The sequence below is a fragment of the Dendrobates tinctorius genome, unplaced genomic scaffold (assembly GCF_039654945.1).
Source record: "Dendrobates tinctorius isolate UK_male_01 unplaced genomic scaffold, ASM3965494v1 ptg000136l, whole genome shotgun sequence".
Classification (NCBI taxonomy): Eukaryota; Metazoa; Chordata; class Amphibia; order Anura; family Dendrobatidae; genus Dendrobates; species Dendrobates tinctorius.
Genome location: NW_027361804.1, coordinates 3,018,657 through 3,148,061, shown reverse-complemented (window position 1 = coordinate 3,148,061; position 129,405 = coordinate 3,018,657). Strand labels below are relative to the sequence as shown.

Here is a 129,405-nt window from a genome sequence, read left to right as displayed (position 1 = left end):
CAGAGAAGGGAGTCCCCGAGAGAGGCTACAGCTGTCTGCCATACAAGTGGAGTTGTTAGGAACATCTGACAGGAGGAATTCCAGAGAACTACGGTACTGGAGCTCTTCACACTAAAAGGCGCAATAGAGGAGTCGTTCAGGAGAGGTACATGTTGGCGGAGTGTTGGAGAGGAGAATCCTGACTTGCCCGGGAGGTTGATTGAGTCTCTGCCTCGGAGGACACGGCACGGAGGCGGGCACCAGTGTGTACCACGAACTGTGAGTAAAGCTTTGGAACTGCAAGCCCTGGTGTCTTCCATTCATTTGTGCGCTAACACCGTCAGCACCGCTACATCTGGGTACCAGCATTCCTCACCGCCTGCGCCTATTCTCATCTATTGCCATTACACTGTCCTGGGGTTGCAGCTTCACCTGTGGGGAGCTACACCATCTATGCTGCAACACACCATCAGCCCCAGAGGATCTGCATGCAGCGTTGGCTTAACATCTTGCTTGCCAAACACCACAGGTGGCGTCACGAACTATTCCATTCCATTAACTACATTTCCCCATTACTTGGGCACCCAGGGCCACGGACCGGGTCACCGCTGCTGTGACACATCCCACTGACACCGGCCCGGTACCGAGTACCCTGCAGCCCTGGGAGGGCGACCCATATATATACAGGACAGGAGGAGTGGTACTGTGCAGTGTGTATATACAGAACAGGAGGAGCAGTACTGTGCAGTGTATATATACAGGAGGAGTGGTACTGTGCAGTGAATATATACAGGAGGAGCGGTACTGTGCAGTGTATATATACAGGAGGAGTTGTACTGTGCAGTGTATATATACAGGAGGAGTGGTACTGTGCAGTATATATACAGGAGGAGTTGGGTCGGGCGGCATCCACCAAATGATCCATCACCATCAAAGAGTCGCACGCATGCGTGGTAAACAACCACCCATATGACGTCATTGTAATGCGCGTGACTCATAATAGATGGCCGGAACATAGTGCGCCGATACCGATCACACTGCGCACGCGCACAAGACCGCGGCCATTTTTTTGTAGACCAAATGCAAGCAGGCATAAGAAGAAAGTCTCTCCATATTTGTTGTTCTACTGTGGCCCACTAGATACATATCGCGTGTGGAAAAGCAGAATAAACGCTGATGGGCCTACCATAAACACTTTAGTTAAAGATCAAAATGTGGGCATTCTCATAATTAGACAGTAAGTATCAGTGGTTCTGCAGCGCAAAAAACTGATGTAAATGAACTACAAAAGCATAAAATATATGTATATAGACATTACATCAGCTTGCTTCTTATTGACGACCAAATGAAAGAGACATCCTCCCATAATAGTTCTCCATCGAGGTATCCTCATTGGCCAGTTAGCTGGTGCGGCTCAGAGGGAAGTAAAGTCCTGGCTGGACACTGATAAAGGAACTGTCTAACAAATCTTGGCCAGACTGAAAGACACTTTTGATACCCGCACTGCAACAGAGATAAAAATGAGATTTTTTGGGTGCAAACAGAGAGTGCAGGACAGTACACGAGACTATGCCCTTAATCTTCAGGAGGCACTACAGGCTGTAAAGCAGGTTGACCCTGAGAGCGTGCAAGATGAAGATAGATTATCAACAGAGCAGTTCATAGAGGGACTCCAGTCTAACAACCAAAGGGCACAGCTGCGCATATTTGCCCTACAAAATCCTGAATTGGACTTTGCACACTTTAAGGATAGAGCCATCAGAGTGCTACGTGAACCGAACCCTAGCAGCACAGAGCCCTCTAAGCATCCTGCAATTACATACCAGCAGGAGACGGCTTCCTTTCAAAAGACCTCTATTGAGACTGACAAGCCGTCCCAAGATGATGATTCTACTGCAGACTTACGTCTCCAAGTCAAGGAACTAACTAAAAGTGTGGCTGCACTCACAAAAACTGTGCAGCCCCTGCAAGTGATTCCAAAGAAGAAGATCCAGCTGGCCTCCAGTCCAGAAGACGTCCTGTGGCAACAGCAGAAGAGGATCCCCCCGACCAGAGGGAGAGACAGCGATCGTTACGACGAGGACGGACAGCCCATCTATCGCCGCTGCAACAAGGTGGGACACCTAGCCAGATCCTGTCATTTAAACAAGCAACCCCTGGGGCAAAGGGTTAACCCCCAGGAATAAGATGACCAGGCCCACCAAATTGGCGACACAAGTACGTAGGAGGACGACCAGTCTTGCCTGTCGTGATTGGCGGTTTTCCAATGAACGCTTTACTGGACACCAGTTCCCAGGTGACAACAATACCATATGTTCTTTTTAAGCAGTACTGGGCTGATTCAGACATTACTCACCGCCCAGATAAAGACCTTACCATTTTTGCCAGCAATGGTCAGCCCTTGCCTCAGATGGGATATAAAGAGGTGACCATCAAAATTGGCAGAGTAGAATTGTAATCGCAAGGTTTGATTATAGTAGATATTGACAAACGAGAATGCCATCCTATGATCACTTTAGGCACTAATGTAATTGAAAATTGTCTTGGAGAAATTGTTTTGTTACAACAGGTAGCCGAGACCGCCAGCTCCAGTCAGCAACGGGTCCTGCAAAAGGAGATCAGAGCCCTGATGCAGAGACAACAGGTAGAGCTGTCTGGTGAAGAAGTCGGCAGTGTCAGAGTAAGTGATCCTTTCCCCATTGCAGTACCCCTAAGGGGTCAAGATTACCCATGTACTCTGTTAGTAGGCCCACTATCCTGACAGCCAGAGCAGTAGTTGATGTCCGCAAGGGGAGAGTACCAATACGCATCTTAAATTGTGGGGAGAGAGAGGTCCATTTACCCCGGTATGCCACCCTTGCTAAATTGTTCACCGTCAGTAACAATGCAAAAGAGACATTAGAACCCTTGCTTCCGTCTGACATGGTGGAAGACGTTGGCTCTGAAGGGCAACATGAGGATTGGTGTCAGCAGCTACACGTAGGCACTGACTCCACCCCTTCACACCAAAAGCATGGGGCTTACCGGGTGGCTCGAGAATTTGAACGGGTCTTCAGCAAGCATCCTCTAGATTTTGGGCAGGCAAAAGGGGTTCAACATCATATCCCCACCGGAGATCATCCACCCATTAAAGAGAGACACCGGCCTGGACCCTCAGCACACTACCAATGTGCCAAGAGTATGTTGCGAGAGATGAAGGAGGCTGGGGTAATCAGAGATAGTTGTAGCCCCTGGGCAGCTCCATTAGTCCTCGTTAAGAAGAAAGACGGTACTATGAGAATGTGTGTAGACTACAGGCGGATTAACAGCATTACACATAAAGACGTGTACCCATTGCCTAGAACTAAGGAATCACTAGCTACACTGAGAACTGCTAATTATTTCTCTACCTTAGATCTCACCAGTGGGTATTGGCAGGTTCCCGTGGCAGAGGCAGACAAAGAGAAGACAGCATTTACAACACCAATGGGCCTCTGCGAGTTTAACTACATGCCGTTCAGGCTCAGCAATGCACCAGGAACATTTCAGCGGTTAATGGAATGCTGCCTTTGTCATAAAAACTTTGAAACCGTTCTGCTGTACCTGGATGACATTATCGTCTTCTCCAAAACCTACGAAGACCATTTGAAGCACCTAGCTGAGGTATTCGAAGCCCTGTCAAACTTTGGCCTGAAAATAAAACCATCCAAATGTCACCTTTTGAAACCCATGGTGCAGTACCTAGGCCATGTGGTGAGCGCGGAAGGTGTAGCACCCGATCCTGGCAAAGTCACCGTTATCCGGGACTGGCAAAGACCCAGCACTTTCCATGAAGTGAGGCAATTTTTTGGGTTAGTAGGCTACTACCGAAGATTTATCAAGGACTTCACCAAGATAGAAGCACCGCTGCAAGATCTTCTAGTGGGCCAATCCAAGAAGGCCAAGAACAAAAATCTTCCATTCGAGTGGAACAAAAGGATAGAAGAGTCCTTCACCAAGTTGAAATTGGCCCTCACAGGAGATGAGGTCCTGGCCTACCCTGACTATGACCAACCATTTGTATTTTACACTGATGCCAGCAACGTGGGATTGGGAGCAGTGCTGTCACAAGTGCAGAAAGGCAGAGAGAGTGATTGCCTACGCCAGCAGAAAGCTTCGTCCCACTGAGAGGAACCCCGACAACTACAGTTCCTTTAAGCTGGAGTTCCTCGCCATAGTCTGGGTGGTAACAGAGCGCTTCAAGCACTACTTAGCTTCCGCAAAGTTCACCATCTACACGGACGATAATCCGCTAACCCACCTTGAAACAGCAAAGCTCGGGGCACTTGAGCAGCGATGGATGGCCCGGCTGTCCAACTACGAGTTCACCATCAAGTACCGAGCAGGACATAAGAACGCTAATGCGGATGCGTTGTCCAGGATGCCCAATTCACCAGACGGGGGAGAAGATCCAAAAGAACGCGAAGAAATCGAGTTACCAGCCTTCCACCGTCCAATTGCAGCCCAGCGCTCTCAAGGAGTGAGGAATAAGCGCTTTGTCGTATGAGAGATAACGTTGAATCCATTACCCCATCATGAGTGGGCAGAGACACAAGACAGTGACCCAGCTGTTCGCCTAGTAAAGGAGTGGCTGGCACAAGCTGATTCACACCCTGATCCAGATGATCCACAGGAAGCACAGCAACTATGGAAGGAGAGAGGCAAGCTGTTCATCTACGAGGGAAAACTGTGTCGGAGGAACATCAATTCGCGCACACACGAACTGGTCTGGCAGGTGGTAGTCCCGAAGAGGGATGCGCCAATGGTCTTAGAGGCATACCACAATGGAGCAGGACACTTCGGCTGGAAGAAGTTGGAAATTCTACTTCGTGAAAGGTTCTGGGTTGGTATGAGGAGTTCCATTGAGAAGTGGTGCCGAGAATGTGGCCCATGCAACCTGCGCAGAAAAGACCGAAGCAGCCAGCGGGCCCCATTACAGCCAATCATCACAAAACAGCCGCTTGAACTGGTAGCCTTGGATTACGTGAAGTTAAATCCGAGTAGGAATGGCTACACCTATGCTTTGACCATCGTGGACCATTACTCAAGATTCTTGGTAGTTGTGCCTGTTAAAGACCATACAGCGAAGACAGCAGCCAAGGCATTTCAGCAACACTTTTGTCGACCGCACGGATACCCTGAACAAGTGCTCACCGACCAAGGTCCAGCCTTTGAGGCAGAAGTGTTTCAGGAGTTCAGTAACATGTACGGTTGCAAGAAAATCAGAACAACGCCGTACCATCCACAGACAAATGGCATGTGTAAGAAGATGTGTAAGAAGATGAACCAAGTGGTTATTGACTTATTGAAGACCTTACGTCTGGAAGAATGAAACCAGTGGCCAGAGAAGTTGCCAGATCTGGTAGATCTATATAATCATATACCGGTAAACTCCTCAAACTGCACTCCGGCCTAATTGATGAGAGCAAGACCTGGCAAGTTACCCATTGATTTGGACATGGGAGTCTTAACACCTGAGACAACATCACCAGATGCAGACTGGGATACAGAGCGGCAGCAACAATACCGCAAAGTGCAAGAATGTGTGGAGAAAAGTTTGTCCCAAGCAACAGAGACAGGAAAGAAATTACAAACAACACGCCCCTGCAGTTCCCTTGACACCAGGAGAACAAGTGCTTAAAAGAAAGAGACGTGTTCACAAACTAGATGACCAGTGGGAAGCAGAGCATACACCGTGATACCTTCAGACCTTAATAACACCAAAGTATGTATCATCAGCAAAGATGGAGGAGAAATCTTCGAAGCAGTCTCAAGAGATCATCTAAAGATGTGCCCTGATCAATTGAAGGACAAGAAAGAAGTCCAAGACACTCCACAACCCATAGTACAGGTGGAAGAAAAGATTCAAACTATACTTGGAGAATTTCCTCGGACGTGGACACAAGTAAATCAGGCAATAGTAGTACCAGTCCTAACCTTTCATCAGCCTACCGCACCAGATGAAGAAGAGACTTCAAATGAAATGGCTCCAGTAACAGATACCACATCTGCAGAGGAATGCGGAAATCTGTCCCGTGCTAACAGCGAATCTGACAATCTCATGGTGAGTCTAGGAATAAAGAGAAGGCAGTCTAGAATACCTATCTTACACAAGTCTACTTATAGCGTAGTGACTAATGCACCAACAGTAGACATCAGAGAACAGGTCAGGTCATCAGAAATACCTATACTGCGTAGGTCCACTCGTAGTACTAGAGGTCAGATCCCTGCCCGTTACAGAGATTACGTAATGTAAATAAAGTAATAAGAATGTATAGTAGTAACCGTTAAGCATGAGAGCCTACAGAGACTTACTGTAAGAACCTTTTTAAGTATTTGCAATAACCAGTTAAAGGACAATTGGGCCACAGGACTATGTGTGGTCAGAACTTTTATTTGTAAATAGTTACTCCAAAAAGGCCATGAAAATAAGCCGCCGGCGTGGCCAAAAAAACAGGCCCATCTACAGAGCGCCCTGTAGCCACGCCCAGGGACGACACACAAAGTGGGTTAAGGCGATTCCCACCAACCAAACTCCAGGTACAAGCACAAAAACAATTCCTGGACAGCAGCGTAAGGACTGGTCGCTGCAGTAACTGTGCTACTGTTTTTATTTTCTTGTCTGGTTTTTGATAACTTTTACAATTTTTAAGACTTTGTAGATTTTCATTAATTGTTGTTGTTAACAATTCTTGTTAAGTTTCCTCAGTCCAGGAGTACTGAACTTAACTGGGGGGGAATGTGACACCCCATAGTCCGGTTGTCACAGTGACATTACCTCCCTCTAATGGGTAAAGTCATGCTTGGAGGCAAAAAAGGGACCCCCATGCCAGGCAGCATAGATTTAATCACAATTTCCTGCTGCAAGTCAGAAAATGGAGCTGCCTTATAAATTCTGGCCAGCAGAGGGGGTTGGTGAGTCAGCTAGAAGTCAGCTGAGGGGGTTGTCATGGAAACAAAACAGCTGTGAGCTGTGAGGAAAAATGACAGTTAAACGTGAGGAAGTGAGGTAAAGAGATCTTTCTGGAAGATCCTGCGAGATGAAGACAGGGAGCTGATCGGAGAGGAGCTCGATAGGCAGAGCTGATCTGTGAAGAGGGAAAGGACAAGAGCAGAGACAGAGACTCTGGGGAAGCTAAAATACTGCATATAGCAGACCCCTGAGTGAAGCGCTAATAAAGAGAAAAGGGACATCAGAGTCCTAGGCTGACAGGAGCTGTACGCCCTGATAGCCGAATCTGAAAGTACAGGGGATTGTAAATTCCTGTGCACATTGATCACCTGAGGGCACGGCAGCGGATAAGGAGCCCAGGGCCGATGGTGAAGAGAACGGTACCCGTGGAATAGGCTCACGCTGACAGCCGTACAGGTTAGTGAAACCATCACGAATAGAGGGTCGCAGCATAGTTATACACAGCAGAGACCCTCACACAAAGCGCAGAAAGGAAGGTCCTAAATCCCCACCTGGCAAGGTGGATCCCCTGAATGCCTCCAGGCGAGCCGGACTCATTCCATCACCTGTATGTGGTACTCCGGACTGCAACCTATTACCAGTAAAAGGTAAAGAAACTGCACCTCTCTGTGTCTTTCTCTCATTTATCTGCACCCCAACGTTTACAGCCACTTTTACTATTTATTTAACATCTTTGCCCTGGGACTACAGCCCTACCTGTGGAGGGCTACAACATCATAGCTGCGCCCAACATCCATCCCAGAGAAGCAACACTGCAGCGCTGGTCACCTCTGACCAGATTACCACAGGTGGCGTCACGTATTTCACCATCTAATAACTTTATTTTCATTTTTACCACAAATACCACACAACTTTCCCCTATTTTTATTACTGGACGCCTCTGGGCCACGGATCGGGTCACTGCCGCCATGACACCGTGCCCCATGGAAGTCGACGGGCCCGGTACCAAGTACCCCCAGGCACCGCGGGGCACTCCAGTAACAACACCGGCGACTCGGTTATAGTTGCGCAGCAGCATGTATTGGCTCATGTGTGTCAGGCTGCCCAGAGGCAACAACAAGTTGTCCTCGGTGGGCGGTGTATGGTCTAGGTCTTCTGTGTCTTCCAGCCACACTCCAAATATGCCAATGAGCAGATTGGAGTGCAACCCTGCTGAAAACTCGGTTCCTCAAGATCCTTCTCCAAAACTGTCCTTTGGCTGCACCCTTGCATACCAGGTCGCTGTGGGTACAGGAACCCACTGTCTGAGCCATGTGTGGATGACAGGCCTGATAAAGGTGTGAATGTTGCCTGGTACTCCTGCTCCTCTTCCTCCTGTGCTTCCACCTCATCCTTCATCGCCTGATGGATTATTTCCAACAGGCATATAAGTGGTATAGTAACGCTGATGATGACGTTATCATCATTGGCCATGTTGGTGGAGTATTCAAAGCAATGCAATATGGCACAAACATCCTGCATGGAGGCCCACTCATTGGTGGTGAAGCAGTGTACTGCGGAGCGACTCATGCATGCATGCTGCAGCTGAAACTCCACAACTGCCTGCTGCTGCTCGCAGTCTCTCCAGGATATGCAAGAGTTCCACCTTGTACGTCACATATCATACTCCGTATGGTCAATGCCAGCAAAAAGAACAACTACTGTAGCTGCCACCAACAATCATTTACACAGGCCGATTGGATGCCCGTTACAGTTAGTATATGGCTTCAGGGGTGCGGTTTACAGAGCAAGAGGAACTAAATTATTACATTTTATATATTTAATCCAGAAAGATAGTCAGTGAATATAAAAATATACAAAGATGATACAAGATGGGAACAAACAATATGGTATATACAATCACATAAAATACATAGGAATATATAAAATATAGTCCTTGTGTTGGAATCGGAGGTGTATATACTATACATTCACTGCGAGTTTTCCAATAACCAGCCTAGTAGTGGAAGCAGCCGCAGCCTCGTCCATCACTCGTCAGCCAATTACGTAATTGTCCTGACAATTGGTGGCAGCAACGTTGCGTTTCCTTTACAACTGGTAACAATGGGGGATCTAATCGACCCTCTACCCCAACCTCAGCTGTTATCTTTGATAGTGGCCAACACTAGCCTCCTGAGGTATCAGGAGAGGTTTCTCTGCCTGTGCTGGGCAGAATGATGCGGGAGGCTGCCATGTCAACCTGCTGCATAGAGCCGGCGGCTTCTTTTGGGGATCGTGCTGGAAGCAGGAAATATGTGAAACAAGTTTGATTTGGACTTCTTGAAGGTGAAGGTGAGTCCTAGAAGTTACTTTGGCAATATAAAAGTAGAGTTGTACCCTTAGGACGTAATCTGATATTGGCCCTTACAGGAGGAGGCTGAAGCTCCATTTTGCCGTCGAGCAAATAGCCTCTAAAAATAGATTCTCCAGAGATAGGAATTACAGCTTAATTTTAGCAGTCAGCCCAAAGAAACGCTCCATGAGAAAACAACCGAGCGGTCCCGGGAAGGAAACAAAGAATTTGTTGAAGGTGATTAAACATTGTTAATATTAGAGGGAACCGTCCATTAGAGTCTTTACCACTGAGAAATAAACTCCCGAAGGTTTTGTTGTCACATAAGTGAGGTGAGGCAATAGGCCAGTCTGAAGGAATACATTTTTAGGCTTTGCTTAGAACTGAGGGTATTGGGAATTAATTGAAGTGTCCTGGAAAGTGCGTTCCATAGAATTGGCGCAGCACGTGAGAAGTCTTGGAGACGGGAGTGGGAGGTTTGGATTACTGAGGATGTTAGTCGTAGGTCATTAGCAGAACAGACGGCACGGGTAGGGTGGTGTTGTGAGTTCATTTTCCCCTTCATTACTGAGGCCCGAGGAACTCCCTCTTCTGGTAAAGAAAGGTAGTGAGCCTGATTATCAAACACCTGAGGCTGATGATGATGACTGGCTGAGTGGAGTTACTGACTGGATATAAGGCTGCCGACGCCCTTCTGCCCTGTGGGTGATTTCTCTGTGGGATCCTTGGAGACCAGTCTGAATTCCTGCTCCTCTAAAGCTAAGTTTGCTGCTCGGCCTTTTGCTTTGGTGCTTTGACTTTGTTTTGCTTTGTTTTTCTGGATTTCTGCCATTCCCTGCTGGGGTGTGCTGAATTCATTTAGCTCTGTCTTCTGAAAATACCTGAGTGCTGATTTCGTTTTTGAAGCCTAGCTGCTTCAGGGCCTTTTTCATATCAGCTTGTTGGCTTATGTCTTTGATAGGGTTTTGGCAGATTGCAGACAGCAGCCTTCCTGTCCTTTCCTATCTAGGTAGTTATGGGCCCCGTCTTTGCTCAGTCTATCTTTCTGTCTGTGTTAGTATTTTCATCTTGCTTTACCATCATTATATGTTGGGGGCTGCCTATTGCTTTGGGGTCTGCTCTGGGGCAGTTTAGATTTCCCCTTTCTTTCTTTAGGCCTATGTAATTCTCCGGCTGTGATCGAGGGGTCTAGGGCATCGTAGGAACCCCCCACGGCTACTGCTAGTTGTGTTGATAGGTTCAGGGGTCTGCAATCTGATAGTTGCCAACTTCTCTGGTTTTCTGGACTTAGCTTGTATTTCTGCTTTTGCCTCCTACGGTGACTCATTCATAACAAGGTGGTAGATTGAGACGAGGGAGGAGATGTAGGGAGGTGCTGAACAGTGGAGTGCTTTGTGGGTGAGTGTAATAAGTTTATACCGAATTCTGGAGTGGATGGGTAAGGACTGGCACAGGGTGGAGGCATCGGTGTAACGGTTGTTGAGGAATATGATCCTGGCTGATTCATTCAGGATTAATTTGTAATGTAAAATGTCTGTAAGGTAGAACTTTCTAGAATCCTCAATTCTTTCCAGAAAATCGCCTTGTCACACAGCAGCATCCCCCCTCCTTATCAGCTGTGTGCCCGCACTGGTAATAGGACACTTCCTCTATAACACTTGGGCCCCTCTCCACAGAAGGGAATGCTAATTAGCATTTCCTTTGTTCTCAGATCTGTGGCTGAATGAAACTATGGGTGATATTAAAGAGACTGTACCGCAAAAACCATACACTGCCAAGATATAATAATCATATCACTGCGTGGGCAACAAAACCAGCTTTTATAACCTCTAATTTTCATAATCCTAACCCCTCCAGAAGCTGCGATATGGATTGCTCGCAAACGGAGTGTCCTAAGTATGGCATGCCTGATGTCATTCTATTATATTCGATGAACTACAACCTATGAGGCCCTCAGTGAGTTGATACGAGCTTCCCTCGTTGAGATATGGTTATCATAAGTTTTTTTGTTAATTGGCAACTTGGAGAAAGGGGGGATGAACTTCTGCAGACTGCCCCTTTCGTGATGTCACAGACCCTGGGCTATAAGGTACCCCTCCCTTACAGTACTTCAGTTACACTGGAGTTCTGATGCTGAACAGACCTACCCCATGTCTTGGGATGTTTGGCCGCCGCCCATCCCCCGAGCCACATGGGTTGCCTAATACCAACTAAGCACACGTAAGTGTACTTTCTGCTTTCATCCCTGTTATGTTATATTTGTATTATACATATTTAATGTCTCAACTTTATAGCAACTTTTATATATGTAATTACTGCCCACATTTTGGGAATAAATGATAAAATCTATTAGCTCTGTCTCCATGCTCTAAGAAACGAACTAGGTGCCTTTGTTAGATAATCGCTACTAATTTGGGGTTTGTCACGGACACTCTTAATTAATTCTGTGATTAAGTAAAGCGTGGCTGGTGGCAGCGTGGTGTGTGCGGTTAGTTAGGCTGGTTGGCAGTACAGATGGGTCTTACATGCTGAATAAGGGGGGCTGCGGCCACAGCATTGATAATTCCCTCACTGCAGTAGCCTAATTGCCCGTGCACAACAAGCAGCCCATCCGGCGACTAATTATCCTAGGTGCAGTTCCCTGACTGACCTGAGGGTAAGGGGGGCACCGGAGAGCTGCGAGTTCCAAAGTGGAACTGAGAAAGTGGGATATACATAAATCCCAGCAGTTCTTGGAAGGTTGTTAGCAGTGGTGGGGCATCAAAAATACCCCCCTGCGGTAAATTGTTAGAGCAAGATTAGCTTGCTGTGTTTTGGTCACACGGTGCCAGTGGTGGGATAACTAGATAAGCCCCCACTGTGCCTGTGATAGCCGTGTGCTGGCAGTGCTTCGCGTCCCTCCATCCGCTGACAAACCCGTGTCAGTGGTGGGACCGTGGCGTATTGGTGGCACAGGCTGTGCTGTTCGTCACATATTGGTGGCAGCGGTGGGATAATCCTAGAGCATTAGTGATTTGGTTTGAGCAATCATTCCTCTCACTAAAAACCTGCACGGTTCCTGCGGGAATCCTGCATCATAGGTTTTGGAGAACTGACTCAGTGGTTACTAGTCCTGAGACATTTTTGTGTACTTGCAAGTATTCCCTCCCTTTCTCTCCGTTTTTCTTGTCTATCTTTTATTTGGCAACCATGGCTACAATGGGAGCAGAGTGGTATAAGCAGCATAACAAGGCATCTCTTATTGCCCTCTGCGGGGTGTGGCGGATCGACACCACGAACAAAAACAAAGCCCAACTGATCGCGGCTCTGGTGCAACGGGAAAACGACCAGAGCCCAGCAAACGCAGAAGCGAGCCGAAGCAACAATGGGGCTGCAGCAGAGGCTCCACTCCTGAGCGCTGGCTCCACATACAATCCGGACAGATTGGACCCCTACCTGCAAGCGGCCTTGGACGAACTCCCCACCGAAGACCGTGAGGGGCGGATGAGGCTGATCCAGCAATATCGGCAGGAGGCCCAAGCCGAGCACCAAGCACAGAGGGCCCATGAACTGGAGATGCTCCGGCAGGGGTGGAATGCCCCCACAGCCCGAAGCAGTGAGCCCAGCAGCGTCCAGGGTCCTAAACCCCCGCCAGAGCATTTTCCCGTGATGGAAAAGGACGGGGACTTGGACACGTTACTGCGAGCCTTTGAGAAAGCCTGCAGACAGTACCAGCTGCCTAGAGACCAATGGGCAAGGTACTTGACCCCAGGGCTAAAAGGAAAAGCTCTGGAGGCGTTTGCTTCTCTTCCGTCTGAAGACGACGACGACTATGATGCCATAAAGCAGGCCCTGATCGCCAAATACCGGCTGACACCTGAGGTATACGGAAAGAAGTTCCGGAACCTCCAACGTGGCCCACACGTTAGCTACAGTGATGTGGTGCAAGGACTCAGGACCCACTTTGACCAGTGGATCCATGGACTGTCAGTGAATACATTTGAGCTGCTACGGGACCTGATGATCAAAGACCAGTTCCTGCATCTCTACCCAGCTGAGGTCCGACAGTTCATCCTGGACCGCGAACCAACGAATGAGGACAAAGCGGCGCAGATCGCCGACAACTATGAGGCCACCCGGAAGCTAGAGACGCCACCAGCTGGAGAGGGGGTAAGCCTGCAACCAACCCCAGTGCCCCAAACTAGCCGTCCCTCCGGAGGCCCTGTCCCAGTTGCCAACACCAGGCCTACTACTGACAGTCGCCTGTGTTACCACTGTCACTGGCCTGGTCACCTCAGTTTCACCTGTCCGGGGAAGCCGAAGAACCCCCCAGCCAAGGCCTCTGGGCCCAACGCCTCTGTTCTTTTGGTGTGAGGTGTGGTTGGGAGGATTGATGACAACGTTCAACCTGTCCAGGTGGGGGCCCGTCTTGCTACAGGCCTCAAGGACACCGGGGCTGAACGAACCCTCATCCGTCCTGGACTGGCGACCCCTGAAGAGTTTGTTGAGGGGAAAACCCTGACTGTCACCGGGATTGGAGGCACCTGCTGTACCTTGCCAGTGGCCCGGGTATTTCTTGATTGGGGTGAGGGAAGTGGGAGTGTCTGAAAACCTGCCCACTGATGTTTTATTGGGGACTGACTTGGGGAGGATGGTTGCATACTACGTCCCTGACACCCCTCCCCAACCTGATGATAAGGGTAACGTTAACCCTGATGATGATGATGATGAGGGGAAACTGAATGTGTTACCTGCTAATGCCTTGATGAGTAATGATGCAACTAACAACCATTCTTTCCCCAGGTATGATGCTGATGGTGATGTAACTGTACCAAAGAAATCTGATAACCGTTCTTTTCCTAGGAATGATGATGATGATGTATCTGTGCCGACTGAACCTGTTAACCATTTCTTTGAAACGGTAGATGTGTCCACAGGTACCGAAGTGCTCAGCCCCGTCACTCTGGGGAGTGAGACGGCTGAGGAACCCCTGGCAGGAGCAAGCAACGGTGCTCAAGGAAATGGGGAAGTGCATGGGGACCATGAGGAAGGTAATGCCATGCAACTGACCAGTGCCACCGAGGAAGGTAACTGGCCCATAATTAGCACTGCTCCTGAAGTGTTGGAGGTGGATGGGGAGGTGGGGCCCATAGCATCACCGATTGGTGGGTCTGTAGAAATCCCCAGGGAGACAGCATACGTAGCAGCTGTCACACGCAGTCAGAGTGCCCAGATCGGAGGTAGCACCCTGTCTTCTGGACCCTCTTCTGCTACAGGAGAGTCTGAACCAGAGGTGACCCCAGAGCCGGCTCCAGAGGGTCCCAGTAAGGAAGGAACCCTGACGTCACTTCTGGCAGCCTCCAGCCAGGAGTTCCAGGCTGCTCTGCACTCAGATGCCAGCCTGGAGAAATTGAGAGGTCTCGCCGAGACGCCCACCTCCAAGTCTGATAAGGAGAGGGTGTTCTGGGAACGAGGAAGGTTGTACCGGGAGACAGTACCCGGAGATCCTAAAAAGGAGTGGTTGAGGGAAAGACAGTTGGTCGTCCCACTCCAGTTCAGAACTGAGTTGTTGCGGATTGTCCATGGGATTCCAGTCACTGGACACTTTTAAAACACATCTGCATCTTCCTGAGATTTGTGGATATTTTCATCATATGGGATGGTTTTCAGAATGATTTTGATAATTTCGTTAAATACCTAAACGAAATCAATGTGGACAACATGCGATTTACCTCCTGCTTTGGACAAAAAGATATCGAATTTTTGGATGTAAAAATCGATATTGTCGATGGTAATATGATCACCAGGATATATAGAAAGCCAACCGCGACTCATTCACTCTTACATTTTAATAGTGCACATCCCATGCACACTAAAAAAGGGCTTCCTTGTAGTCAGATGGTTAGATTAAGGAAACTGAACAATAACGACGATATCTGTAATAAACAATTTGAGGAATTAAAACCACGTTTGTTGAGGAGAGATTATCCCGTTGGTGTTCTGAATGAAGCTCATGAACGGGTTAAAGCTATATCTCAAAGCGATTTATTAAAGAAGGTCATTAAACGCCACAAAAAGCAAATACATAGTGAAATAAATCCACAAAAGAGATTTTTCTTCAGCTTTAAACATCGTTCCATTGATAGGGTCATGCACAGCCATCAGAAGAAACTGGCGTGTTCTGCGCTCTGATAAAGATTTGCAGGAAATCTGTACTATGGCTCCGCGATTTGCATATAAACGCACTAATAATATCGCTGACTTAATAGTTCATAATCGTTTGTTACCTCTTGATAAAAACTGGTTACAAAAAAATCCACCAAAAGGGAACTTCAAATGCGGTAACTGTAATTCCTGTCACTTACATAGGACTTCCAATCCGCTAAACATCGGACCCGTTCAGCACAGAGTCAAAGATTTCATTTCTTGCAGAAGTAAATTTGTGGATATTACATAGGAAAAACTATTAGACCACTGGCAACAAGATTCCGTGAACATTATCATTCGATTAGTACAGGAAAAGGGTCTTTGCGCTTAATAAAACATATGCAAGAAAAACACAACTCCAACCCGGAATTATTACGCTTTGCTGGTTTAGAAATGGTAAAATTTCCACCCCAAGGTGGTGATCATAATAAACTCTTGATGAGACAAGAAGTCAGATGGATAATTAAATGTAAAGCGCAGGGTCCTTTAGGACTGAATGATAGGTTGGATCTGTCTATTTTTTTGTAAAGAGAGAAAAAAAAATTTTTGTAAAAAAATTTTTTGTAAAAAAAAAAAAAAAAATTTTTGTAAAAAAATTTCTTTTGTAAACAAGAAAAAAATTTTCTGTAAAGAAAAAAATTGTTTGTAAGGATCTTTATGCACTCCTTTTGAAAAATTTTCTTGTTGTGATTGTTCCTGCAGTCGGCATAAAGATGTAATGATGTTACTTGTTTTTAATTGAAAATGTCCATTCATGTTTTTTGAAATGTTCACCTGTTGTTAGTCATAGACCTATTTAAGGAAATGACATCAGGTAATTACACACCTGGAGCTGTGGAAGCGTCTGTGTACGTGAAACGGCTGTCGTCCGTCTTTTCCCCGCCTGCCTCATGTTATCTGCCCGTCCTTTATTGTGTGACCTTTAATGGGTGAATAAAGAAACACTGCACTGCACATCTGGGGGAGCGCCGCATCTTTTCCCGTCTTTTACTAATTTACATGTTTTTTCTGATGCTGAGCACCGCTATTCCCAGCAGTGTTTTATACACTGTGTGACTGTGATTGATCCTTGACTTGTTGCTGGTGGATTAGAGCCTTGGTGCCGTTCATCTGGGCTTTCTTTGAATTGTTTCCTTGGGTTCTGCTGCACGAGTGGGAATTTCTTCGCCCACACCCATTTAGGGTGGGCCTTATTCACAGGGAGGCGCAACCTTCTGCCTTTTGTCTCCAAATCTTCTTCATGACGCCCACGAAAGGCGGCAACATCTCTCAACTTTGTGCCAACAGCCACCATCTTCTCGGTAGTAGTCGGCGCCATCTTTAAATCTTCAGCAACCGCCATCTTTGTCTCTCTCACGGCAGTCAACATCTCAAAATCACCGTCAGCCACCATGTTCAATTCTTTCATGACGGTCAACATCTCAAAATCACTGTCAGCCGACATCTAAAATTCTTTCACGGCGGTCAACATCTCAAAATCACACATCTTAGGAATCCTCTCCATCAGTCTTAGTCACAAGGCTGCTGGGGTCAATCCTGCCAAATGTAACAAGGTGGCACGGGGTGGTAGTCACGGGCTAGTCCACTACAGCAGAGTCAGTCCACACCCCGGCCCCTTGCATATAAAATGACAGTCCTAATCGCAGCCCACCTCTGAAGATTGTACTGTGTGTGATGTTAAGGTGGAAGAAGAGTCGGAGAGGCATTTTATGCAGCACTTGCCATCCACTGGCACACATGCTCTTTCTGTCCCTCATCTATAACGCGTAGCTGAGGGCATCCTTGCGAGCTCGCTGCCTCGGGGTAACGCTGGAATCTGATCTCTCCTTCAAAACTCATTTCCATGTCCTTTCCACTTCCTGCTGATTGCAAGTCACAAATATTTCCCGGATCTGTGAATAACTTAATCAAGAATCTGCAAAAACCCTAGTCCATGCCCTCATCATCTCCCATCTTGACTACTGCAACCTCCTGCTCTGTGGCCTCCCCTCTAACACTCTCGCACCCCTCCAATCTATCCTAAACTCTGCTGCCTGACTAATCCACCTGTCCCCCCGCTATTCCCCAGCCTCTCCCCTCTGTCAATCCCTGCACTGGCTCCCCATTACCCAGAGACTCCAGTTCATAACCCTAACCATGACATGCAAAGCCATCCACAACCTGAGTCCTCCATACATCTGTGACATCGTCTCCCTGCACTTACCAGTACGCAACCTCCGCTCCTCACAAGATCTCCTTCTCTACTCCCCTCTTATCTCCTCTTCCCTCATCCGCACACAAGACTTCTCCTGTGCTTCCCCCCTACTCTGGAACTCTCTTCCCAAACATATCAGACTCTCGCCTACCATGGCAATCTTCAAAAAGAACCTGAAGACCGACCTCTTCTGACAAGCCTACAACCTGCAGTAACCACCGATCCGCTGCACGACCAGCTCTGCCCTCGCCTACTGTATCCTCACCCATCCCTTGTAGATTGTGATCCCTCGCGGGCAGGGTCCTCTCTCCTCCTATACCCAGGGCTGCCACTAGGAATTTCGGGGCTCCTTACTGGCAAAAGTTTTAAAATGGGAATGATAAATAAAGCTTTTCAGGAAATAAGCTTTGGTTTAAGAATTGGCTAAAAATGTAATTATATGTTTTGTAAAAGTGTTACACAAAAGTATTATTTATTTAGTTAATTATTATTTTACAGAGTACAATTCTGCAGTTCCATAATTTGTATATATATATACAGTGCCTACAAGTAGTATTCAACCCCCTGCAGATTTAGCAGGTTTACACATTCGGAATTAACTTGGCATTGTGACATTTGGACTGTAGATCAGCCTGGAAGTGTGAAATGCACTGCAGCAAAAAAGAATGTTATTTCTTTGTTTAATTTTTTTTTAAATTGTGAAAAGTTTATTCAGAGGGTCATTTATTATTCAACCCCTCAAACCACCAGAATTCTGTTTGGTTCCCCTAAAGTATTAAGAAGTATTTCAGGCACAAAGAACAATGAGCTTCACATGTTTGGATTAATTATCTCTTTTTCCAGCCTTTTCTGACTATTTAAGACCCTCCCCAAACTTGTGAACAGCACTCATACATGGTCAACATGGGAAAGACAAAGGAGCATTCCAAGGCCATCAGAGACAAGATCGTGGAGGGTCACAAGGCTGGCAAGGGGTACAAAACCCTTTCCAAGGAGTTGGGCCTACCTGTCTCCACTGTTGGGAGCATCATCCAGAAGTGGAAGGCTTATGGAACTACTGTTAGCCTTCCACGGCCTGGACAGCCTTTGAAAGTTTCCTCCCGTGCCGAGGCCAGGCTTGTCCGAAGAGTCAAGGCTAACCCAAGGACAACAAGGAAGGAGCTCCGGGAAGATCTCATGGCAGTGGGGACATTGGTTTCAGTCAATACCATAAGTAACGTACTCCACCGCAATGGTCTCCGTTTCAGACGAGCCCGTAATGTACCTTTACTTTCAAAGCGTCATGTCAAGGCTCGTCTACAGTTTGCTCATGATCACTTGGAGGACTCTGAGACAGACTGGTTCAAGGTTCTCTGGTCTAATGAGACCAAGATCGAGATCTTTGGTGCCAACCACACACGTGACGTTTGGAGACTGGATGGCACTGCATACGACCCCAAGAATACCATCCTTACAGTCAAGCATGGTGGTGGCAGCATCATGCTGTGGGGCTGTTTCTCAGCCAAGGGGCCTGGCCATCTGGTCCGCATCCATGGGAAGATGGATAGCACGGCCTACCTGGAGATTTTGGCCAAGAACCTCCGCTCCTCCATCAAGGATCTTAAGATGGGTCGTCATTTCATCTTCCAACAAGACAACGACCCAAAGCACACAGCCAAGAAAACCAAGGCTTGGTTCAAGAGGGAAAAAATCAAGGTGTTGCAGTGGCCTAGTCAGTCTCCTGACCTTAACCCAATTGAAAACTTGTGGAAGGAGCTCAAGATTAAAGTCCACATGAGACACCCAAAGAACCTAGATAACTTGGAGAAGATCTGCATGGAGGAGTGGGCCAAGATAACTCCAGAGACCTGTGCCGGCCTGATAAGGTCTTATAAAAGACGATTATTAGCTGTAATTGCAAACAAGGGTTATTCCACAAAATATTAAACCTAGGGGTTGAATAATAATTGACCCACACTTGTATGTTTAAAATTTATTAAAATTTAACTGTGCAACATAACTTTTTGGTTTGTAAGATTTATGCATCTGTTAATAAATCCTGCTCTTGTGTGAAGTTTGAAGGCTCTAACTTATTTGCATCTTATCAAACCTGCTAAATCTGCAGGGGGTTGAATACTACTTGTAGGCACTGTATATATTCATGCAGTATAGTGTACTTGTATATGTGGAGATTGTGTAGCTGTATGTATAGTGATATCATTAAAATTTACTCCAGTAATAATATTTAGAATCACATTAAGCCAATATATATTTATATGTATAAGATATTTGTCAGAGACACCGCACTGAACTTGCTCACTGAGCCAGTGCGCGTGTCCTGAGTAAAGCGAACAGTGCTCAAAGCTACCTGTGGAGCGGGCAGCAGCCGAGTAGATGTGTACTTCACACCCGCAGGACCTGAAGCATGTGACTGCTGGGGGCGTGGCCTAAACTCCACAGAGCTAGGAGCTGCAAGACAAATCCTAGCAGAGTAACTGCGAGACAAAGTTACCAAGGGGCATAGACAGTGAGAATAGTCAATAGTCATACACAGAGATAGCTGCAAGATACCAGAGGGGCGAGCAGAGAGTAGTCAGGTCACAGGCAATGAGTCATACACAGATAGTTGCAAGGTACAAGAGGGGCGAGCAGAGAGTAGTCAAGTCACAGGCAATGAGTCATACACAGATAATAACGCAGTACAAAATCAACAGGCAAACTCACAACGGGAAACAGAATCGGGTCAGAACCATATAAACAAGCAATAGCAACAAACAGGCACACGGGGGTCAGCACACTCGGCCAAAGGCAAAAGTATAACTGGCAGGGATTGAAGCTACCCAGGGGTTTATGAAGCTCTCCCAGAACCAGAAAGAGGCCACAATCATTAACCCCAAGTGTGCAGGTCAAAACCTGCACAGAGCTCCAGACATTAACCCCCGGTGTGCAGCTCAAAAACCTGCACTGGGATCATGACAATATTTCTATTGTTTAGTTCTTTATGATTATGATATTTAATCTTTTATTATATTTTTCCTTAGAATTTTCATTTCAAAGCAGAATTTCATCAAAAACCTCTTACATGGATTTATGTCTTTATTTACACAGGAAGTTGTAACAACTGCTTAAAAAATCTATATAAAACTGTCTGAATCATATTGCAGGCGAGTAACACCCACGTTGGGTTTTTTGTTGAGTGCTGTTAATATTTCCTAATATTTTGCAGAATTAGTTCTTGGCAAGTTTTACAGTCGCAGCATTTGACCTTTGGGCTAATAATAAAGATACCGTACACCCTATCTTCAGTCTATAAAATTTAAAGCTTGTAGCCTCAGTAAAGAGAATTTCTGCGAGACGTCAACCATTGCAATCAAAGAAATTCTTTAGGCCTCTTAAGTTCCAGGGTTTGGACACAATTGTGCTCCCTGCACCAAGTGAAGCTACAGCTCAGGCCCAGTTATCGTGTCTTTCTATCTCTAAAATGCTTTATAAAGTGTTAGGTGTATTTGGGAAATACTCAAAGAAATATTAAGATATTAAACGTAACAGTTTACAGCGTGCATGAGAGGCGTTTATGGGAAATAACACAAATCAGTTTAATTATTAGAATATTAAGATGCATAATGAAATATTATCTATCCAACACATATCTCTATATTTCTTTAGTAATTATTATTTTTTTATTTAGTTCATTGTGGCTAAGTGTAATCACACATCAAGATGGTTTCTCAAGAAAATCTAATTTTATTTCTTCAAAATAATTTTATAGTATTCAATGTCACTGTTGCGCCGCCTCCGCCTACTCACCCGGCCTCCGCTCCCATGCCGCAGCCCCCCGCCGCCCGACAGCCACGGCGGTTCCTTCTGACAGGCTCGTGGCCGACGGGGTCTCTGCATGCAATGCACATGCGCCATAGGCCGCGCCTCCCTCCTGCTACTTGTGCTCCGGCAATGCCCTGATCCGGAAGCACCTACGGACCAATGGCAGACCTGACAGGGCCATATCAGGCCGCTCCCCCCTGAGGGAGGCGCCTGATCGTTGTGTTTGCTAGCACACTGGGCCCTGTTCCCTCGTGTGCTCTCTGCAGTCTCGCAGTCCTGCCTTCCGTGGTCCCTGCAGTAGTCCCGCAGTCCGGTGCTCCGTGGGTCCAGCTATCTACACTACAGTCCTGCCTCCGGTGTTCCTGCTCCACCCTGCTATCCTCACTCCAGTCCTTCAGTCCTAGTCCAGTCCTGCCTCCGGTGTTCTTGCTCCATCCTGCTATCCTCACTCCAGTCCTTCAGTCCTACTCCAGTCCTGCCTCCGGTGTTCCTGCTCCATCCTGCTATCCACACTCCAGTCCTTCAGTCCTACTCCGGTCCTGCCTCCGGTGTTCCTGCTCCATCCTGCTATCCACACTCCAGTCCTACTCCAAACCTGCCTCCGGTGTTCCTGCTCCACCCTGCTATCCACACTTCTGTCCTTCAGTCCTACTCCGGTCCTGCCTCCGGTGTTCCTGCTCCACCCTGCTATCCACACTTCAGTCCTTCAGTCCTACTCCGGTCCTGCCTCCGGTGTTCCTGCTCCACCCTGCTATCCACACTTCAGTCCTTCAGTCCTACTCCGGTCCTGCCTCCGGTGTTCCTGCTCCACCCTGCTATCCACACTCCAGTCCTACTCCGGTCCTGCCTCCGGTGTTCCTGCTCCACCCTGCTATCCACACTTCAGTCCTTCAGTCCTACTCCAGTCCTGCCTCCGGTGTTCCTGCTCCACCCTGCTATCCACACTTCAGTCCTACTCCGGTCCTGCCTCCGGTGTTCCTGCTCCACCCTGCTATCCACACTTCAGTCCTTCAGTCCTACTCCAGTCCTGCCTCCCGTGTTCCTGCTCCACCCTGCTATCCACACTTCAGTCCTACAGTCCCACTCCAGTCCTGCCTCCGGTGTTCCTGCTCCATTCAGATATCCACACTCCAGTCCTACAGTCCTACTCCAGTCCTGCCTCCCGTGTTCCTGCTCCGTCCTGCTATCCACACTCCAGTCCTACTCCAGTCCTGCCTCTGGTGTTCCTGCTCCATCCTGCTATCCACACTCCAGTCCTACTCCAGTCCTGCCTCCGGTGTTCCTGCTCCATCCTGCTATCCACACTCCAGTCCTGCTTCCGGTGTCCCTGCTTCATCCTGCTATCCACACTCCAGTCCTGCTTCCGGTGTTCCTGCTCCATCCTGCTATCCACACTCCAGTCCTACTCCAGTCCTGCCTTTGGTGTTCCTGCTCCATCCTGCTATCCACACTCCAGTCCTACTCCAGTCCTGCCTCCGGTGTTCCTGCTCCATCCTGCTATCCACACTCCAGTCCTACTCCAGTCCTGCCTCCCGTGTTCCTGCTCCATCCTGCTGTCTATGCTCCAGTCCTGCAGTCCTACTCTGGTCTAGTCTCCAGTGATCCCGCACTGTTGTCTACGCTTCAGTCCCGCACTCCTACTCCAGTCCGTCCTGAGCCGCCCCTCTCGGTACCGGCTATCGTGGTACCCGAACCCCTGGGCCTGCTCCTAAAAATCCCTGTATAGGGGTCGGCTCCACCTGGCAGCTTGCCTGGGGCCCCTCGGTGCCATGGTCCAGAGGGTCCACTCCTGGAGATTTGTCTCCTGACCAGCCGTGGTAACAGTCACTTTATAATGGTTACATAGATGTGCACACATCTTCTGGCAAATATATGATGCAAATTGATATGAAATTTATACAGATTATTATTATTATTTGTATTCTTAGTTTCTATTCTTACTTTATTTTTAATTCTTAGTTTTTATTTTTTAACCCAATCAAGAAAAATATCAATATTTAATAAAGTAAGATTACTGCTTCATTAAATATAGCGATGATATGGTTCCATTATAAGGGAAACGTTTCAGTTCTGAGTAAATACAACAATTCGTTCATTGACATTCTTATTTTTGGCTCATGGCTATACATTCTTACGTATTATTGGTCTAATAAATATATTAAATTAATAAAGTTTGAGTAATAAAGATGGAAATACGTTTTATTCATTGACCTCTACGGGATGAAAAGGTAATTACGCCTATGACATAAAAATGCTCTATCACACGAAGAATATGGATAATAATGTATTAATTATTATTGTTTTATTATTCCAAACATGAATTCCATATTAACGTTCTGATAGTAATTGTGTGGATATTACTGCTTGCTATGGTACGCTGTGATATTATAGGTGAGGAAAATTACCAGATTTGGTATACATTAGGGAATGAAGACTTCAAGCTAAATACTGGAATCTAAATTCAAGACATTCTTGAAAGTTGCAAGAAGAAAAATCCGCTATCCCGACGCCCCAGAAGGTAATAATACTATGATTTCTGAGTAATAAAGGACTGTGTCAATTACATCTGAATTTCCACCAATGACAACCACGACTGCAGAGGACGATGATCCTATGATGCCAAGGTGAATTGTGTTATCACATTTTTATCAAGTTCCAATGGTTTCTTGTTGTGAATTCCCTTGCTCGGACTTCTGAGCCGGAGCTCCCTCTGGTGGTTACTGGAAGTAGTGAAGCTGGCCAGTTTGATGGAAGTTTGCCACCTGACAACAATGATTGGGAATCTGGGATTACTGGCTGGGAGCATATAAGTGGGCAGGCTTCCCTTGGTGGTTGCTGATTTCCTCCTTGTTCATTTTCAGTTTTTCTGTCTCCTGCCTGATCTGCATGGTTCAGTTAAGTGATTCTTTTGCTAATCCTTTGCATCTAATCTGGTTGTGCCTTTTTTTTGCTTTCTGCTTTGTTGCGAGGGTTCAGCGTACTACCTGTGGGGGCAACGCTGGGCCCCGCTCCATATGTTACAGCTTGTGTCAGTTTGTTCAGTCCCGTTATATTAGTGTCTTTTGATTTGCTTCCAGTTCACACCAGAGTGCTGATCTAGCGGGGCTGAGGTCGTGTTGCCTCAGGTTTTTTGTATATCAGATGTGTTGGATTTTTTAGGGTTTTTGCGTGATTGCAGACAGTATCTTTTTTGTCCTGTCCTATCTAGACAGTTTGGGCCCCACCATTTGCTCAGTCTATTTTCTGCCTACGTTTGTGTCTCATCTTGTCTCACCGACAATACGTTTGGGGGCTATCTATTCCTTTGGGGATCTTCTCCGGGGCAGTTTAGATTTCACCTTTCTTGCGTTAGGCTTTGTTAGTTCTCCGGTTGTTTCGAAGCGTCTAGGGCATCGTAGGCACGCTCCACGGCTACTGCTAGTTGTGTTGTGAGGATCAGGGGTCTGCAATCCATTGAGTTACCAACCTCTCTGGTTTCCTGGTGGCCTAGCCTGTTCCTGTCATCCTCCTCGGTGACCCGTTCATAACAGTTTCCTATCACCTGCAAAGCTTCAATGTAAGCTGGTGAATAATAAGGTAATTGTCAGGAAGCTACAACCCTGACATGTGTCCTGTGCATTAGGACTAAGGACCAGTTATGGTGCAGGGAAGAGTCAAGGTAACCCTTGCTGTGCTGACAAAAGACCTCTCACCTGTTCCAAAACCAGTGAGGATGACATGGAAGATTCCAGAAATATCCAAGACGATTCCATGTACGACCAGGTGTGTCCAGGTGACACTGCACAGATATTAAAGCTACATTTCATCTATGGACTTTGCTTTCTTATCAACATTTGAATTTATGGACTTTGATTGACACATGACACATGATTTCTACAATATCTACATGCTATAATTTATTTCAAGGGAATTATCAGCTACAGACCAATAAAGAATCAAGAATAAGATGGGAAGACTTCAAGATGAAGACCAGATGACATCAGATGATGAGGACCGGACCTGAGTAGCCTCCATTTAGGTTTGGAAAGTATAATTTTACATTTTATATGGATATTGGTGATGGCGACCAGAACATGAATTCACATCATTGTGTTACTGAGTACGTATAACAGCATCTGATGATATTATTATTATTAACATTAAATTATTTTGCCAAAGAAGAAAAAAAAAAAGAAAGATCTTATTATGATGAACTTATTTATTATGAGGTTCCAATTAATGTCTGTCACCTTCAAAAGGGGAATTGTGAAATATTAATTATTGGTTACTGATTTATCCTTATCCCCAGTTCTGTACTGAGCACTTTGCCCGGTGGAAGAGCTGACATTACATGTGTTATTTCTGTATGTTTAGCTCAGGGTAGATGGTAGCACCATATACCGAGAACACGTGCTATGGGGGACGTATATGACCACATGACCCACAGGAAAGGGGGCACTTACTTTACACTGACACAAGATGGACACTAGGTTTTATTATGCTGGACAGCTGATATCCATGCTTTTGACAGAGACAGACGCAACCTACCTTTCAGGATCCCAGAAAAGATGGTGAACAAACTTTGATATGGACAATGTCTTTGCAACTATTTCATCTATTTTAGGTTTTGCTGCAATGATGCTTTTTAGTGGACAATCCAATAAACCACGACGTTTCTTTTATAAGAAGCATCGTGACATTTTCTTTAAAGTATCGCATCAGGTAAGAAGTCCTGAATAAATATACAAAATAAGTATATTTTACAGGTCTCCTGTCTGACCGCAATGACGACACTATACAAGTAGCCCCCAGTAATCTGGGTGGGGCCCCCTTTATTTCTCAGTTTACACAGAGATACAATGACTTTATAGAAGATCGTGGGCATAAAAGAGTTAACCTCGGCTGCAGTAAGACCCACCCGAGCCATTAGCAGGGTCTTCACGGTGGTCACTCCCAGTCATGGGGATCCACGGTGAGGAGGGTCAGAGGTCGTCTCCGCTGTGGAGAATCCCTTTAAGATTTCTCTACTTTCTGATTTGTCTTCAGTGAATTTTCAGAATAATCCTCTGATTTACTGAACATATTCAGCGTTTTGCCCCCCCGCCCTGTCTCCTGTCTGGTGACCTGCAGGGATTGGGGGGTCTAATCACACGAGCCGGACCGGAGTCCAGCTATACGAGAGCCGGACTGGAAATCCTCCAGAAAACTGGAAGCACCAGAGCTGTGCAGGGTGAGCAGGGGCCACCCGGTGCCCACTGGCCCCGACTACCCCCCCATGTACATAAAGGGGCCCATCAGCACATCCCAAAGAATCATGTCACCACGCCTGCATGATGACCTCACTAATCCTCACCCAGGGGCTCAGACGCCCCCAGGATGCCCTCGGGTGAACCCCGGGACTACAGTAATGCCCTCACCCAGGAATCAGTTCAGGGTAAGGCCATTATGCTCCTCCAAAGCCAGATCTCCACTAGGAAACCTTTATGTTAGAGGTGGCACGCTTATACATCATTTTATGACTTATACTCTAGTCACACATAGAGCTGCAGTCAGCTTTATTAATATTTTCTCTGCTGCCCCCTGGTAGTCAGTGCTTGTATGTCACATTCTGATGTGAAATGTATATTAAATGGAAATAGGAGGCTTATCTAAAGAAGAATATAATGCTGTCTGCAGGGAATGCAGGGCAAGAGTTAGAAGAGCTAAAGCCAGTAATGAAGTGAGGCTTGCAAGGGAGACCAAAAGTCGTAAAAAAGGATTTGGGTTTATGTCAAAAGCAAAAGAAAAGTCAAAGATGCTATAGGATTTTTACAGGATGAAAAGCGTGAAGTGGTCAAAAATGATGTTGAGAAGCAGAACTTTTACATTCCTGTTTTGCATCTGTGTGCTCTAAGAACAACTGATCTTCACGGTGCCAGCAAAGGAATAAAATAATTCACACTCTATAAAGAGAGAGATGGTGAGGGAACTCTGAGCTAATTTACATGAATTTACATCTCCTGGTCCAGATGAATTACATCCTAGGGTACTGAAAGAGCTAGCAAAGGAAAGTGCAGAACCACTAGCCGGAATCTTTAAACAATCCTGGAGAACAGGAGAAGTCCCAAAAGATTTAAGAAGGGCAAATGTTGTCCCCATCTTCAAAAAAAGAAAGGCAATGAAGCCAGGAAATTATAGGCCAGTGAGCCTTACTTCTATACCAGGAAATTACAGACCAGTGATCCTTACTTCTATGTTAGGACAGATCTGTGAACAAGTTATTACACAGCATGTATGCAAGTACCTGGATGAAAATACAGTAATTAACTAGAGCCAGCATGCGTTTGTACCAAATAAGTCATGCCAGACTAATGTCCTATGATGAAATCACTGACTGGGTGGATCAGGGAAATGTGGTAGATATAGTATATCTCAACTTCAGCACAGCATTTCATAAAGTATCTCATACTATCCTTATTGAAAAAATGACCAAGTATGGGATTGATAAGGTTATGGGTAGGTACATTCTTAACTGACTTAGTGATCAAACTAAAAGAGAGGTAATAAATGGTTGCACATCCAATTGGAAAAGTGTTTCAAGTGGGGTACCACAAGGATCTGTCCTGGCCCCAGTATTGATCAACATTTTTAGAAATGATCTAGATAAGGGAACAGAAGGTAAACTAATCAAATTTGCAGACGATGTAAAGCTAGGAGCCATAGCAAAAACACTAGAGAAGACAGAGAAAGGATTCAGAAGGATCTAAATAAGCTTGAACAATGTGCAGCAACTAATAGAATGGGATTTAACGAAGAAATGCAAGATTGTACATCTGGGCAAGAAAAATTAAAATTACATCTACAAAATTGGAGGAACAGAACTAAGCAACAGCATGTGTGAAAAAGACTTGGGTATACTAACAGATCACAGACTGAATACGAGTCACCAGTGTGATGCAGCAGCAAAAAAGGCAAATGCAATTCTAGGATGCATTAAGAGAAGCATACAGTCTAGATCACGTGAAGTCATTATTTCCCTCTACTCCTCCTTGATGAGGCCTCATCTGGATACTGGGTCCAGTTCTGGGCCCCACATTGTAAAAAAGACATTGAAAAACTGGAGCAAGTTCAGAGCAGAACTACCAGGATGGTGAGTGGACTGCAAAGTATGTCCTACGAGCAAAGGTTAAAGGATCTGGGAATGTTTAGCTGCAAAAGGGAAGACTGAGAGGAGAATTAATAGCTGTCTACAAATATCTCAAAGGCTGTCACATTGTAGAAGGGTCATCATTATTCTCATTCGTACATGGAAACACGAGAAGCAATGGAATGAAACTGAAAGTGAGAAAATACAGACAGACATCTGTCTGAGATGGTTTAGTGAGTCCTGCATTGAGCAGGGGTTGGATACGATGACCCCGGAGGTCCCTTCCAACTCTTAACATTATAGGATTTTAGGATGTGAAGCATTGTAGGAGATGCAATGTTTTTACCATTCATAAAAAAACCTCCCCATCTCCTAAGATGCATTGCACACTATTGTATTGAGGCTTGCCCTACTTTGGGTTCCCTCTCTGTTTGGTGCTCAGCAGACGACGCAGGATTTTTTCTGCTCTTCTTCATATTCCAGGAGATATTCCGGGTAGATCTGATGCTTCTCGAACACCACAAAGATGGAGGGGCTGATGGTGTTGTCCACACAGGAGTCATAGTACTGCGAGCTGCTGCCGGGTCTCAGTGGTGGGCGCTTCATTTGGGGGTTTCCCGTTACGTAGTCTCCCACCAGCACGCGAGCTACGAACATCGCCCGGGTCCCGCTAGACGTCGGTGTGGAGTAGTTATGGGAGTACGAGGCGTCTCGGGCAAAGTAGCTTCCTATGGGGAGAATGACGACAGATTACAAGAAACTCCTGAGTGATGACGTCAGTAATATATCACACATGATGGAAAGGTGAGGCTGTCAGGACATGCTGGGAGTTGGGGTTGTACAAGGTTGGAGAGCCGCAACTTGCATTTTACTGAGACGTGTTACAACTGGAAACATAGTGGTTCTCACCTGTTCCAGCTCCGGCACCAGACTTTGCTCCCTTCTCTTATGGCTCCCTTTGTCCGTGCCGGGTTATTCTGGTACCCTGGCAAGCATGTCTGATGTCATCACCCAAGACTTAATAAGGCCGGCTCAGGCGTCCATGTGTTGCCTGAGTATTCAGGATGGCATAGCATCTAGCTACCATGAGCTTCTGCAGATTAGCCTCATCTTCTCTAGACTCTAGCCAGATGGCTAATTATCCTCACGGCCACTCCTGGCGGCCTTCCTGCAACAAACAACTACTTCCTACTGCACGATATACGTCTCTGCTCTACCCTCCATCTTCATCTACCCCTTGTCTCTTTCCTAGCCCATCTGCCGTCTTGCATACCCTGCTGTCCGAGTCCTCTTTGATCCATGTGATGCTGCATCATCGCCTCAGGTCCGTGCTACTCACATTGCCCTGGGGCTTCACCAGTAGAGCCCATAACACAAAGTAACTAACCTGAAAAGCTTCCTCCGCACTGATACGTTATGACACTATGCAACAACATTCGTAAAGGGGACCTGCCTCCATTTAGCTGCAAGAGCCATGTGACTAGCTACAATGGTCAAGGTCGCCCTGGGTCATCTGCACCCCCCTACAGAAAAACAAACAGCCCCTAGGAACTGTGGCCCACCTTGCCCATACACGGTGCCATGCGTGCCACAGATGCGCCAGTCAAAATTCTGATTGCAGATTGAATCGATGTGCGTTCTCTCCGTTCCATGAAATGATCGGATTTCCTTCACGTCTCGTCCCTGATTTACTTTTTTCATCTGTTCCTTTTGCCTTAAAAGTAAAAAGCAAAATTACAAAACAGGGTCCCCCACCATAGTGAAGGAACAGGACCCCTATCTAAGGTCCTGCCACCCATAATTGAGAGGGGCATCCTGGTAGAGCGCCAGCTCTTAGCTACACCTCCCCTTCAGGAGCACATGTTAATTCCCCGCCAGATGTGAGGGTGAAGAGTGGACCTACCACTGGTACACCTGCCACAGAGATGGGTTCTGGAGACGCCACATCTTCTTCACCTCGTGCCCCCTGACCGTCTTGGAGAAGCTGCTGACAATTTCTAAGAACTCGCTGGATGTGTCCGAGACAAGAACTTTCTACAGAGGATAGAAGAAGATACGTGACCCCTCCTGTCCATTGTCCTCCAGTCACACGTCATAGGGGCTCCGCACATTACCTTACAGCCGATCTCCGGCATGGCCTCAGGGTCCCAGGTCTTGGGGTAGATGTCACTGTTCATGGGAGATGTTCCTGATTTCAGGGGGGACTTAGCTGCTGCCGATCTTGTGCTGAAAGAATAAAAATAGTCAGCAGGAAGAATAACTTGGAGGCATGTGGTGTCGTGTGATGGGAATGTGTCTCACACGGAAAGTGCCACCATTAGTAAACCACAAAGCACATAACTCTGTGTACAACACAGCTCTGTATACCTATGTATCTATACATTCATGAGGAGTTTACCTTCCTCGCAGTAATTTCACATCGTCAAAGCTCAGATATTTCGGTCTCCTGCGCACGTCTTTCTCCGTCGTGTATATAATGTTCTTCTGCTTCATTTCTGAGACAGTAAAAAAAAGGTCAGTCATCCTCCCGTATCACTGTCAGCGTCATTGATGCCTGGAGAAACCTCCAGCAGATGTGGTTGGATCCTCAGTCACTGACTATAATCTCGGGGTACACGTGTGTCTATCTGGAGCCGCACATCGGTACCGCTGCCATTAATCGCGCCCGTACCTCGGAAGTTGATCTCATAGAGCTGGTTGCCGGCCATGAAAGGTATAACAGCGACTGGATCGGGGAGATACACGTTCTCCAGGTCTGACGACAATATGTTGGCGCTCACGTGTTTCATATTCTAAGAGGAAGAAATGTGAAAAATATAATTCCTTGAAGTTCTGCTCTCTAGCACTATCCCTACCCCATCTATCACATGGGGGACCGGGAGACCTCTTGGGCCCCTTCAGGGTCCAGATCCTGGGTGCTGTAACTCTCTCAGCTCATCCTACAGCTCCACCCCTGAGGATCGCCCATTATTAAGTGCCCACTTACAGACTGTCCATATTGTGTCCAGCTGCCATATTCATCCCTCCAGTACCACAGCCACTCAGTGGTCAGGACATATTCAGACGGCTTCACGACCGATGATACGGTGGAGAGACGACGAACGCGGTGCCCACCAGATCTCATGGTCAGAAAGTCAATCAGAGGAACCCTGCGAAGGAAAAGTGGGAACAGTTAGCAAGTGATTCTACATCGAGAACATGGTCTAAAGCAAGATGTCCGATGTCAGTGGCCATCATGTCTGGTCACTTATGTGGAGTTCCTCTTTAGCTGTTGTACATACACATATTATAATCTGACGCTCGGTTCTGGGTGACCCGTACCTGTCAACCTTTGGGTCACAGTAACTTTTCTCAATTTCCTCCATGTTGGGAACGTCTTCCCAGTCGGTTCCTTTGTGAATCTGCCAGCGGTACGGCAGGTAGTAATGCATGTCCGGGCAACGACCTGGGAATACAGGAGAACCGAGCGTTACCTGCACATCCAATTATCTAAGCCTAATTCTAGTTATCCCTCCCGGGAGTCAAATACCTCCTAATTTGCAGTATTTCCAAAGATTTGAGAGACAGATCTCCGGCACTTTGTCGGACTCCACTGAAGAAGCCAAGAAAACATCATAAATTGATGAACATGATGATATCATCAGTATTTCATGTCTTGGAAACTATCACCAATGTCATAACCAATCAAATAATATTTCAAGATGGTGCAATGGACATCAGTTATACCAGAAACCCAGGTAGGACCACTTTATGTGTTTTCAGAGACTCCACCCTGCACCCTCCATGTACTTACCCCTCTTTAGTGACATCTGGGGGTCAGAATATGTAGACTTTGTAGTCACTAAATCTTCTCGAACAGCTGCCCTCGATATTGGCTTATCATCAAGCACAGGCTGGTACTGGTGATTGGACTGGACTGGTTTTACATGAAGAACAGGTGGACCTTCTGTGGTAGAGTTTGCCAGTTTGGGATATGATGGAGGTGCGGCAGATGGGACAATGGAAGGACTTACTACTGGTGTAGCCACTGATTTAATGGTAGATACTGGTTGAGGGATTAATGGACTTGAGGTGATCACTGGTTTCTTCAAAGGCACAGGTGGATGTATCGTATGAGGATTAACTAATTTTTGTTGAGATGATGTCGGATCAGTGGAATTACTTTCTGAAGTGGTTGATGGTCTGAAGTTGGTCAAGTCAAGAAGGTTTGATGGGTTGGTAAAAGATGGACTTTTCATAGAAGAATCAGCTATTCTGTTTGGTCTCGAAGGTGGCACTGGCGTAACACTGGGTGGTTTAACCTTTGAGGGGGACACTGGATTATTATAGTCCACAACTAATGGACCTTTTGAAGGAAGATTAACAGGTTTTCCAGGAGTATTAAATGGACGTGTGGTGGTCACTGTTGTAATAGCTGGCTTCAGCTGAGGGACAGATGGGGTGGAAGCTGGAGTCAAAAGACCGACTGGGACTCCTGTGGATGAAACGAAATTATGGATTAATTGTGAAATTAGAAACATTTTTCTCAGCAGTAAATATTTGTGGAGACCCCACAGAGGACGTACCGGGCTGAGAAGAAGACACTTGAGAAGCTGGTGGTATAGTGGTTACGGTTGATGGTTGGTGGATGCCTATTGACATCAATGGTGGGATAATGGGGGAGATTCTGACCCCTGTGTGCAGCAATGAAGCCCCTCTTTCATCGGACTGGGCAGGTGGAGGACTAAACCAATCTTCCATTATCTTATCAACGTGACTTTTAGTAGATGCAGCCTCCTCATCATCATCTCCAGACCAGCTGAGATACCGCTCTCCATTCTCTGACATTGCTCGGCTGCTTGATCTTCCCCGGAAATTGGGCCCTAAAATTAATTGCAATATTACAAATATCTGAAAATCATTCAGCCTCATAATCGGGCTGTAGCGCAGGCAAATGTGATCCAACATGGAGTATCGAGAAGGGGTGAGGGTTCATGGAGAAGCTTTAATTAACGACTGGGGTTCCAAAAGGATCAAATATATGTTACCTTCTGCAAACTATAATACCAGTATATAAAGCTTCCACCAGAAATACGTAGGGCGCACCTGCTCTATCTCCTTGTCGGCCTCGGCTCTTGCTTCGTGTTTCATTCTGAGAATCGCCTTTCTTATGATTCCTGTGTCTTCCTCTTCCTCTGCCTCTTCCTCTCCATGCTGCAGGGTTTCCCTTCTCCCCACTCTTCTTTCCCAGTTCACTCAATGACTGGAGACGTTCACTGTGCTTCACCGTACAAAGCATCTGAAAGTTCTGTACAGAAACCTGAGACATACGAGAGCGGGCGAGTAACAGGTCAGCGCTGGACTCCAGGAGGTGATGAGAGCGATTACACTGCCGCCGATTACACTCTCCTCGTGTGAAAAAACCGCAAACATGAAGTCGAGAACAATTCTGACCGAGGTCACAAGTATCATGTAGATACTTCACACAAATCTGTAGGACAAGAGGACAAAAACATACATGGTTATATGTGGAAGACAGTATTATAGTAGTTATATTATTGTACATAGGGGCAGTATTATAGTAGTTATATTCTTGTACATGGGAGCAGTATTATAGTAGTTATATTCTTGTACATGGGAGCAGTATTATAGTAATTATATTCTTGTATTTGGGAGCAGTATTATAGTAGTTATATTCTTGTACATCGGAGCAGTATTATAATAGTTATATTCTTGTACATAGGGGGCAGTATTATAGTAGTTATATTCTTGTACATCGGAGCAGTATTATAATAGTTATATTATTGTACATAGGGACAGTATTATAGTAGTTATATTATTGTACATAGGGGGCAGCATTAAAGTAGTTATATTCTTGTACATAGGAGCAGTATTATAGTAGTTATATTCTTGTACATAGGGGCAGTATTATAGTAGTTATATTCTTGTACATAGGGGCAGCATTAAAGTAGTTATATTCTTGTACATAGGAGCAGTATTATAGTAGTTATATTCTTGTACATAGGAGCAGTATTATAGTAGTTATATTCTTGTACATAGGGGCAGTATTATAGTAGTTATTTATTCGGTCGTCCATGACAGCACCACCTGAGAGAGGGATCCGCCCTTCCTAGGAACAGGAAAACCTACAGATACAAAAAGGGCGGCACCTCTCCCACGCATCAGTTGGTTTCCTGTTCCTAACAAGGACAGAACTCCCTACAGATCGTCCGTCATGGATAACTGAATTCCCAGGCCAGCGGACCGACTCAGGTAGCGGGGGGTTCTCCTACCTCGGTCTCGCTGGGGGCTCTGGATGCGCCACGGTGGGTCCGGGTAGGATGTCCACGGCAGTGGTAAGAGCAGGCGGAGACAGGGTCCGGTGGGCGCCTTCTCTATGGGACCGGTGAGGTAAGCGGTGTCCCCGTGTCTCCTTTCCCCGGAGCGGTCCGTTCGGGCGAGCGCCGCCGGCGGTGTCCCACAAAGGGAGCGGACGGTTCCGAGCCGGCGGCGCAGTGCTAGCCCCTTGCCGCGCGTCCCCGCGGCCTCTGTCGCGCGGCGGAAGTGACGCGGCGGAGGGGGCGGGGCCTAGCGCCGAAACCGGAAGTCGGATGCCGGTCGACTTCCGGTTGTTGTGGACACGAGCCGATACGCGCCCGCCGCCTGAGGGGCAGGCCTGAAGGGGAGGGGGAGGATCGCGAGGCGGTCCAATGGGGGGCCCGAACACCGGACGGAGTTCCTGCTGATCCGGAGGGGAAGCCTTCTTAAGACAGAAGGCATTGCTGCTGAGGTGCTTCTGGAGGCCCAGCGATGGACACAACAGAAGCCCCCATGGACCCACAAGAGGTGCAGCCCGTGGCAAAGCACCCCAGTGACCAGCCTAAGGGGCGGAAGGAGGGACGTTCGAGTGGACAGAGCCACAGTAGTTCCTCTAGGCCAAAGGATCCTCCTGCAGCCCCCCATGATCCGGTACCTGTCCTCATCTGCAAGGGTAAGAGATCTGCGAGAATGTACCCTGATGCAGTGTCCCCTTATGTTTTTTGATTCTCAGGGGAAGAAGGCCACAGGGAAGCAGAAGCACAAGGAATGTGCCCTCTGTAGTTGCCCCTTACCAGATGGCCACCCTAAGAGATTGTGTCAGTCTTGCGTGAGACAGACGGTAGGGACGGAGATGAGGGGTAGAACTTGAGTGGAGTATCAGACTCTTACACTCTTCCCTATTTATGCAGGTAGCGGAAGAAGCTCCAAGCTTCGCTACAGACCTGAGGCAATTAATCAGGACTGAAATAAAAGCCCTATCAAAAGAAGATTCTTCTAAAAGAAGACGGGCTAGTGTTTCAGGCTCAGAATCTTCAGTCGGCCCTAGGAGGGAAGATATCTCCTCAGAGTCCTCGGCCTCCTCTTCTTCTTCCGAAGAGGATTCCAGCCGGTTCTGTTTTCCCTTGGACCAAATGGATAAATTGATTAAAACCATAAGGTCAACCATGGGGGTAGAAGAAAAAAAGACAGAACTGTCTGCTCAGGACATTATGTTCGGGGGTCTAGACCCCAGAAAGCAAAGGACTTTTCCATTAAACGAAAGAGTCCAAAGCCTGATAGACAGGGAGTGGAAAAAAACGGAAAAAAGGGGTTCTATGCCGTCTGCTTTCAAGCGAAGGTACCCCTTTGAGGACCCAATAGTAAGTCGATGGGATAAGGCCCCCAAGCTGGATGCAGCGGTAGCTAAGGCCTCCAAAAAGTCATCTATACCCTTCGACGATATGGCCTCCCTTAAAGACCCCCTAGATAAAAAGGCAGATTCCTTTTTAAAGGGCACATGGGAGATGTCAGCAGGCGCCCTAAGGCCAGCAATAGCAGCCACGTGCGCAGCCAGATCCATGATGGTTTGGCTGGATCAATTGGACTCCCAGCTAAAGGATGGGACCTCGCGAGCTTCCATCCGTAAGTCTCTTCCAATTATCCAGAATGCTGCTGCCTTTCTGGCAGATGCCTCGGCAGACTCTGTAAGAATGGCGGCCAGGTCTGCAAGTTTGTCTAATTCGGCCCGAAGAGCCCTCTGGTTAAAATGCTGGCCGGGGGATATCCAAGCTAGGTCCCGTCTCTGTTCTATCCCCTGTGAGGGTGAATACTTGTTCGGCCCCGTCCTAGACGAACTGTTAGAGAAAGCCGGGGATGAGAAAAAGAAATTTCCGAGTCTGCCGAATACATCCTGGAGACGTCCCCTTTCTAGGAAAGGGTATTCCCGCAGGAGGCAGGCCAGAGATCAGAACAGATGGGACAACAAGAAAACCAGAGGTACGGGCTTCATGTTCGGAGGAGGGGGGCGCCAAGAAGGTCCATCACGGGATAATAAGAAGCCGCCCCAATGACTAGTGGCTCCGGTAGGAGGAAGATTATCTGCCTTCTACCCGGCCTGGGCCAGAATCTCAAATAGCAGCTGGATACTGGGGGTGATAGCTACAGGACTGCACCTAGAGTTCTCCTGCGTTCCCCAAGATCGGTTCAGGGTAACTCCGCTCAAATCTTCCCCGCTAGAACAAGCTGCCCTGGAGACCGAGGTCCTCGAGCTACTGGACAAAAAAGTCCTGACGAGAGTTCCAGAGGAAGAGAGGGGGAAAGGCTTCTATTCCCCCCTGTTCTTGGTCCGTAAACCGGACGACTCATTTAGGGCTATATTTAACCTCAAAGCCCTCAATAAATTCCTGGTCGTACGTCCGTTTAAAATGGAAACAATTAACACCGCAATAAAAATGCTGTTTCAAAACTGCTTCATGGTGGTCCTAGATCTGAAAGACGCTTACTACCATATACCCATATGTCTAGCACACCAACCTTTCCTTAGACTGGCGGTTCAGTTGGAGGGGTCAATCCAGCACTTCCAGTACGCGGCCTTACCCTTCGGGGTGGCAGATGCGCCCCGAGTATTCACCAAAGTGATGGCAGAGGTGATGGCCCATCTGCGCGAGCTAAATATTCTAGTCGTTCCCTATCTAGATGACCTCCTTATAATAGGCAGTTCAGCCGAGCAGTGTTTAGAACAATTACAGAAAACAACGGCGGCTCTAGAGCGGTTGGGATGGCTACTTAATATCAAAAAATCCCGTTTGCAGCCATTAAAAATTCAACAATTTTTAGGCCTAACCCTAGATTCTAAAAAGCAGGAATGCCGTCTGCCCCCAGAGAAGCTGCTGCACCTGCATGGCCGGGTCCTGAACGCCTCCAACAACCCCTCCATGTCCCTCAGGAAAGCCATGTCCCTGTTGGGTTCCCTCTCGTCCTGCATTCCCGCGGTCCAGTGGGCCCAAGTTCATACGAGAACTCTACAGGGCGAAGTTTTATGGTATCAGAGGATTCTTGGGGGTAACTTAGAAGGTCGACTGACCTTATCCAGAAACACAATAGAGTCCCTGGAGTGGTGGCTAGAAAGAAATAACTTGTCTAGAGGGGTCCCTTGGGAGTATAACATTACCCGCGTGGTCACCACGGATGCAAGTCCTTCCGGTTGGGGGGCGCATATGGAGGAAATTCTGGTCCAGGGCCTATGGGAACGGGATCAGATACAAATGTCTTCTAATTTGAAAGAACTGACAGCGGTAGTACACGCAGCTAAAGAGCTCCTTATGTATCTACAGGGCCATCACGTACGAGTTCTCTCGGACAATCGAGTGGCCGTGGCCTATATCAACCACCAAGGCGGAACTCGATCCAAAACTCTGATGAATGTGGCAGGACAGTTGTTCCAGCTAGCAGAGCGGCATTTTTTATCTCTCACGGCTCTTCACATAAGAGGAAAAGAAAACGTCGCGGCAGATTTCCTAAGCCGCAATCTGTTAAAACAAGGAGAGTGGGCCTTAAACACCTCCATTTTCGTTCAGATCGTGCAGAGATGGGGTCAACCAGAGGTGGATCTATTCGCCACCAAGGAGAACTCGAAAACGAGACAGTTTTGCTCCCTAAATCCCAGGGAGACTCCTCTGGCAGTAGATGCGCTACTGATAAAATGGGACTTCAGGCTAGCCTACGCCTTTCCTCCCCTATCTCTACTTCCTCTGGTGTTGAGGAAGATCAGGAAGGACAGGGCAAGGGTCATAGTCATCGCCCCGTTCTGGCCCAGAAGGGCATGGTTCTCGAACCTCAGGATCATGTCGGTAGACGATCCTTGGGTTCTCCCGGACATCCCGGACCTTCTGTCCCAGGGCCCGGTCTTCCACCCTCAGGTGGCTGGCCTACATCTCACGGCGTGGAATTTGAGCGGTCACTGCTAAAAAGTAAAGGCTTCTCCCCAGACCTAATTGACACTCTACTAAAAAGTAGAAAAGTGGTGACAACTAAGATTTACGTCAGAATTTGGAAAAGATTCCTCCAAAGCTCAAATATAAATACTGATGATTCCGTCCCTATAGGCCAGATCTTGGAATTTTTACAAAAAGGGCTGGACCTGGGTCTCTCCATCAGTACCCTTAAAGTACAGGTATCCGCCTTAGGGGCCCTCTTTAGCTGCAACATCGCGGCTAATTACTGGGTCAATAGGTTTATCAAAGCAGCGAGTAGATCCAGACCAATAGTAAAGAATAGACTCACGCCATGGGATTTGAACCTAGTCCTCACAGCTATGACAGAAGTGCCATTTGAACCCATCTCGTCAGCCTCTATTAGGAGCCTGTCCCTCAAGATAGCTTTCCTGATAGCCATAACGTCAGCCCGTAGGGTAAGCGACATTCAGGCATTGTCTAGGCGCCCACCTTTTCTTCAGGTAAAAGAGGATAGGATAATACTTAGACCTGACCCAGCGTATTTAACAAAAGTAGCCTCCAGCTTTCATAGGTCGCAGGAAATAGTCCTTCCATCCTTCCTCCCTAAACCAACTAATGAGAAAGAGAAGCTACACACTTTAGATGTTAGGAGATGCCTCTTGGAGTATCTAGCGGCTACCGATCCCTGGAAGAAGGACAATGCCCTCTTTGTCTCCTACCAAGGCCCTAGGAAAGGTCTTAGGGTGTCCAAAAGTACACTAGCCAGATGGATTAGAGAAGCAATCTCGTTAGCTTATACCTCAAAAGGTAGAGTAGCTCCGGAGAAATTGAAGGCGCATTCCACCAGAGCCGTGTCGACCTCGTGGGCCGAGAGATCGGAAGTCTCCATCGACCAGATTTGTAAGGCGGCCACTTGGTCCTCTCCGAGCACTTTTTATAGTCATTATAGGCTAGACTTGGGTGCTTCTGCAGACCTCTCCTTCGGTATCAGGGTTCTGCAGGCTGTAGTCCCCCCTTAAAGTAGTGATTACTCTCTGTAATTCTCTCAGGTGGTGCTGTCATGGACGACCGAATAAAGTCTTAGTTACTCACCGGTTAACGGTGTTTTTCGGAGTCCATGACAGCACCCATAGATTCCCTTCCCTTAGTCAATTTGGGTGTGCACGTCTTCCCTTTGTACATATCCACGGGTGATAAAAATTTAAGTATTAATATTGTTGTACATATAATCATGCATTAACCTTGGAGGTCCTCTTTTATGCTCTGTAATCCAACTGATGCGTGGGAGAGGTGCCGCCCTTTTTGTATCTGTAGGTTTTCCTGTTCCTAGGAAGGGCGGATCCCTCTCTCAGGTGGTGCTGTCATGGACTCCGAAAAATACCGTTAACCGGTGAGTAACTAAGACTATTCTTGTACATAGGAGCAGTATTATAGTAGTTATATTCTTGTACATAGGGGGCAGTATTATAGTAGTTATATTCTTGTACATAGGAGCAGTATTATAGTAGTTATATTCTTGTACATAGGGGCAGTATTATAGTAGTTATATTCCTGTACATAGGAGCAGTATTATAGTAGTTATATTCTTGTACATAGGAGGCAGTATTATAGTAGTTATATTCTTGTACATAGGAGCAGTATTATAGTAGTTATATTCTTGTACATAGGGGCTGTATTATAGTAGTTATATTCCTGTACATAGGAGCAGTATTATAGTAGTTATATTCTTGTACATAGGAGGCAGTATTATAGTAGTTATATTCCTGTACATAGGGGCAGTATTATAGTAGTTATATTCTTGTACATGGGAGCAGTATTATAGTAATTATATTCTTGTATATAGGGAGCAGTATTATAGTAGTTATATTCTTGTACATAGGGGGCAGTATTATAGTAGTAATATTCTTGTACATAGGAGCAGTATTATAGTAGTTATATTCTTGTACATAGGGGCAGTATTATAGTAGTTATATTCTTGTACATAGGGGCAGTATTATAGTAGTTATATTCTTGTACATAGGGACAGTATTATAGTAGTTATATTCTTGTACATAGGGGGCAGTATTATAGTAGTTATATTCTTGTACATAGGGGCAGTATTATGGTAGTTATATTCTTGTACATAGGGGGCAGTATTATAGTTGTTATAATCTTGTACATAGGAGCAGTATTATAGTAGTTATATTCTTGTACATAGGGGCAGTATTATAGTAATTATATTCTTGTACATAGGGGGCAGTATTATAGTAGTTATATTCTTGTACATGGGGCAGTATTATAGTAGTTATATTCTTGTACATAGGAGCAGTATTATAGTAGTTATATTCTTGTACATAGGGACAGTATTATAGTAGCTATTTTCTTGTACATAGGGGCAGTATTACAGTAGTTATATTCTTGTACATAGGGGGCAGTATTATAGTAGTTATATTCTTGTACATAGGAGCAGTATTACAGTAGTTATAGTCTTGTACATAGGGACAGTATTATAGTAGTTATAGTCTTGTACATAGGGACAGTATTATAGTAGCTATATTCTTGTACATAGGGGCAGTATTATAGTAGCTATATTCTTGTACATAGGGGCAGTATTATAGTAGCTATATTCTTGTACATAGGGGCAGTATTATAGTAGTTATAGTCTTGTACATAGGGACAGTATTATAGTAGCTATATTCTTGTACATAGGGGCAGTATTATAGTAGCTATATTCTTGTACATAGGGGCAGTATTATAGTAGCTATATTCTTGTACATAGGGGCAGTATTATAGTAGTTATATTCTTGTACATAGGGGGCAGTATTATAGTAGTTATATTCTTGTACATAGGGGCAGTATTATAGTAGTTATATTCTTGTACATAGGAGCAGTATTATAGTAGTTATATTCTTGTACATAGGGGGCAGTATTATAGTAGTTATATTCTTGTACATAGGAGCAGTATTATAGTAGTTATATTCTTGTACATGGGAGTAGTATTATATAAGTTATATTCTTGTACATAGGAGCAGTATTATAGTAGTTATATTCTTGTACATAGGGACAGTATTATAGTAGCTATATTCTTGTACATAGGAGCAGTATTATGCTAGTTATATTCTTGTACATAGGGAGCAGTATTATAGTAGTTGTATTCTTGTACATAGGGAGCAGTATTATAGTAGTTATATTCTTGTACATAGGGGGCAGTATTATAGTAGTTATATTCTTGTACATACTGTAGGAGCATTATTATAGTAATTATATTCTTGTATTTCTTGTATATAGGGGCAGTATTATAGTAGTTATATTCTTGTACATAGGGGCAGTATTATAGTAGTTATAGTCTTGTACATAGGAGCAGTATTATAGTAGTTATACTCTTGTACACAGGAGCGGTATTATAGTAGTTGTATTCTTGTACATAGGGACAGTATTATAGTAGTTATATTCTTGTATATAGGGAGCAGTATTATAGTAGCTATATTCTTGTACATAGGGGCAGTATTATAGTAGTTATATTCTTGTATATAGGGGGCAGTATTATGGTAGTTATATTCTTGTACATAGGGGCAGTATTATAGTAGTTATATTCTTGTATATAGGGGCAGTATTATAGTAGCTATATTCTTGTACATAGGGGCAGTATTATAGTAGTTATATTCTTGTATATAGGGGGCAGTATTATGGTAGTTATATTCTTGTACATAGGAGCAGTAATATAGTAGTTATATTCTTGTATATAGGGGCAGTATTATAGTAGTTATATTCTTGTATATAGGGGGCAGTATTATGGTAGTTATATTCTTGTATATAGGGGCAGTATTATAGTAGTTATATTCTTGTATATAGGGGGCAGTATTATGGTAGTTATATTCTTGTACATAGGGGCAGTATTATAGTAGTTATATTCTTGTATATAGGGGCAGTATTATAGTAGCTATATTCTTGTACATAGGGGCAGTATTATAGTAGTTATATTCTTGTATATAGGGGGCAGTATTATGGTAGTTATATTCTTGTACATAGGAGCAGTAATATAGTAGTTATATTCTTGTATATAGGGGCAGTATTATAGTAGTTATATTCTTGTACATACTGTAGGAGCAGTATTATAGTAATTATATTCTTGTATATAGGAGCAGTATTATAGTAGTTATATTCTTGTACATAGGGGCAGTATTATAGTAGTTATAGTCTTGTACATAGGAGCAGTATTATAGTAGTTATACTCTTGTACACAGGAGCGGTATTATAGTAGTTGTATTCTTGTACATAGGGACAGTATTATAGTAGTTATATTCTTGTATATAGGGAGCAGTATTATAGTAGTTATATTCTTGTATATAAGGGCAGTATTATAGTAGTTATATTCTTGTATATAGGGGCAGTATTATAGTAGTTATATTCTTGTACATAGGGGCAGTATTATAGTAGCTATATTCTTGTATATAGGGGCAGTATTATAGTAGTTATATTCATGTATATAAGGGGCAGTATTATAGTAGTTATATTCTTGTATATAGGGGCAGTATTATAGTAGTTATATTCTTGTACATAGGGGCAGTATTATAGTAGTTATATTCTTGTACATAGGGGCAGTATTATAGTAGTTATATTCTTGTACATAGGAGCAGTATTATAGTAGTTATATTCTTGTACATAGGGGGCAGTATTATAGTAGTTATATTCTTGTACATAGGAGCAGTATTATAGTAGTTATATTCTTGTACATGGGAGTAGTATTATAGTAGTTATATTCTTGTACATAGGAGCAGTATTATAGTAGTTATATTCTTGTACATAGGGACAGTATTATAGTAGCTATATTCTTGTACATAGGAGCAGTATTATACTAGTTATATTCTTGTACATAGGGAGCAGTATTATAGTAGTTATATTCTTGTACATAGGGAGCAGTATTATAGTAGTTATATTCTTGTACATAGGGGGCAGTATTATAGTAGTTATATTCTTGTACATACTGTAGGAGCAGTATTATAGTAATTATATTCTTGTATTTCTTGTATATAGGGGCAGTATTATAGTAGTTATATTCTTGTACATAGGGGCAGTATTATAGTAGTTATAGTCTTGTACATAGGAGCAGTATTATAGTAGTTATACTCTTGTACACAGGAGCGGTATTATAGTAGTTGTATTCTTGTACATAGGGACAGTATTATAGTAGTTATATTCTTGTATATAGGGAGCAGTATTATAGTAGTTATATTCTTGTATATAGGGGCAGTATTATAGTAGTTATATTCTTGTATATAGGGGGCAGTATTATGGTAGTTATATTCTTGTACATAGGGGCAGTATTATAGTAGTTATATTCTTGTATATAGGGGCAGTATTATAGTAGCTATATTCTTGTACATAGGGGCAGTATTATAGTAGTTATATTCTTGTATATAGGGGGCAGTATTATGGTAGTTATATTCTTGTACATAGGAGCAGTAATATAGTAGTTATATTCTTGTATATAGGGGCAGTATTATAGTAGTTATATTCTTGTACATACTGTAGGAGCAGTATTATAGTAATTATATTCTTGTATATAGGAGCAGTATTATAGTAGTTATATTCTTGTACATAGGGGCAGTATTATAGTAGTTATAGTCTTGTACATAGAAGCAGTATTATAGTAGTTATACTCTTGTACACAGGAGTGGTATTATAGTAGTTGTATTCTTGTACATAGGGACAGTATTATAGTAGTTATATTCTTGTATATAGGGAGCAGTATTATAGTAGTTATATTCTTGTATATAAGGGCAGTATTATAGTAGTTATATTCTTGTATATAGGGGCAGTATTATAGTAGTTATATTCTTGTATATAGGGGCAGTATTATAGTAGTTATATTCATGTATATAAGGGGCAGTATTATAGTAGTTATATTCTTGTATATAGGGGCAGTATTATAGTAGTTATATTCTTGTATATAGAGGCAGTATTATAGTAGTTATATTCATGTATATAAGGGGCAGTATTATAGTAGTTATATTCTTGTATATAGGGGCAGTATTATAGTAGTTATATTCTTGTATATAGAGGCAGTATTATAGTAGTTATATTCTTGTATATAGGGGCAGTATTATAGTAGTTATATTCTTGTATATAGGGGCAGTATTATAGTAGTTATATTCATGTATATAAGGGGCAGTATTATAGTAGTTATATTCTTGTATATAGGGGCAGTATTATAGTAGTTATATTCTTGTATATAGAGGCAGTATTATAGTAGTTATATTCTTGTATATAGGGGGCAGTATTATAGTAGTTATATTCTTGTATATAGGGGCAGTATTATAGTAGTTATATTCTTGTATATAGGGGCAGTATTATAGTAGTTATATTCTTGTATATAGGGGCAGTATTATTATTTTTTTTTTTTGTAAATTCTTTATTTTTGAAATTTAAACATCACCATTAAACAACACCAATTCTCAGATACATTTGGCGAAGTATTAATTAAGTGTTGGTTTAGGGCGAAGAGGGAGGAAAAAATAAGGGAAAGGTAGGTAGGGGAGAGAAGGGAAAAAGGAAGGGAAGGGGAACAAGGGTACATAATCATAAACAGTATCAACATTAACATTAACATAATGTGGTTGACGGCATGAGCACAAACATTGAATGGGTGTACTTCAGAAAATAACATAGCACATTATATTAGGGCTATCTAATTGGAACAGTGAGGCCAGGAACCCCAGTGCAAAAGCTGTCAGATCCAGGTAAACTTACGAGACACTAAAATTCCCTTAAGGAGGATTGTCTTCTAAATATCTATTCCACGGGGCCCAAGTCAACACATAAGATCTATGATTAAAAATTTCCCAGCTAGACAGCTCCTCTAAGCGAGAGATTTGATTTATTTTAGCATGCCATTCTCCCAGCGTGGGAGGAGATACATCTTTCCAATGGGCAACTATTAACTGTATCGCCGCGCTCAACATCAGTGGGAGAAGCCCATGTTTTTTTGGTAAAAAGTCCTTTGACGGACATGAAAGAAGAGCCTCCGTGGCTCTAAGATTAACCTTTATTAGTCTTAATTTTTTAAGAACTAGTTCAACTCCATCCCAAAAAACCCTCAGTCCAGGGCAGTCCCAGAATATATGTGAATGGTGTCCTCTAGAATTGAGGCATCGCCAACAATTGTCATTATCCGCGAGACCCATCTGGAATAATTTAGCTGGAGTTAAATGCCACCTAGTCAATATTTTATAAGAGTTCTCCTGCAGGAGTACACACCTGGAAAAACCCCGAGCATTCGACAGCATTTTAGATATTTGGTCCTCTGTGAACGTGATATTAAGTTCCATTTCCCAAGAGTATATAAACGAGGGTTTAGAATGTACAGTCGGAGAGATGAGATGTGAATAAATGCGAGATAAAATTTTTAGCCGTGGAGGTGGAAGTTTAATCATAATATCTAACCAGGACCAATTAGATTTAGACGGGAATCTCCGTCTAAACTGTAAAAGTGTACGTCTGATGTGTTGTTTTTGGAGAAAATTTGTTGGTTGAGTCAACGCACCCGGTGGCCAAAACCCCCCCTGCAGGATTCTATTACCATAAAAACCATTCAACGTTTCTCTAGGGAGGTTGGACCATAAATTGTATGGGTCTTGAAAATCTAACTCCAATAGATAGGGTATTGAGCCGATCGGTGTCAATGTCGAGGGGAAGGTGTCCTCCGGGAGCTCTCCCATCACCAATCTTTTAATACGCAATGTAGTTGTGGTTACCTCATCCAACCTAAGAGAGGCCGGCGGTTTAGCTTTAGTCCAGAGATACGGTAAACCCCTCAGGCCCAATAGAGCCAAGTCAACACTATCCCCCTCCTCACTCCCAACACAGGACACCACCTTTAACCATCTACTGAGATGAATAGCCTTATAGTATAAAAGAGGGTCCGGGACCCCCAATCCTCCAGAAGAGATAGGGTAAGAAAGAAACTTATACGGCAACCTAGCCTTTTTTGATTTCCAAATAAATTTTCCAATAAGGGATTTTAACTTTCTAAAAAAGGTCAGGGGAATCCGAATCGGAACCATGTTCATGGTATATAGTATAATAGGCATTATATACGCCTTAAACACATTAATGCGACCCATCCAAGATAAAGTGGGTAGGTTATATTTTTGCATCAGGCTTTTGACCTTTTGAACCAAAGGAATGTAGTTATTGTGGAATAGGTTGGCGGGATCTCTAGTTATCGTTATTCCCAAATATCTAATAGAATTATTAGCCCAAGAGAATGGAGTCTGCGTGCGAATAGTGGAGATCTGAGAGTGGGGGAGAGCAACGCTTAACACTTCAGATTTTGTTAAATTAATTTTAAAATTAGAGAGGAGACCAAATTGATGAAAGGCTTGAAGGATAATTGGGAATGCTTGAGATGGGTTGGAAATAAGGAAGAGCAGATCATCTGCGAAAGCTAAAGTTTTGAATGACCTCCGACCCACCGACAACCCCTCTATGCGTTGGTCTTGTCTGATGCTTTGTATCAAAGTTTCTATAACTAAAATGAACAAGGATGGCGACAAGGGGCATCCTTGTCTAGTCCCGTTATTAATCCCAAAACTATCTGACAGGGTGCCGTTGATCCTGACCCTGGCCGTCGGTTGAGAATAAAGCGAGAGAACTGCTGTTATGTATTGAGGGGGAAAGCCAAACCTGATCATTACTTGTTCCATGAACCTCCAGCTCACTCTGTCGAAAGCCTTCTCGGCATCCGTCGACAGGAGCATCAAGGGAACATCTCGAGTCTTAGCAAACATTATAGACTGAATGACTTTAGTAGAATTATCCTTCCCTTCTCTGCCTCTCACAAAGCCTGCTTGATCTGCGTGAATTAGTTTAGGTAAGAAATTGCTTATTCTGCCCGCTAATATTTTAGCCCACATTTTAATGTCTGCATTAAGCAGTGATATTGGTCTGTAGCTAGCGCACAAATTGGGGTTTTTACCCTCCTTCGGGAGGACTGTGATGTATGCCTCTAAGGATTGTCTAGGGGGGAGCTGGCCTTCTAAATAGGAATTAAACAAAGTCACCAGGTGAGGTAACAATGGTTTTATAAACTTTTTATAATAGATAATGGGGAGACCATCTGGGCCCGGCGCCTTTCCATTCGGAATAGTAGAAAGAGTGTCTAAAATTTATTTGGGGGTAACTGGGGCGGTCAGCAGGGACTGGCCCTCAAGAGTTAATTTAGGGAGATTTAGTGGGGTCAGGAATTCTTTGATTTTTGCTAAAGCTGTGACTGGCTCCTGCATGTTATCCGGTATATTTAAATTGTATAAATTTTCATAAAAGGTTCTAAACTCCTTGGCAATATCTGCGGTCTCGAAAATTGAAGAGCCATCTAAAGCTCTGAGTTGTCTAATAAACGTCTTTTCTTTTTGTTTCTTAAGTAGGGATGTCATGAGCTTGCTACTTTTATTACCATGAAGATAGAACTTCTGCTTACTTCTCATGTAGGTTTTCGCTGATTGAATGTTTAAAAGGTTTTTTAGTGACGTTCTCAGATCTGTCAGTTCAGATAATATCTTATTTACTTGAGATCTCTTATGTAGTCTCTGGAAGGAACTAATTTGATGTAGGATAGACACAACCCTTTTTGTTCTTTCTTTTTTCAAATAGGAGCCTAGGGCTATAAATTCCCCTCTCATTACTGCTTTATGTGACTCCCATACCACAGACAAGGGCGGGCCGGAGTGTAAATTAGTTTGAAAAAAGAAGTCAAGAGTGTTTGTCAGTTTTGCAATGTGGGAATCAGAGTCCAGCAATGTCTCATTAAGTGACCATGACCCAGCCGGCCGTGGTAGAGTTTTTATCTCTATGTCAAGAAAAATGGGAGCGTGGTCTGAGAGAGAGATGATATCTATATTAGCTTTTTTAATTAATGGGAGATTAGCTGTTTGTATCAATAGGTAGTCAATTCTGTGATAGCTATTATTCGGATGGGAATAAAAAGTATAATCTCTGCCTGAAGGAAAAAGTGTTCTCCAAGGGTCTATCAAATGCAATTTTTGTAATGAAAGGTGAAATTTTCTCAGTGCCCTTTGAGAAAGAGCCGACCTGCCCGTCGAAGTATCTAAGGCTGGGTTCAAAGATACATTAAAATCCCCTCCCACCAACAACAGACCCTCAGTAAAGAGTTCTAGAGTGTTCATTGTTTTGCACAGCCAACCTATCTGATTCCTATTTGGGGCATATAAATTACACAGGGTAATATTAGTGTTAGCCAAAAAACCCTTAATTATAATGTACCTGCCTTCTGAATCTGATAGACAATCACTCAAAACAAAGGGAACACTTATTTTTATAGCAATACTCACTCCACCCGACGCTGAACCGCCCGCACTGTGATACCAGGTCGGGTAGCGAGATCTAGACATATCTGGGACTCTCCCTTTTTTAAAATGTGTCTCCTGCAGGAAAACTATACTAGACTTCTTTGAATTCAAAAGATTCATTACTTGGCTTCTCTTACTCGGGGAACGTAAGCCATTTACATTATACGAGGCCACTGTCATAGTGGCGAAGTTCACCTTATCACCCATAGCTTGGTAAGGGAAGTAATAATAAAGATATATTCGTGTCCTCTGCCATCAAACCACCAAAATTAAAAAAGTACAAAGAAATGAAAAAGAAAAAAAAACACCTAAAAATTACTAAGATAAAACAGCAAAAATATAACAAGAACCAACTACCTGTCTGTAGCAGAGGTAGGGGGTCAAACATACCTCCCATAACAGAGCAGGAAATAACATTTCCGACACACGAGTGGCAGATGGTAACTTATACGGCAATTGAATGATATCAACAACACATAAGCAAGTGTCAATCTTAGCAAGCTAAAGTGATTTAGAACATGTCCGAGTGGACCGAGGGGTCCGGCTCCAGGAGTGGTAAAATGCAACCGAAAGAAACACAAGAAAGCTCAGGGGGGTATCTCCTTCCCCATTCCAGATTTCCCTCTTTTAGGAGTCGAGCGTTTCTTTCCTGAGGCCAAGTCACCCTGTCCTCCAGCATAAGCATAGACAGGGGGAGGCGTGCAATGATCCATGTCCAGAGGTAGCCAAGAAGTAATATCAATAGGGGCAATGTCAAAAGTGTCCCATATTTTGGCTAAATCTTCAGGGGTCCGAACCATTATTTGCTTACCGTCTCCATGTATAGATATACCAAACGGAAACAGCCATTTATATAAGATTTTACGTGAGCGTAACACCTCCAGGAGGGGCCTTAGGACTCTTCTTTTTGCAAGGGTCGACGGCGCAACGTCCTGATAAAGATGAATAGCAGATCCCTCATAAGAAAGATTTTTAATGTCTCTTGAGGCAGACAAAATAGCATTGGTATCCAAATAGCTCAAAAGGCCGCAAATCACATCCCTCGGGGGTTCCGTTGGCTTCAGCTTTGGTCTAAGTGATCTATGCACCCTTTCTATGACAATTCGATCACATTTTTCTTGTGAAATTAAGAGGGCAAAGATCTCCTTCGTAGACTTTTCTAATATTTCTGTAGAAACACTTTCAGGCAAACCTTTTATCCGTATGTTCTTCCTGCGGCTCCGATTTTCCTGGTCCTCCAAGGCCAGAAAAGAGTTGTTAAGCTGTGCTCTGTGGTAGTCCAGATGCTCTCTCATGGCATTGGAGTGGCTAATGATAGAGGACTGGGATGACTCCAAAGACTCCACTCTATTACCAATATGTAGCAAATCCGCTCTCATACCTGATATCTCATTAACTAATGGCTTTATAGCTTGTGTTAATAATTTTTTAAAAACCGATCTAGAAAGTTTCCCAGAGTCCGATTGAGTAACATCGCTGCCTGAAGCATCATCACTGGAGTCCGAGTCCTCGGCATGCTCCTCCTCCACAACCTCTGTAGGGAGCCTTTTAGCATTAGGCTTAGTCGATGCAGATTTATTTTTCAAAAATTTATCCATTTCACTCTGCTTGCCTCGATACGCCTCTGCAGCCAACGGTTTTGCACACTCTTTGTTAGTCTTGACCATTCTGCTTAATTGAAGCGTGCCCTTAATTCACCACTCGTGCATCAAGAAAAGTCTAGTAGTGCATTTTTCTATATGTAAATAACCCCATGCAGCTTGGAGGGCGAGGAGCCAATATATGAAAACATCCGTGGAGATCTGCGGGAGTCCGTAGGGACAAGGCAACGCCACTCCCCCCCGCGGCGCCTCAGAAATGATACAATGTCCTCCTCACCGGTGGCTCAAAGATCTGCAGACAGCAGCACCCCCATGAGGGGAGAGCGATATCCCCTGATCCAAGAGCGTCCCAGTCCCAGGTAAACGTCCCAGCGAGACAGGGGGCCGTCAACAACCCGGCCCCTCGGACACAGAGCCAACGCTCCCCTCCACCGCCAGTAACAGTATCCCCCGCAGGCCCCACAGACAGCTCACCGGGAGCTCCCAGCGCCACGGCCGCCTCTCACCGCCTTCTGCTCCGACAGGCGAGATCGCTCCTTATTCCGCGGTCTCACGCCTCTGTCGAGGGCCTCCTGTGATCCGGCTTCCAGGCCTTATCCTTATCCGCGCCGCAGGGGAATGTAAAGATGGCGCCCGTCTCTCATTGGCGCCACAGCACTTTCCATATAGGGGCAGTATTATAGTAGTTATATTCTTGTACATAGAGGGCAGTATTATAGTAGTTATATTCTTGTACATAGAGGTGAGTATTATAGTAGTTATATTCTTGTACATAGGAGCAGTATTATAGTAGTTATATTCTTGTACATAGGGGCAGTATTATAGTAGTTATATTCCTGTACATAGGGGCAGTATTATAGTAGTTATATTCTTGTACATAGGGAGAAGTATTATAGTAGTTATATTCTTGTACATAGGAGCAGTATTATAGCAGTTATATTCTTGTACATAGGGGGCAGTATTATAGTAGTTATATTCTTGTACATAGGGGCAGTATTATAGTAGTTATATTCTTGTACATAGGGGGCAGTATTATAGTAGTTATATTCTTGTACATAGGGGCAGTATTATAGTAGTTATATTCTTGTACATAGGGGGCAGTATTATAGTAGTTATATTCTTGTATATAGGAGCAGTATTATAGTAGTTATATTCTTGTACATAGGAGCAGCATTATAGTAGTTATATTCTTGTACATAGGGGCAGTATTATAGTAGTTATATTCTTGTACATAGGGGCAGTATTATAGTAGTTATATTCTTGTACATAGGAGCAGTATTATAGTAGTTATATTCTTGTACATAGGAGCAGTATTATAGTAGTTATATTCTTGTACATAGGGGGCAGTATTATAGTAGTTATATTCTTGTACATAGGGGGAAGTATTATAGGAGTTATATTCTTGTACATAGGAGCAGTATTATAGTAGTTATATTCTTGTACATAGGAGCAGTATTATAGTAGTTATATTCTTGTACATAGGGGCAGTATTATAGTAGTTATATTCTTGTACATAGGGGCAGTATTATAGTAGTTATATTCTTGTACATAGGAGCAGTATTATAGTAGTTATATTCTTGTACATAGGAGCAGTATTATAGTAGTTATATTCTTGTATATAGGAGCAGTATTATAGTAGTTATATTCTTGTACATAGGGGCAGTATTATAGTAGTTATATTCTTGTACATAGGAGGCAGTATTATAGTAGTTATATTCTTGTACATAGGGACAGTATTATACTAGTTATATTCTTGTACATAGGGGGCAGTATTATAGTAGTTATATTCTTGTATATAGGAGCAGTATTATAGTAGTTATATTCTTGTACATAGGGGCAGTATTATAGTATTTATATTCTTGTACATAGGAGCAGTATTATAGTAGTTATATTCTTGTACATAGGGGCAGTATTATAGTATTTATATTCTTGTACATAGGAGCAGTATTATAGTAGTTATATTCTTGTACATAGGGACAGTATTATACTAGTTATATTCTTGTACATAGGGGGCAGTATTATAGTAGTTATATTCTTGTATATAGGAGCAGTATTATAGTAGTTATATTCTTGTACATAGGGGACAGTATTATAGTAGTTATATTCTTGTACATAGGAGCAGTATTATAGTAGTTATATTCTTGTACATAGGAGCAGTATTATAGTAGTTATATTCTTATACATAGGGGCAGTATTATAGTAGTTATATTCCTGTACATAGGGGCTGTATTATAGTAGTTATATTCCTGTACATAGGAGCAGTATTATAGTAATTATATTCTTGTATATAGGGAGCAGTATTATAGTAGTAATATTCTTGTACATAGGAGCAGTATTATAGTAGTTATATTCTTGTACATAGGAGCAGTATTATAGTAGTTATATTCTTGTACATAGGAGCAGTATTATAGTAGTTATATTCTTGTACATAGGGGCAGTATTATAGTAGTTATATTCCTGTACATAGGGGCTGTATTATAGTAGTTATATTCCTGTACATAGGAGCAGTATTATAGTAATTATATTCTTGTATATAGGGAGCAGTATTATAGTAGTTATATTCTTGTACATGGGAGCAGTATTATAGTAATTATATTCTTGTATATAGGGAGCAGTATTATAGTAGTAATATTCTTGTACATAGGGGGCAGTGTTATAGTAGTAATATTCTTGTACATAGGAGCAGTATTATAGTAGTTATATTCTTGTACATAGGGGGCAGTATTATAGTAGTAATATTCTTGTACATAGGAGCAGTATTATAGTAGTTATATTCTTGTACATAGGGGCAGTATTATAGTAGTTATATTCCTGTACATAGGGGCTGTATTATAGTAGTTATATTCCTGTACATAGGAGCAGTATTATAGTAGTTATATTCTTGTACATGGGAGCAGTATTATAGTAATTATATTCTTGTACATAGGAGCAGTATTATAGTAGTTATATTCTTGTACATGGGAGCAGTATTATAGTAGTTATATTCTTGTACATAGGAGCAGTATTATAGTAGTTATATTCTTGTACATAGGAGCAGTATTATAGTAGTTATATTCTTGTATATAGGAGCAGTATTATAGTAGTTATATTCTTGTACATAGGGGCAGTATTATAGTAGTTATATTCTTGTACATAGGAGGCAGTATTATAGTATTTATATTCTTGTACATAGGGACAGTATTATACTAGTTATATTCTTGTACATAGGGGGCAGTATTATAGTAGTTATATTCTTGTATATAGGAGCAGTATTATAGTAGTTATATTCTTGTACATAGGGGCAGAATTATAGTAGTTATAGTCTTGTACATAGGGCAGCATTATAGTAGTTATATTCTTGTACATAGGGGGCCGTATTATAGTAGTTATATTCTTGTACATAGGGGCAGTATTATAGTAGTTATATTCTTGTACATAGGAGCAGTATTATAGTATTTATATTCTTGTACATAGGGGCAGTATTATAGTAGTTATATTCTTGTACATAGGGGGCAGTATTATAGTAGTTATATTCTTGTACATAGGGGCAGTATTATAGTAGTTATATTCTTGTACATAGGAGCAGTATTATAGTAGTTATATTCTTGTACATAGGGGCAGTATTATAGTAGTTATATTCTTGTACATAGGGGCAGTATTATAGTAGTTATATTCTTGTACATAGGGACAGTATTATACTAGTTATATTCTTGTACATAGGGGGCAGTATTATAGTAGTTATATTCTTGTATATAGGAGCAGTATTATAGTAGTTATATTCTTGTACATAGGGGCAGAATTATAGTAGTTATAGTCTTGTACATAGGAGCAGCATTATAGTAGTTATATTCTTGTACATAGGGGGCAGTATTATAGTAGTTATATTCTTGTACATAGGGGCAGTATTATAGTAGTTATATTCTTGTACATAGGAGCAGTATTATAGTAGTTATATTCTTGTACATAGGGGCAGTATTATAGTAGTTATATTCTTGTACATAGGAGCAGTATTATAGTATTTATATTCTTGTACATAGGGGCAGTATTATAGTAGTTATATTCTTGTACATAGGGGCAGTATTATAGTAATTATATTCTTGTATATAGGGAGCAGTATTATAGTAGTTATATTCTTGTACATAGGAGCAGTATTATAGTAGTTATATTCTTGTACATAGGGGGCAGTATTATAGTAGTTATATTCTTGTACATAGGAGCAGTATTATCGTAGTTATATTCTTGTACATAGGAGTAGTATTATAGTAGTTATATTCTTGTACATAGGGGCAGTATTATAGTAGTTATATTCCTGTACATAGGGGCTGTATTATAGTAGTTATATTCCTGTACATAGGAGCAGTATTATAGTAGTTATATTCTTGTACATGGGAGCAGTATTATAGTAATTATATTCTTGTATATAGGGAGCAGTATTATAGTAGTAATATTCTTGTACATAGGGGGCAGTATTATAGTAGTAATATTCTTGCACATAGGAGCAGTATTATAGTAGTTATATTCTTGTACATAGGGGGCAGTATTATAGTAGTAATATTCTTGTACATAGGAGCAGTATTATAGTAGTTATATTCTTGTACATAGGGGCAGTATTATAGTAGTTATATTCCTGTACATAGGGGCTGTATTATAGTAGTTATATTCCTGTACATAGGAGCAGTATTATAGTAGTTATATTCCTGTACATAGGAGCAGTATTATAGTAGTTATATTCTTGTACATAGGAGCAGTATTATAGTAGTAATATTGTTGTACATAGGGAGCAGTATTATAGTAGTAATATTCTTGTACATAGGAGCAGTATTATAGTAGTTATATTCTTGTACATAGGGGCAGTATTATAGTAGTAATATTCTTGTACATAGGAGCAGTATTATAGTAGTTATATTCTTGTACATAGGAGCAGTATTATAGTAATTATATTCTTGTACATAGGAGGCAGTATTATAGTAGTTATATTCTTGTACATAGGGGCAGTATTATAGTAGTAATATTCTTGTACATAGGAGCAGTATTATAGTCGTTATATTCTTGTACATAGGAGCAGTATTATAGTAGTTATATTCTTGTACATAGGAGGCAGTATTATAGTAGTTATATTCTTGTACATAGGAGCAGTATTATAGTAGTTATATTCTTGTACATAGGGGCAGTATTATAGTAGTTATATTCCTGTACATAGGGGCTGTATTATAGTAGTTATATTCCTGTACATAGGAGCAGTATTATAGTAGTTATATTCTTGTACATGGGAGCAGTATTATAGTAATTATATTCTTGTATATAGGGAGCAGTATTATAGTAGTAATATTCTTGTACATAGGGGGCAGTATTATAGTAGTAATATTCTTGTACATAGGAGCAGTATTATAGTAGTTATATTCTTGTACATAGGGGGCAGTATTATAGTAGTAATATTCTTGTACATAGGAGAAGTATTATAGTAGTTATATTCTTGTACATAGGGGCAGTATTATAGTAGTTATATTCCTGTACATAGGGGCTGTATTATAGTAGTTATATTCCTGTACATAGGAGCAGTATTATAGTAGTTATATTCCTGTACATAGGAGCAGTATTATAGTAGTTATATTCTTGTACATAGGAGCAGTATTATAGTAGTAATATTGTTGTACATAGGGGGCAGTATTATAGTAGTAATATTCTTGTACATAGGAGCAGTATTATAGTAGTTATATTCTTGTACATAGGAGCAGTATTATAGTAGTAATATTCTTGTACATAGGGGGCAGTATTATAGTAATTATATTCTTGTATATAGTAGGCAGTATTATAGTCGTTATATTCTTGTACATAGGAGCAGTATTATAGTAGTTATATTCTTGTACATAGGAGGCAGTATTATAGTCGTTATATTCTTGTACATAGGAGCAGTATTATAGTAGTTATATTCTTGTACATAGGGGCAGTATTATAGTAGTTATATTCTTGTACATAGGGGGCAATTTTTATTATAAACCAAACATAAATACAATTATAATAAAACAAAAATCATCCAGTATTACAAAACACAAACCACTTAGGTAATATATACACAGCACTACATAATCAGATCATATTCATAAATAAATTAAAGTGTCCACACCTGGGGATGGAAAAAGAAAGTTAGAGAAAAAAAATAAAAAAAAATCATATTTTTCTAACTGAATTTTACGTTTCTCCATAACGTTATGTTTCTTGGACTCCTTCCAACTTCCAGTGATTTTATCCACCAGAGTTCTGACATAACCTGATTGGCGGCAGCGGTGCGATCGAACAGCTCATTGTGTAGTGACACCCGGGTTCTCATGTGCCAGTGATAATATTTGATGACACTGATTATAATGTACATCGTCTCTCTGTTGATGTTACTAACAGTGGAGGGGACACCATAGATTATGTCGGGATACTTTAGGGTCCGCAGTCTGGGGATTTTTAGATGATCTGACACTTCCTCCCAGATCTTCCTCCCTCCCCAGCAATCACATATAAAGTGCTCCATAGTCTCCTCCTGCTGACAACCAAGGGGACAATTCCGATCAGAGACACACAGATGTTTCAGGTTCCCTCTGACAAAGAGCCGACTATGTAGCGAAAGCCAAGTGACATCAAACAGTTTAGGAGGAAGTCGTTTCCCGTTTAGGAACCTAAGGCTTTCCTGCAGGGTGGTGGTGACACAATCTCTCAGGGCCAGTGGAGAGAAGAAGAAAGTCCTACATACACGAGCACACAGGTCTCTTCTCGTACTGCTCTCAATGTAGGACTTCTCCAGTCCCCACCTCCTAACACACTTCAGACCATAGTCCAGATACTGGGGGAGGTGGTCACCTGTCCATCTCCTCCTCTTGAGACTGCCGCCTCGCACCCAAGATTCTACAAAAGGCAATATCTAGTACCTGATACTATTTACCCACAGGGAGCTACTGTTTGAGTCCACGTTCCCAAAATTCACCTTTAGAAACAAGGAGTCAAAGAAAACCCTTGGATTCAACATATCCAGCCCACCCTCTCTCCGCCGTAGGTACGTTATTCCTCTCTTTATTAGGTTCAACCTATTCCCCCACAAGAGCTGGAAGAACAGGCTGAAGAGCCTCGCTGAGAAAGATTCTGGCAAAGGGAAAGCGACAGAGACATACAAGAAAACGGGGACCAGGTAAGTCTTCAACATTGTGACCCTTTCTCTGTAGGTCAGCCTCCAGTTCTTCCATCGCTGAACCTTTGCATTTCCGGTTTCCAATTTCTCCTCCCAATTTAGCATGGCATTATCATCCCTCCCAAATTTAACCCCTAGGATCTTAATATGGGTGGAGGCTTTGGAAAACTGCAGCAGATCAAAGCTGGGCTCAGTATCTAATGTCCACAGAGCTTGGCTCTTTTCAAGGTTAACCAGAGACCCGGAGGCCTCTGAGTAGCTTCTGATGGACGCAGATAACATCTGCACCTCACGAGGATTGGAGATCACCAGCGTCACATCATCCGCATAGGCAACAACATTCAGAGGCGGGCAGTGGGGGACCGGCACCCCCTGAAAATCGCACTCCTGCAGTGACCTCAGAAACGGGTTTAGGGCAAATACATACAGGAGCGGACTCATTGGGCAGCCCTGCCTCACCCCCGCCCCAACTCCAAAAGCGTCACCCTGCCAACCATTAATCAGAGGAAAGCTCACCGCCTCTCTGTACAACGTCTTCACCCAATCCACAAATTGTCCCGGAATACCGTACTTTGACAAAGTGGCCCACAGACAGTCATGATCAACCCTGTCAAAGGCTTTAGCCTGGTCCAGACTAACAACATATCTCCCACACCGCAGAGCTTTACATCTCTCAAACATCTCTCGTATCGAGATGACTGCTCCAGAGATGTTCCGCCCTTTTACTGTGCCAAACTGAGAGCCTGCCAACAGTGCCGGGGACAAACAGACTAATCTAGAAAATAGGATCTTTGCTAGAATCTTCCTGTCCACATTCAAGAGGGCAATCGGCCTCCAGTTCTTGATGTCGCTCGGCTCTTTACCTTTAGACAGCAGAATTAACGAGGACACTCTCATGGATGGAGGCATCAGGTGATTTTCTAGACAATTTCTATACACATCCACGAGAATTGGAGCCAGGAGGTCTCTGAATTTCTTATAAAATTCTGCCATTATACCATCTGGACCTGGTGCCTTCTTCAGATGTAACTTATCAATAGCCTCCTTAACTTCCTCCACCGTTAATTCTGCTGTCAAAGGAGAAAAGTCCAGATCATTAGTATCAGGCACTGGAGTTGCCTCCAAGAATTGAGCCATCTTATCTTTATCCAAAACTTTCCTCTGAAACAAGTCAGCATAGTAAGATCTCACCACCTCCAGGATACCCTCCCGTGAATCCTGCAATACACCCTGGGAGTCGGTGAGACCCGTGACCATTTTTTTGGCCACCCTCTCCCTGCAATTCTCAAAGGGATCAGGGGCCCCTAAGGACCCATAATCCCGTTCAAGAACCAGGGAGGTATACCTGCTATACTGATACTGCCTTATCTCAGATTTCAGCCGGTCGATCTTCACTTTGTCAACACCGCCCGCCGAATACAGTGACTCCAATTCTTTGCGCAGCTTTAGGTACTGGCTGTACTTATTCCTCCCTTTATTAACTGACAGTCTCTTTAAGAGGGATCTGATATCCTCCTTCACATCCTCCCACCAGTCAGTCATGTTGTCATAGAAGTCAACCCTGTCTAGATGAAGCTGGATAAGGGAGTGAACACGGCTCTGAACATAGGGATCATCCAGGAGACTGGAATTGAGCTTCCACAACCCTCTACCAATGTCTGGACGGTTAGAGGAACCCAAAGAGAAGCACAAGGCGAGGTGATCAGAGTAAGGGACGACCTTCTCACCCAGGGCGCTGACAACCTCAGTAGGACTGACAAAAGCAAAATCTATCCTACTGCTCCTGTTGGAACACGAATATGTGAATTTTGGCTGTCGCCCACCCAGTGTGAAAACGTCAGTCAGTCCTGCCTCCATTATGACGTTATGCAGGACCTTACCGTCCCTGGTCACTGCCCTGCCCGAGGAGCTGTCACCTGATGTCATTATGGCATTAAAGTCCCCCGCCATCACCACTGGAAGAGAAGTGAAGAGGTAAGGCTTGACGTCATTAAACAGCTGGATCCTGTCAGTCACTGTCTGTGGCCCATAGATGTTAATAAGCCGGAGTCACCTCCCATGGATAGTGACTTCCAGGACCAGACATCTTCCCATGACCACCTCCGTCATCCTATGCACAGTCACATCATTGGTGTTAAACAGGACAGCGACCCCGGCGTAAGGCTCCACAGCCAGTGACCAGAGAGAAGGACCGGACCGCCATTCCCTCTCAGCCTCTCTCATAAGCCCCAGAGATGTCAGTCGTGTCTCCTGCAGGAAGATGACATCTGTGTCCAGATATTTGAGATGTTCGTACACCACGTGTCTAGTTCTCCTCAGCTTAATGCTATTCACATTGCTCGAGGTCACTGTCAATGAGAACCCCGCCATCACAACACAATATAGAAGGAGCAGAGTAACAGCCATCATCATGAGTCAGAGATGTTCTGTCCACCACTGGTGTCCATGTCAGACTCTACCTGAGGGACCACAGATAAGGGCTTCCGCTTTGGCGGGGGATGGTCCTCTATGTCCCTGTCGCACTCAGCATCAACTTTCCTCAACTCTTCCTCATAATCGTCACCATTGGAGTCAGATAAAACTCCATACTTGTTGGACACGACCATCACTCCTGCAGAATTCTGAACCTTCTTACTAGCAGTCTGACCAGTGTCATATTCTGCCTCAGGTTTACGGGAGGATGTGTTCTTTTTCTTCCTTTTATTATTATTAATGCTCCAGTCATCAGATACAGACAGCGATGCTGAAGGGGGGGCTATCTGAGGCTGCTGGACCTGATGGACGACCTCCATGTTCCGCTCTGCACCCTGCTTCTCTGGTGCTGCCTGAGTGGACCCCTGGTGGGCATCTGAGCTGGTCAGCATCTCTCCTGACAGTAACTCCTCCTCCTCATGTGTCCCTGCCACCACATCCTCATCCTCCTGAGCCTCTGCCCCTGCCATCACTAACTCATCAGGGAAGACTCTGCAGATGTTGTGCCAGGCGTCTGGACAGTCCCTGTGAGGGTGGCCCATCCTACCACAGAGGTTGCACCTGACGTCCCAGCAGTCCGCAGCGACATGGCCGATTGCCCCACACAGACTGCACTTCACCACAGTACAGGCGTTAGCCAGATGACCTTTCCCACCACATTTAAAGCACTTTCTGGGTTGCCCGGGATAATAACACCTTCCCTTCTCCCTCCCAATGAAGAAGGAGTTGGGTAAGTGGGCAGTGATGTTCTCACATTGCCGCAGTTTCACCAAGACCCGCCACCCCATTGTCCAGATACCATCCTCATCTCTGACCTTGGTGAGTCCAGAGACGAGGTCACAGTGTCTCCGGAGCCACACCTCGATGTCCTGTGGAGGAACGGCCTCATTCCAGAAGGTGATGTTCACTGTGACAGTGTCCGGCCTGGAGATAGGAACCAACACAAACTTATTCCAGCCCTCAGCATCTCTGAACTTGGGGTAATTGGCCCAGAATCTGTCCAGGTCAGACATGAGCTTGAAGCTGACCTCGTAGCCCTGCCTGTCCTGAAGATTAGACACTGCCAGTATCTCATTTGCCACAAACCCCATCTGGCCGCAGAGCAGCTCTCTCACCACATACCTGCGTTGTGGCAGATCCTCCTTGGCACCTATGTATTTAAACCGCACCACATTAATGCGTTTGAATGTCTGGCCGGTATACCTGGCGCTGGAAGTGAAGGATGGGGCGCCGCGGCTCCAGGCATTCCTGGGGGGCACCTGCCGGGTCACACTGGGCTGGCTGACAGGGAGAGGGCCTGCAGCAGGGGGGGCTGTCACACCTTGTGGACTGGATGGCAAAGGGGGATAATCACACATATCATGCACATTATCATAAGCAGCATCATTATCATCAGACAGTGCGACGTCCATTACAGAATGTGAAACCCCTCCAACCCCCGACCCCATGGGCACAGCATCCCCAGCCACAGTCTGTGCTTCAGCCTCAGCCTCATCAGCACAAACAGTCTCACATACACTGTCCTGCTCCTGTGTGGGGCATTCTGGGACCTGTGGTGCCTCTGCTGCAGTCTGAAGTGTATGCTCCTGTTCACACTGAGCTGCCTGCTGCTGCAGCTGTTTCCCCTCCTGGAAGCAGAAGCGGGCAGCCTGTAACACTGGCCGTGTCCGCTGCTGGGGGGTCCCGTCCTGAACATCAGGGGTCCTGGCCTCTACAGCACAGTCCTGCTTATTGGAGGTGAACCGCTCCTGGTTCCTGTAGGTCTCTGCCAGGGGCCCCATGCTCTCCAGCACAGATTCAGTGTCCTGCACAACACTCGCCAGCTGTACACCCAGTGTGTTCAGTCTCAGGTCATAGGCGTCATTACTGGCAGGATTAGTGGTCTTTAGACTATAGATGAAGTCTACCTCCATTTGCAGCGCTTTTTTTTGCTGCTGTAACTCACCCAGTTTTCGGACAAGTCCCGGTATCTCATCCGCTAGCTGCAGCTCGGGTGCACGCGCCGGCCCCACAGGTTTAGTCTTGACCACGGGTACAGGGGTTTTGAAGACAGTCTTGTGCGGGTCCACCACGGATGGTTTTGTGGCCCCTTGGCTGGATGCAGGCTCCGCAGCAGGTTTATCGCTGCCACCTGACTGTGACCGTGTGCGTCCTGACCGCGCCATACTGCCATGCTGCTGTAGGTTCTCCTGCATTGTCTGCCTTTCCAAAGACGTCCGTCTCTGCCTGGAAGCAGGAGAGGTGATCTGCACAGCTGGGGCCGATCTCACCTGTGCACCTGGCAGGAGCTGCTTACCGACTGGGGAGCGACAAGACTTCACATTCAGCTGGATTCCATCACTCACTGACACTTTCCCTTCTTTGCTGGAACTGGAGAAGGTTTTCCTCCCAAAACTTTACTCACAGCTTTCTCCTCCTTCACAGAACTGCTGCAGCTTTGACTCGCTGCATTCACAGGACTCACAGTGGATTTGGGATTAACATTCCCATTAGTAGAAGCCTGGGAGGCTAGTCCCAGTGTAGGCCGGGAAGCCTGGGCCTTGCCAGGGGAGCTTCCCCGCCCAGGGTGGCCCCTCCCTGGGCTTGCTCCAGACATCAGGAGAACCACTGACACACAACCTCACAGCTAGGAGGCAGTATTATAGTAGTTATATTCTTGTACATAGGAGCAGTATTATAGTAGTTATATTCTTGCACATAGGAGCAGTATTATAGTAGTTATATTCTTGTATATAGGGGCAGTATTATAGTAGTTATATTCTTGTACATAGGGGGCAGTATTATAGTTGTTATAATCTTGTACATAGGAGCAGTATTATAGTAGTTATATTCTTGTACATAGGAGCAGTATTACAGTAGTTATATTCTTGTACATAGGGACAGTATTATAGTAGTTATATTCTTGTACATAGGGGGCAGTATTATAGTTGTTATAATCTTGTACATAGGAGCAGTATTATAGTAGTTATATTCTTGTACATAGGAGCAGTATTATAGTAGTTATATTCTTGTACATAGGGGGCAGTATTATAGTAGTTATATTCTTGTACATAGGGGCAGTATTATAGTAGTTATATTCTTGTACATAGGGACAGTATTATAGTAGTTATATTCTTGTACATAGGGGGCAGTATTATAGTAGTTATATTCTTGTACATAGGGGCAGTATTATAGTAGTTATATTCTTGTACATAGGGGCAGTATTATAGTAGTTATATTCTTGTACATAGGGGGCAGTATTATAGTAGTTATATTCTTGTACATAGGGGGCAGTATTATAGTAGTTATATTCTTGTACATAGGGGCAGTATTATAGTAGTTATATTCTTGTACATAGGGGCAGTATTATAGTAGTTATATTCTTGTACATAGGGGCAGTATTATAGTAGTTATATTCTTGTACATAGGGGCAGAATTATAGTAGTTATATTCTTGTACATAGGGGCAGTATTATAGTAGTTATATTCTTGTACATAGGGGCAGTATTATAGTAGTTATATTCTTGTACATAGGAGCAGTATTATAGTAGTTATATTCTTGTACATAGGGGGCAGTATTACAGTAGTTATATTCTTGTACATAGGGACAGTATTATAGTAGTTATATTCTTGTACATAGGGGGCAGTATTATAGTAGTTATATTCTTGTACATAGGGGCAGTATTATAGTAGTTATATTCTTGTACATAGGGGCAGTATTATAGTAGTTATATTCTTGTACATAGGGGCAGTATTATAGTAGTTATATTCTTGTACATAGGGGCAGAATTATAGTAGTTATATTCTTGTACATAGGGGCAGTATTATAGTAGTTATATTCTTGTACATAGGGGCAGTATTATAGTAGTTATATTCTTGTACATAGGAGCAGTATTATAGTAGTTATATTCTTGTACATAGGGGGCAGTATTACAGTAGTTATATTCTTGTACATAGGGACAGTATTATAGTAGTTATATTCTTGTACATAGGGGGCAGTATTATAGTAGTTATATTCTTGTACATAGGGGCAGTATTATAGTAGTTATATTCTTGTACATAGGGGGCAGTATTATAGTAGTTATATTCTTGTACATAGGGGGCAGTATTATAGTTGTTATAATCTTGTACATAGGAGCAGTATTATAGTAGTTATATTCTTGTACATAGGAGCAGTATTACAGTAGTTATATTCTTGTACATAGGGGGCGGTATTATAGTAGTTATATTCTTGTACATAGGGGCAGTATTATAGTAGTTATATTCTTGTACATAGGGGCAGTATTATAGTAGTTATATTCTTGTACATAGGGGGCAGTATTATAGTAGTTATATTCTTGTACATAGGGGCAGTATTATAGTAGTTATATTCTTGTACATAGGGGCAGTATTATAGTAGTTATATTCTTGTACATAGGGGCAGTATTATAGTAGTTATATTCTTGTACATAGGGGCAGTATTATAGTAGTTATATTCTTGTACATAGGGGCAGTATTATAGTAGTTATATTCTTGTACATAGGGGCAGTATTATAGTAGTTATATTCTTGTACATAGGAGCAGTATTATAGTAGTTATATTCTTGTACATAGGGGGCAGTATTATAGTAGTTATATTCTTGTACATAGGGGGCAGTATTATAGTAGTTATATTCTTGTACATAGGGGGCAGTATTATAGTAGTTATATTCTTGTACATAGGGGCAGTATTATAGTAGTTATATTCTTGTACATAGGGGCAGTATTATAGTAGTTATATTCTTGTACATAGGAGCAGTATTATAGTAGTTATATTCTTGTACATAGGGGGCAGTATTATAGTAGTTATATTCTTGTACATAGGGGGCAGTATTATAGTAGTTATATTCTTGTACATAGGGGGCAGTATTATAGTAGTTATATTCTTGTACATAGGGGCAGTATTATAGTAGTTATATTCTTGTACATAGGGACAGTATTATAGTAGTTATATTCTTGTACATAGGGGGCAGTATTATAGTAGTTATATTCTTGTACATAGGGGGCAGTATTATAGTAGTTATATTCTTGTACATAGGGGGCAGAATTATAGTAGTTATATTCTTGTACAAAGGGGACAGTATTATAGTAGTTATATTCTTGTATATAGGGGCAGTATTATAGTAGTTATATTCTTGTACATAGGGGGCAGTATTATAGTAGTTATATTCTTGTACATAGGGGAAATTTTTATTGTATAAAACCCACAAATACAATTAAAATAAACAGAATTCTTCCTTAATACAAAACATAAATTCTCATGAATGCATCAGACAATAATTATAGAACTAAATTAATACATTAGGAATAAAGGTAACTTAGGGTTCACTCCTGTGGATGGAAGAATATGAAATTAACACTTTTAGTAACATGATCATGTTATTATCCCACAGACACATTCCTCCATAGTTTCTCATTACTCTGACTTTTCTTTATCTCTATCGCTCTTATCCATCTGAGCTCGGACAGTATCTTTGTGGCTGCGGTGACGGGATGGAAGGGCTCGCTGTGGAGGGACACTCGGGTTCTCATGTGCCAGTGGTAATACTTAATGGTGGTAATGATCAGGTACATTGTCCCCCTGTCGATGGTACCGTCAGTGGATGGGACTCCATAGATAATGTCAGGGTAATTCAGGGACAGCAGTCTGGGGATTTTCAGCTTGGTCGATACTTCCGTCCATATTTCCCTACCTCCCCAGCAATCACAAATAAAATGCTCCATGGTTTCCTCCTGCTGACAACCAAGGGGACAGTTCCGATCCAAAACACTTAAATATTTTAAGTTCCCCCTCACAAAGAGCTTCCCATGTAGCGACAGCCAAGCAATGTCAAAAAACTTTGCTGGAAGTCGCCTCCCGTTGAGGAATCGGAGACTGTCCTGGAGGGTCCTGGTGGCACAATCTCTTAGGGCCAGTGGAGAGTGGAAGAAAATCCTACATATATGAGCACACAGATCTTTCCTCGTATTACTCTCAATGTAAGACTTCTCCAGTCCCCACTTCCTGACACACTTCAGACCATATTCCAGATACTGGGGGAGGTGGTCACCTGTCCATCTCCTCCTCTTGAGACTGCCGCCTCGCACCCAAGATTCCGCAAAAGGCAATATCCAATACCTGATACTATTCACCCACAGGGAGCTACTGTTTGAATCCATGCTCCCAAAATTTACTTTCAGAAACAAGGAGTCAAAGAAAACCCTTGGATTCAACATATCCAGCCTGCCCTCACTCCGCTATAGGTACGTTATTCCCCTCTTTATCAGGTTCATCCTGTTCCCCCACAAGAGCTGGAAGAACAGGCTGAGGAGCCTTGCTGAGAAGGATTCTGGCAAAGGAAAAACGACAGAGACATACAAGAAGACGGGGACCAGGTAAGTCTTCAACATAGCAACCCTTTCTCTGTAGGTCAGCCTCCAGTTCTTCCATCGCTGAACCTTTGCATTTCCGGTCTCCAATTTTTCCTCCCAATTTAGGCTGGCATTATCTTCCCTCACAAATTTAACCCCTAAGATCTTAATATGGGTGGAGGCCTTAACAAACTGCGGCAAATCAAAGTCTGGGTCAGATTGCAATGTCCACAGAGCTTGACTCTTCTCAAGGTTGACCAGAGACCCGGAGGCCTCTGAGTAACTTCTGATGGCCTCAGACAACATCTGCACCTCATGAGGATTGGAGATCACCAGCGTCACATCATCCACGTAGGCAACCACCTTCAGAGGCAAGCAGTGGGGGACCGGCACCCCCCAAAAGTTACACTCCTGCAGTGACCTCAAAAACGGGTCTATGGCAAAAACATACAGGAGTGGACTCAGCGGGCAGCCCTGTCTCACCCCCGCCTCAACTCCAAAAGTGCCACCCTGCCAACCATTAATCAGAGGAAAGCTCACCGCCTCTCTGTACAAAGTCTTCAGCCAATCCACAAATTGTCCTGGAATGCCATACTTTGACAAAGTGGCCCACAGATAATCATGATCAACTCTGTCAAAGGCTTTAGCCTGGTCCAGACTGACAACACATCTCCCACACCGCAGAGCTTTACATCTCTCAAACATCTCCCGTATCGAGATGACTGCTCCAGAGATGTTCCGCCCTTTTACCGTGCCAAACTGAGAGCCTACCAACAGTGCCGAGGACAAACAGACTAACCTAGAAAACAGGATCCTTGCCAGAATCTTCCTGTCAACATTCAAGAGGGCAATTGGCCTCCAGTTCTTGATGTCGCTCGGCTCCTTACCTTTAGACAGCAGAATTAATGAGGACACTCTCATGGATTGGGGCATCAGGTGATTTTCTAGACAATTTTTGTAAACATTCACAAGAATTGGAGCCAGGAGGTCTCTGAATTTCTTATAAAATTCTGCTGTTATACCATCCGGACCTGGTGCCTTCTTCAGATGTAACTTATCAATGGCCTCCTTAACCTCCTCCACCGTTAATTCTGCTGTCAAAGGAGAAAAGTCCAGATCATTAGTATCAGGCGCTGGAGTTGCCTCCAAGAACTGAGTCATTTTATGTTTATCCAAAGCCTTCCTCTGAAACAAGTCAGTATAATAAGATTTCACAACCCCCAGGATACCCTCCCGAGATTCCTGCAATACACCCTGGGAGTCAATGAGACCTGTGACCAATTTATTGGCCACCCGCTCCCGGCAATTCTCAAAGGGATCAGGTGTCCCTAAGACCCCATAATCCCGTTCAAGAACCAAGGAGGTATACCTGCTGTACTGATACTGCCTTATCTCAGATTTCAGCCTGTCGATCTTCTCTTGGTTACCCCCGCCCTCCGAATACAGTGACTCCAATTCTTTGCGCAGCCTTAGGTACTGACTATACTTACTCCTGCCTTTCTTAACTGACAGTCTCTTCAAGAGGTATCTGATATCATCCTTGACGTCCTCCCACCAGTCGGCCATGTTGTCATAGAAGTCCACTCTCTGTAGATGACCCTGCAAAAGGGAGTGGACACAACTCTGGACAGAGACATCATGGAGGAGGCCGCAATTGAGTCTCCATAACCCCCTACCAACATCAGCTCGCTTAGTGGCCCCTAGGCAGTAATATAGGGCAAGATGGTCTGAGTATGGGACGACTCTCTCACTCATGGCACCAATGACTTCCATGGGACTTACAAAAGCCAGATCTATTCTACTGCCTCTATTGGAGCAGGAATAGGTTAATTTTGGCTTTCGTCCTCCCCGTTTAAAGACGTCCCCTAATCCGGCCTGCAGGACTATGTTATTCAAGATCCTACCATCCCTCGTCACGGTTCTACCTGAGGAGCTGTCACCAGATGTCAGTATGGCATTAAAGTCCCCCACCATTATCACTGGAAGAGAGGTGAACAGATAAGGCTTGACATCATTAAATAACTGTATCCTGTCAGTCACCGTCTGTGGCCCATAGATGTTAATAAGCCGGAGTCGCCTCCCATGGACAGTGACTTCCAGGACCAGACACCTTCCCATAACCACCTCCGTTATCCTATGTACTGTCACATCCCTGGTGCTAAACAGAATGGCGACCCCGGCGTACGGCTCCACAGCCAGTGACCAAAAAGAGGGACCAGACCGCCATTCCCTCTCAGCCTCCCTCATGAGCCCTTGAGTCGTCAGCCGCGTCTCCTGCAGAAAGATGACATCTGCGTCCAGGTATCGGAGATGGTCATAGACAGCGTGCCTCGTCCTCCTCACCTTAATGCTGTTCACATTACTGGATGTTACTTTTAATGAGAAGTCTGACATCACAATACCACAACAGAGGAGCAGAGATGTAAAAGCCGCCATCATAAGTCTGAATCACAGATGTTCTGACTACCACCGGTCTCCATGAGATGTTCTGACTACCACCGGTCTCCATGTCAGACTGTATCTCATTGTCAGCAGGTACAGGCTTCCGTTTTGTAGGGGGATGGTCCGCTACGTTCCTGTCATACTCAGTCTCTGTTCTTTTTATCTCTTCCTCCAAGTCCCCATCAGACTCAGACAAAACATCAAACTTATTGGACACGACCATCACACCTGCCGAACTCTGGACTTTTTTCCTGCCACCCTGGCTAGTGACATACTCCTCCTCAGGTTTACGGGAGGCCTTGTCCTTTTTCTTCCTTTTTACCTGATTACAGCCACTTTCTTCAGCTAGAGATGGTGATACTGAAGTGGTGGCTACATGTGGCTGCGGGACCTGAGGGATGACCTCCATGCTCCCCTCTGTACCCTCTGTGCAAAGCTGCTCTGATGTTACCTGAGCGGACCCCTGGTGGACCTCTGACCTGGTCAGTACTGTCCCTGACATTAAAGCCTCCTCCTCCTGAGCCTCTGTCCCTGTCACTAACTCCTCATCAGGAAGGAGCTTGCATATATTGTGCCAGGCATCAGGACAGTCCCTGTGAGGGTGGCCGACCTCCCCACAGAGGTTGCACTTGATGTTCTGGCAATCTGCCGCTAAGTGGCCGACTTCCCCGCACAGGCTGCACTTTACCACGGTACAGGTGTTTGCCAGGTGACCCACTTTACCACACTTAAAACACTTTCGTGGCTGCCCAGGGTAGAAGCAAACCCCCTTCTCCCTCCCGATAAAGAAGGAGTTGGGTAAGTGAGCCGTGATATTGTTGTGCTGGCGCAATTTCACCAGCACCTTCCATCCACCGGTCCATATACCGTCCTCATCCCTGTTTTTGGTGAGGTCGGAGACAAGGTCACAATGCCTCCGGAGCCACACCACAATGTCCTGCGGGGGAACAGCCTAATTCCAAAAGATGATGTTAACCGTGGTGGTATCCGGCTTAGATATTGGAATGAAGCTGAATTTATTCCATCCATCAGCGTCCCTGAACTTGGGGAAATTGGCCCAGAATCTGTCCAGATCAGACATAAGCTTACAGCTGATATCATAGCCCTGTCTGTCTGGCAGATTGATGACCGCCAAGATATTAACCGGCGCAAACCCCATCTGGCGGCACAGAAGCTCCCTGACTACCAGCCTCCTGTCCGGCAGGTCCTCCTTGGCACCTCTGTGCCTGAACCTCACCACATTCCTCCTTTTGAAAGCCTGCCCGGTGTAATTGGCGCCGGAGGTAAAGGATGGAGCGCCGCGGCTCCAAACATTACTGGGAGGGACTTGTGGGGCCACACTGGGCTGACTGACAGGGCGAGGGTCTGCAGCGGAGGGGCCTGTTACAACTTGTGTGCTGGAAACCAAAGGGGGGAAATCACAGACATTTTGCACATTATTATTATTATCAATCTCAATAGCGTCATCAGGATGCGCAATGTCCACCACAGTCTCTGTACCCCCTTCAGCCCCCAACCCCACATGAACAGTATCAATATCCCCAGAATTAGTGCTCTCCTGGACACCAACAGTAGATGCAGTCTCATGTCCACTGTCTTGCTGTTGTGCTGGGCATGCTGGGACTTGTGGTACCGCTGGGATCTGAGCCTCTTGCTCCTGCTTGGGGTCTGCCGCAGGTAGTTGCGGCTGCTGGTGTAGTATCTGACCCTCCTTAAAACAGAACCTAGCGGGCTGCAGCACCGGCCGTACCTGCTGCCGGATCCCCCCTGGGACAATGTCTGTGCGGGAACCAGCAGAGTCCTGCGTGCAGGACCTAAACCGCTCCTGGTTCCTATATGTCTCTGCCAGGGGCCCCATCCTCGCCAGCACACAGTCTATGTCCCGCACCACAGTCGCCAGCTCTACCCCCAGTGCATTCAGTCTCTGGTCATATACAGAGTGATCCCCAGGATTAGCAGCCTTCACCTTGTAAATGCAGTCAATTTCTATTTGCAAAAGATTCCTCTGCTGCTGCAACTCACCCATCCTCCTGACCAGTCCTGGTATCTCCTCTGCCAGCTGTAGCTCTGGGGCACGCGGCGGCTCCTTCTGGGGTCTTGCTTTAGGGGTAGACACGTTGGTTTTTAATGTCGCTGGTTTTGTGACTCCAGCCTCCGCAACACTTTTACCGCTGCCACCAGCCTGCAATCTCGTGCGTCCAGAGCTCGCCATGCTGGTCACCACATGTCCCAGCTGAAGGTTCTCCTGGAGTGTTTGCTTCTCCAGAGATGTCGTCTCTGTCTGCCTGGAGTGAGCTGCACACCTGAAGCTGGTGATGGACTCTGCCTCACCTTCTGTGCAGCCACCTGCCCTCCAGCACTCAGGTTCTCAGCAGAAGATGCCTTCTGGGATTTCCTTCCAGGCTCTGGACACTGTTTGCCTTGACTGGCCGACTGTTTAACTGCACCATCCTTGCACACAGACAAAGCTTTCTCTTGTTTCTTTCCCGTACTGAGCTTCAACACAGGATCTTTCTCCATGCTGCTGGGACTTCCATTCTGAGGTTTAATTTCCCCAGAGGCAAATCTGGGATTTCCATCCACATGAGAAGGTTGGGAGTTTCCTCCCAGTGTAGGCCTGGAAGCCAGGGCCTTGCTTGGGATGCTTCCCCGCCCAGGGTGGCCCATCCCTGGGCTTGCTCCAGACATGAGGAGAACCACAGACACACAACCTCACAGCTAGGAGGCAGTATTATAGTAGTTATATTCTTGTACAGAGGAGCAGTATTATAGTAGTTATATTCTTGTACATAGGGGCAGTATTATAGTAGTTATATTCTTGTACATAAGAGCAGTATTATATTAGTTATATTCTTGTACATAGAAGCAGTATTATAGTAGTTATATTCTTGTACTTAGGAGCAGTATTATAGTAGTTATATTCTTGTACATAGGAGCAGTATTATAGTAGTTATATTCTTGTACATAGGGGGCAGTATTATAGTAGTTATATTCTTGTATATAGGGAGCAGTATTATAGTAGTTTTATTCTTGTACATAGGGGCAGTAATATAGTAGTTATATTCTTCTATATAGGGGCAGTAATATAGTAGTTATATTCTTGTATATAGGGGCAGTATTATAGTAGTTATATTCATGTACATAAGAGCACTATTATAGTAGTTATATTCTTGTACATAGGGGGCAGTATTATAGTAGTTATATTCTTGTATATAGGGAGCAGTATTATAGTAGTTATATTCTTGTACATAGGAGCAGTATTATAGTAGTTATATTCTTGTACATAGGGGGAACTATTATAGTAGTTATATTCTTGTATATAGGGAGCAGTATTATAGTAGTTATATTCTTGTACATAGGAGCAGTATTATAGTAGTTATATTCTTGTACATAGGGGGCACTATTATAGTAGTTATATTCTTGTATATAGGGAGCAGTATTATAGTAGTTATATTCTTGTACATAGGAGCAGTATTATAGTAGTTATATTCTTGTACATAGGAGCAGTATTATAGTAGTTATATTCTTGTACATAGGAGCAGTATTATAGTAGTTATATTCTTGTACATAGGAGCAGTATTATAGTAGTTATATTCTTGTACATAGGGGGCAGTATTATAGTAGTTATATTCTTGTATATAGGGAGCAGTATTATAGTAGTTATATTCTTGTACATAGGGGGCAGTATTATAGTAGTTATATTCTTGTATATAGGGAGCAGTATTATAGTAGTTATATTCTTGTACATAGGGGACAGTATTATAGTAGATATATTCATGTATATAAGGGGCAGTATTCTAGTAGTTATATTCTTGTACATAGGGGGCAGTATTATAGTAGTTATATTCTTGCACATAGGAGCAGTATTATAGTAGTTATATTCTTGTACATAGGAGCAGTATTATAGTAGTTATATTCTTGTACATAGGAGCAGTATTATAGTAGTTATATTCTTGTACATAGGGGGCAGTATTATAGTAGTTATATTCTTGTATATAGGGAGCAGTATTATAGTAGTTATATTCTTGTACATAGGGGGCAGTATTATAGTAGTTATATTCTTGTATATAGGGAGCAGTATTATAGTAGTTATATTCTTGTACATAGGGGACAGTATTATAGTAGATATATTCATGTATATAAGGGGCAGTATTCTAGTAGTTATATTCTTGTACATAGGGGGCAGTATTATAGTAGTTATATTCTTGCACATAGGAGCAGTATTATAGTAGTTATATTCTTGTAAATAGGGGCAGTATTATAGTAGTTATAATCTTGTATATAGGGAGCAGTATTATAGTAGTTATATTCTTGTACATAGGGGGCAGTATTATAGTAGTTATATTCATGTATATAAGGGGCAGTATTCTAGCAGTTATATTCTTGTATATAGGGAGCAGTATTATAGTAGTTATATTCTTGTACATAGGGGCAGTATTATAGCAGTTATATTCTTGTACATAGGGGCAGTATTATAGTAGTTATATTCTTGTACATAGGAGCAGTATTATAGTAGTTATATTCTTGTATATAGGGAGCAGTATTATAGTAGTTATATTCTTGTACATAAGAGCAGTATTATGGTAGTTATATTCTTGTATATAGGGGCAGTATTATAGTAGTTATATTCTTGTACATAGGAGCAGTATTATAGTAGTTATATTCTTGTTTATAGGGGCAGTATTATAGTAGTTATATTCTTGTACATAGGGACAGTAATATAGTAGTTATATTCTTGTATATAGGGGGAGTATTATAGTAGTTATATTCTTGTATATAGGGAGCAGTAATATAGTAGTTATATTCTTGTACATAGGAGCAGTATTATAGTAGTTATATTCTTGTACATAGGGGGCAGTATTATAGTAGTTATATTCTTCTCCATAGGAGCAGTATTATAGTAGTTATATTCTTGTACATAGGGGGCCGTATTATAGTAGTTATATTCATGTATATAAGGGGCAGTATTCTAGTAGTTATATTCTTGTACATAGGGGGCAGTATTATAGTAGTTATATTCTTGCACATAGGAGCAGTATTATAGTAGTTATATTCTTGTACATAGGGGCAGTATTATAGTAGTTATATTCTTGTATATGGGGGCAGTATTATACTAGTTATATTCTTGTATATAGGGAGCAGTATTATAGTAGTTATATTCTTGTACATAGGGGGCAGTATTATAGTAGTTATATTCATGTATATAAGGGGCAGTATTCTAGTAGTTATATTCTTGTATATAGGGAGCAGTATTATAGTAGTTATATTCTTGTACATAGGGGCAGTATTATAGCAGTTATATTCTTGTACATAGGGGCAGTATTATAGTAGTTATATTCTTGTACATAAGAGCAGTATTATAGTAGTTATATTCTTGTATGTAGGGGCAGTATTATAGTAGTTATATTCTTGTACATAGGAGCAGTATTATAGTAGTTATATTCTTGTACATAGGAGCAGTATTATAGTAGTTATATTCTTGTACATAGGAGCAGTATTATAGTAGTTATATTCTTGTACATAGGGGGCAGTAGTATAGTAGTTATATTCTTGTACATAGGAGCAGTATTATAGTAGTTATATTCTTGTATATAGGGAGCAGTATTATAGTAGTTATATTCTTGTACATAGGGGGCAGTATTATAGTAGTTATATTCTTGTATATAGGGAGCAGTATTATAGTAGTTATATTCTTGTACATAGGGGACAGTATTATAGTAGATATATTCATGTATATAAGGGGCAGTATTCTAGTAGTTATATTCTTGTACATAGGGGGTGTGATGTACAATGCCCGAAGATATGTTTTCTGTTGCAATGTGCTAACAAATCCTCCATCCTAGGACATTGTAAACTGTCAGTAGTAGGAATTCTTTCCCCCCAGGTTTTATCAACCCTGCCACTTCCTCTGGAAGAGCAGGAATGTTAATTAGCTAGACCATCTTCCTCACACCATTTGGCTTCTCTCAGCTGAAAGAGAAAAAAGTGCGGGAACTAAACTCTTTGTTTGAAACCAGGAGTTTGAATAAAACAATAAGGGATTGTCCCGCGAAAACCATACCCAGCAGAAATATAAAAATCATATTTCTGCGATCCGAGCAGACCCAGCTTCGCTGTGGTGCCTGTTGCAAAACTCTCGGATGTCCAGAACCTGAGATATGATTTGCGCCCAAATGGACGGTCATATCGCATAGATGTTTGATGTTTTCTTGATGGGCTCATTACGCTGGGAAACATGATACCACTGATGAGTCCATACCAGCTTCTCCCATAAAGTTATAGCTAATCTAAGTTTTGTAGCCAAAACATAACTTGGATAAGAGAGGTGGGATCAACCCAGAATGCACCTCTCTGTGATGTCACATAGGAAAGTCTATAAGGCATTCCCTGGCAGAACCAGCTCAGAACAGCTCAAGTCGTCGTGCTAGAAAGATCCAGATGAGCGGAGAAGTGCAGCTCCGCCTCCACCCACCTTAGCCGCATGGTCTGCCTAAGGAACAATATGGAACTGTGAGTGTAATCTCTTTGTTTTCTCCACTTTTATTTTATACCTGTACTGTACATATTTTATGTCTCAATTTTATAGCAACTTTTATCTGTAATCACTGTCCTCTTTCGGAAAATAAATGAAATTATTTAGATCTGTCTCCATGCTCTAAGAATCGAACTATACGCCTTTGATAGATAATCGCTACTAATTCAAGGGGTTTGCCACGGACCCTCTTAATTTAACACTGTGAATTAAGTAACCGTGACTGGTGGCAGCGCGTTGTGTACGGCTATTACGGCTTGCTGGCAGTCTAGAAGGGTCTTATATTGCTGAGTAAGGGGCTTCAGCCACAGCATTGATAATTCCCTTACTGCAGAAGCCTAATTGCCGGTTCACAACAGGCAGCCCGTCCGGCGACTAATTATCCTAGGTGCAGTTCCCTGACTGACCTGAGGGTAAGGGGGGCGCCGGAGAGCTGCGAGTTCCAAAGTGGAACTGAGAAAGTGGGATATACATAAATCCCCGCAGTACTTGGAAGATTGATAGCAGTGGTGGGGCATCCAAATTAAACTCCCCCTGCGGCAAATTGTAGAGCGAGATTAGCTTGCTGGATATTTTTGGTCACATGGTGCCAGTGTTGGGATAACTAAGATAAGCCCCACTGCGCCTGTGATAGCCGTGTGCCGGCATTGTGTCACGCCCCTCCGTCCGCTGATACACCCGTGTCAGTGGTGGGACTGTGACATAGTGGTAACACAGGGTCCGCTGTCCGTCGCGTTTTGGTGGCAGCGGGACTCCCGTTAGTGTCGCCCGTAAGTGGACGAACGGCGGTGGGCTGTTCGTCACATATTGGTGGCAGCGCGGTGGGATAATCCTAGAGCATTAGTGATTTGGTTTGAGCAATCATTCCTCTCACTAAAAACCTGCACGGTTCCTGCGGGAATCCTGCATCATAGGTTTTGGAGAACAGACTCAGTGGTTACTAGTCCTGAGACATTAGTGTGTACTTGCAAGTATTCCCTCCCGTTTCTTCGTTTTTCTTTTTCTATCTTTTATTTGGCAACCATGGCGGCAAAAGGAGAACCTTGGTACAACCGGCAGACAAAGGAAGTTCTTGCTGGGTTATGCACGTACCAAGGCCTTGACGCCACGAACAAAAACAGAGCTCAAATGATCGCGGCTCTAGTGCAGCTGGACAACGACCAGAATCCAGCGAGCGCAGAAGTTGGCCCAAGTTGCAATGGGGCTGCAGCAGAGGCTCCACTCCTGAGCGCTGGCCCCACATTCAACCAGAACGGGGTGGACCCCTATCTGCAAATGGCCTTGGACGAACTCCCCGCCAAAGACAGTGATGGGCGGGTGAGGCTGATCCAGCAAGCTCGAGAGAGAGCAGAGCAGCGAGCCGAGCGCCAGGCGGAGAGAGCTGAGCGCCAAGCTGAGGCTGAGAGAGCCGAGCGTCAGGCGCAGAGGGCCCATGAACTGGAGGTACTCCAGCGGGGTGGGAATGCCCTCACAGCCCGAAGCCGTGAGCCCAGCAGCGTCCAGACTCCTAAACCCCGGCCAGAGCATTTTCCCGTGATGGAAAAGGACGGGGACTTGGACACATTTCTGCGAGCCTTTGAGAAAGCCTGCAGACAGTACCAGCTGCCTAGAGACCAATGGGCAAGGTACTTGACCCCAGGGCTAAAAGGCAAAGCCCTGGAGGCATTTGCTTCTCTTCCGCCAGAAGCCGATGATGACTATGACGCCATAAAGCAGGCGCTGATCGCCAAATACCGGCTGACACCTGAGGTATACCGAAAGAAGTTCCGACACCTCCAACGTGGCCCACACGATAGCTACAGTGATGTGGTGCAAGGACTCAGGACCCACTTTGACCAGTGGATCCATGGACTGTCCGTTGAAACCTTTGAGCAGCTACGGGACCTGATGATCAAAGACCAGTTCCTGCATCTCTGCCCAGCTGAGGTCCGACAGTTCATCCTGGACCGCGAACCAACGAACGCGGACAAAGCGGCGCAGATCGCCGACAACCACGAGGCCAACCGGAAGCCCGAGACGCGGAGGCCAGTCGCCACCAGCTGGAAAGGGGGTAAGCCAGCAACCAACCCCAATGCCCCAGCTAGCCGTCCCTCCGGAGGCCCAGTCCCTGTTGCCAACAGCAGGCCGGCTACTGACAGTCGCCTGTGTCACCACTGCCAGCGGCCTGGTCACTTCTTTTACACCTGTCCGAATAGGCCGAAGAACCCCCCAGCCAAGGCCCCCGGGCCCAACGCCTCTGTTCTTTTGGTGGGAGGTGTGGTTGGGAGGGCTGACGACAACGTTCAACCTGTTCAGGTGGGGGCCCGTCTTGCTACAGGCCTCAAGGACACCGGGGCTGAACGAACCCTCATCCGTCCTGGACTGGCGGCCCCTGAAGAGTTTGTTGAGGGGAAAACCCTGACTGTCACCGGGATTGGAGGCACCCGTTGTCCCTTGCCAGTGGCACGAGTTTTTCTTGATTGGGGTGCCGGGAGCGGGTTGAGGGAGGTGGGAGTGTCTGAAAATTTGCCCACTGATGTTTTATTGGGGACTGACTTGGGGAGGATGGTTGCATACTATGTCCCTGACACCCTTCCCCAAACTGATAATAAGGGTAACGTTAACCCTGATGATGTTGATGATGGGAAACTGAATGTGTTACCTGCTAATGCCTTGATGAGTAATGATGCAACTAACAACCATTCGTTCCCAAGGTATGATGCTGATGCTGATGTGAATGTACCAAAGCAAACTGATAACCATTCTTTTCCTAGGAATGATGATGTTGATGTATCTGTGCCGACTGAACACGTTAACCCTTTCTTTGAAACGGTAGATGTGTCCACAGGTACCGAGGTGCTCAGCCCCGTCACTCTGCGGAGTGAGACGGCTGAGGAACCCCTGGCAGGAGCAAGCAACGGTGCTCAAGAGAATGGGGAGGTGCATGGGGACCATGAGGAAGGTAATGCCATGCAGCTGACCAGTGCCACCGAGGAAGGTAACTGGCCCATAAGTAGCACTGCTCCTGAAGTGTTGGGGGTGGATGGGGAGGTAGAGCCCAGGGCAGCACCAGCTGGTGGGTCTGAAGAAATCCCCAGGGAGACAGCATACATAGCAGCTGTCACACGCAGTCAGAGTGCCCAGATCGCAGGTAACGCACTGTCTTCTGGACCCTCTGCTGCTACAGGAGAGACTGAACCAGAGGTGAACCCAGAGCCGGTTCCAGAGGGTCCCAGTAAAGAGGGGACCCTGACGTCACTTCTGGCAGCCTCCAGCATGGAGTTCCAGGCTGCTCTGCACTCAGATGCCAGCCTGGAGAAATTGAGAGGTCTCACCGAGACGCCCACCTCCAAGTCTGATAAGGAGAGGGTGTTCTGGGAACGAGGAAGGTTGTACCGGGAGACAGTACCCGGAGATCCTAAAAAGGAGTGGTTGAGGGAAAGACAGCTGGTCGTCCCCTATCAGTTCAGAACTGAGTTGTTGCGGATTGCCCATGAGATTCCACTCGCTGGACACTTGGGGATCAGCAAAACAAAGGCACGGCTGTCTCAACACTTCTATTGGCCCAAGATGGGGACAGATGTAACACACTACTGCCGCTCCTGTGCCACCTGTCAAAAAGTGGGTAAGGCGGGGCCTGCTCTTAAGGCTCCCCTTATTCCTTTGCCGGTGATAGAGGAGCCTTTCCAGAGAATCGCGGTGGACATTGTAGGACCGCTGTCCGTCCCCAGCAGCTCCGGAAAGCGATACATTCTCACCGTGGTAGACTACGCTACCCGGTACCCAGAGGCAGTAGCTCTGTCTTCAACCAGGGCAGATAAGGTGGCTGACGCACTGGTGACCATCTTTTCGAGAGTAGGATTTCCCAGGGAGATGCTTACCGATCAAGGGCCCCAATTCATGTCTCGCCTAATGGAGGCTCTCTGTGAGAAAATGCAGGTGACGCAGCTGGTATCGAGTCCGTATCACCCACAGACTAACGGTTTGTGTGAACGTTTCAACGGTACCCTCAAACAGATGCTCCGCATACTGGTTGAGACCCAAGGGCACGACTGGGAGCGGTACCTCCCACACCTGCTGTTCGCTTACAGAGAAGTTCCGCAGGCTTCGACCGGGTTCTCCCCCTTCGAGCTCCTGTATGGCAGGCGAGTCCGGGGACCCCTTGGGTTGATAAGAGAATCCTGGGAAGATGAGCCAAACCCCACAGAAGTGTCCATCGTGGATTATGTCATGCGCTTCCGTGACAAGATGCAGACCTTGACGCAGTTGGTGCATGACAACATGACGCAGGCTCAGGCTGACCAGAAGCGCTGGTACGACCAGAACGCCCGGGAGCGGACCTACCAGGTGGGTCAAAAGGTGTGGGTGTTGGTCCCGGTACCAACGGATAAGCTTCAGGCAGCCTGGGAAGGCCCGTACGTCGTCCACCAACAGCTCAACCCGGTCACCTACGTGGTCACGCTTGACCATGCTCGGGGTAGGCGCAAGGCCTTTCACGTCAACATGCTGAAGGCGCACTACGAACGTGAAGCTTGCATCCTACCGGTCTGCAATCTGCCAGAGGATGGGGAGGAAGATTCCCTCCTGGACATGCTGGCCCAGGCCAAGGCCAATGGGTCCATTGAGGACATGGAGATAAGTGGTTCGCTCACCGTGTCCCAGCGGTTGCAGTTGATGGCCACCCTGGAACTCTTCCGGCCCGTGTTCACCAACCGTCCTGGGAGGACGGAGTTAGCGGTTCATGAGGTGGACACCGGGAATCATGCCCCATTACGGCGAACACCTTATCGGATCTCTGAAACGGTGCAACAAGTCATGCGCCGAGAGGTCGATGAGATGTTAAGGCTGGGAGTGATTCGACGGTCAAAAGGTGCGTGGGCTTCACCTGTAGTCCTCGTTCCTAAAAAGGATCGAACCACCCGGTTCTGCGTGGACTACAGGGGGCTCAACGCCATCACAACCTCTGATGCCCACCCAATGCCGCGCATCGAGGATCTGCTCGAGCGGTTGACAAACGCCAACTACATATCCATCATGGATTTGAGTCGGGGATACTGGCAGATTCCCCTGAGCCCTGAGGCGCAGGAGAAATCCGCCTTTATCACCCCCTTTGGACTGTACGAGTCCACGGTCATGCCCTTCGGCATGAAGAATGCCCCTGCCACTTTCCAGCGGATGGTCAACCACCTGCTTCGGGGACTGGAGGAGTACGCCGTGGCGTACTTAGACGATATTGCCGTCTTCAGTTCCACCTGGGAGGAACACCTTCAGCACCTCCAGGAGGTGCTCAAGCGTCTTCACCAGGCAGGCCTGACCATCAAGCCGGGGAAGTGCCAGATAGGCATGCGCAAGGTCCACTACCTGGGGCACCGGGTAGGCGGGGGTTCCATGAGTCCGGAGCCAGGAAAAGTGGACGCAATCGTGTCCTGGCCCACCCCCAGGACCAAGAAACAGGTGAAGTCCTTCTTGGGCACTGCAGGGTACTATAGGCGGTTCGTACAGGACTATAGCGCCCTTGCCAAACCCTTGACTGACCTCACCAAGCAGAGGCTACCCCAAACAGTCAACTGGACAGATGACTGTGAGGCGGCTTTCCAAGCTTTGAAAGCAGCCCTGTGCAACTCTCCAGTGTTGAGAGCAGTCGACAGCAGTCGCCCGTTTCTGGTACAGACCGACGCCAGCGAGTTTGGCCTCGGTGCTGTGCTTAGCCAGGTCGACTCGGGGAACCAAGAGCACCCCGTGTTGTACCTGAGCCGGAAACTTCTGCCGAGGGAAGTGGCATACTCGACCATCGAGAAGGAGTGTCTGGCCATGGTGTGGGCACTGCAACGTTTGCAGCCCTACCTGTACGGGCGCGCCTTCACGGTGGTAACCGACCACAACCCTCTGAGCTGGTTGCACACAGTGTCCGGAACCAATGGAAGATTGCTCCGCTGGAGCCTTGCCCTTCAACAGTACGATTTTACTGTAAAACACAGGAAGGGCAGTGAAAACGGCAATGCCGATGGGTTGTCCCGCCGGGGCGAACCCGCTGAGGTGCGCATGGCAGATTACCGAGAGGTAATGCCTCCTTAGCGCCCTCTTAAGGGGGGAGGTGTGATGTACAATGCCCGAAGATATGTTTTCTGTTGCAATGTGCTAACAAATCCTCCATCCTAGGACATTGTAAACTGTCAGTAGTAGGAATTCTTTCCCCCCAGGTTTTATCAACCCTGCCACTTCCTCTGGAAGAGCAGGAATGTTAATTAGCTAGACCATCTTCCTCACACCATTTGGCTTCTCTCAGCTGAAAGAGAAAAAAGTGCGGGAACTAAACTCTTTGTTTGAAACCAGGAGTTTGAATAAAACAATAAGGGATTGTCCCGCGAAAACCATACCCAGCAGAAATATAAAAATCATATTTCTGCGATCCGAGCAGACCCAGCTTCGCTGTGGTGCCTGTTGCAAAACTCTCGGATGTCCAGAACCTGAGATATGATTTGCGCCCAAATGGACGGTCATATCGCATAGATGTTTGATGTTTTCTTGATGGGCTCATTACGCTGGGAAACATGATACCACTGATGAGTCCATACCAGCTTCTCCCATAAAGTTATAGCTAATCTAAGTTTTGTAGCCAAAACATAACTTGGATAAGAGAGGTGGGATCAACCCAGAATGCACCTCTCTGTGATGTCACATAGGAAAGTCTATAAGGCATTCCCTGGCAGAACCAGCTCAGAACAGCTCAAGTCGTCGTGCTAGAAAGATCCAGATGAGCGGAGAAGTGCAGCTCCGCCTCCACCCACCTTAGCCGCATGGTCTGCCTAAGGAACAATATGGAACTGTGAGTGTAATCTCTTTGTTTTCTCCACTTTTATTTTATACCTGTACTGTACATATTTTATGTCTCAATTTTATAGCAACTTTTATCTGTAATCACTGTCCTCTTTCGGAAAATAAATGAAATTATTTAGATCTGTCTCCATGCTCTAAGAATCGAACTATACGCCTTTGATAGATAATCGCTACTAATTCAAGGGGTTTGCCACGGACCCTCTTAATTTAACACTGTGAATTAAGTAACCGTGACTGGTGGCAGCGCGTTGTGTACGGCTATTACGGCTTGCTGGCAGTCTAGAAGGGTCTTATATTGCTGAGTAAGGGGCTTCAGCCACAGCATTGATAATTCCCTTACTGCAGAAGCCTAATTGCCGGTTCACAACAGGCAGCCCGTCCGGCGACTAATTATCCTAGGTGCAGTTCCCTGACTGACCTGAGGGTAAGGGGGGCGCCGGAGAGCTGCGAGTTCCAAAGTGGAACTGAGAAAGTGGGATATACATAAATCCCCGCAGTACTTGGAAGATTGATAGCAGTGGTGGGGCATCCAAATTAAACTCCCCCTGCGGCAAATTGTAGAGCGAGATTAGCTTGCAGGATATTTTTGGTCACATGGTGCCAGTGTTGGGATAACTAAGATAAGCCCCACTGCGCCTGTGATAGCCGTGTGCCGGCATTGTGTCACGCCCCTCCGTCCGCTGATACACCCGTGTCAGTGGTGGGACTGTGACATAGTGGTGACACAGGGTCCGCTGTCCGTCGCATTTTGGTGGCAGCGGGACTCCCGTTAGTGTCGCCCGTAAGTGGACGAACGGCGGTGGGCTGTTCGTCACAGGGGGCAGTATTATAGTAGTTATATTCTTGCACATAGGAGCAGTATTATAGTAGTTATATTCTTGTACATAGGGGCAGTATTATAGTAGTTATATTCTTGTATATAGGGGGCAGTATTATACTAGTTATATTCTTGTATATAGGGGGCAGTATTATAGTAGTTATATTCATGTATATAAGGGGCAGTATTCTAGTAGTTATATTCTTGTACATAGGAGCAGTATTATAGTAGTTATATTCTTGTACATAGGGGCAGTATTATAGTAGTTAAATTCTTGTACATAGGAGCAGTATTATAGTAGTTATATTCTTGTATATAGGGGCAGTATTATAGTAATTATATTCTTGTACATAGGGGCAGTAATATAGTTATATTCTTGTATATAGGGGCAGTATTATAGTAGTTATATTCTTGTATATAGGGAGCAGTATTATAGTAGTTATATTCTTGTACATAGGGGCAGTAATATAGTAGTTATATTCTTGTATATAGGGGCAGTATTATAGTAGTTATATTCTTGTACATAAGAGCAGTATTATAGTAGTTATATTCTTGTATATAGGGGGCAGTATTATACTAGTTATATTCTTGTATATAGGGGCAGTATTATAGTAGTTATATTCTTGTACATAAGAGCAGTATTATAGTAGTTATATTCTTGTATATAGGGGGCAGTATTATACTAGTTATATTCTTGTATATAGGGGCAGTATTATAGTAGTTATATTCTTGTACATAGGGGGCAGTATTATAGCAGTTATATTCTTGTACATAGGGGCAGTATTATAGTAGTTATATTCTTGTACATAAGAGCAGTATTATAGTAGTTATATTCTTGTATATAGGGGCAGTATTATAGTAGTTATATTCTTGTACATAGGAGCAGTATTATAGTAGTTATATTCTTGTACATAGGGGCAGTATTATAGTAGTTATATTCTTGTACATAAGAGCAGTATTATAGTAGTTATATTCTTGTATATAGGGGGCAGTATTATACTAGTTATATTCTTGTATATAGGGGCAGTATTATAGTAGTTATATTCTTGTACATAGGGGGCAGTATTATAGCAGTTATATTCTTGTACATAGGGGCAGTATTATAGTAGTTATATTCTTGTACATAAGAGCAGTATTATAGTAGTTATATTCTTGTATATAGGGGCAGTATTATAGTAGTTATATTCTTGTACATAGGAGCAGTATTATAGTAGTTATATTCTTGTATATAGGGGCAGTATTATAGTAGTTATATTCTTGTACATAGTGGCAGTAATATAGTAGTTATATTCTTGTATATAGGGGCAGTATTATAGTAGTTATATTCTTGTATATAGGGAGCAGTATTATAGTAGTTATATTCTTGTACATAGGGGCAGTAATATAGTAGTTATATTCTTGTATATAGGGGCAGTATTATAGTAGTTATATTCTTGTAGATAAGAGCAGTATTATAGTAGTTCTATTCTTGTATATAGGGGCAGTATTATAGTAGTTATATTCTTGTATATAGGGGCAGTATTATAGTAGTTATATTCTTGTACATAAGAGCAGTATTATAGTAGCTATATTCTTGTATATAGGGGCAGTATTATAGTAGTTATATTCTTGTACATAGGGGCAGTATTATAGTAGTTATATTCTTGTACATAGGGGCAGTATTATAGTAGTTATATTCTTGTACATAGGGGGCAGTATTATAGTAGTTATATTCTTGTACATAGGGGGGCAGTATTATAGTAGTTATATTCTTATACATAGGGGCAGTATTATAGTAGTTATATTCTTGTACATAGGGGGCAGTATTATAGTAGTTATATTCTTGTACATAGGAGCAGTATTATAGTAGTTATATTCTTGTACACAGGGAGCAGTATTATAGTAGATACAGTATATTCTTGATGGGTCTATGGGAATGGGACTATAGGATGGGGGATATGTATGATGGGTATGTGGCGTTTTGAGACTTGTGCAGGAGACAGTTGCTTGGAATTTGTGTGCACATACTCATCCTCTCCTATTTGTTTTCTCCTTTCTATTCCTCCCCTGTGTTCCACTCTGTTTGTTGAGTGTATTTTGCATGATTGTAATTTTCATTTATCCCTGTCCGTCTTCATTTGTTTGTCTGGTTAGTGTTATCCTTGGGTGGGGAAAGGGACAGATAAGGGTTACTATAAGAGCACAGCAAGGCACATGCATCTACACCTTCAGAAGTAATCTGGGAGACAGGGATAGACTAGGGCTCCCCTACTTCAAAGGATTGGGTAGGCACCCACAGACCCTAGTCACTCTCTAACACTTATATTTTGCTCAGAGATGTGTTATTATCTCTGCTGTGTTGCACTGACCTCTGGCAGCAGCTGGTTGTCATTCTGGTATAGGAGAACTTTTAGCTCATCTTCGTTCAGTCCGCTGATCTCTTGGGCTTTTAAGATGGACTGGTTATGACTTGATAAAATGTCATGTGAGTATTTGCATTGTTGGCTGGAACAGAAAAAAAACGTAAAAATTTATGCTAATATGCTTTATCTAAACTAGTGTGTGATAATGTCAGCGCACTTCTCATTTTTAAACATTTTCTCACACGTAACAATATATTCAAAATAAAAGAAATACTACTTTACTTATTATAAACCCTCCATACTCCCCGGTCACCCACCTCCTGTCCTGTACATTACTCCCCGGTCACCCACCTCCTGTCCTGTACATTACTCCCCGGTCACCACCTCCTGTCCTGTACATTACTCCCCGGTCACCACCTCCTGTCCTGTACATTACTCCCCGGTCACCCTCCTCCTGTCCTGTACATTACTCCCCGGTCACCCACCTCCTGTCCTGTACATTACTCCCCGGTCACCCACCTCCTGTCCTGTACATTACTCCCCGGTCACCACCTCCTGTCCTGTACATTACTCCCCGGTCACCCTCCTCCTGTCCTGTACATTACTCCCCGGTCACCCACCTCCTGTCCTGTACATTACTCCCCGGTCACCCACCTCCCGTCCTGTACATTACTCCCCGGTCACCCACCTCCTGTCCTGTACATTACTCCCCGGTCACCCACCTCCTGTCCTGTACATTACTCCCCGGTCACCCACCTCCTGTCCTGTACATTACTCCCCGGTCACCACCTCCTGTCCTGTACATTACTCCCCGGTCACCCTCCTCCTGTCCTGTACATTACTCCCCGGTCACCCACCTCCTGTCCTGTACATTACTCCCCGGTCACCCACCTCCTGTCCTGTACATTACTCCCCGGTCACCACCTCCTGTCCTGTACATTACTCCCCGGTCACCCTCCTCCTGTCCTGTACATTACTCCCCGGTCACCCACCTCCTGTCCTGTACATTACTCCCCGGTCACCCACCTCCCGTCCTGTACATTACTCCCCGGTCACCCACCTCCTGTCCTGTACATTACTCCCCGGTCACCCACCTCCTGTCCTGTACATTACTCCCCGGTCACCCACCTCCTGTCCTGTACATTACTCCCCGGTCACCACCTCCTGTCCTGTACATTACTCCCCGGTCACCCTCCTCCTGTCCTGTACATTACTCCCCGGTCACCCACCTCCTGTCCTGTACATTACTCCCCGGTCACCCTCCTCCTGTCCTGTACATTACTCCCCGGTCACCCACCTCCCGTCCTGTACATTACTCCCCGGTCACCCACCTCCTGTCCTGTACATTACTCCCAGGTCACCCACCTCCCGTCCTGTACATTACTCCCCGGTCACCCACCTCCTGTCCTGTACATTACTCCCCGGTTACTCACCTCCCGTCCTGTACATTACTCCCCGGTCACCCACCTCCCGTCCTGTACATTACTCCCCGGTCACCACCTCCTGTCCTGTACATTACTCCACGGTCACCCACCTCCCGTCCTGTACATTACTCCCCGGTCACCCACCTCCTGTCCTGTACATTACTCCCCGGTCACCCACCTCCTGTCCTGTACATTACTCCCCGGTCACCACCTCCCGTCCTGTACATTACTCCCCAGTCACAACCTCCCGTCCTGTACATTACTCCCCGGTCACCCACCTCCTGTCCTGTACATTACTCCCCGGTCACCACCTCCTGTCCTGTACATTACTCCCTGGTTACTCACCTCCTGTCCTGTACATTACTCCCGGGTCACCCACCTCCTGTCCTGTACATTACTCCCCGGTCACCACCTCCTGTCCTGTACATTCCTCCCCGGTTACTCACCTCCTGTCCTGTACATTACTCCCGGGTCACCCACCTCCTGTCCTGTACATTACTCCCCGGTCACCCACCTCCTGTCCTGTACATTACTCCCCGGTCACCACCTCCTGTCCTGTACATTACTCCCGGGTCACCACCTCCTGTCCTGTACATTACTCCCCGGTCACCCACCTCCCGTCCTGTACATTACTCCCCGGTCACCACCTCCTGTCCTGTACATTACTCCCCGGTCACCACCTCCTGTCCTGTACATTACTCCCCGGTCACCACCTCCCGTCCTGTACATTACTCCCCGGTCACCCACCTCCTGTCCTGTACGTTACTCCCCGGTCACCCACCTCCTGTCCTGTACATTACTCCCCGGTCACCACCTCCCGTCCTGTACATTACTCCCCGGTCACCACCTCCCGTCCTGTACATTACTCCCCGGTCACCCACCTCCTGTCCTGTACATTACTCCCCGGTCACCACCTCCTGTCCTGTACATTACTCCCTGGTTACTCACCTCCTGTCCTGTACATTACTCCCGGGTCACCCACCTCCTGTCCTGTACATTACTCCCCGGTCACCACCTCCTGTCCTGTACATTACTCCCCGGTTACTCACCTCCTGTCCTGTACATTACTCCCGGGTCACCCACCTCCTGTCCTGTACATTACTCCCCGGTCACCCACCTCCTGTCCTGTACATTACTCCCGGGTCACCACCTCCTGTCCTGTACATTACTCCCCGGTCACCCACCTCCTGTCCTGTACATTACTCCCCGGTCACCACCTCCTGTCCTGTACATTACTCCCCGGTCACCACCTCCTGTCCTGTACATTACTCCCCGGTCACCACCTCCTGTCCTGTACATTACTCCCCGGTCACCACCTCCCGTCCTGTACATTACTCCACGGTCACCAACCTCCCGTCCTGTACATTACTCCCCGGTCACCACCTCCTGTCCTGTACATTACTCCCGGGTCACCCACCTCCTGTCCTGTACATTACTCCCCGGTCACCACCTCCTGTCCTGTACATTACTCCCGGGTCACCACCTCCTGTCCTGTACATTACTCCCCGGTCACCCACCTCCTGTCCTGTACATTACTCCCCGGTCACCACCTCCTGTCCTGTACATTACTCCCCGGTCACCACCTCCTGTCCTGTACATTACTCCCCGGTCACCACCTCCCGTCCTGTACATTACTCCCCGGTCACCACCTCCCGTCCTGTACATTACTCCCCGGTCACCCACCTCCCGTCCTGTACATTACTCCCCGGTCACCCACCTCCCGTCCTGTACATTACTCCCCGGTCACCCACCTCCCGTCCTGTACATTACTCCCCGGTCACCACCTCCCGTCCTGTACATTACTCCCCGGTCACCACCTCCCGTCCTGTACATTACTCCCCGGTCACCCACCTCCCGTCCTGTACATTACTCCCCGGTCACCCACCTCCCGTCCTGTACATTACTCCCTGGTCACCACCTCCCGTCCTGTACATTACTCCCCGGTCACCCACCTCCCGTCCTGTACATTACTCCCCGGTCACCCACCTCCCGTCCTGTACATTACTCCCCGGTCACCCACCTCCCGTCCTGTACATTACTCCCCGGTCACCCACCTCCCGTCCTGTACATTACTCCCCGGTCACCCACCTCCCGTCCTGTACATTACTCCCTGGTTACTCACCTCCCGTCCTGTACATTACTCCCCGGTCACCCACCTCCTGTCCTGTACATTACTCCCCGGTCACCCACCTCCTGTCCTGTACATTACTCCCCGGTCACCACCTCCCGTCCTGTACATTACTCCCCGGTCACCCACCTCCCGTCCTGTACATTACTCCCCGGTCACCCACCTCCCGTCCTGTACATTACTCCCCGGTCACCACCTCCTGTCCTGTACATTACTCCCCGGTCACCACCTCCCGTCCTGTACATTACTCCCCGGTCACCACCTCCCGTCCTGTACATAACTCCCCGGTCACCCACCGCCCGTCATGTACATTACTCCCCGGTCACCCACCTCCTGTCCTGTACATTACTCCCCGGTCACCACCTCCTGTCCTGTACATTACTCCCCGGTCACCCACCTCCTGTCCTGTACATTACTCCCCGGTCACCCACCTCCCGTCCTGTACATTACTCCCCGGTCACCACCTCCCGTCCTGTACATTACTCCCCGGTCACCCACCTCCCGTCCTGTACATTACTCCCCGGTCACCCACCTCCCGTCCTGTACATTACTCCCCGGTCACCCACCTCCCATCCTGTACATTACTCCCCGGTCACCCACCTCCTGTCCTGTACATTACTCCCCGGTCACCCACCTCCTGTCCTGTACATTACTCCCCGGTCACCCACCTCCTGTCCTGTACATTACTCCCCGGTTACCACCTCCCGTCCTGTACATTACTCCCCGGTCACCACCTCCCGTCCTGTACATTACTCCCCGGTCACCCACCTCCTGTCCTGTACGTTACTCCCCGGTCACCCACCTCCTGTCCTGTACATTACTCCCCGGTCACCACCTCCTGTCCTGTACATTACTCCCCGGTCACCACCTCCCGTCCTGTACATTACTCCCCGGTCACCCACCTCCTGTCCTGTACATTACTCCCCGGTCACCACCTCCTGTCCTGTACATTACTCCCTGGTTACTCACCTCCTGTCCTGTACATTACTCCTGGGTCACCCACCTCCTGTCCTGTACATTACTCCCCGGTCACCACCTCCTGTCCTGTACATTACTCCCCGGTTACTCACCTCCTGTCCTGTACATTACTCCCGGGTCACCCACCTCCTGTCCTGTACATTACTCCCCGGTCACCCACCTCCTGTCCTGTACATTACTCCCGGGTCACCACCTCCTGTCCTGTACATTACTCCCCGGTCACCCACCTCCTGTCCTGTACATTACTCCCCGGTCACCACCTCCTGTCCTGTACATTACTCCCCGGTCACCACCTCCTGTCCTGTACATTACTCCCCGGTCACCACCTCCTGTCCTGTACATTACTCCCCGGTCACCACCTCCCGTCCTGTACATTACTCCACGGTCACCAACCTCCCGTCCTGTACATTACTCCCCGGTCACCACCTCCTGTCCTGTACATTACTCCCGGGTCACCCACCTCCTGTCCTGTACATTACTCCCCGGTCACCACCTCCTGTCCTGTACATTACTCCCGGGTCACCACCTCCTGTCCTGTACATTACTCCCCGGTCACCCACCTCCTGTTCTGTACATTACTCCCCGGTCACCACCTCCTGTCCTGTACATTACTCCCCGGTCACCACCTCCTGTCCTGTACATTACTCCCCGGTCACCACCTCCCGTCCTGTACATTACTCCCCGGTCACCCACCTCCCGTCCTGTACATTACTCCTGGGTCACCCACCTCCTGTCCTGTACATTACTCCCCGGTCACCCACCTCCCGTCCTGTACATTACTCCCCGGTCACCACCTCCTGTCCTGTACATTACTCCCCGGTCACCACCTCCCGTCCTGTACATTACTCCCCGGTCACCCACCTCCCGTCCTGTACTTTACTCCCCGGCTACCCACCTCCCGTCCTGTACATTACTCCCCGGTCACCACCTCCCGTCCTGTACATTACTCCCCGGTCACCCACCTCCCGTCCTGTACATTACTCCCCGGTCACCCACCTCCCGTCCTGTACATTACTCCCCGGTCACCCACCTCCCGTCCTGTACATTACTCCCCGGTCACCCACCTCCCGTCCTGTACATTACTCCCCGGTCACCCACCTCCCGTCCTGTACATTACTCCCTGGTTACTCACCTCCCGTCCTGTACATTACTCCCCGGTCACCCACCTCCTGTCCTGTACATTACTCCCCGGTCACCCACCTCCTGTCCTGTACATTACTCCCCGGTCACCACCTCCTGTCCTGTACATTACTCCCCGGTCACCCACCTCCTGTCCTGTACATTACTCCCCGGTCACCACCTCCCGTCCTGTACATTACTCCCCGGTCACCCACCTCCCGTCCTGTACATTACTCCCCGGTCACCCACCTCCCGTCCTGTACATTACTCCCCGGTCACCCACCTCCCGTCCTGTACATTACTCCCCGGTCACCACCTCCCGTCCTGTACATTACTCCCCGGTCACCCACCTCCCGTCCTGTACATTACTCCCCGGTCACCCACCTCCCGTCCTGTACATTACTCCCCGGTCACCCACCTCCTGTCCTGTACATTACTCCCCGGTCACCACCTCCCGTCCTGTACATTACTCCCCGGTCACCCACCTCCCGTCCTGTACATTACTCCCCGGTCACCCACCTCCCGTCCTGTACATTACTCCCCGGTCACCACCTCCTGTCCTGTACATTACTCCCCGGTCACCACCTCCCGTCCTGTACATTACTCCCCGGTCACCACCTCCCGTCCTGTACATTACTCCCCGGTCACCCACCTCCAGTCCTGTACATTACTCCCCGGTCACCCACCTCCTGTCCTGTACATTACTCCCCGGTCACCCACCTCCCGTCCTGTACATTACTCCCCGGTCACCCACCTCCCGTCCTGTACATTACTCCCCGGTCACCCACCTCCTGTCCTGTACATTACTCCCCGGTCACCACCTCCTGTCCTGTACATTACTCCCCGGTCACCCACCTCCTGTCCTGTACATTACTCCCCGGTCACCACCTCCTGTCCTGTACATTACTCCCCGGTCACCCACCTCCTGTCCTGTACATTACTCCCCGGTCACCCACCTCCCGTCCTGTACATTACTCCCCGGTCACCACCTCCCGTCCTGTACATTACTCCCCGGTCACCCACCTCCCGTCCTGTACATTACTCCCCGGTCACCCACCTCCCGTCCTGTACATTACTCCCCGGTCACCCACCTCCCGTCCTGTACATTACTCCCCGGTCACCCACCTCCCGTCCTGTACATTACTCCCCGGTCACCCACCTCCTGTCCTGTACATTACTCCCCGGTCACCCACCTCCCGTCCTGTACATTACTCCCCAGTCACCCACCTCCCGTCCTGTACATTACTCCCCGGTCACCCACCTCCCGTCCTGTACATTACTCCCCGGTCACCCACCTCCCGTCCTGTACATTACTCCCCGGTCACCCACCTCCCGTCCTGTACATTACTCCCCGGTCACCCACCTCCCGTCCTGTACATTACTCCCCAGTCACCCACCTCCTGTCCTGTACATTACTCCCCGGTCACCACCTCCTGTCCTGTACATTACTCCCCAGTCACCCACCTCCTGTCCTGTACATTACTCCCCGGTCACCACCTCCTGTCCTGTACATTACTCCCCGGTCACCACCTCCCGTCCTGTACATTACTCCCCGGTCACCCACCTCCTGTCCTGTACATTACTCCCCGGTCACCCACCTCCCGTCCTGTACATTACTCCCCGGTCACCACCTCCTGTCCTGTACATTACTCCCCGGTCACCACCTCCTGTCCTGTACATTACTCCCCGGTCACCCACCTCCTGTCCTGTACATTACTCCCCGGTCACCACCTCCTGTCCTGTACATTACTCCCCGGTCACCCACCTCCTGTCCTGTACATTACTCCCCGGTCACCACCTCCTGTCCTGTACATTACTCCCCGGTCACCCACCTCCCGTCCTGTACATTACTCCCCGGTCACCACCTCCTGTCCTGTACATTACTCCCCGGTCACCACCTCCCGTCCTGTACATTACTCCCCGGTCACCACCTCCCGTCCTGTACATTACTCCCCGGTCACCACCTCCTGTCCTGTACATTACTCCCCGGTCACCCACCTCCTGTCCTGTACATTACTCCCCGGTCACCCACCTCCCGTCCTGTACATTACTCCCCGGTCACCACCTCCTGTCCTGTACATTACTCCCCGGTCACCACCTCCCGTCCTGTACATTACTCCCGGGTCACCACCTCCTGTCCTGTACATTACTCCCGGGTCACCACCTCCTGTCCTGTACATTACTCCCGGGTCACCACCTCCTGTCCTGTACATTACTCCCCGGTCACCACCTCCCGTCCTGTACATTACTCCCCGGTCACCACCTCCTGTCCTGTACATTACTCCCGGGTCACCACCTCCTGTCCTGTACATTACTCCCCGGTCACCCACCTCCCGTCCTGTACATTACTCCCCGGTCACCACCTCCTGTCCTGTACATTACTCCCCGGTCACCACCTCCCGTCCTGTACATTACTCCCCGGTCACCACCTCCTGTCCTGTACATTACTCCCGGGTCACCACCTCCTGTCCTGTACATTACTCCCCGGTCACCACCTCCTGTCCTGTACATTACTCCCCGGTCACCACCTCCTGTCCTGTACATTACTCCCCGGTCACCACCTCCTGTCCTGTACATTACTCCCCGGTCACCCACCTCCCGTCCTGTACATTACTCCCCGGTCACCACCTCCTGTCCTGTACATTACTCCCCGGTCACCACCTCCCGTCCTGTACATTACTCCCCGGTCACCACCTCCTGTCCTGTACATTACTCCCCGGTCACCCACCTCCCGTCCTGTACATTACTCCCCGGTCACCACCTCCCGTCCTGTACATTACTCCCTGGTTACTCACCTCCTGTCCTGTACATTACTCCCCGGTCACCACCTCCCGTCCTGTACATTACTCCCTGGTTACTCACCTCCTGTCCTGTACATTACTCCCCGGTCACCACCTCCTGTCCTGTACATTACTCCCCGGTCACCACCTCCTGTCCTGTACATTACTCCCCGGTCACCCACCTCCCGTCCTGTACATTACTCCCCGGTCACCACCTCCCGTCCTGTACATTACTCCCCGGTCACCACCTCCCGTCCTGTACATTACTCCCTGGTTACTCACCTCCTGCCCTGTACATTACTCCCCGGTCACCACCTCCTGTCCTGTACATTACTCCCCGGTCACCACCTCCTGTCCTGTACATTACTCCCCGGTCACCCACCTCCTGTCCTGTACATTACTCCCCGGTCACCACCTCCTGTCCTGTACATTACTCCCCGGTCACCACCTCCTGTCCTGTACTTTACTCGCCGGTCACCACCTCCTGTCCTGTACATTACTCCCCGGTCACCACCTCCCGTCCTGTACATTACTCCCCGGTCACCACCTCCTGTCCTGTACATTACTCCCCGGTCACCCACCTCCTGTCCTGTACATTACTCCCTGGTCACCACCTCCTGTCCTGTACATTACTCCCCGGTCACCACCTCCTGTCCTGTACATTACTCCCTGGTTACTCACCTCCTGTCCTGTACATTACTCCCCGGTCACCACCTCCTGTCCTGTACATTACTCCCCGGTCACCACCTCCCGTCCTGTACATTACTCCCCGGTCACCACCTCCTGTCCTGTACATTACTCCCTGGTTACTCACCTCCTGCACTTGTCCTGTAGGTAGTATCGGCACAGGTGCAGCTTGTCGCACTCCTCCTCTGTTTCATCCTTCAGATATTTGGAGCAGATTCTCACAGGGTTTCGGGCCAGAACAAGATCCCCAATCATCGAGAACTTCTGGGGTTCATCACGCAGAATTTGCTCAATCTGCTCTGAAGGAAGCTCCAAGAATCCAGACAACTGATCCCTGGGTAGACGACCCCCATGTGAGCAAAGGAGCTTGGTCAGAAAAGCGGTGACTGTGGGGTCCGACATGGCACGAGGGCCTTTATGTTTGGCCCTGACAGAAAAAGATCTTCACAAGCCTGTGTGTCTGGAGAGATTGTGAAACCAGAGGGATGAGATGCCTATTCATCCTGAAGGAGGATCCTGCACAGCCGAGAAACGAAACTGGAACAGAAGTGAGTCAAGGACCATAATGAGCAAGCCGGACAGGAGTGGTACTGTGCAGTGTATATATACAGGAGGAGTGGTACTGTGCAGTGTATATATACAGGAGGAGGGGTACTGTGCAGTGTATATATACAGGAGGAGTGGTACTGTGCAGTGTATATATACAGGAGGAGGGGTACTGTGCAGTGTATATATACAGGAGGAGTGGTACTGTGCAGTGTATATATACAGGAGGAGTGGTACTGTGCAGTGTATATATACAGGAGGAGTGGTACTGTGCAGTGTATATATACAGGAGGAGTGGTACTGTGCAGTGTATATATACAGGAGGAGGGGTACTGTGCAGTGTATATATACAGGAGGAGTGGTACTGTGCAGTGTATATATACAGGAGGAGTGGTACTGTGCAGTGTATATATACAGGAGGAGTGGTACTGTGCAGTGTATATATACAGGAGGAGCGGTACTGTGCAGTGTATATATACAGGAGGAGCGGTACTGTGCAGTGTATATATACAGGAGGAGTGGTACTGTGCAGTGTATATATACAGGAGGAGTGGTACTGTGCAGTGTATATATACAGGAGGAGTGGTACTGTGCAGTGTATATATACAGGAGAAGTGGTACTGTGCAGTATATATATATACAGGAGGAGTGGTACTGTGCAGTGTACATATACAGGAGGAGTGGTGCTGTGCAGTGTATATATACAGGAGGAGTGATACTGTGCATTGTATATACAGGAGAAGTGGTACTGTGCAGTGTATATATACAGGAGGAGTGGTACTGTGCAGTGTATATATACAGGAGGAGGGGTACTGTGCAGTGTACATATACAGGAGGAGTGGTGCTGTGCAGTGTATATATACAGGAGGAGTGGTACTGTGCAGTGTATATATACAGGAGGAGTGGTACTGTGCAGTGTATATATACAGGAGGAGTGGTGCTGTGCAGTGTATATATACAGGAGGAGCGGTACTGTGCAGTGTATATATACAGGAGGAGTGGTACTGTGCAGTGTATATATACAGGAGGAGTGGTACTGTGCAGTGTATATATACAGGAGGAGTGGTACTGTGCAGTGTATATATACAGGAGGAGTGGTACTGTGCAGTGTATATATACAGGAGGAGTGGTACTGTGCAGTGTATATATACAGGAGGAGTGGTACTGTACAGTGTATATATACAGGAGGAGTGGTACTGTGCAGTGTATATATACAGGAGGAGTGGTACTGTGCAGTGTATATATACAGGAGGAGTGGTACTGTGCAGTGTATATATACAGGAGGAGTGGTGCTGTGCAGTGTACATATACAGGAGGAGCGGTACTGTACAGTGTATATATACAGGAGGAGTGGTACTGTGCAGTGTATATATACAGGAGGAGTGCTACTGTGCAGTGTATATATACAGGAGGAGGGGTACTGTGCAGTGTATATATACAGGAGGAGTGGTGCTGTGCAGTGTACATATACAGGAGGAGCGGTACTGTGCAGTGTATATATACAGGAGGAGTGGTACTGTGCAGTGTATATATACAGGAGGAGCGGTACTGTGCAGTGTATATATACAGGAGGAGTGGTGCTGTGCAGTGTATATATACAGGAGGAGTGGTACTGTGCAGTGTACATATACAGGAGGAGCGGTGCTGTGCAGTGTATATATACAGGAGGAGTGGTACTGTGCGGTGTATATATACAGGAGGAGTGGTACTGTGCAGTGTCTATATACAGGAGGAGTGGTACTGTGCAGTGTACATATACAGGAGGAGCGGTACTGTGCAGTGTATATATACAGGAGGAGTGGTACTGTGCAGTGTATATATACAGGAGGAGTGGTACTGTGCAGTGTATATATACAGGAGGAGTGGTACTGTGCAGTGTATATATACAGGAGGAGCGGTGCTGTGCAGTGTATATATACAGGAGGAGTGGTACTGTGCAGTGTATATATACAGGAGGAGTGGTACTGTGCAGTGTATATATACAGGAGGAGTGGTGCTGTGCAGTGTATATATACAGGAGGAGTGGTGCTGTGCAGTGTACATATACAGGAGGAGCGGTGCTGTGCAGTGTATATATACAGGAGGAGTGGTACTGTGCAGTGTATATATACAGGAGGAGTGGTACTGTGCAGTGTATATATACAGGAGGAGTGGTACTGTGCAGTGTATATATACAGGAGGAGTGGTACTGTGCAGTGTATATATACAGGAGGAGCGGTACTGTGCAGTGTATATATACAGGAGGAGTGGTACTGTTCAGTGTATATATACAGGAGGAGCGGTACTGTGCAGTGTATATATAGGAGGAGTGGTACTGTGCAGTGTATATATACAGGAGGAGTGGTACTGTGCAGTGTATATATACAGGAGGAGCGGTACTGTGCAGTGTATACATATACAGGAGGAGCGGTGCTGTGCAGTGTATATATACAGGAGGAGTGGTACTGTGCAGTGTATATATACAGGAGGAGTGGTACTGTGCAGTGTATATATACAGGAGGAGTGGTACTGTGCAGTGTATATATACAGGAGGAGTGGTACTGTGCAGTGTATATATACAGGAGGAGCGGTACTGTGCAGTGTATATATACAGGAGGAGTGGTACTGTTCAGTGTATATATACAGGAGGAGCGGTACTGTGCAGTGTATATATAGGAGGAGTGGTACTGTGCAGTGTATATATACAGGAGGAGTGGTACTGTGCAGTGTATATATACAGGAGGAGTGGTACTGTGCAGTGTATATGTACAGGAGGAGTGGTGCTGTGCAGTGTACATATACAGGAGGAGCGGTGCTGTGCAGTGTATATATACAGGAGGAGTGGTACTGTGCAGTGTATATATACAGGAGGAGCGGTACTGTGCAGTGTATATATACAGGAGGAGTGGTACTGTGCAGTGTATATATACAGGAGGAGCGGTACTGTGCAGTGTATATATACAGTAGGAGTGGTACTGTGCAGTGTATATATACAGTAGGAGTGGTACTGTGCAGTGTATATATACAGGAGGAGTGGTACTGTGCAGTGTATATATAGGAGGAGTGGTACTGTGCAGTGTATATATACAGGAGGAGTGGTACTGTGCAGTGTATATATACAGGAGGGGTGGTACTGTGCAGTGTATACATATACAGGAGGAGCGGTACTGTGCAGTGTATATATACAGGAGGATTGGTACTGTGCAGTGTATATATACAGGAGGGGTGGTACTGTGCAGTGTATATATACAGGAGTGGTACTGTGCAGTGTATATATACAGGAGGAGTAGTACTGTGCAGTGTATATATACAGGAGGAGCGGTACTGTGCAGTGTATATATACAGGAGGAGTGGTACTGTTCAGTGTATATATACAGGAGGAGCGGTACTGTGCAGTGTATATATAGGAGGAGTGGTACTGTGCAGTGTATATATACAGGAGGAGTGGTACTGTGCAGTGTATATATACAGGAGGAGCGGTACTGTGCAGTGTATACATATACAGGAGGAGCGGTGCTGTGCAGTGTATATATACAGGAGGAGTGGTACTGTGCAGTGTATATATACAGGAGGAGTGGTACTGTGCAGTGTATATATACAGGAGGAGTGGTACTGTGCAGTGTATATATACAGGAGGAGTGGTACTGTGCAGTGTATATATACAGGAGGAGCGGTACTGTGCAGTGTATATATACAGGAGGAGTGGTACTGTTCAGTGTATATATACAGGAGGAGCGGTACTGTGCAGTGTATATATAGGAGGAGTGGTACTGTGCAGTGTATATATACAGGAGGAGTGGTACTGTGCAGTGTATATATACAGGAGGAGTGGTACTGTGCAGTGTATATGTACAGGAGGAGTGGTGCTGTGCAGTGTACATATACAGGAGGAGCGGTGCTGTGCAGTGTATATATACAGGAGGAGTGGTACTGTGCAGTGTATATATACAGGAGGAGCGGTACTGTGCAGTGTATATATACAGGAGGAGTGGTACTGTGCAGTGTATATATACAGGAGGAGCGGTACTGTGCAGTGTATATATACAGTAGGAGTGGTACTGTGCAGTGTATATATACAGTAGGAGTGGTACTGTGCAGTGTATATATACAGGAGGAGTGGTACTGTGCAGTGTATATATAGGAGGAGTGGTACTGTGCAGTGTATATATACAGGAGGAGTGGTACTGTGCAGTGTATATATACAGGAGGGGTGGTACTGTGCAGTGTATACATATACAGGAGGAGCGGTACTGTGCAGTGTATATATACAGGAGGATTGGTACTGTGCAGTGTATATATACAGGAGGGGTGGTACTGTGCAGTGTATATATACAGGAGTGGTACTGTGCAGTGTATATATACAGGAGGAGTAGTACTGTGCAGTGTATATATACAGGAGGAGTGGTGCTGTGCAGTGTGTATATACATGAGTGGTACTGTGCAGTGTATATATACAGGAGCAGTGGTACTGTGCAGTGTATATATACAGGAGGAGCGGTACTGTGCAGTGTATATATACAGGAGGAGTGGTACTGTGCAGTGTATATATACAGGAGGAGTGGTACTGTGCAGTGTATATATACAGGAGGAGTGGTACTGTGCAGTGTATATATACAGGAGGAGTGGTACTGTGCAGTGTATATATACAGGAGGAGTGGTACTGTGCAGTGTATATATACAGGAGGAGCGGTACTGTGCAGTGTATATACAGGAGGAGTGGTACTGTGCAGTGTATATATACACAGGAGGAGTGTTACTGTGCAGTGTATATATACAGGAGGAGTGGTACTGTGCAGTGTATATATACAGGAGGAGTGGTACTGTGCAGTGTATATATACAGGAGGAGCGGTACTGTGCAGTGTATATACAGGAGGAGTGGTACTGTGCAGTGTATATATACACAGGAGGAGTGTTACTGTGCAGTGTATATATACAGGAGGAGTGGTACTGTGCAGTGTATATATACAGGAGGAGCGGTACTGTGCAGTGTATATACAGGAGGAGTGGTACTGTGCAGTGTATATATACAGGAGGAGCGGTACTGTGCAGTGTATATATACAGGAGGAGTGGTACTGTGCAGTGTATATATACAGGAGGAGTGGTGCTGTGCAGTGTGTATATACAGGAGTGGTACTGTGCAGTGTATATATACAGGAGGAGTGGTACTGTGCAGTGTATATATACAGGAGGAGTGGTACTGTGCAGTGTATATATACAGGAGTGGTACTGTGTGTATATACAGGAGTGGTACTGTGCAGTGTATATATACAGGAGGAGTGGTACTGTGCAGTGTATATATACAGGAGTGGTACTGTGCAGTGTATATATACAGGAGGAGCGGTACTGTGCAGTGTATATATACGGGAGGAGCGGTACTGTGCAGTGTGTATATATAGGAGGAGCGGTACTGTGCAGTGTGTATATATAGGAGGAGTGGTACTGTGCACTGTACATATACCTTTTGTAGTGAGTCTCCGCTCCCTTTTGATTATTTGGGCTTTCTCGGATATTTTGATGTGGTGAGTTCTGTCATTTTCTTAGGACCAACCTTCGGACCTTTATACCTAATATCAGAATGGATTAACATCATTAGTGTGAACCTGTCAGCAGGGTATACCCCTATTAACTAATTACAGTGCTGCTTTTATCATGTATCGCTGATTTCTTGCCATTGCGATGATAAGGGGAAAGTTGTCAGTGCAGTCATACAATCCATGTTGTAATTGTGTGTTGCCACATATCTCTATTAGTGTCACGACTCTGCTGTCGGATGTCCCAGGACCAGGGGCTCCTTCCCTGTTCCTAACGCTAGGGGTGCACTAGCTCACCCTGTTGCCCGGATTCCTTCTGATGGTGAAGATGCTGGGGCCACGTATCTTGCCTTAGCTCCTCAATCTGCCCTCAGTCTGTACCCTTCCCCCAACCAGGGAAGAGGGGAGTAGTAGTGTACTGTAATACACCAACCTGACTAACATGGTAATACAAACAGGGATAACGGAAAATACCAAACATACAAATATACACACATAAACAACAGAGGAAGACACCGGGGAGTTGAGGACGGGGTTAAACCAAAGTAGGAGGAGAAAGGGAATTATCACACACTAAAACCTAGCAACAGTCTCAGATAAAGCCATCAAACGGCTTCTTCAATAACAACCACCAACAACCTCCATCCATGCAGCATAAGCAACTCTGACAATGAGTGCTAGCCAGGAACCAGATTACCTAGGAGATGGGAGGGGCTAACTGTCAACAGCTGAGAGCCATATTGCAGGAAAGCTTCCAGGAGCTCTCACCTGAGCAGATTAACCCCTGAACTGCTTATTAAGAAGGTGAAGTGCTTCTAATCAGTGCAGGAGTAGGAGAAATCAGTCGCTGCGGTCTTCTGGCTCCTCTGTGTCACGGTAAACCCAAGACTATCAGTTTGTGTAATCAGGCAGACATTCTCTTATTACTGAGCAGCTGATATCATCGGCTCGTAGCCGTCGTCTCTGCGGCGCTTCTGCACCTTTTCTTGCTATCTCAGTCGCTCAAACACCCTGGGGCCTCAGTGATTTTGGGTTTGCACCGTCATCTTCTGCCCATGTCCCATCTGCCATCACAGTTAGCAGTCCCAGAGTCTGGTCGGCTGCTTCGCTCTGCCATCCCCCAGGAGACTCCCTGTGTATAGTGCCGATGATCGTAGTAATTAGTTAATAGGGGTAGACCCTGCGGTCAGGCTCCCAGTGAATACAATGTATAAAGATTATTTTCCCATAATGTTACACATGTCTGCTCTGTAACATGCTGCCTGCATCACATCGGGGCAGGACTAGAGTCGGGGTGCTCAGGCTCAAATATGCCTTAAAGGGATCCTGCCTGCTGAATAATGCTGCCCGAATCATGCGTCTGTCCGGCTCCTGCTAACTATCAGTGATTCACACTTTAAACACTGCACCATTTCTGGGAAAAACATAATGGAAAGTGCTGCGAGGCGATTAGTCACAGCGGGATGTCTGCAGCGACTTCTCCCCAATCGTTCGTACTGACCAGACCTGATGTTCTGCATCCTGGGGCGCGTGGATCGGGAAGCATCAATCAGATGACGGCATCACTTAACGGTGACTCCAATGTAGCCTCAAAATTGGGTGGAAATCTCTGCTTCTAGCATCGCAGAGCCGTCATTTCCCCCTCAGGTACCGATGGAGTTATAGATTAGGTGCATGAACATCTGCCGCCTCCGGACACCCGGGCTCGGTCCTCAGTGAAGAGAATCTGAATTTGATCCAATCCCCAGAAATATCTATAATTGGGGAACATATCGGCATCACAGAAGTGATGGTAGCTGGCGACCCTGTGGAGAGCAATATCGACGAACTCTTATTACAACAGATATCTCTGTTCTCAAAAAAGTATGACATAGTGATCATGGAAGATTTATCCATCAAATTAATAAAAGACTCCACACTATCCATAAATAGAGAGATAGTGAGGGCACACTGAGATAATTTATATGAATTTACATCTCGTAGTTCATCCTAGGGGACTGAGAGAGTTAGTGGAGGAAATTGCAGAACCACTAGCCAGAATCTTTGAAAAATTCTGGAGAACAGAAGTCTCAGATTAGAGAAGGGCAAATGTTGTCCCTGTCTTCAAAAAAGGAAAGATGGAGCCAGGAAACTACAGGCCAGTGAGCCTTACTTCTATAGCAGGAAATTACAGGCCACTGAGCCTTACTTCTATACCAGGAAATCAAAGGCCATTGAGCCTTACTTCTATACCAGGAAATCACAGGCCAGTGAGCCTTACTTCTATACCAGGAAATCACAGGCCGGTGAGCCTTAATTCTTTACTAGGAAATTACAGGCCAGTGAGCCTTAATTCTATACCAGGAAATCACAGGCCGGTGAGCCTTAATTCTTTACTAGGAAATTACAGGCCAGTGAGCCTTAATTCTATACCAGGAAATCACAGGCCGGTGAGCCTTACTTCTATAGCAGGAAATCACAGGCCGGTGAGCCTTACTTCTATACCAGGAAATCACAGGCCAGTGAGCCTTACTTCTATACCAGGAAATCACAGGCCGGTGAGCCTTACTTCTATAGCAGGAAATCACAGGCCAGTGAGCCTTACTTCTATAGCAGGAAATTACAGGCCAGTGAGCCTTACTTCTATAGCAGGAAATTACAGGCCAGTGAGCCTTACTTCTATACCAGGAAATCACAGGCCGGTGAGCCTTACTTCTATAGCAGGAAATCACAGGCCAGTGAGCCTTACTTCTATAGCAGGAAATCACAGGCCAGTGAGCCTTACTTCTATAGCAGGAAATTACAGGCCAGTGAGCCTTAATTCTATACCAGGAAATCACAGGCCAGTGAGCCTTACTTCTATAGCAGGAAATCACAGGCTGGTGAGCCTTACTTCTATACCAGGAAATCACAGGCCAGTGAGCCTTACTTCTATACCAGGAAATCACAGGCCGGTGAGCCTTACTTCTATAGCAGGAAATCACAGGCCAGTGAGCCTTACTTCTATAGCAGGAAATCACAGGCCAGTGAGCCTTACTTCTATAGCAGGAAATTATAGACCAGTGAGCCTTACCTCTATATCAGGAAATCACAGGCCAGTGAGCCTTCCTTCTGTAGCAGGAAATTACAGGCCAGTGAGCCTTAATTCTATACCAGGAAATCACAGGCCGGTGAGCCTTACTTCTATAGCAGGAAATCATAGGCCGGTGAGCCTTACTTCTATACCAGGAAATCACAGGCCAGTGAGCCTTACTTCTATACCAGGAAATCACAGGCCGGTGAGCCTTACTTCTATAGCAGGAAATCACAGGCCAGTGAGCCTTACTTCTATAGCAGGAAATCACAGGCCAGTGAGCCTTACTTCTAGAGCAGGAAATTATAGACCAGTGAGCCTTACCTCTATATCAGGAAATCACAGGCCAGTGAGCCTTCCTTCTATAGCAGGAAATTACAGGCCAGAGAGCCTTCCTTCTATCCCAGGAAAGATCTGTGAACAAATTATTACACAGCATGTATTTAAGTACTTGGATAAGAATACTACAGTCCATGTACTGGGCACAAATCTGGCAGCTCTGCAGTCCATGTACCGGGCACAAAGCTGGCGGCTCTGCAGTCCATGTACCGGGCTCAAAGCTGATGGCTCTGCAGTCCATGTACCGGGCACAAAGCTGGCGGCTCTGCAGTCCATGTACCGGGCTCAAAGCTGATGGCTCTGCAGTCCATGTACCGGGCACAAAGCTGATGGCTCTGCAGTCCATGTACCGGGCACAAAGCTGATGGCTCTGCAGTCCATGAACCAGGCACAAAGCTGGCGGCTCTGCAGTCGATGAATCGGGCACAAAGCTGGTGGCTCTGCAGTCCATGTACCGGGCACAAAGCTGATGGCTCTGCAGTCCATGTACTGGGCACAAAGCTGGCGGCTCTGCAGTCCATGTACCGGCACAAAGCTGATGGCTCTGCAGTCCATGTACCGGGCACAAAGCTGATGGCTCTGCAGTCCATGAACCGGGCACAAAGCTGGCGGCTCTGCAGTCCATGAACCGGGCACAAAGCTGGTGGCTCTGCAGTCCATGTACCGGGCACAAAGCTGGCGGCTCTGCAGTCCATGTACCGGGCACAAAGCTGATGGCTCTACAGTCCATGAACCGGGCACAAAGCTGGCGGCTCTGCAGTCCATGAACCGGGCACAAAGCTGGCGGCTCTGCAGTCCATGAACCGGGCACAAAGCTGGCGGCTCTGCAGTCCATGAACCGGGCACAAAGCTGGTGGCTCTGCAGTCCATGAACCGGGCACAAAGCTGGCGGCTCTGCAGTCCATGAACCGGGCACAAAGCTGGCGACTCTGCAGTCCATGTACCGGGCACAAAGCTGATGGCTCTACAGTCCATGGACCGGGCACAAAGCTGGCGGCTTTGCAGTCCATGAACCGAGCACAAAGCTGGTGGCTCTGCAGTCCATGAACCGGGCACAAAGCTGGCGGGCTCTGCAGTCCATGTACCGGGCACAAAGCTGATGGCTCTACAGTCCATGAACCGGGCACAAAGCTGGTGGCTCTGCAGTCCATGAACCGGGCACAAAGCTGGCGACTCTGCAGTCCATGTACCGGGCACAAAGCTGATGACTCTACAGTCGATGGACCGGGCACAAAGCTGGCGGCTTTGCAGTCCATGAACCGGGCACAAAGCTGGTGGCTCTGCAGTCCATGAACCGGGCACAAAGCTGATGGCTCTACAGTCCATGGACCGGGCACAAAGCTGATGGCTCTACAGTCCATGGACCGGGCACAAAGCTGGCGGCTTTGCAGTCCATGAACCGGGCACAAAGCTGGCGGCTCTGCAGTCAATGAACCGGGCACAAAGCTGGCGGCTCTGCAGTCCATGTACCGGGCACAAAGCTGATGGCTCTGCAGTCCATGAACCGGGCACAAAGCTGGCGGCTCTGCAGTCCATGTACCAGGCACAAAGCTGATGGCTCTGCAGTCCATGAACCGGGCACAAAGCTGGCGGCTCTGCAGTCCATGTACCGGGCACAAAGCTGGCGGCTCTGCAGTCCATGTACCGGACACAAAGCTGATGGCTCTGCAGTCCATGTACCGGGCACAAAGCTGGCGGCTCTGCAGTCCATGTACCGGACACAAAGCTGATGGCTCTGCAGTCCATGTACCGGGCACAAAGCTGGCGGCTCTGCAGTCCATGTACCGGACACAAAGCTGATGGCTCTGCAGTCCATGTACCGGGCACAAAGCTGGCGGCTCTGCAGTCCATGTACCGGGCACAAAGCTGGCGGCTCTGCAGTCCATGTACCGGACACAAAGCTGGCGGCTCTGCAGTCCATGTACCGGGCACAAAGCTGGCGGCTCTGCAGTCCATGTACCGGGCACAAAGCTGGCGGCTCTGCAGTCCATGTACCGGGCACCTGTCAGCTGGTGTCGTTATCAGTCTTCACTGTCCTTGTGTAAAGTACAAAGGTTTCTTATGATATTTACAAGGAAGTGAAACTGCATCTGAGATAAGATCTCAGCACCAAAATCTCCATCTGCGCAGATGGAGATCATGGTGCGGAAATCTCATCTCCCGAGATCTTGGTGCCAAGATCTCCATCTGTGCATGCGCTACCCCCGGCAGCCATTTTCCTGGAGTCAACCGCAATGTAAACCATGGATGTGCGGGGGTCCCGGGCTTTCACAAAATGTCAGCGGAACCCAGTATCACCGAACACCCGCTGTGTTGCACCTCGAAACACCCCCTCATCCCAGCCTGCAGCAACACGCACTCTTGCCTCCTCCAGCAGTGACCCTGGGACCCTGCTCCACCGCGGCCGGTAGGGTATATTCGAATTAAAAGACGCACCCCCATTTTCCACCCAATTTTGGGGGAAAAAAAAGCATCTTATAATCAAAAAAATGCAGTATATGTGCTCACCTGGAAGCGTAGAGCGGTAGGCACAACACTAGATTGCATTTAGCGCGTGGATGGGATCCTCCACTGCGGTATGCTGCCGATCTGCAGTGCGTGGAGCTGCGCTGGTCCTGGCGGGGCCACAGGTCCAAGTAGTAGTATATGGATTAAAATTCCAGAGGGGCTTCTGTTTGAAGATTTAATCCCAGTATATGGTCCAATCTGGTCTCCAACTGAATAACCAAACTGGTGGGAACACTTTGCTATTCCAAAAGAATTGGTGGAAAAAAAAACCTACATGCCCATTAAAAAGGATTGCTAAAAATGACAAGTGTCATAAAAAGTGGGAACACAACGTGCTTCTGCTCACAAAGAGCCTTCATCAGGTGGATAGAGCTACAGGTGCTTCTCACTTCTTACTGAGATAATGACTTTTGGGTTCTCATTGGCTGTAAGCAAAATTAAGAGCGCACTGCACAGTTTTATAAGAACCGCTTCTCTCCGTGTCTGACAGCCATTCCATTCCAGTGTCAGCTGAATTCCATCCAGAGTCCACCTCATTCTACTTAATGTGCTTCTGATTAGTGATCACCTGGACCAAATCTTATCTAACGCAGGAAAGTATAAAAACCCTGCTGTGGTGTTCACAGTCCTCCTGCAATAGGACAAGCTGGACGGCAAAACAAGTGCTAGCAATATCCCAAAAGTAATAGGAATGAAAAAATAACTTTTACCCATTCCAAAGGAGGTAAAAAGAAAAGTCTTGAGTGAGGAGAAAGGCTCAATTCTGGCTTTACTAGCAGAGGGATACAGAGAGCGTCATGTTGCCTCCATCCTTACAATTTCTAAGACGGCAGTCCATTACAACAAGGTCAAGCCACAGAGATTGGGGACAACAAAGCTACAGACTGGCAGAGGGCGAAAATGACTCTCCACTGACCGGGATGACCGTCATCTTATTCGAATATCACTCAGCAACCGCAGGATGACATCAAGTGACCTACAAAAGGAATGGCAAATGGCAGCTGGGGTGAAGTACACGGAAAGAACAGTTCATAACAGGCTCCTAGAGGCCGGGCTCAAGTCATGTAAAGGTAGAAAAAAGCCTTTCATCAATGAGAAGCAAAGGAGAGCCAGGCTGAAGTTTGCCAGCGACCATAAGGATTGGACCATAGAGGACTGGAGTAAGGTAATCTTCTCTGATGAGTCTAATTTTCAGCTTTGCCCAACACCTGGTCATCTAATGGTTAGACGGAGACCTGGAGAGGCGTACAAGCCACAGTGTCTTGCACCCGCTGTGAAATTTGGTGGAGGATCGGTGATGATCTGGGGGTGCTTCAGCAAGGCTGGAATTGGACAGGTTAATCTTTGTGAAGGACATATGAATCAACCGCATACAAGGTTATCCTGGAGAAACAGCGGATTCCTTCTGCTCAGGCAATGTTCCCCAACTCTGAGGACAATGCGCCATGCCACACAGCTAGGTCACTCAATGTGTGGATGAAGGACCACCACATCCAATCCCTGTCATGGCCGCCCAATCTCCAGACCTGAACCCCACTGAGAACCTCTGGAATGTAATCAAGATGAAGATGGAGAGTCACAAGCCATCAGACAAAGAAGAACTGCTGACATGTGTGTCCCAGGAGCGGCATAAGGTCACCGAGAAGCCGTGTGAGAGTCTGGAGGAAAGCAGCCAAGACGCAGGAAAGCTGGGGTTAACAATCATGGGGATCCCACAGAATATTGATCTCTGAACTCGGAGACTTGTTGTCAGGAGTTTATAGAATAAAAGAGCAATTTACATTTTACACAAAAATATAAAGAGAAAAATCAGAGAAACTGAACAATGGACTGTTAAATTCTGCCAGAGCTGTATATATATATATATATATATATATATATATATATATATATATATATATAATGTTATACATCTGCGGTGACATTGCAGCATTGTACGGCACTGATGATACGGGGCTGTACAGTGTGGTATTCTGCCAGTGACACTGTATAGTTTTGTTGGATATTTGGCACCATACTTTACAGTGCAGGCTGTTTCGTTACAGCCCTTTGTATGGCACTGGTGATAACACAAGACAACCTCCAAACCACAACAGAGACAGGTCAGAAATGAACAAAAACTAATGGGCGTGGCTACCGGAGGAGGAGGGGCCTATTGTGACATGGCTGAGAAACGAGACAGCATGAACCCGGAACGCAACCGTGGAAACGAGACAATGTAACAAAGCGCTAAAGAAAAAATAACCCGCCAGCAACAAAGTAACCACCAGGGACACCGCAAACACTGGCATCTACTGGACAAGTGTATCTAAGCCAAGCAAGCGTGATATTGACTGCTGTGACGACACATCACCTGTGGAATGCAGGGACGCAAGAAAGGCAGAGCAAGGGTTAACAATGCAATGTAACCGTAGCTCTACTCTTAGCAGGGAGATAAACAGTTAAATTGCAGTTGTAAGGGGAAGAACAATAACAATGTGATATCAGGCCATCCAATCAACTTATCATGTACCCGCACTCCTCCTCCCCCAGTACCCGCACTCCTCCTCCCCCAGTACCCGCACTCCTCCTCCCCCCAGTACCCGCACTCCTCCTCCCCCAGTACCCGCACTCCTCCTCCCCCAGTACCCGCACTCCTCCTCTCCCAGTACCCGCACTCCTCCTCCCCCAGTACCCGCACTCCTCCTCCCCCAGTACCCGCACTCCTCCTCCCCCCAGTACCCGCACTCCTCCTCCCCCCAGTACCCGAGCTCCTCCTCCCCCAGTACCCGCACTCCTCCTCCCCCAGTACCCGCACTCCTCCTCCCCCAGTACCCGCACTCCTCCTCTCCCAGTACCCGCACTCCTCCTCTCCCAGTACCCGCACTCCTCCTCCCCCAGTACCCGCACTCCTCCTCCCCCAGTACCCGCACTCCTCCTCCCCCAGTACCCGCACTCCTCCTCCCCCCAGTACCCGCACTCCTCCTCCCCCCAGTACCCGCGCTCCTCCTCCCCCCAGTACCCGAGCTCCTCCTCCCCCCAGTACCCGAGCTCCTCCTCCCCCAGTACCCGCACTCCTCCTCCCCCAGTACCCGCACTCCTCCTCCCCCAGTACCCGCACTCCTCCTCCCCCAGTACCCGCACTCCTCCTCTCCCAGTACCCGCACTCCTCCTCCCCCAGTACCCGCACTCCTCCTCTCCCAGTACCCGCACTCCTCCTCCCCCAGTACCCGCACTCCTCCTCCCCCAGTACCCGCACTCCTCCTCTCCCAGTACCCGCACTCCTCCTCCCCCCAGTACCCGCACTCCTCCTCCCCCCAGTACCCGAGCTCCTCCTCCCCCAGTACCCGCACTCCTCCTCCCCCAGTACCCGCACTCCACCTCCCCCAGTACCCGCACTCCTCCTCTCCCAGTACCCGCACTCCTCCTCTCCCAGTACCCGCACTCCTCCTCCCCCAGTACCCGCACTCCTCCTCCCCCAGTACCCGCACTCCTCCTCCCCCAGTACCCGCACTCCTCCTCCCCCCAGTACCCGCACTCCTCCTCCCCCCAGTACCCGAGCTCCTCCTCCCCCAGTACCCGCACTCCTCCTCCCCCAGTACCCGCACTCCTCCTCCCCCAGTACCCGCACTCCTCCTCCCCCAGTACCCGCACTCCTCCTCCCCCAGTACCCGCACTCCTCCTCCCCCAGTACCCTCACTCCTCCTCCCCCCAGTACCCGAGCTCCTCCCCCAGTACCCGCGCTCCTCCTCCCCCAGTACCCGCACTCATCCTCCCCCAGTACTCGCACTCCTCCTCCCCCAGTACCCGCACTCCTCCTCCCCCAGTACCCGCACGCCTCCTCCCCCAGTACCCGCACTCCTCCTCCCCCAGTACCCGCACTCCTCCTCCCCCAGTACCCGCATTCCTCCTCCCCCAGTACCCGCACTTCTCCTCCCCCAGTACCCACACTCCTCCTCCCCCAGTACCCGCACTCCTCCTTCCCCAGTACCCGCACTCCTCCTTCCCCAGTACCCGCACTTCTCCTCTCCCAGTACCCGCACTCCTCCTTCCCCAGTACCCGCACTCCTCCTCTCCCAGTACCTGCACTTCTCCTTCCCCTGTACCCGCACTCCTCCTTCCCCAGTACCCGCACTTCTCCTTCCCCAGTACCCGCACTCCTCTTCTCCCAGTACCCGCACTCCTCCCCAGTACCCGCACTTCTCCTTCCCCAGTACTCGCATTCCTCCTCTCCAGTACCCTCACTTCTCCTTCCCCAGTACCCGCACTTCTCCTTCCCCAGTACCCGCACTCCTCCTCTCCCAGTACCCGCACTCCTCCTCTCCCAGTACCCGCACTCATCCTCTCCGAGTACCCGCACTCCTCCTTCCCCAGTACCCGCACTTCTCCTTCCCCAGTACCCGCACTTCTCCTTCCCCAGTACCCGCACTTCTCCTTCCCCAGTACCCGCACTCCTCCTCCCCCAGTACCCGCACTTCTCCTTCTCCAGTACCCGCACTCCTCCTTCCCCAGTACCCGCACTCCTCCTTCCCCAGTACCCGCACTCCTCCTCCCCCAGTACCCGCACTCCTCCTCCACCAGAACCCGCACTCCTCTTCCCCCAGTACCCGCACTCCTCCTCCCTCAGTACCCGCACTCCTCCTCCCTCAGTACCCGCACTTCTCCTTCCCCAGTACTCGCATTCCTCCTCCCCCAGTACCCGCACTCCTCCTCTCCCAGTACTCGCATTCCTCCTCTCCCAGTACCCGCACTCATCCTCTCCGAGTACCCGCACTCCTCCTTCCCCAGTACCCGCACTTCTCCTTCCCCAGTACCCGCACTGCTCCTTCCCCAGTACCCGCACTTCTCCTTCCCCAGTACCCGCACTCCTCCTTCCCCAGTACCCGCACTCCTCCTCCCCCAGTACCCGCACTCCTCCTCCCCCAGAACCCGCACTCCTCTTCCCCCAGTACCCACACTCCTCCTCCCTCAGTACCCGCACTCCTCCTCCCTCAGTACCCGCACTTCTCCTTCCCCAGTACCCGCACTCCTCCTCCCCCAGTACCCGCACTCCTCATCCCCCAGTACCCGCATTCCTCCTCTCCCAGTACCTGCACTTCTCCTTCCCCAGTACCCGCACTTCTCCTTCCCCAGTACCCGTACTTCTCCTTCCCCAGTACCCGCACTCCTCCTCCCCCAGTACCCGCACTTCTCCTTCCCCAGTACCCGCATTCCTCCTCTCCCAGTACCTGCACTTCTCCTGTACCCGCACTCCTACTCCCCCAGTACACGCATTCCTCCTCTCCCAGTACCCGCACTTCTCCTTCCCCAGTACCCGCATTCCTCCTTCCCCAGTACCCGCACTTCTCCTTCCCCAGTACCCGCACTCCTCCTCCCCCAGTACCCGCATTCCTCCTCTCCCAGTACCCGCACTTCTCCTTCCCCAGTACCCGCACTCCTCCTCTCCCAGTACCCGCACTTCTCCTTCCCCTGTACCCGCACTCCTCCTATCCCAGTACCCGCACTTCTCCTTCCCCAGTACCCGCACTCCTCCTCCCCCAGTACCCGCACTTCTCCTTCCCCAGTACCCGCACTTCTCCTTCCCCAGTACCCACACTCCTTCTTCCCCAGTACCCGCACTCCTCCTCTCCCAGTACCCGCACATCTCCTTCCCAAATACCCGCACTCCTCCTTCCCCAGTACCCGCACTCCTCCTCCCCCAAGTACCCGCACTCCTCCTTCCCCAGTAATAGCACTCCTCCTCCCCCAGTACCCACCCTCCTCCTCCCCCAGTACCCGCACTCCTCCTCTCCCCGTACCCGCACTCCTCCTCCCCAGAGTACCCGCATTCCTCCTCTCCCAGTACCCGCACTTCTCCTTCCCCAGTACCCGCATTCCTCCTCTCCCAGTACCCTCACTCCTCCTCTCCCAGTACCCACTCCTCCTTCCCCAGTACCCGCACTCCTCCTTCCCCAGTACCCGCACTCCTCCTTCCCCAGTACCCGCACTCCTCCTTCCCCAGTAGCCGCACTCCTCCTCCCCCAAGTACCCGCACTCCTCCTTCCCCAGTAATAGCACTCCTCCTCCCCCAGTACCCACACTCCTCCTCTCCCCGTACCCACACTCCTCCTCCCCCAAGTACCCGCACTCCTCCTCCCCCATTACCCGCACTCCTCCTCTCCCAGTACCCGCACTCGTCCTTCCCCAGTACCCGCACTCCTCCCCCAAGTACCCGCACTCCTCCTTCCCTCCTTCCCCAGTAATAGCACTCCTCCTCCCCCAGTACCCACACTCATCCTCCCCCAGTACCCGCACTCCTCCTCTCCCAGTACCCGCACTCCTCCTCCCCCAAGTACCCACACTCCTCCTCCCCCAGTACCCGCACTCCTCCTCTCCCAGTACCCGCACTTCTCCTTCCCCAGTACCCGCATTCCTCCTCTCCCAGTACCCTCACTCCTCCTCTCCCAGTACCCACTCCTACTTCCCCAGTACCCGCACTCCTCCTTCCCCAGTACCCGCACTCCTCCTCCCCCAAGTACCCGCACTCCTCCTTCCCCAGTAATAGCACTCCTCCTCCCCCAGTACCCACACTCCTCCCCCCAGTACCCGCACTCCTCCTTCCCCAGTAGCCGCACTCCTCCTCCCCCAAGTACCCGCACTCCTCCTTCCCCAGTAATAGCACTCCTCCTCCCCCAAGTACCCGCACTCCTCCTCCCCCAAGTACCCGCACTCCTCCTCCCCCATTACCCGCACTCCTCCTCTCCCAGTACCCGCACTCGTCCTTCCCCAGTACCCGCACTCCTCCCCCAAGTACCCGCACTCCTCCTCCCCCAGTACCCGCACTCCTCCTCCCCCAGTACCCGCACTCCTCCTCTCCCAGTACCCGCACTCCTCCTCCCCCAAGTACCCACACTCCTCCTCCCCCAGTACCCGCACTCCTCCTCTCCCAGTACCCGCACTCGTCCTTCCCCAGTACCCGCACTCCTCCTCTCCCAGTACCCGCACTCCTCCTCTCCCAGTACCCGCACTCCTCCTCTCCCAGTACCCGCACTCCTCCTTCCCCAGTACCCGCACTCCTCCTTCCCCGGTACCCGCACTCCTCCTTCCCCAGTACCCGCACTCCTCCTTCCCCAGTAAACGTGTGGTAGGGGGCCGGATTAGGGGGTGGACCACTGCTTACCCTGTCTGGATGACACCGACACCAGGCGTTGCAAGGACAAGGCGGAGACAGATTTCAATAGTAACAGTTCCGGATTTATTCGTCGTCCTCCTGACGACCACAACCACACACCGCAGCCTCTTTACCGTTCTCTGTCTCCGGGCCCGGGTACCTGCACCTTTGCTCCAGTCGAAGTAACGTACCTCGCGGATCTTTCGCTGGGGCTGTCCTAGACCAATCTACCGCCAGCGCTTCACCTGCCCGAGGTCGTCGTCCAATCGGTACCCCCGGGGCCTCGTCTGTCCTGTGGTCCGTCGGGTCAGGGCCACCCCCCTGACTGTCTCTTTGCTGTCCGTCCCCTGGTCGAGCTCTTCTCTCTTCACAGTCTTCTACCGAGCTCCTCCTGGGACTAGACTGCCTGGAACCCTATCCTGTTCTATTTATCCCCTCTCTCACCAGGAATTCCCCTCCTGGGTTCCTATCTCCCCCCCATGACTAAGCGTTTCTCAAGCCATAAGCTGGTGTTAAGTCCTAAGCTACTCCCCCCTGCCATCTTGTGGTCATTTCTAGGTACTGCACTCTCCTATCCACCTTTCCCAGCTGTCACCCTTCTATCCTGTCAATCTTCGTCTCTGGTGCACAAACTGTCCCCTCCTACTACCAGTCACGTCTGTCCATCAAGTCACCTTCCCCACACCCGCACTCCTCCCCTCCCAGTACCCACTCCTCCTTCCCCAGTACCCACACTCCTCCTTCCCCAGTACCTGCACTCCTCCCCTCCCAGTACCCACTCCTCCTTCCCCAGTACCCGCACTCCTCCTTCCCCAATACCCGCACTCCTCCTCCCCCAAGTACCCGCACTCCTCCTTCCCCAGTAATAGCACTCTTTCTCCCCCAGTACCCACACTCCTCCTCCCCCAGTACCCGCACTCCTCCTCTCCCAGTACCCACACTCCTCCTCCCCCAAGTACCTGCACTCCTCCTTCCCCAGTACCCGCACTCCTCCTCCCCCAGTACCCGCACTCCTTATCTCCCAGTACCGCACTCCTCCTTCCCCAATACCCGCACTCCTCCTCTCCCAGTACCCACACTCCTCCTCCCCCAAGTACCTGCACTCCTCCTTCCCCAGTACCCGCACTCCTCCTCCCCCAGTACCCGCACTCCTTATCTCCCAGTACCGCACTCCTCCTTCCCCAATACCCGCACTCCTCCTCTCCCAGTACCCACTCCAATTTCCCCAGTACCCGCACTCCTCCTCCCCCAAGTACCCGCACTCCTCCTTCCCCAGTAATAGTACTCTTCCGCCCCCAGTACCCACTCTCCTCCTCCCCCAGTACCCGCACTCCTCCTCTCCCAGTACACTCCTCTCTACGAACAGGTCATGTGTTCTTCGTTGTGAATGGTTTTGCTCCGAGACATAAAAGAATCGTAATGAAGTCAGAACCCTCACCGCATCCTGTGGAAGAGAAGAGACCCTCAACCTGATAACGAGGAAATAAGGGGTTAATCTGCATGTGCAGTTATGAGCCTCTCCTTTAGTTGGAGATATTATGGGCCCCTGTGGTTGGGGACATTATGGGGTCCCTGTGGTTGGGGATATTATGGGGCCTCTGTGGTTGGGGAATTATGGGGGCCCTGTGGAAGGGGATATTATGGGGCCCCTGTGGATGGGGATATTATAGGGCCCCTGTGGTTGGGGATATTATGGGGGCCCTGTGGTTGGGGGTATTATGGGGTCCCTGTGGTTGGGGAGATTATGGGGCCCCTGTGGTTGGGGAGATTATGGGGCCCCTGTGGTTGGGGATATTATGGGGCCCCTGTGGTTGGGGGTATTATGGGGCCCCTGTGGTTAGGGATATTATGGGGTCCCTGTGGTTAGGGATATTATGGGGTCCCTGTGGTTGGGGAGATTATGGGGCCCCTGTGGTTGGGGATATTATGGGGCCCCTGTGGGTGGGGATATTATGGGGCCCCTGTGGGTGGGGATATTATGGACCCTGGTGGATGGGGATATTATGTGCCCCTGTGGTTGGGGATATTATGGGCCCCTGTGGTTGGGGATATTATGGGGCCCCTGTGGTTGGGGATATTATGGGCCCCTGTGGGTGGGGAGATTATGGGCCCCTGTGGTTGGGGAGATTATGGGAGATTATGGGGCCCCTGTGGTTGGGGAGGTTATGGGCCCCTGTGGTTGGCGATATTATGGGCCCCTGTGGTTTGGGAGATTATGGGGCCCATGTGATTGGGGAGATTATGGGGCCCTTGTGGTTGGCGATATTATGGGCCCCTGTGGTTTGGGAGATTATGGGGCCCATGTGATTGGGGAGATTATGGGGCCCTTGTGGTTGGGGAGATTATGGGCCCCTGTGGTTGGTGATATTATGGGCCCCTGTGGTTGGGGATATTATGGGGCCTATGTGGTTGGGGAGATTATGGGGCCCCTGTGGTTGGGGAGATTATGGGCCCCTGTGGTTGGCGATATTATGGGCCCCTGTGGTTGGGGATATTTTGGACCCTGGTGGTTGGGGATATTATGGGGTCCCTGTGGTTGGGGATATTATGGGACCCCTGTGGTTGGGGAGATAATGGGGCCCCTGTGGTTGGGGAGATTATGGGGCCCCTGTGGTTGGGGATATTATGGGGCCCCTGTGGTTGGGGATATTATGGGCCCCTGTGGTTGGGGATATTATGGACCCCTGTTATGAGCTCATTTTCTGCTCCACCAGTTGAGAGTTCCCCTTCCGTTCTCCCTCTGGTGGTGACAGGAGGTAGTGAGGTTGGTTTAAGTGGTAGTGATCTGCCACCTGGTGAGGAAGATAATGATTGGATCTCTGGAGTATCAGACTGGATATAAGAAAGCCGACGCCCTATCCTGGTTCTGGTGATTCAGTCTGCTTCTCAGGTCTAGGACTCAGCTCTGTTCCAGTCTTCTCAAGATAATTTTGTTTTTTGCTGATGTTCACACTTGCTCTTGTTGGTCTTTTCAGTTTTTCGTGTGGTCAGCCAGCCCGGCTGGGCTGTGCTGAATTTCCACTCTTATTTGCCAAATTGCCTTTTTTTTGTCCCTTATTAGTTTGGTCTCTTTTTGCTCTGTCTCAGAATATTTCAAAGTGCTGATATAGTTGGAGAAGTCTAGTGACTTCAGGGTTAGTTTTGCTATCAGTTGTGTTGGACATTTTGTAGGGTTTTTTGGCAGATTGCAGACAGTATCTTTCCTTTCCTATCCTTTCTAGTTAGTCTGGCCCCATCGTTTGCTCAGCCTATTTTCCTGCCTTTGTTTGTGTTTTCATCTTGTTTCACTGTCAATACATGTGGGGGGCTGTCTCTCCTTTGGGGTCTGCTCTGGGGCAGTTAGTTTTCCTCTTTTCCTGCTTTAGGCTTATTTAGCTCTCCGGTTGTGACGAGGCGTCTAGGACCACCGTAGGAACGCTCCACAACTGCTGCTAGTTGCGTGTTAGGATCAGGGGTTTGCAGTCTGCATAGTTACCAACTTCTTTGGTTTTCTGAGACTTAGCTTGTGTTGTTTTTTATTTCCTCCTCAGCGACCCGTTCATAACAGACCCCTGTGGTTGGGGAGATTATGGGGCTCATGTGGTTGGGGATATTATGGGCCCCTGTGGTTGGGGATATTATGGGCCCCTGTGGTTGGGGATATTATGGGCCCCTGTGGTTGGGGATATTATTGACCCCTGTGGTTGGGGAGATTATGGGGTCCCTGTGGTTGGCGATATTATGGGCCCCTGTGGTTGGGGAGATTATGGGCCCCTGTGGTTGGGGAGATTATGGGGTCCCTGTGGTTGGGGATATTATGTGCCCCTGTGGTTGGGGAGATTATTGACCCCTGTGGTTGGGGATATTATGGGCCCCTGTGGTTGGGGAGATTATGGGCCCCTGTGGTTGGCGATATTATGGGCCCCTGTGGTTGGGGAGATTATGGGCCCCTGTGGTTGGCGATATTATGGGCCCCTGTGGTTGGGGATATTATGGGCCCCTGTGGTTGGGGAGATTATGTGCCCCTGTGGTTGGGGAGATTATTGACCCCTGTGGTTGGGGATATTATGGGCCCCTGTGGTTGGGGAGATTATGGGGTCCCTGTGGTTGGCGATATTATGGGCCCCTGTGGTTGGGGATATTATTGACCCCTGTGGTTGGGGAGATTATGGGGTCCCTGTGGTTGGGGATATTATGTGCCCCTGTGGTTGGGGAGATTATTGACCCCTGTGGTTGGGGATATTATGGGCCCCTGTGGTTGGGGAGATTATGGGCCCCTGTGGTTGGGGAGATTATGGGCCCCTGTGGTTGGGGAGATTATGGGCCCCTGTGGTTGAGGATATTATGGGCCCATGTGGTTGGGGAGATTATTGACCCCTGTGGTTGGGGAGATTATGGGCCCCTGTGGTTGGCGATATTATGGGCCCCTGTGGTTGGGGAGATTATGGGCCCCTGTGGTTGGGGAGATTATGGGCCCCTGTGGTTGGCGATATTATGGGCCCATGTGGTTGGGGATATTATGGGCCCCTGTGGTTGGGGAGATTATGGGCCCCTGTGGTTGGGGAGATTATGGGCCCATGAGGTTGGGGAGATTATGGGGCCCCTGTGGTTGGGGATATTATGGGCCCCTGTGGTTGGGGAGATTATGGGCCCCAGTGGTTGGGGAGATTATGGGCCCATGAGGTTGGGGAGATTATGGGCCCCTGTGACTGGAGAAATCAGCACTGTCGGCTCCAGCACACAAGGGGTTTCGTGCGCACATGACCTGTAGTCGGGGCCGCGCCTGTGTGTAACGCACGCGCAGTGGTGTCCGGCCGGGGCCGCGCCTGTGTGTAACGCATGCGCAGTGGTGTCCGGCCGGGGCAGCCCAGGGTTTCTCGGAAGTTTCGGTTTCGTTTCTCCAGATTTCTCTGTCCTCGGATGCTGGAGGGAGCGGCTCCGGGGCCACAGACGCCGGGGGCCACAGCAGGAGCCGCTGCATCTGCCGATCGTGCTGATAGCGCAGCCTCAGGTCAGGGAGGATTCCACGGTCCGGAGTGCCGGATTATTGGAGTGAGGGGTCGGACTGGAAGGATTAGGGTGGGGGGGTGAGTTTTAGCTATTGGGGTCTCGGGATCTGGATTTTCAGATTCTGGGGTGATTTTTTATCACAGAAGACAATTTAGGGTCCCGGTGTCAGTCATAGAGCCGGGTGTGGAGAGCGGGGGCCACAGGCCTGTCAGGGCGGGGGTCTGCGATCCCTGGTCCTGTCGGGGGGCGTATAGTATAGGTTGGGGTCCCTGGTTTTATAGGGGCCGCACATTGCAGGTCAGGGGTCCGCAGTGCCAGGGTTTTATAGGGGCCGCACATTGCAGGTCAGGGGTCCTCAGTGCCAGGGTTTTATAGGGGCCGCACATTGCAGGTCGGGGGTCCGCAGTGCCAGGGTTTTATAGGGGCTGCACATTGCAGGTCGGGGGTCCGCAGTGCCAGGGTTTTATAGGGGCCGCACATTGCAGGTCGGGGGTCCGCAGTGCCAGGGTTTTATAGGGGCCGCACATTGCAGGTCAGGGGTCCTCAGTGCCAGGGTTTTATAGGGGCCGCACATTGCAGGTCTGGGGTCCTCAGTGCCAGGGTTTTATCAGGGGCCGCACATTGCAGGTCAGGGGTCCTCAGTGCCAGGGTTTTATCAGGGGCCGCACATTGCAGGTCAGGGGTCCTCAGTGCCAGGGTTTTATCAGGGGCCGCACATTGCAGGTCAGGGGTCCTCAGTGCCAGGGTTTTATCAAGGGCCGCACATTGCAGGTCAGGGGTCCTCAGTGCCAGGGTTTTATCAGGGGCCGCACATTGCAGGTCAGGGGTCCGCAGTGCCAGGGTTTCATCAGGGGCCGCACATTGCAGGTCAGGGGTCCTCAGTGCCAGGGTTTTATCAAGGGCCGCACATTGCAGGTCAGGGGTCCTCAGTGCCAGGGTTTTATCAGGGGCCGCACATTGCAGGTCAGGGGTCCGCAGTGCCAGGGTTTTATCAGGGGCCGCACATTGCAGGTCAGGGGTCCTCAGTGCCAGGGTTTTATCAGGGGCCGCACATTGCAGGTCGGGGGGTCCGCAGTGCCAGGGTTTCATCAGGGGCCGCACATTGCAGGTCAGGGGTCTGCGGCTCCGGAGTCCTATCAGGAGTCCCCATAGTACAGGTCGGGGGCAGACAGTCGGAGGAGGGTGCCTTGTGAGTGTCTCTGGTGCGGGCACCTGGTAACCTTTCAGGACCCCACCATGGCAGACCCCCTCTCCCTAAAGCTGTGCCAGGCATTGTGCTCCAGCGGGGGCAGTATGAAGCTCGGCCGCTTGGGCCGGACCCTCAAGTTGAGCCCCGATCAGATGTCGCGGCTCCTGGAGGTGGAGGAGGGGCGGAGTCTGGTGATCCAGAGCCGGGACGGAGGGCGGGTGGCGGTGTACAGCAGCTCTCTGAGACTCTGCGCCAGCCGCAACCAGGAATGTCCTGGAAACTGCGGCCATCTCCACATCTGCCGCTTCTTCATCTTAGGCGGCTGCAGCAGGTGAGAGGAGTCCGATAATCTGGAGCATCTGATAATCCGGCGGCGCCACCACTGACCCCTCTCTTCCATTCCAGGCCACGTTGTAAGTTCAGTCACTCCATTGACAGCGAACAGACGGCGCAAATCCTGCAGAAGCATCACCTGCACGGCGTGGGCATCCTGGAGCTGCGACACCTCCTGCTGCAGAACGACCCCTGCCTGCTGCCGGACGTGAGTACTATCATGGCCGCCACCACTGGGCGCTGTGCGGTGAAAACGACTTGTTTTGGGTTGACGTGAATGTTTGATCCCAGGTTTCTTGGGAGCATGAAGATGGCGGCAGTGAGGGACTTAATTGGGGCAGGGGGTGATGGGTCACCTTAATTACCTGCAGCAGTTAAAGGGTTAACAGCAGCGCCCCACAGTGATTGCCTGCAGTAGTTAAACGGTTAACAGCAGCACACCATGAGCCGTCCATGTGGCTGGAAGGGTTTTCACCTTCTCTGCTTGCTGCCAGTGAATGGACTCTGGCTCTGACCTAGTCCTGCTTTCACAGAGCTGTAGTGTTGTAGTCTGGGCTTCCTCTTTTCTCCGCGCTGTGGCGTATGTCGGTGATATACCTGTGTGTGGCGCCTCTCCCGTCACAGGTCTGCTCGCATTATAACCGCGGCGAGGGTCCGTACGGCTCCTGCACCTTTCAAACCAGCTGCAACAAGCTGCACGTCTGCCAGCACCTCCTGCAGGGCGACTGCAGGTTCGGGAGCGAATGCAAGAGGTCACATGACCTGACGTCGGAGGAGACGAAGCGGAAGCTGCTGAAGTGGGGTCTGGCCGCCAGCCTCGTCCCCTCCATCCTGGAGATCTACTTAAACGCCAGCGCCATAAAGAACGGCAGCTCCGCTGCGCCACCACCAGAACCCAGGTCTCCAGCGGCCAAAGGTACGAGGGCGAGCGGCCGCCTATCCCGGCCAATCACACGGCTGTGGACCCCCCACGAGCACTCAGAGGCTGCTGCTTTGTGATTGGCCTAGAGGGTCTCATTTGATTGTCAGCTCTGCGGTTATGGTCCATCGTCCAGACCATAGTAATCAACTCCCTACTCCCCAGATAAACCCGGCGCCCAGAAGTCTGCGGCCCCCCAACCCATCGATGAGATCTGCCTGTACTTCTTATTAAACAACTGTGGCTTCAAAGGTAAGAGACCCCCGTGACCGCTCACCCCCTGCACCGCACGCGGGGCGCTCTGTTATACCGCTCTCTTATTGCAGAGCGCTGCGTGCGGGATCACTACCAGCTTCCTTATCGGTGGCAGATCTGTGTGAACGGTGCCTGGAAGGACTTGAAAAACATGGAGGCCATCGAGCAGGCGTACTGCGACCCCAACACCAGGTACGGGACGTCGGAGACCTCCCCTCCCCCGCGGCGTCATCGAGACTTACCTGCCGGCCCGTCTCTCCTAGAAAACCTCCCCTGAACTTCGACACTATGACCCATCAGTCGTGCCAGGTGAAGCGTCTGTCCACGCCGTCCTCGGCCTCCAAACCTCCGCACTTCATCCTCACCACGGACTGGCTCTGGTACTGGAGGGACGAGTACAGCACCTGGGTGGAGTACGGGAAGGAGGTGAGTGCCGCCCTGCATGATGGCCTCCACTGCTAGGGAGTGAGGCTGGGACGTGTAGTCATCTTCTGAGACGCGTGACGCTTTCGTTCGGGATCTGGGGCTGGACGAGGACTTATTTTGTGCGCCTTGAGCTGACATTTTTGACGCCATTTTTGGGGTAGACACAATGTTTTGATCGCCTCTTATTGTATTGCAATTTTTCACGTTTCACCCATTTTTATTTTGATCGGACTTTTACGAACACAGTGATATCAAATATGTGTATTTTTAAAGGGTCAATTTGAACTTTTGCTGAATGTCTAAAAACTCCACTTTCCTTTTATTATATAAGTTAATGATATTGTACTCATTCGCTTTGAGCCGGTCCATGAACTGCTGCAAAAGATCTTTTTCTCCACCTTACTGTATGAGGACAATATCATCTATATATCACAGCCAACATTGGGCATGGTAGTAGTCTCCTAGCAAGTTAGGGAGAGGTTGGTGAATGAAGGCGTGCAGGCCGTACCCATTGCGGTCCCTCGTACCCATTGTGGTCCCTCGCTTCTGCAAGCAGTAATTCTCTAACCCTTTAACACCCCCCCCCCCATAGCTTTTTTTGGTTTTGCGTTTTCATTTTTTGCTCCCCTTCTTCCCAGAGCCATAACTTTTTTTATTTTTCCGTCAATATGGCCGTGTGAGGGCTTGTTTTTTGCGGGACGAGTTGTACTTTTGAACGACACCATTGATTTTACCATATCGTGTACTAGAAAATGAAAAAGAAAATCCTAAGTGCGTTGAAATTCCAAAAAAAAAGTGCAATCCCACACTTGGTTTTTTGTTAGGCTTTTTTTGCTAGGTTCACTAAATGCTAAAACTGACCTGTCATTATGATTCTCCAGGTCATTACAACGATCAGGTTAATCCTTTTTTTTATTGATCGGGCGATTCTGAACGCGACGATGCCAAATATGTATAGGTTTGATTTTATTTCTATTGTTTAATTTTGAACTGGGCGAAAGGTGGGGGGGTGATTTGAACTTTTATATTTTTTTTTTTTACTTTTTGCATGGGAGACTAGAAGCTGCCATAGCCTGATCGTCTCTGCTTCATAGAGGTGATGATCAGATCGCCTCTATGTAGCTGCATTACTGACTTGCTATGAGCGCCGACCACTGGGTGGCGCTCACAGCAAGCCACACTGGCAACCATAGAGATCATGCCAACACACCGGTGACCCGCGATCATGTGACGGTGATCACCAGTGTGCGTATTTCCGGCGCGATTGCCGTAAGCGCCATTTAAATGCCTCTGTCAGCGATTGACAGCGGCATTTAATTAATAGCCGCGGGTGGATTGCCATTCCACCCGCGACTATTGTGGGCACATATCTGTTCAAAACAGCTAACATGTGCCAGGAAAGATGTGTGCTCACCGCCGGAGCCTGCATCGGAGGGAGGGAGGCAGACACTGGCGTACTATTATGCCCAATGTCAGAAAGGGGTTAAAGAGAAAAATAAAACCCTGCCCACTGTGTGTTTTCTGCGGCAATTTGAGAATCCAGCACAGCGTTTCCTGTGGTGGGGTCTTACTCCGCGTCTGCGGGTCTAACCCATGCTGTTTCCTTCCAGACTGACGTCCACATGTCCTCGTCCACCATAACAAGCAACGACCTTGAAAATGGTTTCCTGTCCGCTGCCGACACCAACATTCAGTTCAAGGCTGGGAAATACAGCTACGTGCTGAGCTTCCGAGGTGGGTGCAGCGGGCATCAATGTGTGGGGGAGGGGAGAGGTCTACCCCTATCAGATCCTGGCTGCTGTAGGACCCGCTGGGGTCAGTAGTCACATCCCATAAAGAGGAAGCGGCACTCTATGATTGGCTCTATGATTTTCCCCTCCCTCTTCTCCTATTTGCTCCTCCCTCACACTTTGCCCCTCCCACTCCCCATTTTAGCCCTTCCCTTTTCTCCTATTTTTGCTCCTCCCTCTTTTCCATTTGTTGCCCCACCCCCTTCTTTCCCCATCCTGTTTTTCCCCCTTGTCTTCCTTTCTTTCCTTCTTACTGACGGTCTCCATTCTGTCTCCTAGAAATGATGCAGAAGAACACGCAGTACGGCACGGCGCGGGCGGTGTGCCGGAGGCCGAGGTTTGTGTCGGCCGAGGACGTGAAGAAGAGGAAACTAAGGTAAAAGCGGAGCAGACGGATGGTTCCCCCATGACGACATCTGCAGCGTGTAGACTTCTGGGGGCTCAGTAGCGCCTCCTGGCTGATCGTCATCGCTCTGCAGTCTGCTGCACTGCATTGTGGGAGATGTAGTGTACACCGCACCCCCTGCTCAGCAATGTAGCTTTCTCTATGGCACCTCCCACAATGCCGTGCAGCCGAGCTCCTGTGTCTTCACCTGCGGGCACAGCGATGCGCCTTTAACAAGAGGATTATTATATTTATAGGAAGTTGGAGCCAACAAAGGCAAATGACAAATCCACCCCGGAGCACTGGGACAAGGGGCAGCTGCCCGAGGTGGGCTACAAGGTGAGGAGACCCCGGCCGGGACCCTGCTGTGTGCGGGAGATCACAGGACGCAGCTCTGGAGAATAAGACACGATGTAACAGCAATGTAACAGCAGAATAGGGACTGCAGCTCTGGAGGATAAGACATGATGTAAAAGCAGAATATTCAGTGCAGCTCTGGAGGTGACTGGAGGATAAGACACGATGTAACAGCAGAATAGTGAGTGCAGCTCTGGAGGTGACTGGAGGATAAGACATGATGTAACAGCAGAATATTCAGTGCAGCTCTGGAGGTGACTGGAGGATAAGACATGATGAAACAGCAGAATAGGGACTGCAGCTCTGGAGGATAAGACATGATGTAAAAGCAGAATATTCAGTGCAGCTCTGGAGGTGACTGGAGGATAAGACACGATGTAACAGCAGAATAGTGAGTGCAGCTCTGGAGGTGACCGGAGGATAAGACATGATGTAACAGCAGAATATTCAGTGCAGCTCTGGAGGTGACTGGAGGATAAGACATGATGAAACAGCAGAATAGGGACTGCAGCTCTGGAGGATAAGACATGATGTAAAAGCAGAATATTCAGTGCAGCTCTGGAGGTGACTGGAGGATAAGACATGATGAAACAGCAGAATAGGGACTGCAGCTCTGGAGGATAAGACATGATGTAAAAGCAGAATATTCAGTGCAGCTCTGGAGGTGACTGGAGGATAAGACATGATGAAACAGCAGAATAGGGACTGCAGCTCTGGAGGATAAGACATGATGTAAAAGTAGAATATTCAGTGCAGCTCTGGAGGTGACTGGAGGATAATACATGATGTAGCAGCAGAATAGTGAGTGCAGCTCTGGAGGTGACTGGAGGATAAGACACGATGTAACAGCAGAATAGTGAGTGCAGCTCTGGAGGTGACTGGAGGATAAGACACGATGTAACAGCAGAATAGTGAGTGCAGCTCTGGAGAATAAGATGCAGTGTCTATAGGGATCCTGTCAGCTGATTGTAGTCCTGTAGGACGATTTTTGATAGTTTGGAGTTTCGGCCTGGACCACAGATAATTAATGTGAAGACGTCTCAGTGATGTGATATGTGCTCCAGGCCTCCGGGGGTGCTGTGGTGCCTCAGATCTGCATTGCTCCTTACATTCTGCCCGCTCTGCAGGTCGTCCGCCTGTCACAGTCTTCGGAGGAGTATAAGAAGATCGACGCCATGTTCAGCCGCACGCTGCCGGACAAACAGATCCAGAGCGTGGAGCGGATCCAGAACTCGGCGCTGTGGGAGGTGTACCAGTGGTGAGTGTGAGTGGAGCCCCCGACGCGCGCCCGTGAGTGGGGACAGTGACGATCCTTGTGTTACAGGCAGAAGGAGCAGATGAAGAAGCTGAGCGGCGGCCGAGAGGTGGACGAGCGGCAGGTTTTCCATGGCACCAGCAGCGGCCTCACAGACGCCATCTGCCAGCAGAACTTCGACTGGCGAATCTGTGGAACGAATGGGACGTCGTATGGGAAAGGTAGAGACCCGCGCGGAGCGGCGGACATTCATGCTGACAGCGTGCCTGTGTACGCCTCAGAGGTTGTCAGCCCCGGTGATGACATCCCTGTTCTCTCTTGCAGGCAGTTACTTTGCTCGGGACGCCGCGTACTCCCACCGTTACTGCGTCAGCGTGGACTCCCAATACGCCATGTTCGTGGCCCGGGTGCTGGTCGGTGACTTCGTCCGTGGCTCGTCGCTTTACCTGCGCCCGCCCTCAAAATCCTCCTCCACCTTCTACGACAGCTGCGTGGACTCAGAGCGTAATCCCTCCATATTTGTCGTGTTTGAGAAACATCAGATCTACCCCGAATATCTAATCAGGTACACGGAGCGGGCCGACCCGGGCCTCGGCCGCCGCAGGGCGCCGATCTGAGCGGACACTGAAGGGCCGGCGTCCGACTGTCACTGATCATGACTACGAAAAGTTCTGAAACTTTCCAATAAACTTTCTGATTGATCTTTCGTCATTTTCTAGCTCTGCCGCCTGTCAGTGAGCGGCAACCGGACCCATCGCTCAGTCCGCGGAGCGGCTCTCCAGTTGTCAGACCTCGGTGACGCGCTGCGATCTGACAGCCTGGTCTCCGGCTGTACAGCAAGCGGGAGGCGAGACCCCAATGTGGGCAGAGGCGTCGTTCAGTCCTCCGCGGTGGGGGGCACAAATATCCAAAGCGCAGGGCTGAGCATGATGGGAGTTGTAGTGTCGGCCGGAAGTTACTCAGTTACAATGGTTTTCTGCTGTTTGTCCGTTACCAGAGGCGGCCGAGAGGGCGATGATTGCGCCATTACCGCCCCTGGGGCCAGTAGGGGGCGCCGCACCGATCAGGGCTCGGCTGAGAATGGAGCCCCTCGTAGATCTCTTTATAGTGCAATAAAATCTATTTTCCACATCTTACTCATTGACTTCCAGTTTCTCCTCTAGAAGGACTCGCCATCCGGCCCCTGCCCCCCCCCCCCTCGCAGTATAGTGCTTGGCCCTTGCGCACCTCCAGGGTATATACTCTGATCCCTGTGGGGGAGATCAGGGAATCCAGACAGTAGCTCCATGTGATGAGTCAGCGAGTGCGCCACTTGTAGGTCCTGGGGAAGCACAACATCCTGTCTGCAAGAGCCACCTCTGTCCTCATCATCCCGAAGCCCTATACTGCACCGACCGGAGCGGGATCCAGCTGTAGGGTCCAAAACTGCTTCCCCTGAACCTGGGAAAGTGCAGCGATACAGATCCTCCACCAGGGGGAGCTGCCTGTAGAACTCTACTACAAGTACTCCCCCTAGTGGTGGCTGCAGACAGGATCTTATGTATCTCTGTATACAGGGAGCTCCCCCTAGTGGTGGCTGCAGACAGGATCTTATCATGTAACTCTATATACAGGGAGCTCCCCCTAGTGGTGGCTGCAGACAGGATCTTATCATGTATCTCTGTATGCAGTGAGCTCCCCCTAGTGGTGGCTGCAGACAGGATCTTATCATGTATCTCTGTATACAGGGAGCTCCCCCTAGTGGTGGCTGCAGACAGGATCTTATCGTATCTCTATATACAGGGAGCTCCCCCTAGTGGTGGCTGCAGACAGGATCTTATCATGTATCTCTGTATACAGGGAGTTCCCCCTAGTGGTGGCTGCAGACAGGATCTTATCATGTATCTCTGTATACAGGAAGCTCCCCCTAGTGGTGGCTGCAGACAGGATCTTATCATGTATCTCTGTATACAGGGAGCTCCCCCTAGTGGTGGCTGCAGACAGGATCTTATGTATCTGAGAGAGGATTCAGAAAGATATAAATAAACTGGAGAAGTGGGCAGCAACTAACAGAATGGTTTTTAACAGGGAAAAATGCAAAGTACTACATCTGGGCAATAAAAATGAAAAAAGCATATACAGAATGGGAGGAATAGGGCTAAGTGACAGCACATGTGAAAAAGACTTGGGTATACTAATAGATCACAGACTGAATATGAGTCAACAGTGTGATGCAGCAGCAAAAAAGGCAAATGCAATTCTAGGATGTATTAATAGAAGCATACAGTCTAGATCACGTGAAGTCATTATTTCCCTCTACTCTTTGGTCAGACCTCATCTGGAATATTGTGTCCAGTTTTGGGCGCCACATTTTAAAAAAGACATCAACAAACTGGAGCAAGTTCAGAAAAGAGCGACCAGAATGGTGACCGGTCTGCAAACCCTGTCTTATGAGGAAAGGTTGCAGGATTTGGGAATGTTTAGTTTGCAAAAGAGAAGACTGAGAGGAGACTTAATAGCTGTCTACAAATATCTAAAGGGCTGTCACATTGTAGAAGGATCAACTTTATTCTCATTTGCACAAGGAAAGACTAGAAGCAATGGGATGAAACTGAATGGGAGGAGACACAGATTAGATATTAGAAAAAACTTTTTGACAGAGTGATCAATGAGTGGAACAAGCTGCCACGAGAAGTGGTGAGTTCTCCTTCAATGGAAGTCTTCAAACAGAGGCTGGACAGACATCTGACTGAGATGATTTAGCGAATCCTGCTTTGAGCAGGGGGTTGGACCAGATGGCCCAGGAGGTCCCTTCCAACTCTGCGATTCTATGATTCTATCTCTGTATACAGGGAGTTCCCCCTAGTGGTGGCTGCAGACAGGATCTTATCATGTATCTCTGTATACAGGGAGCTCCCCCTAGTGGTGGCTGCAGACAGGATCTTATCATGTATCTCTATACAGGGAGCTCCCTCTAGTGGTGGCTGCAGGCAGGATCTTATCATGTATCTCTGTATACAGGGAGCTCCCCAGTGGTGGCTGCAGACAGGATCTTATCATGTATCTCTGTATACAGGGAGCTCCCCCTAGTGGTGACTGGAGACAGGATCTTATCATGTATCTCTGTGTACAGAGAGCTCCCCCTAGTGGTGGCTGCAGACTAGATCTTATCATGTATCTCTGTATACAGGGAGCTCCCCCTAGTGGTGGCTGCAGACAGGATCTTATGCATCTCTGTATACAGGGAGCTTCCCCTAGTGGTGGCTGCAGACAGGATCTTATGCATCTCTGTATACAGGGAGCTCCCCCTAGTGGTGACTGCAGACAGGATCTTATGTATCTCTGTATACAGGAAGCTCCCCCTAGTGGTGGCTGCAGACAGGATCTTATCATGTATCTCTGTATGCAGTGAGCTCCCCCTAGTGGTGGCTGCAGACAGGATCTTATGTATCTCTGTATACAGGGAGCTCCCCCTAGTGGTGGCTGCAGACAGGATCTTATCGTATCTCTATATACAGGGAGCTCCCCCTAGTGGTGGCTGCAGACAGGATCTTATCATGTATCTCTGTATACAGGGAGTTCCCCCTAGTGGTGGCTGCAGACAGGATCTTATCATGTATCTCTGTATACAGGAAGCTCCCCCTAGTGGTGGCTGCAGACAGGATCTTATCATGTATCTCTGTATACAGGGAGCTCCCCCTA

At 47.5% G+C, this 129,405-nt stretch overlaps 2 protein-coding genes across 3 annotated transcripts; one reads left to right on the top strand and one right to left on the bottom strand.

Moving 5' to 3' along the window:
• Positions 1-23,601: 23,601 nt before the first annotated feature.
• On the bottom strand, positions 23,602-102,568 carry LOC141048469 (zinc finger CCCH-type antiviral protein 1-like). The gene is made up of 16 exons (XM_073544055.1): positions 102,300-102,568; positions 100,726-100,831; positions 94,868-95,277; positions 85,631-85,766; positions 33,614-33,998; positions 33,094-33,390; positions 32,322-33,002; positions 32,058-32,120; positions 31,850-31,973; positions 31,515-31,677; positions 31,200-31,320; positions 30,927-31,023; positions 30,643-30,754; positions 30,432-30,562; positions 30,091-30,242; positions 23,602-29,256 (listed from the first exon to the last, which is right to left on the bottom strand). Exons 3-16 carry the CDS (start codon positions 95,140-95,142, stop codon positions 28,967-28,969), a joined length of 3,027 nt encoding a protein of 1,008 aa, XP_073400156.1. The 5' UTR covers positions 95,143-95,277; positions 100,726-100,831; positions 102,300-102,568; the 3' UTR covers positions 23,602-28,966.
• A 15,999-nt stretch (positions 102,569-118,567) lies between these two features.
• On the top strand, positions 118,568-126,860 carry LOC141048468 (protein mono-ADP-ribosyltransferase PARP12-like). 2 transcript variants are annotated; one of them, XM_073544054.1, is made up of 13 exons: positions 118,568-120,335; positions 120,410-120,545; positions 120,962-121,253; positions 121,422-121,508; positions 121,583-121,703; positions 121,775-121,937; positions 123,548-123,671; positions 124,007-124,103; positions 124,370-124,451; positions 125,597-125,727; positions 125,794-125,945; positions 126,049-126,289; positions 126,444-126,860. In XM_073544054.1, exons 1-13 carry the CDS (start codon positions 120,052-120,054, stop codon positions 126,460-126,462), a joined length of 1,929 nt encoding a protein of 642 aa, XP_073400155.1. In that variant the 5' UTR covers positions 118,568-120,051; the 3' UTR covers positions 126,463-126,860. The 2 variants fall into 2 exon arrangements, with proteins under 2 accessions (XP_073400155.1, XP_073400154.1); XM_073544053.1 differs by having other exon boundaries at positions 118,569-120,335; positions 126,049-126,860.
• The last annotated feature ends 2,545 nt before the right edge of the window (positions 126,861-129,405 follow it).

Coding starts and splice junctions, on each gene's coding strand:
- LOC141048469 (XM_073544055.1), bottom strand. CDS start 95,142: ATGTCGGACCCCACAGTCACCGCTTTTCTGACCAAGCTCCTTTGCTCA. Junction 31,678..31,849: donor TGTGACCCAAAGGTTGACAG/GTACGGGTCACC, acceptor TTTCCTTCGCAG/GGTTCCTCTGATTGACTTTC. Junction 29,257..30,090: donor TGGCACCGTGTATGGGCAAG/GTGGGCCACAGT, acceptor TTCTCCCCATAG/GAAGCTACTTTGCCCGAGAC.
- LOC141048468 (XM_073544053.1), top strand. CDS start 120,052: ATGGCAGACCCCCTCTCCCTAAAGCTGTGCCAGGCATTGTGCTCCAGC. Junction 121,509..121,582: donor AAACAACTGTGGCTTCAAAG/GTAAGAGACCCC, acceptor CTCTTATTGCAG/AGCGCTGCGTGCGGGATCAC. Junction 124,104..124,369: donor GTGAAGAAGAGGAAACTAAG/GTAAAAGCGGAG, acceptor TTATATTTATAG/GAAGTTGGAGCCAACAAAGG.